The sequence below is a fragment of the Sorex araneus genome, chromosome 1 (genome assembly GCF_027595985.1).
Source record: "Sorex araneus isolate mSorAra2 chromosome 1, mSorAra2.pri, whole genome shotgun sequence".
Lineage (NCBI taxonomy): Eukaryota > Metazoa > Chordata > Mammalia > Eulipotyphla > Soricidae > Sorex > Sorex araneus.
Window position 1 is genome coordinate 1,001,220 of NC_073302.1, and position 130,517 is coordinate 1,131,736.

The following is a 130,517-nucleotide window of genomic DNA, read 5'->3' on the forward strand; positions in this document are numbered from 1 at the left end:
TTCTCCGGAGACGCCCGTCAGGGTTTATTGGCCCAGGAGGTGACAGAGACTGGAGCCAAGGCGGGCCGAGACCCTGAAGGACAGTTGGGACACGCAAGTCCTCGCTGGCCAGTGGAGCGGGTGAGGGCAGCCTCCCCGACAGCCCCGAGACACAGCCCCAGCTGGCTGCCACGCCAGCGGGGTCGTGGACGCCCCATCTGTGGCCTTGCTGTCCCCGGCCATCCACACCCGCCACAGCAGGGGGTAAACTCTGGAATTCCCAGCAACTCTGCAGGTCTCCACGGAGATTTATTAGCATGCCAAGCGTGTGTGTAAAATGCATAATTCCTCTCACACGGCCTCGTAAATCCAAAGGGCCAGCAATAAAGAGGAAAAAATAAAAAATTACAGACTAATTTGTTTGGAAAACTCAGAGAGAATCAATAGACCACGGTAGCGCAGTGTTTGTTTGGGAGTCATGCGAGAGAAGAAACGGCTCTTCACCCCGGCCGTGTCCAAAGGCGGGGGCTCAGGAGCCGGCCCGGACTGCCCCAGGACCGGGCGTGGATGCCACACTCAGCCCAGCAGGTGCGGACAGAGCTGATGGCAGGTCAGGGGGCGGAGCCAGGTGCTGGCCACTGAGGCGGCAGGGGACACGGGCTCCATGGGTGCCGGGGGCACGGTGCAGGGACACGGGGGCAGCTCCCGAGAGGACCAGGCACGACGCGGGTGAGCCGACTGGCAGCTGCCACGATGGAGGGTCTGAAGTGCTCCCCGGCTGAGCACACGGCGGCACGCGCCCGGGCAGGGCAGGTCAGACGCCTCTGGGAGTCCCTCCTTGCACTGAATCAGGACGCGGGAGGGGACAGGCCATGCTGCAGGCGGCAGAGCTGGGAGGCGGGACAGAATCCAGGCGGCGCTCGTGTCCCCACTTCTGCCCGGATGGTGGCCATGCTGCAGTGCCAAGGGCCGGGGGCCGGGGGGCCTGGGCAGAGCTGCCGGGCGTGGCTCCAGCGCGTGGTGGCCTGCAGAAGCTGCCCAGCTTTGCCCACTGTGGGTGTCCCCAGGTCCCCCACCCCCACACTGAGCCTCGGGGACAGGCTCCAGAGCCTGGACAGACGCTGCCCCCTCGGGCCCGAGCAGGTGACGTCTGTGCAGCATCCTCCGGTGGCCGCGCGGCACGCCTGGCCGCGTCTCAGCACCGCTGCCCGCCGCAGGGCCCGGTGGCTGCCATGTGCGTCTCGGGGACAGCGCTGACACCCGCCTCCTCCCCAGGAAGCTCTGAGAATGTGGCCAGCGTGTCACACAGGATCCTCCGGGTGAGCTGGGTGGACACCAGCTCCACCGCCGCGACCCCCTCCCGGCCTGGCACCCCCGTCTGCACAGTGCCCCCGGCCTCGGGGACCGCCGTGGACAGGGCTGGGCAGCAGCTGGGCCGGGAACACTGGCCACCCACTGCCCCAAGTGACTCTCCTGGCTCCCCCTCCCCGGGCCCCAGAATCCCCCGCAGGAACAGCCGCTCAGGGGCAGCGGGGGCTTCTGCCGCCTGGGGGGACACAGCGGACAGGACGCTGTCCTCGGGGGGAGGCGGGAAGTCCTCTGAGGGGCTCTGGGCATCAGCCTCGCTCTCAGGGGGCGGGGGGGGCAGCAGGCATGGGTCCTCAGGGACGCAGGGGGAGGCGTGCGGGGCGCCCCCGTGGGTGGGGGAACTCGGCGAGGCATCGCGGGGCCTCTGCAGGGGGGCCCTGCTCTCCTCTGGGCGGCCGGGCAGGGAATCTGACCTGCTGCTACCAGAAGCTTCCGGCCCCTCCCCTGGGCCCCAGGTGGGTGGCGCCGGGGAGGGCACCCGGCTGTCCTGCGGGTCAGAGCAGCACCCCGGCTCCCCAGGGAAATCCTCAGCCCAGACCCCACTGGACACCTCACTGGACGCCGCTGACAGCTCCAACCCGGGCCTGGGCGAGGCCAGCGAGCTGGAGCCCTGGAGGGGGGCGGCGCTGACCCCCGGCCCCGCCCAGGACCCAGGCCCAGAGCCCCCGGAGGAGGTGAGCGGGGAGGGGGTGCGGGACAGCTGGACCAGGACTGCAGACACCTTCCGGAAGTCAGGGAGCGAGGGCCAGGACAGCGTGTGTGCGGCACTCTCCGGCGGTGCGGGCGCTGCGGAGGGGGAGCGGGGGTCAGCGCTGGGGTCAGCCTGCGCCTGGGGAGGGCGGGGGGGGGGGGGGCGGGCACCTGGTGAGGCTCCGGGGCTGCTGGCCTCCTGCTCCGTCCCCCGCGGCGGCGTCCTGGAAGCACCCGTGGGTGTCGTACGCGCCTACTCGCGGGAGGAGGGCCCAGTCCGGGCTCGCCCGACTCGGGGACCGCGCGGCTCGACACCTACCTGGGATCCCCCGGGCCCCCGCGCTCGGGGCTGTGGGCGGCGGGCAGCGCCTCGGGCTGCAGAGAGAGGGCAGGGGGCCGTCACCACAGCCCCCGGACAGCCCCAGACCGCGATGTGGGGGCACCTGTCCACTCACACGGGCTCCCGGGGGGCTAGCGGACCCCTCCTGGCCAGGGCCCTGCGTGCTCCCGTCTCGGATCCTGGTCAGAGCCCGGGGGTCTGCGGGGGCGTCTCCTGTGGGCAGAGGGGGCCGCGCCCCACCCTAGGGTCACTCCAGTGACCCTCGGCTGGGTCCTCTGAAACGTGCTGGGGCCGCCCGCAGGGTTGGGGGGCACCGCTGCCCGTGGCCCCAGCACTGCTACCCCCCGCCCCCGCCCCAGCCCACAGCACTTTGCCCTGTGGGGGTCCCCGCCCGCCCGGCTGCCGAGGCGCGCCGAGGGCAGAGGGCAGCAGAACTGGCGATGCTCCTTGTCCCCAAGATAGTTTCACAGGGATCACGAGGTGCGGGGGGCTGCGGGCCCCTAAAGGGGGTCCATCGCGCTGCCCTGGGCTCACCCATGGGTAGCTCCTGCGTCTCCAGGGGCTGCTGCCCCTCAGCAGGGGCAGTGCCCGCCCCCCCAGCCGCCTGCGTCAGAGGTGAGACCTGTGAAGGCGGAGAGCTGTGGGCCCAGGGACGGGGAGGGGTCCGGGAGGGAGGGGCCAGGGAGGGGAGGGGGACGGGGCGGGGCCAGGGGCGGGGCCAGGACAGGGAGCCGTGGTCAGGACGGGGAGCACCCAGGGAGGGGCGGGGCCAGGGAGGAAAGGGGCGGGGAAGGGACGGGGCTAGGGAGGGAAGGAGCGGGGGTGGGGGGGGTGGGGGGGGTGGGGGGGTGGGGGGGGCAGGAGGGCGGGCCAGGACAGGGAGGCGTGGTCAGGAAGGGAGCAGCCAGGGAGGGGCAGGGCCCAGGGACAGTGGGAGAGGCTAGGGTGGGGGGAGGGGCCCAGGTACCGGCCCTGTGTCCAGCGCCGTCACCTTCTTGGGGGGCCACAGCAGGGCCCAGGGCAGCTCTGAAAGAAACAGAGGAGGGGGACATGGCCTGAGCCAGGGGCACTCACCCCTCAGAGCTGGTCCTCTGGGCCCGCACCCCCGTCCCTGACCCCAGCATGCCCTGGAGCCCTTACTCCACACTGGGCCCCCAGGTTTCCAAGCTGTGCTCCAGGCCCCGGTGGGACCCCCGCAGGGCCGCCCACCCGCACTCTCAGCCGCGCTGCGGGGGCAGCGCCCAGCTCGCGCCCACCCCGCAGAACTGACAGCAGCAGAACAGGCGGCCTGGAGCAGGGCGGCAGCCGGGCACACGCATTCCCGCCTCCAGCCCTCTTGTTTGTGCTGCCTCGGAGCACAGGGGGAGACTGAGGCAGGGAGGAGGGGAGAGCAGCACGGCCTGAGTGGACGGGCCACACCAGGCCCAGCCCTGCCGACCAGGCTCAGGGCCCAGAGCGGGTCCCCAGTCATTGCCTGGGAGACTCAGCTGGGGTGGGGGGCAGCAGAGGCCGCCCCGATCCCACCCCCACTCTTTACCTTGGCCCAGGGGGGCTCGGAGCTCGTCCTGCGGTTCCCGGGCCGCCGGGCTGGGGTGTCCACTCTCTGCAGGGGAGTCCTCGTCCCACACCACCCCCGGACTCTGCAGGGCCCCTGGGGGCCTGTGGGTGTTGAGAGGGCCGTGACCCATCCTGGACGCAGGTCAGCGAAGGAAGAGGGTCGTGGGCCTCCTCTGCCAGGCCAGCTGGGCAGCACGTGGGTGGCCCGCCCCAGCCCCTGGCCACAGACCCTTCTCTGCATGTCCTGGTGGCCGGGCTCGGTCTGCAGTGCTCCCCCAATTCTGGCAGCACGCCCCCCCCCCCAGTCCCACCCCAGGCCGTGCCGCTGAGCAGGATGGGACACGCAGGATCCCCGCTCAGCCCGACCTTGGCTCCCGGGACCTCCCGGCCCTGACACAGCACTCCAGGCCAGTGGCCGGCACGGAGCCGGGGCAGGGGCCCGAGGGCAGAGCTGGCTGGCAATGCTGGCGCGGGCGCGGGGTCCTGTGTCCTGCTTTATTGGCAGCACGCTCGCTCTGGAGGGGGACCATGTGTGCTCAGGGGTGGCCAGGCTGCCTTTCCCGGGGGGGCAGGAACACGAAGCCCCCCCTGGAAGAGGCCTGCTGGGCATTGCTGGCGCCCGGGCAGGCGGGGGTCCCTGCACACAGCTCTGGGGACAGCTCTGGGGGCCTGCCGGCTCTCCCCACCCGGAGGCCCTGGGAAGACAGGACACGGCCAGTGCCCAGGCAGAGCAGCACCCCGGGGGGCCGGGCCTGGGTGCCCCCCGCACACTCACTGTGAGGCTCGGGGGCTCTCGGAGACCCTCCAGGGCTGTGGGGGGCCTGAGGAGCCCTGTGCGGGCCCTTCCTGCTGCGGGCAGGTCCTGGGGGTCACTGCCTGGGTGGCCGGAGCTTGCCAGTGGGATGCCTGGGGAGAAGCAGAGGGAGGGGCAGGAGGGGTGAAGGGCGGGGGAGAGGCCAGGAGGGGAGGTCCTACAGGCACCCCCACCACGCTCCCTGCAGCAGGCCACTGGCTGCCCCCTCCTGCCCGCTGGCCCCGGGGCCCGTCAGGCACTTACTTGGGGGCTTCACAGAGCCCCTCATCCCACCCCCTCTGCGTCCCACACGCCCCAGCCCTTGGGTGGGCCCCCGGGCCCCCTCCTCAGGCCCACCGGTGTGGACAGAGCGCTCCTGTCCCTGCCTGGGTGCCCACCTCGGCCAGCCTCGCGCGGACCCAGAGCTCCTGCTGCAGCCGGGCCATGGACCTCTGCACCAGGGCCAGGTCCCGCTGCTGCTCCAGGAGCAGCTTCCGGGCACGGTTCTCCGACCGCTGCAGGCGCCGCAGGGACCGCATCTCCTTCTGCACAGGGGACGGTCAACACGGGACGGCCAGCACGGGGAGGGTCAGCACGGGGAGGGTCAGCACGGGGCGGTCAGCATGGGGCAGCCAGCACGGGGACATTCAGCACAGGACGGCCAGCGCGGGGAGGGCAGCACGGGGTGTTCAGCACAGGGATGGTCAGCACGGGGGCGGCCAGCACGGGGAGGGTCAGCGCTGGGAGGGTCAGTGCTGGGAGGCCAGCACAGGGGAGAGGGTGTCGCACAGGGGCGGCCCCCACAAAGGTGCCCTCTGCAGCCACGCCCTGCTGTCTCGGCCAGCCGGGACCCAGGGGCGGTGAGGCGCCCACATACCTGCTGCTGCTCCAGCCTGTCCAGCACGGCCTGCTGCCTCTGCCCCAGGGTGGACAGCACTGCCAAGGTCGCTCGGCTGCTCGGGGACCTGAGGGCCAGGCCTGGCTCAGGGCACGATGAGCAGTACGCAGGCGTGGCCTGCCGCCCGAGTGTACCTGGGCCCAAGAGCCACGCCCTGGACAGCGCCCTGTCCACCCGACTATTTCTGAGCCGGAGCCAGCCCTGATGGCGGGAGGGGGGAGGTGTGGCCCCTGGGCCCGGCCCACGCAGCTAGACCAGCCACAACCCAGGCGCGGGGCGTGGGAGCCCCGGTTTCTCTGCTTGGATGGTCTTTCTCCCACAACGGCAGCCTCTCTCCAAGGCTGCTCCACGCCCGGTGCCCGGTGTGGGCGCGGGGTGCCTGGCACCGTGCAGGATGCCCGGCACGGAATGCGGGGTGCCTGGCATGCGGGGTATCTCGGAGAGCTGGGGCTATGGAGACTTTGATACTGATGAATTTGACCCGGGGTGCCCTGATGCCTTATCTAGCTTTCTGCAGACAGCAGGACCAGGGGCTGGGCTCGGCCCGCGGCCTGGCGGTGGCGAGGTGCATGCACTCACCCTTGCTGGTGGTCTGTCCACGCCAGTTCGGTGCGGACCTTCTCCTCCAAGGCCATCTCACGCAGGCGCAGCAGCGCGTCCTGGGTCTTGGCGCGCAGTTCCTGCTGGAGCTTGTGCCACGTGAGGCGGGCGAAGGGTCCGGCCCTGCTCAGCTGGCGAGGGGCAGGGCTGGGCCGCTCGGGACCCACCTCCCGGGAGTGAAGGGAGGGCTGCCACTGGCATCACCTGCCCACTCATCTCAGCCTCCAGCCCCTTGGCCTGGCCCTGGCGCCCGGTTGGAACAAACCAAACAAAGGCAGGCACCGCTGTGTTCTAGCTGGTTTGGAAACAGGCCCAGCCCGTGGCGGGGGTGCCGGCCCGGGTGGCCAGAGCCAGGTGGAGAGGCGGGAGCAGGGGGGCGGGACGGAGGGGTCCCCGGACCAGACCCCACAGGGTGACCCCTGGGTGCATAGCGGGGCGGGGCTCACCTGCAGGAAGGGTCTGTCCTGAGTGCAGAGCCTGGCGGCTGGCTCCCCGGAGGGCGAGTGCCCAGGCCCGCGTGCCGTGAGCTCTGGGGCAGGAGAGGCGCAGTGTGGCACGGGGCAGCTCCCAGGAGCTCTGCCCGCGCCAGGGGTCTGTGTCCCGCGGTCCAGCTACACACATCCTTACGGGACCCCCAAAGGTGTCCACTGCCCCACCACTATGTGAAGGCCAGAGCACAACCGTGTGGCCCCAAAACAGACCCGACCAAGGCAGTGCGAGGGTGCGTGTGCCTGTGCATGCATCTCTGTGCATCTGTGTGTGTGCATCTGTGTGCAAGTGTATGCATGCATGTGCATGTGCGTCTATGTGCATTGCATGCGTGTGCGTGCATCTGTGTGCGTGTCGCATGCGTGCATCTGTGCGTACATGTGTGTCGCGTGTGTGCCTGTGCGTGTCTGTGTGCATGCGTCTATGTGCATCTGTGTGCGTGTGCCTGTGTGTCGCATACGTGTGCCTGTGCGTGTGTCTGTGCATGCATCTGTGCATGCGTGTGTCACGTGCGTGTGCCTGTGCATGCATGTGCGTGCGTGCATTTGTGTGTGTCTGTGTGCATCATGTGTGCCTATGCATGTGTCTGTGTGCATCATGTGCGTGTCTGTGCGTGTCTGTGCATGCGTCTGTGTGTCTGTGTGCGTCTGTGCGCATCGCATGTGTGTGCCTGTCCGTGCGTCTGTGCATGCATCTGTGTGTCATGTGTGTGTGCCTATGCATGTGTCCGTATGAGTGCCTGTGCATGTGTCTGTGTACATTGCATGTGTGTGCCTGTGCGTGTGTCTGTGCGTGCATGCATGCATGTGCATGTGTGTGTGCATGTGCGTGCGTATGCAGGCACGTGCATGGTCATGGGTGTGTGTGTGTGCATCTGTGTGTGTGCATGTGTGCCCACCTGTGTGAGTCTGTGCACGTGCCACTGTGCACACATGCATGTCTGTGTGCGTGCATCTGAGTGCACGTGTCTGCACATGTGCGTGCGTGTGTGTGCAAGTCTGTATGCGTGTGTGCCTGTATGAATGCTTGCATGTGTCCTATATGTGTGTTTATCTGTGCATGCATGTGTATGCCTGTATGTGTGTGACTGCATGCATGCATGCATGTGTGTGTGCCTGCATGCATTCCTGTGTGTTTGTGGTGTGTGTGTCTGTGTGTGTTTGCGTGCGCCCCTGGCCGGGTCCTGCCCGCAGCAACTCTCGTCCTGGCCCCTGCACCCCGCAGCAGAACTCTTGCATTTCGCATGTTGTTGGAGGGCTTGAGCTTTGGGTCTGGGATCTGTCGCCTAAAAACCCACCTAGAGGATGGAGTCAGTACGGGGGGCTCACACTTGCCTGGCGTCCCGTCTACCCCAGGCTGGCAAGGACTGATCCTTGAGCACAGAGCCAGGAGTAAGCCCAGGGCACTGCTGGATGTGATCCCCCCATAAAAACCCACCTAAACAAGGCAGTGGGCAAATCCCCATACATGTGCACACGTGCGCTGTGACTATTCACACACCAGTCCTAGCACAGCTGGCCCCGAGAAACAGACAAGGCGACTAAACTGGGGAGGGATCAGGGGACCAAACCCGAATGCTCTGCTGCTATTCCTGGCTCACAGCTTGGGGTTCTCTCTCAGTGACGCTTGGGGGACAGGGTGTTGGGGAGGGGCCTGGGGAGGGGGCTGGAACCCGGGCTGCTCCCCTGCCCATCCCTGCAGTTCACGCGGTATCTGGCGCTCCTGCTTCAGACCCTGCAGGCGAGAGGCGTGGCGTGGACACCTCGACTCCCGCCACGCGCGGCTCTCAGTGACCTTCAGAGCCTTTCACTGTCGCCAGATTCCTCACGACCCCACATTCAGTTTCATGACCCTGCTGGGAGCGTGAATCGGTTTTTGGGTTTTGACCTAGTGGTGGCCGTACCGGGGACCGTGTGTCACTAGGCGGCTCACCTAGACCTGGCTCGCCCCGGCCCACGCAGCCCTGGGGGAAAGGGGCTCCAGTTCACTCCAGAGCAGAGCAAAGAAAGAAGAGCAAGCAAGGAGCAAAGCTCACAGCACGCGGCGGGGGGCCTGGCAGGAGACCCCAGGGAACGTGCTGGAGGCAGCTGGGCGCAGAGGAGCAAAGGGGCAGGTTCCCTGCCGGGAGGGAGGAGAGTCGGCCTCAGCGTGGGCGGGGGGTAGCGGGGGACCCTCAGGGGGACCCTGAGGCCCCGAGCATCAGGACAGGAAGCGGAAACCCACAGACCAGCTGGAGACGGTCGAGCCACGCGGCCGAGCAGTGGACAGACTGAGCCAGGCTGTGCTCCGGCAGGGGAGGGCGAGGGCCGAGGAGGTGGGCGCCCCCTGCCCCGCCCCGGCTTCCAGGTCTCTAGGGGCGTTGCTGGCTGACCACTCGCTGGTGGTCAGCAGAGATGCCCCAGGGCCGGCTGCTCTCATCCGGCTCCCGGCCCGGCGCACCCAGGAGGCCGTGCCCGCGTCGCCCGGAGCCCGTCCCAGCGCCGCCTGGGCTCACTCACCTGCAGAGGCGGCACAGCTGGCTCCGACCGGGGGAGCCCAGCAGGGTGGGGGGGAGTCCCGGCCCGGGGAGGCCGAGAAGGCCACGGAGCAGCTGGTGTCCACGGGAGTGCAGGCCCTGCCGGGAGATAGAACTGAGGCTCCCGCCCGGCCCTGCACCACCCTCGGCCCCGCGCCCACACCCACCTGTGACTGGCCTCCGGGCTCCAGGCCACTGGCCACGGGTGGCCAGGCCCGGCGCTGGCCGGGTGCTTCTCGGCCAGGTGCTGTGGGGCGGGAGAGCAGGGTCGCCCACAGCAGGGGAGCCAGGGCCAGGCTGGCGGCCGTCGGCGGCCTGGGGAGGCGGGAGCCCCACCTGCAGCTGTTCTAGAGCTTTCTGGGCCTCCCGGAGACTCCGGAGGGCCAGGCCCCTCTCCTGCTGCTGCTGGTCCAGCTGCAGAGGGGCCCCGGCTGCTGCCCCGTCTCAGGCTCGTGCCCCCCCCGCCTGCTCCCCTCCAGCCGGCCCTGCCCGTGCCTCGCTCCCCCTCATCCCCAGCTGGGAGCCTGCAGGGCGGGGGCGCACACACCTTCAGGGTCCTCAGGAGGCTGGGGGTGGGCGGCCCGCTGGCCCCACCACGCTGGCCTGTGGGAAGTGCAGAGGGGGGTACTGAGGTGCTCACTCCCTCCCTGGCATGGAAGATGGAGATCAGGGGGCCCGCCTGTCCTCGGCAGACCCTCCCTGGGGACAGACCCTGCCTGGGGCAGTGGGGGGCAGGGCGGGGAGGGCACCTGGGGGGTGGGGGTCGGGCCAGTGCAGCCCAGCTGTGCCCCTGCAGCCCCCTCAGGAGCGACCCCACCCTGCACCAAAGCCCTGCTCAGCCCTCCCCGCCTGCCCCGCCCCTACGTCTTCCCCTTTTCCACAGCAGGCAGGCGGCCCGAATCACTGGGTGCGGGGAGTGGGGGCCGCCCAGCCCCAAGCCCACGGGGCCCCCACACTCTGCATGGCAGGGCCAGGTCAGGGCTGCTCCTGCCGTTCACGTTAAAAACCAAAAAGAAAAAAGGGATTCTGAGCTCGAGCCGTCCGGCTGTGGGTGACTGGAGGCTCCGGGATCCAGAACGTTCCCTCACTCAGGGACTTGCGGGACACAGGGGCTAAGGGTGAGAAGGTTCTGAACAATGATCAAAAGCTCCTCTGGACACTCAAGTGCGGGGTTGAGTCTAAAAGGCTCCCCTGGAGGCCACTGCCCACAGCGCTGGCACGCTGGCGCCTGTCTCCGTCCAGGCCCAGGACTCCGCTGGGCTCGCACCCCTGCCTGCTCCTGGCCGCAGTGGGCCAGCCCTGTGAACCCACGTGTGTCCACAGCTCCTGGTCGGGGCCTCCACCTTCCTCCCTTCCGGCAGGGGCTCCCTGGGTGCCCGTGTGGTCTGGGGGGATGGCAGAGTCCAGGGAAGGCCGTGCCTGGCCCTCGGGAGCGTGCCCCGGCACGGCCCGGCCTCCGCCCCAGGTCTCCGGGGCAGAGGGGCTCACAGTGGCTCCTGTCTCCTGCCTGTGCCCTTCCCAGCCCTAGCCCAGCCCGACCCTCTCTGAGTCACACTCGGGGGAGGGAGCCGGAGCCTCGCGCCCAGGCCTCTGCGCTCTGCGGACTCTCCCCAGACACTGCCCTGCCCTGCGGGGCCACCTGGCCACTTGCGTTTCCAAGGCGCCCTGAGAAGCAGGTGTTTGCGGGGTCCAGGCTGTGGGTCCTGCCTGGGCAGCAGGAACAGCAGAGCTGAGGCTGAGCCCCCAGCCCCAGCTGAGGGGAGCTGTCAGAGCTCAGGGACGTGGGACAGGCGGACATGGGCCCTGCAGTGCTCAAATGCCTGCACACACATGCAGGGCTTCTATACGCATGCCAGCATCCCACATGCGTACTTTCACACATGCCCATATGTTCTTATGCACATGCTTGATACATGTGACATGCTTCCAAGAATACCCTGTCATAGCATATGTGCACGTGTTCACATGCTTCCACACACATGTGCATGTTTACTTCCAGATGCACATACTTACATATGTGATGCTTGTCCACATGTTCCCATAACATGCTTCCATACACATGCACAATGTACACATGTTCTCAGTTCTCATGTACAAATGCACATTTCTACCCATGCACACACATTCCTGTGGCATGCTTTCACATATATGCACACATGTTCCACTTGTGTGTGCATAAACATGCTTGTATCATGCTACATGTATGTCCCATGGACATGCTCTCACATGCATGTGCAAAAATGTTTCCATCTATGTCTACATGTCCAATACAGTGCTTATATGTGCATATGCCTTTCTACATGTTGGCATGCAATGATTACATGCACACATTCCCACACATGCCTACATGTTCCTAGGCATTCTTTCACACATATGCACTGGTGTGCACACATGCAGCTTCCAACATGAGCCCACGTGGTCCCATGGCATGACTTCACATGCACGCACAGGTGGGCGCACACGTGCCCCTGCCATGCTCACAGTCCCCAGCGCGCGGAGGTAGGCGCTCACACCCGACCCAGCGGGCACAGCACCCTGGCAGGGCCGTGGCAGGTGACAGAGCGGGCAGCGGGGCCCCGAAGTCTCCAAGACCTTTAATCCTGCAGAGGGCTGCCTGCGCATCCAGGGTGCCCTGCGCCCCGGGGCGCCCAGGCAGAGGGGGGCTCCCTCGTGGGCTTCCCCGACGCCCGACCAGACAGCCCAGGGCCTGTCCGCAGGCTTGCCCTTACCAAAGTTCTGGGCAGCGCAGGGCGTGGCCAAGCCTGGCTGGAGGACCGCGGGCATCTTGTCCAGCCACGGGGAGCCGGAGGCAGTGTCCAGCGTGGGGAGGCTGGGGACAAGCACGCCGTGAGAGGTGGCCGGGGCAGCAGGGATGGAGACCCCGAGTCCCGGGGGTGGGCCTGGGCCTTGAAGGGGGCAGGAGCGGTGGGCGCTGGACTGGCCTCCGCAGGTGGGGGGTCGGGCACAGAGCTCTAGCGCCCACAGCAGTGTGTCAGCTTATGGACACACAGCGCCCGGCCTCCAGCCCTGCCCACACCCCTCTGCAGAGGCCCTCACAGCCCCACGCGCTCTCCCGGACTGTGAGGACCAGCAGGGACCCCCGGGCCCAGGGAAGGAGGGGCCAGGGACCAGGAGGCGGCCGGCGCGTGCCGGCTCTGGCTTAGAAAGGAGGCCAGGGTGAAGGGCCGGGTGCAGGGTGCAGGGGGGACCCATGCGGAGACCACAGGTGTCGAAGGACTCCAGCTCCTCAGGAAGGCCCCCAGGGGGCTGGGGACAGGGGCTGGGGACAGACCCAGGGGAACACTCAGTACCTAGGGAGCCCTTGGGGTCAGGAGGGCAAAAGGCCCCCAGGAAAGCAGCTGCTCCAACAGCCCGGTGCTGTCTGAGTGGGGGGGACACCTCGGACAGACTCAGGCGAAGGGACAGCGGGAGGGGACAGTGGGACAACGGGACAACGACCTGGAGACAACAGTCTCAGGACAACTGGACAATGGGATGAAGAGCTCAGACGATGCCCTCAGGGCAACGAGACTCAGACAGTGGGACTGGGACAATGCACCCCAGGACACTAGCACTGGGGACTCAACTCAGGACTGGCACAATGTGACTCCAGACAACGGGCCAGTGCACCTCAGGACAGCATGTCTCAGGCCAGGGCGCCTCAGGTGGGCCTGGACAGGAGGGGGGTGCCCTGCTCGCTTTGGCAAGAGCCTAGAGTGCCCACACAGCTGAGGGTCCAGGCTCCAGACCAGGCTCTGGACGGGCTGTTGGGACAGGCCTGCCAGTGCAAGGCGAGAGGGCGGGGGAGAGGGCTGGGGGGAGAGGGCTGGGAGAGAGGGCTGGGGGGAGAGGGCTGGGGGGAGAGGGCTGGGGGGAGAGGGCTGGGGGGGAGAGGGCTGGGTGGGGAGAGAGCTGGGTGGGGAGAGAGCTGGGGGGGGGAGAGGGCTGGGGGGGAGAGGGCTGGGGGGAGAGGGCTGGGGGCCGTAAGGGCAGCGGGCGGGCAGAGGTACCCACCTCCCTGTGCAGGTGCTCGGGGCCCAGGGATGAGCAGCTCCCAGCAGCGGCCTCTCGCCCAGTGCCCAGGCTCCGTCCTCTGTGAAACCTGCGGGGTCACAGAGCTCACCACGGGGCGGGGCGCTGACTGGGGGCAGGGGTCCTGCTGGGACGCGGCCCTGTGGAGGAGGCTCCAGGGCGGGGCTGGCCCTACCTTGGGGCCGGCTGCTGTGGTGGGCTGTCCAGGGCAGAGCCTGGGGGTCCAGGAAGCAGGGGGCAGCGTGCAGAGGCCCCCCCTGCACGTCCGGCCAGTGCTGCCACGCCTGCGGGCCCCCGTTGGGCACCAAGGCCCGGGCACCGCCCAGGCTCCCAGGGGCAGTCGACGAGGGCTGGAAGCGCGGCAGCTCCGGGCCCAGGTCCCCGGGGATGTCCGGCGGCTCGCGTGGGCACAGCGTGGCCGTCAGGATGTCGATCCGCTGCTTCAGGACGTTGGCCATGGTCTCCAGGGCCTGCAGCCGGGCCTGCCGGTGCTGGAAGTGCAGCGGGCCGCGGGCACCCAGGCGCCGGGCCCCCTCCGACGCCAGGCAGATGCATATCCCCGAGTGCGGGTAGCGGGTGGTCAGGCTCTGGGACCTCGGGCAGCCCCCACAGGCGCTGGCCCTCGCCCTCTGGGAGGCGCCGTCCCAGGGGTCCCGGGCGCCCGGCTCCAGGAGCTCCGTGCGGCTGAGGCACAGGCAGAAGCTGCCGAGAGAGGGAGCCCAGGGCCGGGCAAGGTTCAGCTGTGCCAGGAGTCAGCCCCTCTGGCTAACGGGCAGAGCAGGGGCCCGGGCCTCGGAACCAAGCCCAGGGCCACGACTCAGAGCAGCAGAGGGGCTGCAGGAGTCCTGAGCTCGCCCGCTCACAGCGTGTGGCAGGAGGTGCCACGGGCAGGGCCCGGGGGCCGAGCACCGAGCTACCCCCGAGGGGCCGAGGCACAGGCCCGACACCAGGGGTCGCTCAGGGCACTCGGCGGGTCTACGGAGCAGACCCTGGCACCAGGCCCCCCGCGTCACTCACTCGGGAGCCCCCAGCCCCTGCAGTGCACACGGCCCCCTGGACGTTTGCTGGTCATCCATGGAGGAGACACAGATGGCCACGCCCCCCTTCAGAAAAGCAGGGCCGGCCAGGAGCACCCACGGCTCCTCCCGGGGCTGTCAGAGCACCCGCACCCCATGCCAGGACGGCCCTGTCCACGGGGAGAGACGGCCACAGCCCAGGACAAACCTGGTTCCCTGCCACAACTCCCCATGGGTACACCTGGGGGCCTGTGAGGTGTCACAGGGCCACAGGCCCTGGGGCCCCACCCTGTGGGACCTGGGGGGGAAATCGGAGGGAGAAAGCGGGGACGTGGGGGGCTCACGGGGACGCGTGCCCTTTGTGTGTGTGACACCCGGCAATGCACAAGGGCTACTCCTGGCTCTGCACTCAGGAATCACCCCTGGCAGTGCTCAGGGGACCATATGGGATGCTGGGAATCGAACCCGGGTTAGCCGTGTGCAAGGCAAACGCCCTCCCTGCTGTGCTGTCGCGCCAGCCCCACGTGTGCCCTTTTGGGAGGAAGGCCAGGTAGGAGCCGGGTGCGGGGACGTGGCAAAGGGCTTGTTTCCACTGAGTGTCCAATGGGAGAAGGGGCATGGGAGCCAGACGGAGGCCTGTGGGGGACCCGGCGGGGACAGGGCGGCCAGGAGCCCGCGTGCCTGGGTGAGGTCCCGGCTCTGGGCAGCAGGCCTCAAGCACCACCCTGAGGAGTGGGTCCCTGGACAAACGTCCCCAGGTGTCACCTTCACACGCTTCCGACCACAGGTCCAAGCCCAGTGGCCGGGAGGGGTGACCCGAGTGCCCCCCCCGACCACGCAGGCACACGCCAGGGCGGGGAGTTCCGAGGCCCCCAGCCTCCAGGCCCCTGCTATGGCCACGCGCAGAGAGCGGCCCCCAGCCCGCCTGTCACCGCCCCACACCGGGCCCAGAGCCTCCACACAGCCTCTGCGGGGACACAGGCCACAGGAACCGGGGAGTGTCCCCCACCCCCACCCGGGGAAGTAGAGCGGGGGTCTCCCGAGTGCCGCTGAGGCTGTGCCCAGGGCCGCCCGCCCAGCCTGGGTGGCCCGAGCTGCAGGGAAGGATCTAGAGAACAGCAGCGGCTGTCACGTGCGGAGGGGACACACGCCAGGTGCCGCCTGCCGGGCAGCGAGGACGGGGTGCCCCCACGGGCAGCGGCAGTGGCGCCCACCAGCCCCCAGCCAGGTCAGCGGGGCCCACACCCACCTGCCCGGCACCTCCTGGTCGCCCAGCAGCGTGCCCGACGTCACCTTGCTCCACTCCTGTGCAGCTTCCCCGGGCGGCCCCAGGCTCTGCGGGTCCAAGGGCAGCGGGGAGGGGGCACTTGGGACCCGCCCGAGACCCGGGCCGGGCGCCCGTCCTCCCCACAGCCACACTCACACTGAACTGGGCCGAGCTGGGGACGAAGGTCACGATGCCGGGGTTGGTCTGGGAGACCCGGGGGGCGGCCCGGCGCGGCGCGGGGAGCGGTGTGGCCAGGACAGCCTCCCTCTGCAGCCGGTACACGTCCTGCAGCCGCTGGCTGCGCAGCTGCTGCGCGCGCTGGGCCACGGCCTTCTCCTGCTGGGCCTGGCGCTTCCGGGCCAGCGCCTGCCGCCGCATGAAGTCCCGCAGCGACTCGGAGCTGTGCAGGTGGCCCAGGGCCGCCCGAGGCTTCGGGCAGGGTGGGGGCGCCCGCGGGGGTGCCTCGGGGCTGGGCCTCTGCCAGGCCAGCGTGGTCCCCCAGGGGGGCCGGCGGTCGCCCGAGCGCAGCGTGGAGGAGGTGCTCCAGGAGCGCTGGGTGGGGGTGCTCCTCGGGCCCCAGGAAGCGGGGTCCCAGGGCTCCCACGGCCAGGTCCTGGGGGTCCAGGAGTCCCAGATGGCCGAGGTGCTGCAGGGGCGCTGGGGGCCGGGCCTCAGCCTGTCCGGGGGGCTCCTGGGCCTCCGGAATAAGGGGTCTCTGTGTCTCTGCCCACAGGGCGCGCTCCCGGCCCGCTCCACGCCCTGTCCCTCCGTTCCAGCCTGAGGGGTGCAGCCTGCGGGCTCCCGGGCCTCTGGGACCCTCCAGGGCTGCCTCCTCCCCGCCAGGTCCCGCGGGCCCAGCTCCAGACTCCTCCTGGGGCGGCCCCGGGCCTGCTCCAGCCGGGCCTGGATCTGCTGCCGGAGCGCCCTGAGGGTGGACATGGTGGCGTGCAGGGTCCTGGCAGGGTCGCAGGAGGTAAGGCTGGACGGGTTGCCCGAGTCCAGGTGGTTGCTGCAGATGGAGCCCGAGCTGGGCTCGGGGGTGCGGGGGGTCCGGGCAGCTCTGCGCGTCCTGCTGGCCCCTGCGGACACAGCCGGCAGCTCAGCGCCTGCCCCACCCGCTGCAGCCGCACTGGCCGGGGCTGCGGCACTGCAGACGCTGACCCCACAGGTGCCGCCACGCCACGCCACGCCGGAACGTTCCCTGGAGCCCGACACCCTCCTCTGGGACTTTCCGGCAGACGGGCTCCTGCGGTGGCTGATGGAGCCGTCTCCGCGCTGCCTTCTGGCGCACAGCGTCCCCCCCCACGGCCACCCCCGTGCCACAGGGCAGCCGGAAGCTGCCTCCGAGACACAGTACCTAGTTCTGCAGCGGGCGTGAGGTCCCTCGGGGGTGCCCTGTAGGGGGACCTGGGGAGGGCAGGGGGCGGCCCCAGCAGCGCCCTTGCCAGGGCACGACCTTTCCTCCAGGCATAAACACCAGCCGACTCCGAATCTTAAACACAAAAAGAGGGGCTGGAGCGATAGCACAGCGGGTAGGGTGTTTGCCTTGCATGCGGCTGACCCGGGTTCGATTCCCAGCATCCCACATGGTCCCCCGAGCACCGCCAGGAGTTATTCCTGAGTGCAGAGCCAGGAGTTAACCCCTGTGCATCGCTGGGTGTGACCCAAAAAGCAAAAAAAAAAAAAAAAAAAAAAAAACACAAAAAGACACGGCCAGAGTGCGGGGCTTGCAGGTGTGGCTGGACGAGGCAGTGGGCAGATCATCCGAGCCCGAGCAAACTTTGCACCCTCAGCCTGTGAGCAGCAAGAGGCCCGCCTGAGACCCAGAGGGACCCTGAATCTCTGACTCTGGGCCTCCTCTTCTGTAGAGGAGGAGCCTGACCCCGTGCAGGCCCCGCCCCTGGGCGATGCCCCTCCCAGATGGAAGCAGGCCCCGCCCCCAAGAGCGATGCCCCTCCCAGGTGGAAGCAGCCCCGCCCCCGAGAGCGATGCCCCTCCCAGGTGGAAGCAGGCCCCGCCCCCAAGGGCGATGCCCCGCCCAGGTGGAAGCAGGCCCCACCCCCAAGGGCGATGCCCCTCCCAGGTGGAAGCAGGCCCCACCCCCAAGAGCTATGCCCCTCCCAGGTGGAAGCAGGCCCCGCCCCCAAGGGCGATGCCCCTCCCAGGTGGAAGCAGGCCTCGCCCCCAAGGGCGATGCCCCTCCCAGGTTGAAGCAGGCCCCGCCCCCAGTGCTTTTCCTCTCCAGGAAGGTCTCTCTGAGCCCCACTGTCTGCCCTCCCCCCACTGACCTTTGAACTCAGGGAGTTTCTGAGGGGTGTCAGGAGTCAGGTGAGAGGTTATTGTGTTGGGGTGTTTTGTTGTTGCCTCCCAAGTAGCGTCCAGGGGGCCACTCCCCTTGATACTTGCTGCACCATGGACCCTCACCCAGTTGGTGTGGGTCACCCTGCAGTGTTCAGGGAACCATGAGGTGCTGGGGGCCACGCTGGGGCCCCCAGTTAGCAGGCAGTGCTCAGCCTTGGGGCACCTCCTGGGCCCAGACTTCAATGCCAGCTCTGCTGCCCTCTGATTAGGACCTGACCGGGTGAGGGACCTCTCCCATGCCTCAGTTTCCCCATCTGTAAGGCCTTCGATAGATCTCACGGGTGCATATGGGGTAGACCAGAGAGGAAGTGGGTTCTCCCCCCAGCCCCTACGGGACCAGTGTTTGGGCCCCAGTGAAGGTCTCGCGTCCTGGTCCCCCTAACACCTGGACACTCGCCGCCCCCGAGCCCTCCCTCCGCCTCCTCATTAGCCCACGGAGCAGCCCAGGTGGATAAATGAGTCCTGACGGGCACATTTTTTTCTTCCTCCGAGCAGTTTAATGGCAATTAATTTTTTTACGAGAGGATTTTTAATCTGTGGAAATGGATGAAGTCCCCGGTGCCCTGTCAAAGTTGCAGGCGGGCCTAATCTATGATAAAAAATGCAAAGCGAGGGCTAAAATCTGGAATTAAATATCGGGCTTCATTTCCCTCCTCCCAGATGGATGAATATTTTATAACTATTGTGATTTAATTTTTTGTTAACTACAGCAAATTTCTAATTCATCCAATTCCCAAGTCCTGTGGCTCTGACCCCTGAACTGAAACTCATCTCTCCTTAGCCCAGCTGTGACTGTGTCAGTGACAGAACGTGAGGTGACCTGGTCTGGTGACACAGCGGTCAGGATGATGAATGTAGCCCGAGGCATGGCCCTGTGACCCGTGTCAGCTGAAGAGCCGGTCATTTTTCACTAACGCCATGAGACCAGAACAGACCCCGAGGCTGGGGGAGGGGAGAGAGGGGTTCCAGAACCTTCTCCTTGTCCCCCTTGTCCCCCTTGTCCTCTTTCTTTCAGCCTCTCTCTCCCACCTCTTTCATCTGCCCCCTGGCCAGGCCGGAGCATTCTCTTACTCGGTGCCCCTTGAGAGCGGGCACAGGGCGGGGTGGGGGGTAGCGGAGTGAGGCTGTGAGAACCTGGGTTACCGCCCCAAGCACTGGCAAACAGTGGAAGCAGGAGTCTGGCACGGGGACCTGCCCCCCCCCCCGCCGTGCCAGGACGGTGACTCTGCCCTGGGCCTCCCACACCGGCCACATGGCACCGGACAGCGCTCCTGAGGGGGTCCCAGAGCACAAGGTGTGCGCCATGCCAGCCCCCGAGGGTCCGTGAGCAGGACAGGGCAGGCCTTAGAGCCCCTTCAGCAGAGCCCCCTCAGCCCAGCCCACCACAGCACGTCCCCCTCCCCCCTGCAGGACTCTGCGGCCCAGCTGGGGGCCCTGGCGGGTCTCACCTCTGTCCTTGGCTGCAGCTCCGGGGCCCGGGCACCTGGGGGGCTTCTCCCCTTTGCAGGGGCTGCTCTTCATCCTTCGGGCCTTTCCCCACAGCACTAAGGTGGGAGCGGGAGCACGCAGGCAGCAGTGAGTCTGGGGGCTTGGCCCCTCCCCGCACCCCTCCTGGGGGAGCCCTCGGCATGCCACGGCCTCCTGCCTGGGTGCCCCCAGCCCCCGCCCCGGCAGGCATATACCTGCACTGGGAGGGTCCGGGGCAGGGCCCGGGGGCCACGTGAGGGCGGGCGAGGACGAGCTGTAGACGTAGGAGGTGCTGGAGGGGGCCGAGGTGCCCAGGGAGGCGCAGCTGGCCTGCCACCGCGCCTGTGCCCGGACCTTGTCCCTCAGCAGCTCCAGCCGCGGGTCTCTGCCCCGAGGCTGCTGCCGGGGCCCCAGGAGGTAGGGGGGCTGCTCCCTCCAGGGCCCGTGGGGTGGCGTGGACGAGGTGTGGCCCCCCGAGGAGCCAGAGAAGCAGCGAGATGACACTGAGCTGTCCCTGTCGCCGGACCCCTCGCTGGCTGCCATCATGGGCAGGCCGGGGTGGCCCCCTGCAGGGAGGGCAGGGGCCCTAGGGAGACGGGCAGGCAGGTCAGGGGTCCGGGTGCCCCCGCCACCCCCAGCAGACGCGTACCAGGGGCTGTGCTGGGACAGCGGGGACAGGCCCAGGCCCGCCCGATGGGGGACACGCACACCAGGCTTGGTGCCGACTCCTCCGGCCAGTGCCGGGGTCCCCCGAGGGAGAGGGGCCCTGCCTGGGGCCAGGGGGGAACAGGGTCACCCCAAACAGGTGGGCATCTCCCCGGGATCCTGCTGGCGTGGTCACAGGCTGAGAGCCAGAAGGTGCTGCCCGGGGCCACAGGTGTCCACCCCGTGTGAGGCTGGCCCTGCCCACTCCCTGCGGGGTCGGGAGGGTTCCGGGGACCATGACAATCGCTCGTCACTCTGAGCCTTCTCGGCCTCCGCCCCTGCCGGGCTGTGCTTGCCGGGGGAGTGGGCTGGGGGCGGGGCAGTGTGTGGGGGGGACAGTGTGGGCGGGGGGTCAGGGCTCGTCCCAGGTGTGATGTGCCCGGAGCACCGGCAACTCCAGGTGCCAGGGCAGCCCGTCCGTCCCGCCCCTGTGGCGTCCAGTCACCTTTGCGATGACGGCGGCCCGGCAGGGTAACGTGGGCCAGTGGTGCCCTGCACTCGGCTGGCCCTGGGCTCCGCATGGTCCCCGCAGGAGAAGGGCGGCCCGGCCCTCCGGTCACCTCCGGTAACCAGACCCCGCCCACACTGGCCATTGTGAGCCGGTGAGTCCACGGGGCTCTGAGGGGACAAGGGCCTGCGGAGACCCGGCAGCCCCAGGCCTCACCGCTGCCTGGGAGCCGCTGAGGCCCTGCGCAGGGCTGAGGGCCCACCCGGCAGTAGCAGGGGGCGCCCCAGGACCCAGCACAGACCCGCACACGCTTCACGGCCGCGGGAGCAAGGCCATGGGGACACGGGTGCGGGAGGCCCCCAGTCAGAGCAACTCAGGCCCTCAGGAGCTCTGGCGACCCCACACAGCCTCCCGCCGTGGCTGACACGCCGGGCCCACACACCTGAGTCCACAAAGCCTGTGTCCACCCACCCTGGGTCCCTCCACCCTGTGTCCACCCACCCTGGGTCCCTCCACCCTGGGTCCCTCCACCCTGGGTCCACCCACCCTGGGTCCCTCCACCCTGGGTCCACCCACCCTGGGTCCACCCACCCGGGGTATCACATCCTGGGTTTGTACATCTGTATCTGCTCATCCTGGGTCTGTCCACCCTTGTCCACCCACCCTGTGTCCACCCACCCTGGGTCCCTCCACCCTGTGTGCACCCACCCTGGGTCCACCCACCCGGGGTATCACATCCTGGGTTTGTACATCTGTATCTGCTCATCCTGGGTCTGTCCACCCTTGTCCACCCACCCTGGGTCCACCCACCCTGGGTCCCTCCACCCTGTGTGCACCCACCCTGGGTCCACCCACCCGGGGTATCACATCCTGGGTTTGTACATCTGTATCTGCTCATCCTGGGTCTGTCCACCCTTGTCCACCCACCCTGGGTCCTTCCATCCTGGGTCTGTCCACCCTGAGTTCGCCCGTCCTGGGTTTGTCCATCCTGGGTCTGTCCACCCTGAGTTCGCCCGTCCTGGGTTTGTCCATCCTGGGTCTGTCCATCCAGGCCCATCCATCTGGACCCGTCCCAGCACAGGGCACCCGACTGCAGCTCCCACACGTGTCCACCTGAGCCTCGACCACACAGAGCTCAGCGCCGGCTACCTGCACCCCGCCGGAGGGAGCGTTCTGAGGCGCTGCGGACCCCAAGCCAGGCTGGGCCCCACCCCAGCTCCCAGCTACAACACACCTGCCCTGCACCGCCCACTCGGAATTCAGGGAAGCGACTGTCCTCACTGCTGAGGGCCTGTCCTGTCAGGAGACACCCCCACAGCTGCCCCTCTCAGGAGAGCCCACAGCTGCCCCTCTCAGGAGACCCCACAGTTGCCCCTCTCAGGAGAGACCCCCCACGCTGCCCATCTCAGGAGCCCCATAGCTGCCCCTCTCAGGAGACACCCCCACAGCCGCCCCCTCTCAGGAGACACCCCCACAGCCGCCCCTCTCAGGAGACACCCCCACAGCCGCCCCTCTCAGGAGACACCCCCACAGCCGCCCCTCTCAGGAGACACCCCCACAGCCGCCCCTCTCAGGAGACACCCCCACAGCCGCCCCCTCTCAGGAGACACCCCCACAGCCGCCCCCTCTCAGGAGACACCCCCACAGCCGCCCCTCTCAGGAGACACCCCCACAGCCCCCCCTCTCAGGAGACACCCCCACAGCCCCCCCTCTCAGGAGACACCCCCACAGCCGCCCCTCTCAGGAGACACCCCCACAGCCGCCCCTCTCAGGAGACACCCCCACAGCCGCCCCTCTCAGGAGACACCCCCACAGCCGCCCCTCTCAGGAGACACCCCCACAGCCGCCCCTCTCAGGAGACACCCCCACAGCCCCCCCTCTCAGGAGACACCCCCACAGCCGCCCCTCTCAGGAGACACCCCCACAGCCGCCCCTCTCAGGAGACACCCCCACAGCCGCCCCTCTCAGGAGACACCCCCACAGCCGCCCCTCTCAGGAGAGACCCCCACAGCCGCCCCTCTCAGGAGACACCCCCACAGCCGCCCCTCTCAGGAGACACCCCCCACGCTGGCCCTCTCAGGAGACACCCCCACGCTGCCCCTCTCTGGAGACCCCCACAGCTGCCCTGATGGTGCTGCGTGCCTACCCGGGCCTGGCAGTGCGGCCGGCCTGCGCCCAGCGGGCCTAAGCTGGCTCCGGAGTGAAGGCCAGGCGGCAGACAGTGTGGGCGGGACGTTGGCATGGTACCCAACGGCCACCACACCCCAGCCTGGGCAGCAGGTCCCCACAACGGCAGACGCAACAGCCACCACACCCAGGAGGGGCCTGAGCCCAGACTGTCCCCTGCTGGGAGGGGTCAGACGATGACAGAGGCCTCCACACTGGGCACTGCGGTCTGAGCACACCACACCACACAACACACACAACACATAATATACTACGACATCGCACGACATACAACAGACATACCAGCAGAGACACCACATCCACCCACAGGCTGCGCACAGCAGACACATAAAGAGCACAACAGACCTAAGTAACATGCATAACACGTAAACAACATCACAGACACGGCAGATCATCAGCCGAACGAGCACAGGCCTGAACGTCTGGCACATGCATGCACACACATGCAACATAAGCACACACAGCATGTGTGCACGCACGCATGAAAACACACACATACACAATGCAACACAGACACAGGAAGTGCATGGCGCAGGAGCGCAGATGGGGATGGAGTCGGGCAACCAAACACCCCTGGGCAGAGAAGCACCCGGAAAGAGGAGGGGGTTGAGCCCTACACAGGGCACAAGTGGCTCTAAGGGGGGTGACGGGAGGGAAACTGGGAACACTGGTGCTGGGACATGTACACTGGGGGAGGGATGGGTGTAGGGACACTAAGACTGACAATGACTGGAACCTCCTCACAGGCAGCCTGGTAAGGGTCTATCTCACAGGGATTCAACTAAAACAACTGAAAAAAGGGCTCTGAAAACACAGACCCTGTCACCCCAGACCCTGTCACCCCCAGACCCTGTCACCCCAGACCCTGTCACCCCCAGACCCTGTCACCCCAGATCCTGTCACCCCCAGACCCTGTCACCCCAGACCCTGTCACCCCCAGACTCTGTCACCCCAGATCCTGTCACCCCCAGACCCTGTCACCCCGACCCTGTCACCCCCAGACCCTGTCACCCCAGATCCTGTCACCCCCAGACCCTGTCACCCCAGATCCTGTCACCCCCCAGACCCTGTCACCCCAGATCCTGTCACCCCCAGACCCTCTCACCCCAGATCCTGTCACCCCCAGACCCTCTCACCCCAGATCCTGTCACCCCTAGACCCTGTTACCCCAGACCCTGTCACCCCTAGACCCTGTCACCTGAGACGCTTTCACCCCAGACCTTCTCACCCCAGAACCTCTCACCCCCAGACCCCGTCACCCCAGATCCTGTCACCCCAGGTCCTGTCACCTCCAGACAGTGTCATCCCAGGCCCTGTGTCACGCCCAGACCCTATCAGCACAAACCTTCTCACCTCTAGACCCTGTCATCTCCTCAGACCCTGTCACCCCAGACCCTGTCACCTCAGACCCTGTCACCCCAGACCCTGTCACCCCAGACCCTGTCACCTCAGACCCTGTCACCTCAGACCCTGTCACCCCTAGACCCTGTCACCCCAGACCCTGTCACCTCAGACCCTGTCACCCCAGACCCTGTCACCCCCAGACCCTGTCACCCCCAGACCGTCACCCCAGATCCTGTCACCCCCAGACCCTGTCACCCCAGATCCTGTCACCCCCAGACCCTGTCACCCCAGATCCTGTCACCCCCAGACCCTCTCACCCCAGATCCTGTCACCCCTAGACCCTCTCACCCCAGATCCTGACATCCCCAGACCCTGTCACCCCAGATCCTGTCACCCCTAGACCCTGTCACCCTAGACCCAGTGACGCCCAAACCCTGTTACCCCAGACCCTGTCACCCCTAGACCCTGTCACCTGAGACGCTTTCACCCCAGACCTTCTCACCCCAGAACCTCTCACCCCCAGACCCCGTCACCCCAGATCCTGTCACCCCCAGACCCTGTCACCCCAGGTCCTGTCACCTCCAGACAGTGTCATCCCAGGCCCTGTGTCACGCCCAGACCCTATCAGCACAAACCTTCTCACCTCTAGACCCTGTCATCTCCTCAGACCCTCTCAGCCTAGACCCTGTCACCCCAGACCCTGTCACCTCAGACCCTGTCACCCCAGACCCTGTCACCCCTAGACCGTCACCCCAGACCCTGTCACCTCAGACCCTGTCACCCCAGACCCTGTCACCCCAGACCCTGTCACCTCAGACCCTGTCACCCCAGACCCTGTCACCTCAGACCCTGTCACCCCTAGACCCTGTCACCCCAGACCCTGTCACCCCTAGACCCTGTCACCTCAGACCCTGTCACCTCAGACCCTGTCACCCCAGACCCTGTCACCCCAGACCCTGTCACTCCTAGACCCTGTCACCTCAGACCCTGTCACCCCAGACCCTGTCACCCCTAGACCCTGTCACCTCAGACCCTGTCACCCCAGACCCTGTCACCCCTAGACCCTGTCACCCCAGACCCTGTCACCTCAGACCCTGTCACCCCAGACCCTGTCACCTCAGACCCTGTCACCCCTAGACCCTGTCACCCCAGACCCTGTCACCTCAGACCCTGTCACCCCAGACCCTGTCACCCCTAGACCCTGTTACCCCAGACCCTGTCACCTCAGACCCTGTCACCCCAGACCCTGTCACCCCTAGACCCTGTCACCCCAGACCCTGTCACCTCAGACCCTGTCACCCCAGACCCTGTCACCCCTAGACCCTGTCACCCCAGACCCTGTCACCTCAGACCCTGTCACCCCTAGACCCTGTCACCTCAGACCCTGTCACCCCAGACCCTGTCACCCCAGACCCTGTCACCCCTAGACCCTGTCACCCCAGACCCTGTCACCCCAGACCCTGTCACCCCAGACCCTCTCACGCTGGGGTATGTGTTCCTGAGCAGAGTTCCTGGGCTCAGCACCCCGGGCCCGGCTTATGGCTGTCACCACAACTGTGGCACAGCCCCCGTGAGCAAGTGTGGGAACAGGGACCCCAGACATGCACTGCAGAGCCCAGACAGGAATGGCTGGAGCCTCCAGGGCGGGCCACTCACTGGAGCGCCCGTCTCCAGTCCTGGACCCGGTGGCACCCCCAAAGCCAGGCCCTGCTCAGCCTCTGCCCGGCCCCTCGGGCCTACTGGGGGATCCCTGAGCACCAGGAACCGAGTGTGATGGTTCCTCAGACAGCAACCCTGGGCAGGCAGGCCCCTGGGGAGTGGGGGTCTGGGGGCACTCACCGCCGCAGCCACACCGTGTCCCCATCTGCGTGTCACCCTGTTCTGCCTGCAGCCGCAGCTGCCCGAGGCCTCCAGGGTGCCCTGGCACCTCTGGGGACGCGGTTGCCCGGAGACCAGCCGTGCCAGCGGCTCCTCCTCCGGGTGGGGCGGCCACACCCGCACCTGCCTGCCCTGGCTGTGCCCTCCCAGGCCTCTGTCCCCACTCTGTCCCCACGGAAACGAGGGCGTGAGGGGCCGGGACAGCCCCACGACCACACTTCGGGCCCAGGCTGGGGGGAACTGGGCAGGGCCACGGGGCCACGGGGCGAGGGGCCTGGTCTCTCGGGGGCCACTGGCACCAAGTGCAGAGTCGAGTGGGCCGGGAACTTCGGGGGGGTGTCTGGGGCGCACGTGGCCCCACTCCCAGCTGGCCTGTGGGCTGTGGCCAGGCGGGCGGGGGGCCCTTTGTCCTGGCAGCCCTTGGGGGAAGTCGGGTGGTCTCGGACTCCTGTCCTGGGGCACATGCCAGGGGGCGATGACCCCACACTCGCAGGGCCCCTCCCTGCATGCAGACCCCCCCCACGCAGCCCCAGCTGGAGAACATTCAAGAAAGCTCTTTTGGTGTCCAAGAAGTCGGGATCCTGCGGTCGCAGCCCCAGTGCTGAGAGCTCAGAGGCCTCCCCGTCCCCCCACTCTGGGCCACTCCCGACCCCCAGCTCTGGGCAGGGGCTGCACTCGTGCATGGGGCAGCCCCCCTGACCCACAGGGAGGGCCCGCCCCTGAGACAGGTGCAGGCTGGAAGAGGCCGGCCTGGGAGCGGAGCCCCCCACCCCGGCTAGCGAGAAGGCCCCAGCGTGGCGGCAGACCGAGGCCTGGACCCGCCAATGCCCAGAGAGGGGCACAGCGGCAGCTGACGGTCCCCCCGGGGGTCCCGAGTGCTCCGCGCCCCCCCCAGTGCTGGGGCTCCGGTCCCGAAAGTCAATTCCATGAGGGGGGGCGTCCTCTGCGGGCGAATGGGGTGCCAGGCTGGGGGCACCGTGCTGTCCGGTCACCGCGTCCCCCAGGTGCCCAAACAGCCCAGACACGTGGAACACCACTGTCCTCTGGCCTCCCCTCGGGCCTGGGGCCTGTCCTCGCCCTCCGCTCTTGGGGCTCCGATCGCTCGCTCTCACTGGCGAACCCTTCACCGCGGGGAGGGCAGAGGTCGCAGGTCAGCCAGGCCAGACTGCCCAGCCCTGCTCCCCCACGGCCAGGGGAGGGCACGCGGCCCAGCACGTCCAGGCTGGCACTGAGTGTGTGCCCTCTCTCTGCCCCCCCCTCCCGCCCTCTCTCCCTCCCTCTGCGTCTGTGTGTCTCTTTCTGTGCCTCTGTCTTTGTGTATATCTCTCTGTCTCCCCATCTCTGTCTCTGTCTCTATCTCTCTGTCTGTGCTTGTCTCTGTCTCTGTCTCTCTCTCTGAGTGTCTCTCTGTCTCTATCTCTGTGTCTGTCTCTGTCTCTCGGTGACACAATCTGCCAGTCCTGGGGGCACAGACTGCTTAGGGTGGGGTCCAGTCCCATGAATGAGGTCAAACCCCCAGACCGTCCTGCCTGGAACAGTCAATGTCACCTGCCCCTGAGTGTCCTGTCCACGTCTCAGGCAAGTGTCCCTGGAATGTGGCGTGGCCAGGTGCCACTTGGTGACACCGTGTCAAACAGCCTCGCTGTGACGGCCCTCCCGGGGCAGGCGGTGACGTGGCACAGACACATCTCTGCCCTCAGGAGCCATTCTACCCACTAGGGGCCTGACCGGGCCCGGTCTGAACCCGCCCCGTCCACGCACAGGGGCAGTGCCCTCAGCTGGCCAGCATAAGGCGGTGACCAGGAGCCAGACCTGACCTCCAAGTGCCCCAAGTGGGTGCTTGTGGGGCTCTGCTCCTCGCCTGGCACTGCCTCCCGCCTGCCTCTGTCCCTTCCCTCCACCTCTGCCCCCCGCCTGCCTCTGCCCCCCCCCCGCCCGCCTCTGTCCCCTGCCTGCCTCTGCCCCCTCCCCCCGCCTCTGCCCCCCCCCCCCGCCTCTGTTCCCTGCCTGCCTCTGTCCTCTGCCTGTCTCTGTCCCTCCTTCTGCCCCCTGCCTGCCTCTGCCCCCTGCCCGCCTCTGTCCCCTGCCCGCCTCTATCCCCTGCCCGCCTCTGTGCCCTGCCTGCCTCTGCCCCCCGCCCGCCAAGGCCAGACCTGGCTGGAAGCACCTGGGCAGGAAACTTTCATTCCTGCTGAAGCTCCTTGGAGACGCTCCTGCGGCCTCAGGAGGGCTGACCCCGTCCGGCCCTTCTGGCAGGAGGTATCTGGGGGGGTCTGCACGAGGCTCAGGGCCACCCACTCAAGCTGCTCGGGGTCACTGAGGGGGGAGGGTCCCCAGTTCCTCTGCTCCCAACCCCCTTCTGCCAGAGCAGAAGACCCCCTGCCCGGGGTGCAGGGCACGGAAATGCCCGAGGCTGGCATCTGCCGCCCGCTGTGTGCCAGGCAGAGCGCGTGGCTGGTCCTCCAGGGCAGCTCCCCACGCGCCTCCGGCTCCTGCTCCAGAGCGGGGGGCGCGGGGGCCGGGGCTAGGGGAGGGCTCTCCCGGCCAAGGCGGCCCCCGAGGTCGGCGGGCGCGGGCGGGCACAGCGGGTTCTCACCCTCTGCCTCCCCGAGGCCCTTATCTGCGCGGGTCGGGAGCGGCGCTGGGCCCCGCGCGGGCTGCAGAGGGGCGTGGGGCAGCCCGCGCCGCAGCCCAGGGCCGGAGTGACGCACCCGCGGCCGGCGGACCCCGTGGGCGTGTGGCCGCCCCCTCGGGCGCCGCCGGCTCCGCGGTCCCGGGGCAGCTCCGGGCCAGAGGGACCCGGGACCAGGCTCGGGGGTGAGGACGCGCCCCGGGCTCAGGCCGCTCGGGGTCGGGCGAGGGGACCATCCGGGTGAAGGCGGGGCTTGGGGCTGCCCGCGGGCGCCGGGGTCTGGCCGGGGTCTGGGCGGGGGCGGGGCCTGCGCGGGGCGGGGTCTGCGCGGGAGGGGCGGGGGTCTGCGCGGGAGGGGGCGGGTCTTTGCGGGCGGGGGCGGGGTCTGAGCGGGCGGGGCCGGGTCTGAGCGGGGCGGGGTCTGCGCGGGAGGGGCGGGGTCTGAGCGGGGCGGGGTTTGCGCGGGGCGGGGTCTGCGGTCGGGGGCGGGGTCTGAGCGGGCGGGGCGGGGTCTGCGCGGGAGGAGCGGGGTCTGAGCGGGGCGGGGTTTGCGCGGGGCGGGGTCTGCGCGGGAGGGGGCGGGTCTTTGCGGGCGGGGGCGGGGTCTGAGCGGGCGGGGCGGGGTCTGCGCGGGCCCGGCGGGCGGGGGTCCGCGGGGAGGGTCCGTCCGTCCGGCGGGCGCTGACATCACGGCGCGGCGGGCGCGCGCATCACTTCCTCGGCGCCCGCCCCGCCCGGCCCGCCGCGTCCCGGCCCGGCCCGCCCGGCCCAGCCATGGCCGGGCCCGCCCCGCCCGCCGACGAGCTGCCCGGCCCGGCCCGGCGCCTCTACTCCAGGTTCGGGCCGGGCGGGCCGGGCCGGGACGCGGCGGGCCGGGCCGGGACCGCGGGCGGCGGGCGGACAAAGGCGGCGCCAGCGTGGCGGGCCGGGGCCTCCCCGCGCGGTGGGTCGGGCGGGGGTCGCGCCGGGGGTCGCGCCGGGGCCGGGCTGGGGTCGTGCTGGGGCCGGGGCCGGGCCGGGGGTCGCGCCGGGCCGGGGGTCGCGGCGGCTGCGGGCCGGGCGGGGCGGGGGGCGCGGGCAGGGCCTGCGGTGGGGGCGGGGGCGGGGGGGGGGCGCAGGCCGGGGCGTGCCGGCCGCGTGTCCCGCGGTGATGCTGCACCTGCCAGGATGGTGACAGGTGACTCCGGGACAGGCCTGGAACCTGGTGCCGCGCCCCCAGCCGCCTCTCTACCCCCACCAGCAGAACCAGGCCCTGGGAGCCCCGCTGTGCAGTGGTCGGACACGGCCCCCTTGTGTGGTCCCGGGGCAGGGCAGCCTGGGGCCTGGACCCTGCGTGGCCCCCTGGGCCCCAAGAGCAGGGGGGCGCGGCCTTCACCCGCCTGGAGGCCTGGACCTCAGCCCGAAGCCCACACATGCCAGCAGCTGCCACCCTGCAGCCTTGCTGGGGCGTGACCCCAGGCAGGGGGGTGCTGACCCGCACAGGCAGCTGCCGGACAGTCATGGGGGGAGGGGAGGCACAGTGGGGGTGGTTCCTGGGCCCAACAGTCACCAGGAGGGTGTGTGCCCAGGTCCCTGCACTGGGTGTCCAGGTCGGTGGGGGGGGGCTTCTGGCCTCATGGTGGGGGCACAGGAAGTCGGGCGCACAGAGGCCCAGCCTGCCAGGATGTGTGACAGGTGAGTCACCCACCTGAGGTGGCCTGGAGCACCGTGAAGGGCCGTGACCCAAGGGTCTGGGTGGGGTGTGTCGGGGGCTGTGCGTGAGGCGCCAGGAGGGGTGGGTGCCTGAACCTGCACCCCTGGGCCCAGCTCGGAGCTGGAGGGCCCAGAAGACCCTGGGGAGGCTGTGGGACCCCTTTGAGCCCCCCTGGGGCCTGAACCCGACTGCCTGTATGGATGGTTCCCTGGGGGTCTGCAGCTGTTGATGTGCCCCAAATGTGAGTCTGGGGGAGATGATGGGGCTGTGGGCACCCGTCGGGTGCGGGACGGGCAGGCTCAGGGCCTGTTGCCGGCCGGCTGGGCGGGTTCCACAAAGGACACACACACGCATGGCCTGGACACACAGGCACTGACCACACGCAGGCTACAGCACGCCAGACTCCTGGGAGCTGGGGGTCTGCACAGGCACGGGGCGGGGAATCCTGGGCCCGTGGGGGTCAGGCCGCCCTCCGGGCTTGTCTCGGGAGACCCCACATCCTAGCCTCTGCGAGCACGGGCCTTCGGACCACCAGGAACTGGTGTTGAGAGGGAGAGGGCAGGCAGGGTCTTTAGGGGCGCAGAGAGACCGCCTGGGGCTCCCACGCCTGGCACGCCTCGTCCTCCCAGCATGCTCAGGGGCATGGCTCTGGGCTGGCCCGGCCCAGGGAACCCCAGAGGACCCTGCTCAGGGCCAGGCGGGCAGGGGCTGCTGGCCAGCATGCCTGTGCCCCTGCAGGATGGAGGCCTCCTGTCTGGAGCTGGCGCTGGAGGGGGAGCGACTGTGCAAGGCTGGCGACTTCAAGGCGGGGGTGGCCTTCTTCGAGGCGGCCGTGCAGGTGGGCACTGAGGACCTGAAGACGCTGAGCGCCATCTACAGCCAGCTGGGCAATGCCTACTTCTACCTGAAGGAGTTCGGCCGCGCGCTCGAGTACCACGGGCACGACCTGCTGCTGGCACGGTGAGGGCCGGCTGGGAGCCCGCGGGTCTGTTCCACGTGTGTGACCGCCAGCCCGCGTGACTGTGTGCGTGTGTGCGTGTGTGCACGCCATCCCGTGTGTGTGAGCTTGCCTGTGGCCCCTCCCAGTCCTGGCCCTGACTCTGGCACGCCTTGCCCTGCAGCCGGGGAGCCCTGAGTCCCCGCGTCCCCTGCGCAGGTCACAGCCTCAGGGTCCCATCTGGAACCCCACAGTCTCCACCCATTTCTGCCCCAGCACCTCCAGCCAGCAGTCCTGGCCCTGAGGGTGGCCCTGGGCTGGCTGTCCTCGCTCACCCCCTCCCACCTGCAGGACCATCGGTGACCGCATGGGGGAGGCCAAGGCCAGCGGGAACCTGGGCAACACCCTCAAGGTGCTGGGGCGCTTCGAGGAGGCGGTGGCGTGTTGCCAGCGGCACCTGGACATCGCACAGGAGCAGGGGGACAAGGTGGGCCCTGGGTCCAGGGAACGGGCAGGTGTGGAGACCCCACAGCCTGGCCCGCATCTCTCATGCAGCCCTGGAAGACAGGAAGCAGCCGACTTGCACCGGGCGCTGGACAGAACGCCCTGACGGTGCCCTGGATGACCTCGGGGGCACCTTCGGGGCGGGGCGGGGCGGGTCATGGAGGTGTGCCCTGTGCACCCAGCAGCTCTGCCTCGGCTCTGCAGGTTGGGGAGGCTCGGGCCCTCTACAACCTGGGCAACGTGCACCATGCCAAGGGCAAGCAGCTAGCCTGGAGCAGCGCGCAGGACCCCGGCCACCTGCCGCCACACGGCCGTGACACCCTGCGCAGGGCCACGGAGTTCTACGAGTGAGCAGGCCCGGCCCCGCCCCCGCCCCGCCCTAGCCCCGCCTCAGGTCCTGACCCCGCCCCAAGGCTGGGCCTGTCCTGCCCTAGCCCCGCCCCCAAGGGCTGGCTCCACCCCCAGGGCTGGCCTTGCCCCCAGGCCACAGGCCTGGACCATGGCCCCGCCCCCAGCCCCTTCTCCATGCTGAGGCCACGCCCCCAGGCCACTGGATGGAGGTGGGCGCTGGGGCCGGGGGGCGGGGTCTTTTCCAAGGACTGGAGCCCCTTCTGCCTGTCACACTCCGTCCCTGTCGGGGCGGCTCACTGGACTGTCCCCCAGGAGGAACCTGGCCCTGGTGAAAGAGCTGGGTGACCGAGCGGCGCAGGGCCGGGCTTACGGCAACCTGGGCAACACCCACTACCTGCTGGGCAGCTTCCTGGAGGCCGCGGCCTACCACAAGGAGGTGAGCAGGAGGGCCTGCAGCCGCGGGGGGCCGGCCCGGCGGCATGGTGACCCCCACCCTGTCCCCGCCCAGCGCCTGGCCATTGCTAAGGAGTTCGGCGACAAGGCGGCGGAGCGGAGAGCTTACAGCAACCTGGGCAACGCGCACGTCTTCCTGGGGCGCTTCGACGTGGCCGCGGAGTACTACAAGTAAGCGTGGCCGCGGGCACTGCCAGCCCCACGCGCCCGCAGAAGCCCCTGCCCGTCGGGCCTGGGCCCCGCTCTGGGTTCCGGGCAACCCCCACAGCCGTGCGCTTTCGGCGCGCCCCTGGGGCCGGGCGGGCCCCCAACCCCTGGGCGTGCCCTCGGGTGGGCCTGCGCCCCTGAGCGTGCCCTTGGTAGGAAGACACTGCAGCTGGCACGGCAGCTGCAGGACCCGGCGGTGGAGGCGCAGGCGTGCTACAGCCTGGGCAACACCTACACGCTGCTGCAGGACCACGAGCGCGCCGCCGAGTACCACCTGCGCCACCTGCTCATCGCACAGGAGCTGGCCGACAGGTGCGGGGGTGGGGAGGGTGGGACACGCGGTGGGAGGACTCAGACCGGGAGGGCTCAGATGGGAGGACTTGCAGGGGGGAGGGCTCAGAAGGGGAGGACACAGCTGGGGAGGACTCAGGGAGGGAAGACAGATTGGGGAAGACTCACAGGGAGGCCCTGCACAGCTCTGCCGCCCTCCGACCCTCCCCCCGGACTCCCACTGTGGTCCAGCTCTGGGAACACCCAGCCTTGTGCTGACCCCGCTGCCCCGCCCCACTCGCACGGGAGGATGAATGGCCCCCGATGGCCACTAGGGGGCGAGCAAGTCACAGGGATGGGGCTCTCCTGGCTGCATCCTCCGTGTGGGGCTGGGGGCCCGGCCCAAGGGGACTGTCCTGACTCAGTTTCCTGGCCTCCCCAGAGTGGGCGAGGGCCGGGCATGCTGGAGCCTGGGGAACGCGTATGTGTCCATGGGGAGCCCAGCCCAGGCCCTGACCTTCGCCAAGAAGCACCTGGAAATCTCCCAGGAGGTGAGAGCCCCCCTTCTGGGCACACCGGGACCCAGGGGTGCCCAGGCCCCCCGCAGCACGGGAGCCTGGACAGGCGAGCACGTCCAGGGCCCCGTCGAGGCGCCAAGAGCCTCCCCACGCCTGGCCGGCACCTGGACCGCGCCATCAGGGACCCTCCCCTTAGGCCCGCTCCAGGCTGGGGTCTGGGCTGGGAGGGCAGCACCAGGCCAGGCCTGAGGAAGGACCCTCAGACCACCAAGGCCTGGACCCACGCAGTGTCCCCCCCTGCAGATCGGGGACCGCGGCGGGGAGCTCACGGCCCGCATGAACGTGGCCCAGCTGCAGCTGGCACTGGGCCGACTCAGCCCGGCGGCCACCGAGAAGCCCGACCTGGCCGGCTACGAGGCCCAAGGTGCGTCCTGGTGCAGCCGGCGGGTGGGCCCTGTCGCGTCTCGGGGGTGACCGCATGGGAGAGGGCGTCTGCAGCCAGGCCTCTGGCCACAGTCTGCGGCCCAGGGGGCTTCCGGCACCCGAACGGGTGGGCCGAGCAAAGATATCAGGAGTCAGGCAAACACAGAGCGTCACTTCCCCGGCCCAGCCCAGGGGCCAGGCCGGGCGCTGCAGCTTCTTAGGGTTGACAGGGCGGGGCTTGGCCGCACGGCTGAGCCTCCATCTGTGCCCCCCAAGAACACCCCAAAACCGACCTGCTTCTCAGACCCCTCTCTGAGTGTGTATCTGTGTGTGTGTTGGTGTGTCTGTGTTATGTCTGTATTATGTCTGTGTGTGTCTGAGCCTGTGTATTGGCGTGTTTCTGTGTGTCTGTGTTGTGTCTGTATTAGTGCGTGTCTGTCTGTGTCTGTCTGTGGGGGAGAGGGCTGTCCTGGGTGTGCAGGAGCCCCCGGCTGCTAGGAAAGATGAGGGGGAGGAGGGTTGCTCCTTCCCCAGGACTCCACTGGCCATCCTGCTTGGTAGATGCTAAGGTCTTTGTTGCCCCTGAGCCCCTGCAGAGACCCCAGAGTTTTAGGGTCACCGGGGTCCACGCATGCTGGGACCCCTGAGCCATGGGATGTTCAGGCCCCCCCCCGGGCTGCCACCTGCTGTCCCCGGCTGTCCCCGTTGAGTCTGACTCAGGGCAAGCTCTGGCCGGTTCATAGTCACACTGAGGGACCAGCCCCTGCCTCAGTGTCCCCACCTGGGAGTTGCCAGAATGGGTGGCCACCCCCTGGGCAGCGCAAGGGTCTTGCTGGGCCGTGCCTCTGCGAATTAGCAGCCCCCAGTTCGCCGCAGGGGGCAGCCATTGCAGCCTCCCACACTGGGCTGGGGGCTCTGGGGACCCTGTCTGGGGCTGGGGGGAGGGAGACCAGGGGGTTTAGCCTGGCAGCCTCAGCTGAACCAGCACTACCCAGGGCCCTGGACACAGCCGTGAGGGTCAGTCATGCCAGTCTCCCCGCAGGCCCAGACAGAAGCTGTTGCCGGCCTGGCTCAGGCCCACCAGGGCCTGGACCCTCGCAGGCCAGGGTACAGACCCAGCACGGGGAGGGCGAGAGCCACAGGGCCACAGCGGCGGGGGCAGGCGGAGTCCATCCTGGGAGGGGGACGGAAGTCTAGACAGGGGGGCTGTGGCCCCCTCCATGCCCAGGCGCCTCAACCTGTTCCCTGCCGGCCCGCAGGGACGCTCAGCCTGAGGCCGCTGTGTGGGTTAGAGCCAGCAGGCCAGATCGGGAAACTGAGTCGGCCCCCGAGTGTTGGCAGCTGGAAGAGAGGCCCCCGCCCATCGGCAGGGGGAGCAGGATCTGGGGACGGTGGTCAGCTGTGAGCTTGGCCTGGGACCCAGCCTCATGCCTGGCCCAGGGCTGCCTCCCCCGAGCTGCTCTTTGGGGACACGGTGTCCGGCAGGAAGACCGACCCCCTTAGGACTTCCTCCACCCTGGCTGTCCTCGGGACATCCCAAGTTAGCCAGGTGGCACTGACAAGCCCTCAGGAGTGCTGGTGAGCGGCCCAGGGCACCCCATCCCTCCAGGGGCACCCGCTGCCCGCCAGGCCCCCACGTGGTCACCTGGTGCCCATGCAGGCCCCGCCTCGCCCGTTCCCTCCGGGCATCCGGATCTGTCGCTGGGATGAGGGTCCTCCCCTGCTGCGGGAGCCCCGGCTGCTCTCAGGGGCGCTGCCCGCTGCACCCCGGGACCCGCTTGCACCTGGGCTGGGCTGAGGGGCCCCTCCCACGGCCAGGCCTGGCATGTCCCTGCAACGTCCTCGGGCTCGGGGCTAGACGGCGCCCCTGCTCCCACTGGGGCCCCCTCCCGGAAGCTAGGCTGGCTGCGCGCCCAGACTCGGGGGCACAGGGCCCTGGTGGGGGTCAGCGTGCAGCATGCTGGGCCCGCCGGGGGGGACTGACACCCCCGTCTCCCAGGTGCCAGACCCAAGCGGACACAGCGGCTGAGTGCAGAGGCCTGGGACCTGCTGCGGCTGCCCCTGGAGCGGGTGAGGCCGGGGGCGGGGCGGGGGGGGGCGCTGCACGGAGGCCGAGCTCACCACCCCCCCACCACCCAGGAGCAGAACGGGGACAGCCTGCAGCACGCTGGGGACTGGCGGGGCCCTGGCAGGGACGCGCTGCCCCTGCCCCTGAGGAGCCACAAGTACCAGGAGGGGCCGGCCGCCGAGAGGAGGCCCCGCGAGGGCGGCCACTCCCCGCTGGACAGCGCCGATGTCCGGGTGCAGCTGCCCCGCACGGTAGGCCGCTGTGGGCGTGGGGAGGGGGTCCTGTGTCCCCGCCCCAGGGGGCAGCGGTGTGGCCTCGTGCTGTCCGGGGCACAGTCAGTGCGCCCCACGTGTAGGCAGTCGGGCTTGGACAGGCCTTGGGCCTCGTGCCCGGCGGGGGCCCCGGTGCCCAGGAGCTGGTCAGGGCTTGGGGGCCACCCAGGGGCAGAGCCCCCCTGCAGAGCACCTGCCCCCAGGAGCTAAAATTAGCGCCTTCAGGGCTTCAACAGAACCGCCCCAGGCGGGCGTGGGTGCCGCGGTATTCTTAGCCTGGAGCACCGCACCCTCTCTACACGCCTGGGGGGCCGACACCCCATCTGACCCCAGACTGCCCCAGAGCAACTGCGGGGGACAGGTGGAGGCCTGGTCACACCGGTGTGGTGGCCCCAGCGAGGGCCAGGGGCCGGCCCAGGGGTCCTGCTGGGTCAGAGGCATCAGGAAGTGGATGGGAATCTGACCCCACTCGGGAGGGTCCGGGAGGGCGGGGCCTGCACTGGTGACCCCCAGGGCTGGCAGCTCCTGTGAGGCAGCTCTGAGACCTCTTTGGGGGCCCCCAGGCAGCTGAGACAGCAGGCGCTGTGGCTAGCCTGTTTACCTCAACCCTAGGAGGGGAAACTGAGGCACAGGGCTGGCCTGCAGGCACCCAGCTTGTATGGCGGGCAGGCTCTCAGCTCCTGTGCACCCCCCACCCCCCGCAGAGGAGAGGTGGGCTGGCAGCCAGGTGGCATGGGGGGTCCCTTGGAGGGACAGAAGCCTGGGAGCAGTCTGCCTGCCTCTGTTGCCCCTAGCGGGGGTGGGGAGGCGCTGGAGAGTGGCGGCCTGAGGCCTGTGGGGGGACAGGAGCATCCAGAGGCCTGGAGTGCTCGCATCAGCACCAGGAGGGGAAATCCACCCAGTGTTTGCAGAGTCTGTGCAAGGGGGCGGGGGCGGGGGCGGGGGAGGAAGGGCGGGAGGGAGCGAGCAGGAGCACATGGAGCGGGGAGGGCGCCCGCGCGGGCGGGGGGCGGGGGGCGGGCTGGGGCAGGCTGGGCCGGGCTCTCCCAGGTCCTATTTAAGGCGCCAACAGCCCTGTGGGGCCGTGGCGGCTGCTTTGCGGGCGCTGTTGTCCCGTGGCTCTCGTGGCTGCCCCGTCGTGCTCGGCTGCTGCTGCTGGGGAACGGCGAGCCGGCGTGAGTGTGGGCCCCAGGGCCGGGGCCGGGGGGCCGGGGGGCCGGGGGGCCGGGGCGTTCCAGCACCTTCACACAGGCCAACTCCTGCCCCTTCCTGGGTCCAGGAGACTGGAGGGCCCTTAGGAGAAGGCGGGGGTGGGGCCAGCCCGTGCCCACACGCGAGGGTGTGGAAGGAGGGGGTGCCAGCCCATGCCTGTGGGCTGCCTGCCGGGAGGGACCGGGCACTGGCTGCCCCCGCAGGCCTTGGGAGGGCAGAGCCCCAAGGAGGCTCTGGAACCCTTCGAGCTGCCGCTGCCAGCCAGGACCCCTGTGGGGGGAGCTGCCCCCACTGTCTGGGCTGGGCCATGTCGTGGCAGCTTGCCCCGGGGGTCCCCGGTGGAGATGTGACCTGCCCTCTGTCCTCAAGCCTCGGCCCTCCAGTGCCCCCGGCATCCTGCTCTGCCCCACAGCCCAGAGTAGCTCTGGCCACCTCACAACCGTTGGCCAAACTGGGTGTGTGCCTTGATTCTGTGGCCTAGACACCCCGCAGGTGGGGTCCTGGCCCCTGCACCTGCTGCCCTCTGGGATCAGACTGGACACCTCCTGCAGCCTGGGCCCCTGTTGCTGGCACCTTTAAGAGCGCCTGCCAGGGCCCCATCACAGGCCATGGTAGGGGCATGAACTAGCCACCGGGGCGACTCACCCTCACCCTCACCCTCACCCGCTCCTTCCCACAGATGTGGGTGAGCTCAGCAGGAAGCCCAGCTGCAGAGGGCAGCGGCGCAGGGCCTGGGGTCAGGCTGGCGGGCAGCAGTGGAGGGTCCCCCTCACTGCAGTCCTGCCCCTGCCCTGGCCCGCAGACCATCCCCCGCGCGCCGTCCTCTGACGAGGAGTGTTTCTTTGACCTGCTGAGCAAGTTCCAGAGCAGCCGCATGGACGACCAGCGCTGCCCGCTGGAGGACGGGCAGCCGGGTGCTGCGGAGGCCACGGCAGCCCCGGTGCTGGAGGAACGCATGGGTGAGTGCCCGCCCCAGCTGCCGCGCGGCAGGGGTGCAGTCATGCCCGTCAGCGCCCGCGCCGTGGGAGGCTGCTGTCACCTGGCAGCGGGGGTGGCGGCCCGCTCCTCATCCCGCCCTGTGCCCGCAGCCCAGCCCGCCCTGACCGCTTCACCCCAGACCGAGGAGCTCTTCGACCTCATCGCCAGCTCCCAGAGCCGCCGGCTGGACGACCAGCGGGCCAGTGTGGGCAGCCTGCCGGGCCTGCGCATCACCCACAACAACCTGGGCCACCTGCGCGGCGACGGGGACCCCCAGGAGCCGGGGGACGAGTTCTTCAACATGCTCATCAAGTGTCAGGTAGGCCTGCCCGTCCTGGCTGCACGCCCCGCCCCCTGCCCGGCCGGCCCCGCCCCTCAAGCCCCGCCCACCGGAGGCACGTCCCGCCCGCCCGGCCTGCCCCGTCCCTCCGCTGTGCCGCCGACCCCCCTCCTCTGAGCGAGGCTCTGCCTCCGGACTCGGGGGCGGGGGCGGGGCGGGGGGTCGGGGCAGCGCCCCAGCGCCCGGCTCCCGGTCCCAGAGGTGCCCTTCCTTCCCGCAGAGCCGGGCCGCGGCCCCCCAGCGCCCTCGCGCCCCCCGTCCGCATGCACCCACGCAGCGCCCACTGCGGCTGCGGGACCAGCTCACAGCCCTGCTCCGGAGCCTGCCGAGGAGGCCAGCGCGGCGCCCCCGAGGCGCCGACCCCCGCCCCGCCCCGGGCCCCGGGGGAGGGGGCCAGGCTGCCCACTGTCCTGTGTGCCCAGTCCTCCAGGATCGACGACCAGCGCTGCCTCCCGCCCGCCGTGCTGCCGCGCGGCCCCACCATGCCCGACGAGGACTTCTTCAGCCTCATCCAGCGGGTGCAGGCCAAGCGGATGGACGAGCAGCGAGTGGACCTCGCCGTCAGCCCGGAGCAGGAGGCGGGCGGGCCTGAGCCCCGCGAGCAGTGCCAGCCCCAGCCGGGCGCCAGCTAAGGCCACTGGGCCCGGCCCCGCCCTGGCCGTGGAGGTGCTCCCGGATGTCCGGGTCCTCCGTGGCCAGGCCCTGAGCCCCCCTGAGCCCCAGCCCCTGCCGCAGCCCCCCCAGGGCTCCGGGCTGTCGAGGGACTTCCTTCTGTCCTGGGCTAACCCCCACATGGTACATGGCCTCCTGCAGGCTGCCTGGCCCGGCCCTGCCTCACCCCTGGCCCTCCCCAAACCTGGTGCTGCCCACCGTACTGCTCTGCCCCCCGCCCCAATGTGAACCCCCGTCTCTCCCAAACCTACGAATGTCTCTGGGGGCAGCCAGCAGCTTGGACCTTCCCGTCCCCCTGGAGCTGGGTCCGAAATGCCCAGTGCTACACCCCAGGCAGGACCCCCGGTGGGGGATGGACACGGGCTGTCTGGGCGTCCTGGGGCCTCCGTCACTGCCCACCCTCACCACACCAGGACCCCCACAGGCACTGCTCACCCTGTCTGGACAGTGGGGGGTCCTGGTCTCTGCGTGGCCAACTGGCCCAACAGGCAGAAGCTGCCCCAAAGGCCTGACTGGCACCTTTGCCCGCCCTCACCCCATGTGCCCTCAGATGGGGGCGGGGGTGCTGCTCAGAGAGAGTAGCTGGACCCCCCACCCCTGGCACAGCCGTGGGGCAGGGGTGCCTCCCCGCATACTTGAATGTACCCGCATTTCTCTTTATCCCCCGCATCGGCTGAGCCACGCCTCCTCCCCAGTGTTCCCAACTAATAAACTCTGCCATGTCCTGGCTGTGTCGGCATTGGGTGGGCTGGAGTGCTGGGTGGGGCCCCCAACTCCCAGGAGGGACACGGCCATGTGAGCCCTGGCCAGCACCCCAGCCCCAAGGATACGGCTGCCCGGGTGGGCGAGACCCGGGGCCAGGCCCCTCTCTGGGCACACGCCCACAGGAGAGGCCAGGCCGAGGGCTCAGGCAGGAGCTCTGCACCCCCAGGACATTGTGCTGGGTGGCGAATTTGACCCTTTGGAGCCAGGCACTCGGGGCCCAAGGTCAGGGCCTCCTGAAGTCCAGAGATGGGCTGAGCTCAGAGGCCAGGGGCTGCTGGGGAGGAGTGAGCTGTGGCGGGGGGGGGGGGGGGGGGGGGGGGGTTGTGCAGTCGGGAGGTTCCCTGGGCCAGGCTGAGGCCACGCCCTGTGGCCGGGGTTGCTCCAAGTTCTGGGAGCTCACCCCGGGTGACAGCCCAGACACACCGTGCAGGCGGCTCCGGGGGATAATAGAGGGGTGCCTGCCAGGGGAAGGACAGGGGGTAATCGAGTGGGGAGAACAATGCCTCGGGCGGGGCTGGGGCCCGCGCAGCTGCTGGTGATTAATGCTGAAGGTTGCGGCCCAGAACAGCGCTGGGATAAACATCGCAGCCGACAGCGCGCAGACAAATGGGCCCCCGGCCCGCCTGGCGCCAGGGCAGGCTGACTCGTGACCGCCTGCTGGACAAGGCTGAGGCTAAGGCCGGATGGCCGTGAGCACCGCAGTCGCAGCAGGATGTCAAGGCCCCTGAAGACCCTGCCTCTCCCGGTCAGCACGGACAGTGACGAGGAGCAGGTCCAGGCGCCTGCAGTGACGTGTTTATTGACGGAAGTCAGGCGATTCCAGGGCTCAGCCGCCCTCCCTCTGGCTAGGGAGGGTGGGGTCCTGGCCCTCAGCCCCTTCTGGGTTAGCGCTGGGTTTGGGGGGACCTGCAGTCTCCAGCACCAGCTCCACGGCCCCCTCGTTGGTCACTCGGCGCACCTCCTCCCCTCTGGCTGCCAGGATTTCCTCAATGTTCCTATGAGTGAGAGAATGAGAGCAAGAGAGGGAGAGAGGAGCTGGAGCGATAGCACAGTAGGGAGGGCGTTTGCCTTGCACGTGGTGGACCCTGATTCGATTGCCAGCAAACCATGTGCTCCCTCGAGTACCGCCAGGAGTAATTCCTGAGTGCAGAGACAGGAGAAACCCTTGAGCATCGCTGCTGGGTGTGCCCAAAAAAAGCAAAAAAAAAAAAAAAAAAAGGGAAAAAGGGAGAGAGAGAACCACGTACTATAACTCTGCTGCAGACTCATACCTGCCTGGACCTCAGCCCCCAGGGCAATCCGGGGCCTCTTCCAGGGTCTTCTCCACTGCCCTAGGGACAGGGCTCATCCCACAGCAATCTCAGAGGAGGGGCGCAGCAGGAGCCCGCCCACCATAAACCACACTGAGGTGAGCCCGACCAGACAGGGCGCGGTGGTATGAGGGTGGCATGCCCGAAGAGAACCTCAGCAGGGCAGCGGCGGGACCCACAGAGCAGAGACCCTGGATGGACCCCACACCTTAGGAGGGCCAGCTGCCCTGAACGCTGAGGTGAGGCCGTGAGTGGGCTCAAGAGGGCTGGTCTCCAGAAGAGATTTAGCGACTGTAAACAGGTACCATGCCTGGGCAGCCTCATCTAAAGTGCTCCTGCCCTGGGTTAACCCCAGCACCACACACGATTAAGCAAGCCTGCCAGGAATGATCCCTGAGCACCACCACGTGTGGCCCATAATGAAAAATTGAAGCTGAGGCCAGAGCGATAGCACAGCGGGTAGGACCCTTGCCTTACACACAGCCAACCCAGATTTGATCTCTGGCATCTCATATGGTCCCCTGTGCACCGCCACGAGTAATTCCTGAGTGCAGAGCCAGGAGGAACCCCAGAGCACCACCGGGTGTGACCCAACAAAAAGCAAAAAGCAAAAAAAAAAAAAAATGGAAGTTATCTTAAATTCCAGTCCCACCCCCTTTCCTACGAGATGAGAAACGGCAGAGGGGCTGGAGAGACAGCACAGCGGGTAGGGCATTTGCCTTGCACGCGGCCGACCCGGGTTTAATTCCCAGCATCCCGTAGGGCCCCTTGAGCACCGCCAGGAGTAATTACTGAGTGCAGAGCCAGGAGTGACCCAAAAAAGTAAAAAAAAAAAAAAAAGAGAGAGAGAGAAACGGCAGAGAAGGGCGCTGCGACGGCTCAGGGAAGCTGCCTCTGACCCAGGCCCCATCACGTGGTCTCACCTACCCCCTACCCAGGTGGACCCACCTTTTCCCGTCCAGGTCCGAGAACCAGCCCAGGTTGTCCGCGATGATATGATGGTTCTGGCAGCCAGGGCAGGTCACAAGGACCACACCTTGCTGATAGGCCAGCTTGGAGATGCGATTGGAGGAACGAGTGCCACACACCTGGCGAGATGCTAAATGCAGGTGAAGCCCCGCCTCCTGGGGAAAAAGCCCCGCCCCGGAAGCGCCCTCCGCGGGAAGGTCCCGCGCTCCTGGCGCCCGCCGTCTCCGACCCCGGGCGTCCCGGCCGCGCCCACCTTGCAGGTGTAGACGAGCTGGTAGTGCGCCGCCTCCACGCGCCCCAAGTCGGAGCTCGTGCGCCGCGGGCTCCAGCCCCAGCCCCTCTCCGCGCCCAGCAGGCGGGATCCACGTCCCCACAGTCTCCTCAGGCCGGGCGTCCGGGGCGTCGCGCGGCCCAGGAGCGCCACGAGGCTCAGGGGCGCCCTCAACATCCTGCGCGCTCGGCCGCCGGCCCGCCCGGCTCCTCCCAACTGAGGCCGCGCGCGGCCATGTTGGAAGCGGGCACGCGGCGGAAGAACCCCTCCGCTTCCGGCGGCACGGCGCGCCCGCCCGGCCCCGCTCCACTGAGGCCGCGCGCGGCCATGTTGGAAGCGGGCACGCGGCGGAAGAACCCCTCCGCTTCCGGCGGCACGGCGCGCCCGCCCGGCCCCGCCCCACTGAGTCCGCGCGCGCCATGTTGGAAGCGGGCACGCGGAGGAAGAACCCGTCCGCTTCCGGCGCCTGGGCACGGCGCGCGCTGCTGCTCCCTGGTGGGCGGCGGGAAAAGGCACGCGGAGGCGCGGGGCGGCGGGTCGCGCATTTATTTGGGGACGGGGCCACGCCGCCGCGGCGTTACGAGCCTTCGGTGTCGGTGTTGTCGCTGCCGGTGGTGTTCTCCCAGTCCGCTTCGCCCTGCCGCGAGGCGTGCTGCATCTTCCGCAGCGCCCGCTTCCTGCCGGAGACCGCAGGTGGGCAGGTGTGCGCAGGGGCGCGCGGGTCCCCCGCCCGGCCACCCCGCGCGCCCACCTGCGGTAGTTCTCGAAGCTCTCCTTGAGGCGCCGCCGCTCCTTCTCCGGGGGCTCAGCTCCCATCTCCTGGAGGAGGGTGGGAGTGAGGCAGCATCCGCTTGGCACCCACTGTCCCCCCGTAGGCTTCCGGGGCGCCCTTTCAGGGGAGGCACGCGGGGCCCCGGGGCCACTGCACTTACGTGGTGGGTCAGCGACAGACACTCCATGTGTAGGGCCTCCTCGGGCTGCTCCGGGTTCTCTCCATCGCCCAGGCTTCCTGGAAGGACCAAGTGGCCGGGGGTTCCTCCTGCGCATCCCTGGGCGGGCAGGGCAGCCCCAGCCAGCAGCAGACACCCCGCTGCTCCAGGTGGGGACCCCCGCAGAACCCGCGAGCCCAGGTGGGCCAGGCTCAGGGCACCTGTCCAGAAAGGGCCCTGGTGGCTTAAGCCCATCTGGACAGTGAGTGACGCCGGTCCCCGAGCTGACCCTCCCCACCTCCGTCACTGCTCTGCCCTGATGCTCCCGGGTCATTTGGACAGCAGCCATGTGATCCCCGAGCACATTTTTAGGGGTGCACCGTCCGAGCCTGTAAGGGGCTGAGATGGGGCTCCCCTCACCTTTGTCTGAGAGTGGGGCATCCTCCTCCAGGTCCTGGGAGAGCGAGAGCTTCCGGGGAGAGAGAGACGGGTCACGGCACCCCTCCCCAACGGCCTTTGCCCATGTGTCCCAGCCTGCCCCCCATGTAGATGCCTGGCTCACCTCCTGGGAATTCCGGGGTGAGCTGTCTTCCAGGTCAGAACTCTGGCCAGCGAGGGAGAGGGGACTGGTCAGCAGGGGCAAAGGCCCCGGCATGCCCCGGGTGTGGGAGGACAGGGGAAGGGCCTGAGCAGACTGTACCCCCCTCCCCACTCTGCCCCAGCCCGCACGTGATGGGCTCGGTCGGGAGAGGAAGGCACGGGGCAGGGAGGACCCAGCCCGGCCCCCGCACCAGCACCAGCCTGTCCTGCCGCTGCCCCAGCCGGCCCTGTGCCGCCAGCAGCCGGGCCTCACACTGGAACAGCTGCAGCTGCAGCTCGTCCGCCCGCTCGCCCAGCTCCCGCGCCCGCTTGCGCAGCTCGTCCTTGTCCTGCAGGCTCCGGGCGTACTGCGCATGCAGCTCCTCCCGCGACGCCAGCGCCTGTGCGGAAGGGACGGGACGGGCGGCCCAGGGCTGGCTGGGCACCCCCCGCGCACCACGGCAGCCGGGCTCCTAACAGAGTATGTGGCAGGCAGGCCAGGCGGGGCCGCCCGAGCTGGAGCACTCACCTCCCGAGCCCACGTCCTGCCCACTAGGGACCGCTGCATGCTCCCTCAAAGGTGACGGGACACCCAGCATGGCTTGGCACCAAGCATGGAGGCCACAGGGACCGAGGACACGTGCGGGCCACGGCCAGATCAGTGTGTTCAGAGACAGCCAGCGGCCGAGAGAAAGCCCCTAGCTTCACCCTGATTCCTGTGCCTGTGCCCATCCCGGGCCTCCTGCTGGGAGTACCCAGGCCAGTGCAGGGACACGGCTGTCCGAGCACTGTCCCAGGAGGCCGCTCGGAGACTTGATGTTCCCGCTCACTGGCAGTCTCTGCCTTCTGCCCCTGCTGTGCTAGGGAAGGGGGCACGTGCCCAGTTTGGGCCCTTTGTCTTTTGCGGTGCCAGAGCCCCAAGCCTCACAGATCAGAGCTACACGCCAGGCCCCACCGCAGATCTGCAGTTCAAAGCTAACCCGGGAAAACCAAATCAACTGAAGTTTCCCTTCCTCGGCCTGGGTCCCCGCAGCTGGCAGGTGCTCTTTCTCTGCGCAGAATCCTCCCTTTTTCTGTGTGAATTTGGGGACCACACGAGGGGAGCCCAGGAAACCCTCTGCAGTGCTGGGGTTCAAACCAGGGTCACAGGTGCCTTGACCCTGTTGCCGCTGTTCTCTCGAGCCAAAGTAAAAGCAAAGGCCCGGGAAGGTGCCCACCTGGTCCCGCTCGCCGGCCACCTCATCCATCTGCTGCAGGATGGCCTCGATGCGCTCCTGGTACATCTTGGAGTCCTTGCGCAGGGCCTGCACCTGCAGCTCCAACGTCTCCTTCTCCTCCTGGCACTGTGGAGACCGGGACAGTGCTCCCTGCAGAGCAGTTCCCACGCCTGCGCAGACCCTGCCCCCAGATGACGGAGCTGTGTGGGCCCTGGGAGGCCCGCGGGTGGTCCTCGTGCAACCACTGGTGGTCTCCCCCCTTGCCTGGTGCTCACCCGGCCGCGCAGGGCCTCCGCCTGCCGCAGGTCCTTGCGCAGGGAGAAGATGGTGCGGGCTTGTTCCTGGCGGGCGCGCAGGGCCTGGCGCCAGTCTTCCTCTGGCACCTGCATGTAGGGGCTGCCTCTGTCCAGCGTGCCTTCCTGCAGAGGGGAGAGGCAGGGCAGGGCAGCGGCCAGGCCGGGGCCCCCCGCGCCGGGGCCCACGCAGCCGTGGCCCACCTGCGCGGCGGCCTCCAGCTCCTGCACGCGCGCCTGCAGCAGCGCCTTCTCCTGCTGCAGCTCCCACAGGCGCTCGTGGCTGGGCCGCTGCTCCATGGCGTGCCGCAGCTTCAGCGTGTGCCTCCGCTCCACCGTGCAGTCGTCCTCGGCCTTCATGAGGCTGTGCTTGAGCCGGTCGATCTGCGTGGGGGCGGGGGTGAGGGTCAGTGCCGCGGCCGGGCAGCCGGCCCTGGTCGCGGCGCGCCGCGGGCACCTCGAGCTGCAGGTCCCGGTTGCGCATGAGCGCAGCGCCCTTCTCCTCGCTCTGGCGGGCCAGGCGCAGGGCCAGCTCGTAGTTCTGGTCCTTGCAGCGCTTCAGCTCGCGGCCGCCCGCCTCGCACTCCTGGCGCAGCCGCTGCACGCGCTCCTGGTGCTTGCGCAGAAGGCTGTCCTTCACCCGCAGCTCCTTGATGAAGTCGTCCTTGGAGCAGAGCAGCGCTGACAGCTCCTGCACCTTCTTCTGCAGCTTCATCACCTCGCTCATGAGCAACTGCGTCAGGCCCGACTCCCCGGATGCGTCTGCGCATCCCGGGGGCAGGTCTAGGGTCACTCGCCAGGCCTCTGCCCCCGCCCGCCCCAGCTCTCTTGTTGGGTCCAGCCCTGGGCGTGGGGTGTGAGAATGGGGCTCGGGGCTGGGCGCAGAGGGCCACTTGGCCCAGCTGGGGACAGAGGTCCTGATGGAAAAGGCCTCCCAATAGGATGCCCAGGGAGCAGGGGTCCGATAGGGTCCCTCTCTTCGGCCCCTGCTTCTCCCAGCACCAGCTACGCCCTGCCCCGGAATGCAAGTGAAAGCCCTGTCCACCCAGGACAATGCTTTCACTTGCATTCGCTCCACAGACCCCAGAATGAGGCACCAGGTGTACGCCGTGCACCCCCTGCCCTTGCCCTGTGCCCCTGACACCGTGGCTGAGGCCTCACCGATAATCATGGAGAAGACGCGGGTGGGCTCCTTGCCTGTGACCCTCTTGTAGAGCTGCGGGTAGTACAGCTCCAGACTCTCGAGGAAGGCCACGTAGCCCTTATGGCCAGTGCGCTGCAGGATGTCCAGGAGCACCCCTGCAAGCAAAGCCAGGGGGGCTCCGGATGGGCGGGGCTGCTCCTGGGGCAGAGATCCCAGTGGGCGGGACTGATGGGCCAGACTCCCAGTGGCACCTGGCGTCCCCGTGCGTGGGACGGATAGATCCGGCTCCCAACGGAATGTGGCTCCCTGTGGGGCGGGGCTCCGGTGGGCGGGAACGATGGGCAGGGTTCCCAGTGGGCGGGGCTTATGGACAGGGCTCCCTGAGGGGCGGGGCTCCGGTGGGCGGGAACGATGGCCCAGACTCCCAGTGGCATGGGGCGTGGCTCCGCAGAGGTGGCGCTCCCGCTGGGCGAGACTGATAGACCAGACGCCCAATAGCATGGGGCGTGGTTCCCCAAGGGGCGGGGCTGACTCTAGCCCTCAGGCCCCGCCTCACTAACCCACTTTCCGCTTGCGAATGACCAAGTTGGGGTCGCTGAGCACCTGCTCCTCATCATCGGGGTTCAGGACCTTGCACTGCCGCAGATAGGGGGTGATGCGCGCGGGGTCGATGACAGAGATGAGCTTCACCCGGAATCCTTCCAGCATATTCCAGCACTCGTCATCGTTCTCGTAGTCGGACATGGCTTGGCGCTGCGGGCGCAAGGAGGGCACTGGCCGGTGCCGCCACCCAGCCGGGGCGCCCCATCTGCTCCCAGGAGTCTCCCACCGCTTGGGCCACCCTGACCTTTCTCCGAGTCACCCCGCCGACAAGCCCGGGGCGGGAGTGGGGTGCTCTAGCCTGAGCCCCCGCGTTCCGTGCTGTTACGGGGCTGCAGGGAAGGCCCCTCTCGGGGAGGAAGTGCGGCCGGGAGGGAATCCAGCGGCAGCACCCCTGGCCTGGCCCGTGCGGGGACTTCCTCATTCCCCGCAGCTGCCTCCCTGCGCTGGTGAGGCAACTGGCGCCCAGCAGCTGGCCGGGCAGCCTGCGTGCATCAGGGACGACCTGGGAAGGAGTGTGTCACCGCGGCTGCCGGGAAGGCTGCTCTCGCACCTCCGCCCGTTCCGGGCAGGTGTCCCTGCCTGGAGCCCGCCTGCCTCCAGCAGACAGGAGGCCCGTGCCACCAGCCTCAGCCTCCGCAGAGACCCCTGGTGTGGCTGGGCAGGTGGACGACCCCGTGGCGGGGGTGCTGCTGGGGAAATCTGGCCCATTACTGCCCTTGGAACTGAAAACCCGCACCCCCAACCCGCCACCCTGAGGCTCCTGCCACCAACGCAAACAAGCAGGTACTGGTACCAGGTAGCCAGGGGGGCAAACGGGGCGTTCCCTGTGCCACCAGCATCCCAGGGGCCCTCCAAAGCCAAGGCAGTGTCTTCCCACCACTGCCCGCTCAGGGCCTACCTGGGGTCCTGGGTCACTGAGGGACAGGCAGCAGGCTGGGACAGGTGGTAGCCTCCTGGCTCTTTCTGCGTTCTCTCCCGCTGGCACCCAGGCGGCCTCCCACAGGGACGCTCTGGGGCTGGACTTGCCAGCCCGGGAGAGGCGGGGCCCAGGGAAGTGGAAGTGGAGGCTGAGGAAAGCGGTGTGAGGCCACCCAGCCTCCCGGCCCAGGCAGACGCCTGGCTTCCGGAAGTGCTGCAGCGGGGTGCGCCCAGCCCGGCACCCCACCTACAGCAGCCGTGGTGGCAGCACAGGGATGCCTCGTGCAGCTGAGTAGCCCCAGGTCACCCCGGGGGGACACAGAAACTGCAGCAGGGAGGGCATGTGCCTTATACCGAGCCCGCCAGGGTCTGACCCCCAGCACCCAAACGGTTCCCCCACCACCAGGAGTGGTCCCTGAGCAGAGCCAGGTGTGGCTCCAAAACTACAAGAACAGGGTGGGCAGGAGCTGTAGTCACCCCTTCCCGGGCATCTTGGCTACCTCCAGCAGCTTGTTTCACCACAGGCGACGGCCCGGGCCACGCCTCCAGCCACAGCTGCCAGCGCCTCCTGGCCGGCTGTGCCAGACTGGCTCCCTCAGAGCCTTGGTCGCCCACCTCTGCTGAGACGGTTGGTGTCGCTCGCCAGGAGTCGTGGCACCACCGGGCACCTGAGTTGAGTGGCCATGCAAGTCCCCCAGAAACAGTGTCCAGACACGTAGACTTGGGGGTGGCTGCACCTTGGCGAGAACCTGCCCCCCCCACCCCCCGAGTGCTCTGATGCCACTAACCTGGCCCCCCCACCCCCCGAGTGCTCTGATGCCACTAACCTGGCTCCCCACCTCCCCGGAGTGCTCTGATGCCACTAGTCGCAGCGAGGAGGTTCCACTCACGGCCTGGGAACTGCCTGGTCTCTGCGAGGCAGGATCCCTGCGACTGCTGGCCAGCGGCAAGAGGGAGGTGGCCAAGGACACGGGGGGGGCGTGGCTCCCGGTGGGCGGGGCCGACGGGCGAACTCAGACAAGGCGAGGAGGCAGTGGCCAGACAGGATTCCCTTTATTCCCACGCCCCGAGCTCCAGTCTGCACGCGTCCGGCGCGCACCTCCGTCCCGCAGCGCTGTCCTGCACTGGCCGGTCCCGGGACGCTGGGCCGCCGGGGCGGTCCGGGAGGGGCGGCGAGGCCTGAGCGCGGGCGCCAGGACGGGGCTGAGCCCGGCAGTGCTCGAGGCCCCCACGTACCCGCCGCTCACACCAGCCTCCTGCGCTTCCGGGCGTGCCGGCTCCGCCGCGTCCTCTGCTCGTCCCCGTCGTCAGAGGCCTCCAGGGTGCCAGGGGCAGCGTCCAGCGCGCCCTGCGAGGGCCGGGGGCTGGAGTCAAGGCACTTGGCCCGTGGCACAGGGCCCAGATGCAGGACAGGGTCGGCGGCTCGGCCGGGAGCCCCACAGCGTCCCGAGTGGGCCCACGAGCTGCACCCAGCCCTCTGGCAGTGGGCGTGAGCACGCCGAGGTGACACCCCCTCCGGGCTTACAGGCTCCCCCGCTTCCCGAGACTCCTGCCCAGAACCGCACTGCCCACCGCTTCCTCCTCCTAAGGCTGCCCAGCCCCAGCCGGTGCCCCTTCCCGTGGGCGGGACCGCGGGCTGGAGGGAGTCAGACACGGGCTGGGCGGAGCCAGGCGCGGGCAGGGCGAGCTGACCACGCCTACCTCTCCTGCTGTGGTCGTCCCGGGGCTGAGGCTGGAGGGTGGCACCAGCTCCCCCAGCTCATCGCAGTCCTCGTCCTCGGTCTCGGGGTCGGCCCCCGACAGCGTGGTGGGGATGCCGCGAGGGGGCAGCGTGGCCAGCAGCGCGGGCAGGGTGAAGGCCGCCAGGAAGCGGGCCCTGAGCAGCTGGTAGGCAGGGTTGCACCGCAGCTGCGCCCGCACCTCGGCCAGTGCAGTGGGCAGCGCCCCGCTGGGCAGCAGGGAGGCAGCCCGGTGTTCCAGGGCCGCCTTGTGCAGCAGGAGGCCGGCCAGCGCCCGCAAGCCACACAGGGCCGGGGGCTGGTAGGGCAGCAGGCGACCCAAAGGGGACGCGCACACACCCCGCCGCCCAGCCAGCCATTCCCGCACCGCGGCCTCCGCCTCCAGGGACAGCAGGCCCAGTTCCAGAGCCCCCTTCTCCGGTCCAGGCTGGGGGGGCTTCTCCAAGTCCTGAGGTCCCTGGGAGCCTGCTGGGGTCCTGCCTGGCGGTGGCAGCCCACAGCCCAGGTGTTCAGCAGTGCGGGGGCTGGCTGCGGGGGAGGGTCTCAGGCCCGCAGGGGCCTCCCCGGCACGTGTCTTGTCCTGTCCCTGTTCCGCAGGGCTCGGGGTAGCGTCAGTCCTGGCGGGCAGCTCCGGCCCTGGCTCTGTGCTACCTGGAGGCGGCTGTGGGCAGCTCGGGGCAGAGGCACTGGACGAGGGGGGCAGCTGAGCCAGTAGTAGTCCTTTGGGGTCAGAGGTCGCTGCCAGCCCGGGCAGGCCCAGCACGGTGGGCACAGGCAGCAGCCCCTGAGCAGTGAGGACCCAGGTGACAGGCAGGGGGACGCCGGTGACTGCATGGGGCCTGGCCTCGGGCATGCCCAGGGCCTGGCCAGGCGGCTGTGCAGGGCTGGGGGTGGCTGGGAGGAAGGGCGGTGGTCCGGGTAGACCCTGCTTCCGGCACGCGGCGGGGGCCTGCGACTGGCCCGGGGACCCCGGCGGGAGTTGGCTGGGGGCCCAGGCGGGGAGCCCTGAAGTCTGTGGCAGGCAGGGCGACTCCGTGTGCCCGGGGCCCACTGTGCTCGGGGTGGCCAGGGTGAGCAGCAGGGGTGTGGCGGCCAGCGAGGGGCCCTGGGCAGCCCTGCGGGCACGCGCCTCCCGCAGACGCTTCTCCCGCAGCAGCTCACTCACAGTCTTGGGCTTGGGCCGGGGCCCACTGGGCGCGGCGGGGGTGGGGGCTGCAGCCTGGGGCGCCCCGGCCCCTTTGGACCTGCTGCTCCTTGTGGCCTCTCGAGCGGGCACTTGTGGGGAGCAGCCGCCTACAGGGAGGGCAGAGCACACGGTGAGCAGTGGGCACGGCCCACGCCCAGGCTGGTCCCCGCTGAGCACTGTTTGGGCAGCACAGGAACAGAGGACAGCGGAAACCACGGACACGGCCGGGACCGGCTCCCAGCGGGGAGACCCCCAGGCCAGGACAAACCTGCTTCGATTTGGCCCAGGGGGGACACAGGACACTAGGGGAAGTCCAACGGGGGTGCCCCGGGGCCCAGGCTGTGAGGCCTCCACCCACCGCAGGGCAGAGCAGGGAGAGGCAGCGAAGCAGCGAAGTACCTGGGCTGTCCTGGGCACTCGGGGGCACCTGCAGGAGGGGAGGGGTCAGCAGCTCACGGTTCTGTCCCCCACGCCCCCCCAGCCCCCCCGACCGTGGCCACGTGCACAGGCTCTGGCATCACCTGCGTGAGCGCTGGCGCCTTCCTCTCCCGCACTACCTCCAGGCAGCCGGCAGCATCGATCTGGAAGAGCTGGTGGGGAAGCGCCCGGTCAGCGTGCTGGCTGCAGAGCCCCCGGGCCCAGCCCGAGGCCCCGGGGCCACACCTGGATGAGGAGCGTGAAGACGGGCGTGCTGGGCAGGCGGGTGTCCTGCAGCTGCTCCCGGACGCTGTCGGCTGTGGGGACAACCCAGGCGCTGAGACCCCAGGGCCGCCTCACCTCGCCCTGCGGGCAGCGCTGGGTGGCCCCACTGCTGCTTTGGGCCACGGCTGGTGCTGCCTGGGGCTCACTCCTGGGGGCGGGGGGTGACCACACAGGTGCCGAGCCCACACCCTCCCCGGCTCTGTCCACCCGGCCTGCCCTCCCCCTGCAGGGCCGCACCTTGGGTGCGCAGGGCCTGCCTGCGGGGCGTCGGGGGCAGGGTGATGTCGCCCACCCAGGGGCTCACGGCCATCAGCAGCTGGCGGTGCAGGAGCCGCTGGTGCAGGGCACGCCCCCTCCGGAGGGCCCTGGGCCACTGCTGTGGCACACATGGGCGGGCAGGGCCGCTCAGCTTCTGCTTCTGTCGGGAGATGGGTCCCGACTTGGCCAGGGGCTCCAGCGCCACCGCCCCCACCCGCCCCCACCCGCCCCTGCCTGGGGCTGAGCCGGTACCAGCATCCGGCGCCGAGCCGCCGTGTTACTCTCCAGCACCCGCAGCACTGTCTCCCGCGGCACCTTCCGCCGACACTGGCCCTTCTGAAGGAGACCCTGGGGCTGCTGGTGCGGCAGGACTGTGCCCCCCTCCCCGCCATGGGCCCGGGGCTCCGACCCACCTCGTCCGCTGGCTCCTCTCGGCTCGCGTCTGTGGGGCCGGGGGGCGCCCCAGGGGCCGGGCTGGAGGCACACCCCAGCCTGGCCCCCAGCCCTCCGCTCCCCCGCCCCGTGATGCCCGTCCGGGCGGGCACCCACAGGGCCAGGTCTGGGACAGGGTGCTGGGCCGAGGGCTGGGCCGGGCCTCCCGCCCCAGCCTGCGGGGCCTCCTCTGGCTCTGAATCCTCACAGCTCCCGTCCACACTGCTGTCCACGCTGCCGTCCACGCTGCTGTCGGAGCTGGAGCTCCAGCGCACCCTGCACCGGGGCCGCCGCCGCCGCCGGCCCTGCTTCTGCTGGGGGCGGGAGCCGCATGGTCAGCAGCAGCGGCAGCCCCGGCCCCTCCCGCACGGCGGGCGCCCCGGGCCTCACCCGCACCATGATCTTCCACTTGCTGAGGCACTGCGAGCCCGTGCGCTGGGGCAGCTCAGACGCGATTTTGGCCCAGTTGCCTGGAGAGCAGAGAGCAGCGAGGTGGCCCCCGGGCCTGACTGGGCCCCCCAGAGGCCGCCCCAGTGACAGTGACCGAAACCCAAACAGAACCCAACATTGGGATCTCAGCCGCGGCACAGCAGTCCCGGCACTGCAGGCCGCCCGCCGCCCGGCGAGTGCGCACCCACGCCGTGCTTCCCGACCAGCTCCAGCAGCTTCCCCTCCTCTCTGCAGTCCCACCGGCCCTTCTTCAGGCTGAAATGCAGCCGGCGGAGATACCTGTGGAGACAGGTGAGGGTCTCGGGCTCGGGGCAGACGCTGGGCGTGGGGGAACGGGCTGTGGGAGCAGCTGGCTGGTCTCCAGCCCGGCAACGCCCCAAGGCCCCACTCACCGGTCGCGGCACTGGGCGTCGCTCCGGCCCGGCACCTCCTCCCGGATCTTGAACCAATCCTGCTCCCCGTATTTGGCGACAGCCTGGAGCAGCTTCTGCGGGCACAGCCGGAAGCAGCCAGTCGGCGGCAGCCCCAACCCCAGACGGAGGGTCTGCGGCAGGAACGCGCACGGCCCTCCCTCGGGGCAGGACGGCATGGGGCCCCCGGGGCCCGGCACTCACAGCGTCCTCCTCGGGAGCCCAGCAGCCCTTCCTCAGGCGTGGGTCTAGGCTCTTGGTCCAGCGGTAGATGAGCTGCATCGAGTCTCGGCCTTCCATGTAGTACACGACTGCGGAGAGGCAGCCCGGGTCTGGCGCGGCCCGGCCCTCACCCTGGCACCCCCCCCGGCACCGGTGCCCCCACTCACTGCGGCGGTAGGGCACGTGGCTGCCCACGCGCATCTCCTGCACCAGCTGCGTGAGCATGCGGTCCTCCTCCTCCGTCCACTCCCTGCGCTTGAGCGCCTTGTTGTACTGCTGGTACTTCTGCAGGCACTGGAAGGCGCTGCGGTGGGTCTGCGGGGGGGCGGGGGCTCAGGGAGGAACAGCCACGGCCCACCCGGGTCCTCGCGTGACCCACGGGCCCTGGGAGCATGGGCAGGTGCACACGTGTTTGTGGGTGTCCATCCGTAAGTCCACGCGTGTTTCTGTGTGTGGGAGCCATGGGGAGGGCGGGTGGTATGCTGTGCGCATCTGTGTCTTGGGAGGTCGTGGCGCGTGTCCGTGTGTCACAGGGGGGTTGTGGTGTGTGCTCGTGTGCGTGTACGTGTGCAGAGCACCGGGTCCGAGGAAAGGCCGACGCACGAGGCACCGCCCTGCCCTGCTCAGCAGAGCTCGGATCACACCTGAGCAGAACCTGGGGTGCCCTCCTCCCACGGCCTCACAGCAAGGGGCCCCAGCCCTGCACCCAAACCTCAAGTAAACGAACCCAGCAGAGACGCAGAAGGGCCTTGAGCACCAGGCAAAGGCGGGGCGTGGGCCGGGACCCCAGCACCAGCCTGGAATCAGGCCCCGCGGGGCCAAACGCAGAGACCCACAGACCTGGCTTGGCTGGGGTCTGCGGACACACGGGCTTTGCTCAGGAACCCATGGGGTTCCAGGGATCAAACATGGGGTCCCCACGCGTAAGACGACTACCCTGACCCCCATGCCGTCTGAGCCCCTAAATTGACGAACGTCACGGCGCTTTGGGGACGGAGAGTATGGAGCAGAATCTACCACTACTAGGGATAATGCCGCGGCCGCCAGGCCCGGCCAACGGGCCCTGAGCAGGGCATCCTGGCAGCACCAACCACAAACAGGGCGGGGACACGGACAGACGGGGGATGCCAAGCGGGGAGGGGTGGTGTCGGGGACAGAAGAGCTGACAAACCACCCTCTCGGGTCAGAGCTGACGAGGCCCCGAGGTAGGAAGTGGGCAGCTGAGACCCCAGGAAGCGAGGAACAGAAGCCTGGCACGGAATCTGAGCTTGGGGGGGTCACGAAAAGCAAAAGCCTCGCCAATTCCACCTGGCCACGGGGGCACACGCAGATTCCAAGGGGACGTTCGGGCCCCAAGAACAGTGGCCGGTACGGGGCCCTGCTCCGGGACCCCCGGGCCTCCCGGGCAGAAGGGCCTTACCCCCAGCTCCTCGGCGACCTTCTGCCACTCCAGAAACCCGTGCCGGGCGGCGATGGCCATCAGCTGGTCGACCTCCGGCCGGCTCCAGTCCTGCTTGTTGATGCTGGGGTGCTCGCAGTTCTGCCAGAACTTCCGGATCTCCTCTGCGCTGCGGGCCCCTTCAAACTGAACCACAGACGGGCCGTGCTGTGGCCCCCGCCGGCCGGGTGTCCCGGGGCGCTCACCACCCCAGCCACGGCCGCGTGCTGCCCACTCACACTGACGTTAGAGATCTTCTCCCAGTCGTGGCTGTCCAGCCTGTGCCCCAGCAGGACATCCTCCGGCAGCCGGCTGCGGAGAGGAGACGGGGCTGGGCCCACCACGCCCGGCCAGCCCCCGCCCGCCCCGCGTCCCCCCGCCAGCCCACTCACTTGATCTCCTGCACCTCCCTCTCCGCCTCCCGCGCCTGCTGCTCCAGGGCCAGCTTCTCGGCCTCGCTGCCGGCCCTGCTCTGCTTCTGCTGCAGGTACTCGAGTCTGCGGGCAGCGCAGCGGGCCGTGGGTGCGGCGGGCTGGGGGCTGGCGGTCTCGCGCCGTCTCCACCCTCCGCAAGAGCCCGAGCCCGCCACTGCCGACGTGACGAGGCCGGCGCCCCGCGGCCGTGGGCTCGGAGTCCCAGTCCCCACCCCGCGTCCGACACCCTCGGAGTCTGCGCTGGGGCAGGACAGGCACGGCCAGCAGCAGTGACCTCCCCCTCAGCCGGGCGCCGGCTGCCAAGTCAGACCCAGTCCCCAGGGAGAGGGCCAGGCCGGCAGGGACGGGGCCGTGGGGCCGTCCCCACCCCAGCCCTGCGGTCACGCACCAGCCCGCCTGGTCTCTGCCGCCGGAACTCACTTCAGCAGCTTGGGCTGTAGCAGGCGCTGCAGACGGTCGCTCACCACGGCCTTCCGGAGCAGGGCCTTCTCCCAGCCCTTCCCTGCGGGGGCAGGACACAGGGCTCGCGCGCGGCTCCTCCCAGGCCCCCCAGAGGCGGGCACAGCAGTGGCTGCGACAGGGGGCGCAGGGGCGTGGGCACCTACACTTGGTCACCAGCAGCTGCTCGAACCCCTTGATACCCTGGGCAGACTTGTCCCTCGTGTCCTCATTGGCGGGCGGCCCCTGTCGGGGGACACGGTGTCACAGGGACAGTCCCCAGGGGTGCCCAGCAACCCCGTCCCAGAGGACTCACCACGCCCGTGACCCTGTCCTTGAAGTAGGGCTTCAGGAAGTGGCCGATGTACATGTTCGGGGGCAGGCTGCGGCCGTCCTTCACTCGGGGGCCCTTGGAGCCGGCCAGGCCCCATGTGATCTCCTCCTGTGGACGGAGCACAGGCGTGCAGTGAGGGGGCGGCCGTGAGCATCCCGGCTGTGAGGTCCCTGTGCCCGACCCCGGCCCACCTGCTGCTCCCGGTTCTGGGCCAGCAGCAGGCTCAGCTCGGCCAACTTCTCGCGTACCACCTCCTGGTACACCAGGTTCAGCTGCAGACACGTCTCGGGGTCCTCGGCGAGGGCCTTCTGGGCGCCCCCCCACCTCTCCTCCTCCTGGACAAACAGGAACATACAGACTTAGAAACGGGGCTCCCCAGCTGGGCCACCAGGGGCACGGCCACCCACACCCACCTCTGCACCCCACCCGACTGCTCCATGGAAGGGTGTTGGGCCTGAGGTGGAGGGGCTGACCCAGCCTCGACCATGTGCTTGTCCCTCGGCCGCAGGCGTGGCCCGGCACATGCCAAGCCTGGCCCAGTGCCCCGGACGGCACAGGATCAGCCCACCAGGCCTAAGCCATGAACACTGCTAGGAGTGGCCCCAAAGACCAACAGAAAGAACTGGAGGCCAGTGCCCGCTCTGTGGAGGGCAGACGTGCCCCTCAGCACTGTCTAGCGTCACTGCGCAGCCCCCCGGGAGCAAGCAGACAAGTGTCCTGAAGTCCAACCCCAAGCGGACCAAAGTTGCCGGTGAAGTCCTAGGACGTGGGCTTCCTCACAAGGGGAACACAGGGCACGACTGCCCAGGGAGGGAGCCCGCAGGGCCAGCGTGGCCAGGGTGGCGTGAGAGGCGCAGGCGTCCTGTCAGCAGCAGCTGCTGCTCTGGGGGACGATGGAGACCCCGACGCTGACACTGGGGCCACCTCTGAAGGAGCCTCCAAGGGCCTGAACTTACTGAGCTCGGGGGCTCCGCCGCGTCCGAGTCCTCGCTGGGGGGTGCGTCTGCGGGTACAAGCACAAGGGGCGGGGGCTAGTGCTGGAGGCGCAGACGCTGCATACGGGAAGACGGCAACAGCCCTGCCACACGCACCCGGGTAGAGCGCACGCGCACCCCCCCACCCCCGGGCAGAGAGCATGCGAGCGCGCACATACACAGCCGGGCAGAATACACGTATACACACACACCCAGGCAAAGGACACACATGTACACAAATAGGGTAGAGTACACATACATGTATGCACACACGTGTATCCCCCCGCCCCCCCAAAGTACACACACACACACACACACCACACACCCAGGCAGAGCACACACACACAAGCACACAGCCGCGACTGAGCAGACCCTGGTGCCAGCAGAAGGCCCAGGCCGACACAGCCCGGCTTCTGGGCGCCTCGGCAGGTCGGGCACGGGGCGGTACCGGCGTCAGAATCCGACCCGAGGCTCGAATCGGAGACGTCCACGCCGAGGCCGGTGGCGCCGGGGTCCAGAATCCTCTCCAGCTCCCGGATCTCCCTGGCGATCTGCTCCCTCTCGGCCGCCGCGTCCATGGCCCCACGTGCCTGCGAGGCGGGGCCGGTGAGGGGCGGCCGGTGGGGGTCCCGGGGCGGTGCAGGGCAGGGACGCCCGAGCCTGTCCGCAGGCGGGCGCGGGGCGCGGGGCGCGGCGCGCGGGGCAGGAGCGTCGCCGCCCTCGCACTGCGCCCACGGGGCCGACGTGCCCTGCCTCGAGCCCTCCCGCCCGCCCGCCGGCCCGGCCCGGCCCGGCCCGGAGCACTCACCCGCCGGCTGCCGAACCAACCCACGCCTCAAGCTGCGCCGGAGTCTGCGGAGACGAACGGAAATCCAGCCCCGCCCCTCCCGGAAGTCCCGCCTCTACACGAAAGCCCCGCCCCTGCGGGGGAGCCCCGCCCCCTGGAAGCCCAGCCCCGTACAGGGCGCCCCGCCCCGCCCCTGGCGCGGGGCACGCCGGGAAGCGACCGCCGGCGGCGGGTGCTGCCCCCGCGCGGGCGCCCCGGGCCTCGCTTCTCCGCGCGGTGACCCCGCGGTGACCCCGGCCTGTCTGAGCTGCAGGGAAGAGAGGGCCCGAGAGGGCCCCAGCGCCGCCCAGACCGAGTGGCCGCAGGACCAGACCCGGGGAACATGGGGATGCTCCAGGGCCCTGCCTGGTGATGCGGCACCTGCCCGCGCCCTCCCCGGATGCTGTAGAACGCGGGGCACCCCTCCTCCCTGCACCCCGGCCCGTCCCGGCTCCCCCGGCCCCTCCCCGCCCCCCCGCCCCCCCCACACCCAGGCCCTTCCCTGCTCCCCCCAGGCCCCTCCCTGCACCCCCCAGGCCCCTCCCTGCACCCCCCAGGCCCCTCCCTGCATCCCCCAGGGCCCACCCTGCACCCCCAGGCCCCTCCCTGTACCCCCTCAGGCCCCTCCCCGCACCCCCAGGCCCCTCCCTGTACCCCCTCAGGCCCCTCCCCACACCCCTGGCCCCTCCTGGCCTCCCCCCGGCCCCCCACCCCCACTCCCCCAGCCCCTCCCTACACCCAGGCCCTTCCCCGCTCCCACCAGGCCCCTCCCCACTCCCCCAGGCCCCTCCCCACTCCCCCAGGCCCCTCCCCACACCCCCGGCCCCTCCCTATACCCCCTCAGGCCCCTCCCCGCTCCCCCCAGGCCCCTCCCCGCACCCCCACCAGGCCCTTCCCTGCTCCCCACAGAACACACCTTCCGTGCACCCCCGCCCCCAGCTTTCCCTTTCTGGCGGCTCGGCTGGGGCAGAAGCTCAGACTTCTCCCCCACCCTTCCCTGCACACTCCAATCCATCCCGGACAAGCGGTCACCAGGGCTGGGTGGCAATTTTACCTGAGCTGAGATCATCTGGACGGGTTGCACCGTCCAAATACGTCTTGAAGTGTTACGCACGAGACCCCAGGCATGCTCCAAGAGAAGGGACCCGCAGCCCCAGCAGCCTAGGACAGGCAGGCTCCAGCACAGCTGGCTCAGAGAACGGACCGCGTGTTTGTGTGCACAAATGGCAGAATTTATTAGGTAAGGTGTCAGTGCAAACGAGGGGAAAAGAAGTTACTTAAATCAGCTGCGGAAAAACAGCCAGAAGGCACGTGCGCAGGGACCCCGTCCTGGGGGCCGCGGCTGAGTCCTCAACAGGGGCATGAAATGCCACTTGCCTCGGGTCAGCAGCAGCGCTGGGATCTGAAGGCCGCTGGGCAGCACACCTGTGCCCACACAGAGGCGGGCGGGCTGTGAGCAGGGGCACCTCCCCCGGCCCCGGCCTACCCTGGCCCGCGTTTCTTTCTACCCGTGGGGCTGCAGGGTGTCAGGACGCTCAACAAACTGCCGTTCCCAGGCTGAACTCTAGGGGCCGCTGGCTGCCCCAGAGGACTCCCGAGCTCACCCCAACAAAGGGCGCCTCAGGCCCACACTGACTGCCCACAGGACTGCTCCAGGAGAGGCGGCGCAGTCAGGAGGAGCAGTCGCTACAGGGAAGGCTGCGGGTCGAAGAAGGCATCTACCCGGGTCTCAGGAGCAAGTCTGGGATGGGAGCAGCTCCCAGCTGGAAGCAGTCAAGACTCCTCTTCCTCCTCGTTCTCCTCCTCTTTGATCTCAGAAATCTTGTCTATGGATTTCAGGATTTCAGCAACAAGATTCAACTTCTCAGCTCCAGAAATGAGCTGCCTACAACGACAAGGACATCAGGAGCAGCCTCAGGTGCTCTGAAGCGCCGAGCGGCCCAGAGCCAGGAAGACCCTGCAGACCCCACGGCATGCTCCCCCCCAAGCCACAGCTGTAGACGGGGGGGGGGGGGGGGGTCAGGTCCCACCGGCCATGCTCAGGCCTTACTCCTGGCTCTGTACTCAGGAATCACCCCCAGCGGTGCTTGGGGAACCCTCTGGGGTCCCGGGGATTGAGCTCGGGTCAGTCCCACGCAAGGCAAGCCCTCCCTGCTGTACAGTTGTTCTGGCGCCAAACTGCAGACTCCAAGCGCCTTCCTTAGGTTCACCCACAGGAGACCCGCACTCATCCCGCCCCCCTGGAGGGGGTCTGTCTCCTCCTCACTCGCATTCTTTCCAAACCTGCGTCTCGGGACCTTAGGCCGGTCGCACCAGAGCAGGCGGGTGACCCCTCCCTCGGACCCCCCAGAGGCGGGGCACAGGCACCACCGCTGCCCCAGCAGACACGCACTTAATGGAGGTGTGAGCATTGCTCATGACCAGGCGGAGGTTCTGCAGGGCTGTGTCTGTGTTCTGCTTCACCACGGTCAGGCTGGCACCCTCGCCCGAGCGCAGGACTTCGTTGTCGTGCTTGAGGTTAGAGACCTGTATCTTGGGGGAGAGGGGGCTGGGTCAGAGAACAGTACCTGGGGGGTGGGGGGAGGCTGAGTCAGACCTGCACGGCGGGCGGGGGGAGTGTCCCATGCAAACTGTTTGGGGTCCCCAGGAATGGGAACGCACTGCGCAGCCAGCAGAGCGTGGTTACCTGGAGCAAACTCATCTCCTGCTTTAGTTTCAGCACCTGGTTTTCTGCCTTCATGGCCCGTTTCTGCTCCAAGACAGCGGAAGTCAGTGTGGGCCCTGCGGCTCGCTTCCCCCCCCTCCCCTGCCCTGGCTCTGGCCGTACCGTCATCAGCTCCAGGTTCTGCTCCACCTGCTGGACCACGGACTCCAGGTCATGGTAGTCGCTCTCCTCCTTGGCCATCTTCGCCTCCAGCTTCCGCTCGAGCGTCCTCACCCTCAGCACACAAGAAAGGGCGGGGTGAGAAGTCGGGGCTCCCCTGAGCGGGCCCCAATGGAACCGAGGGCGCCCTGGAGGAGGAGCAGGCGCGGGGCTGGGAGGGGCGGTCTGCAGGACTGGGACGCGGGCGGAGCCACGCGGTGCCCGAGCTTACATACATTTCCGTCTGGGTTTCAGAGAAGCTCTGGACCTCGGTCAGTTTTCTTCTGAGCTTCGAATTTTCCTCTTTCAGCTGTCGAGAGAAAACCCTGATTAGACGGGGGCCGAGAGACCGGCCGGCCAGCGTGGGTCCACCGACACGGCCCCTCCTGCCCACACGGGCTGCTCAAGTCTTGACTTGGAACGCGGGACCAGGCGGGCGCGAAGGCGGGGGTGTGGCTCGGCTGCCCTCGGGGCCCCCAGAGGGAAGCTCCCCGTCCGCCAGCCCCACTCACTGCCTCGTAGCTGATCTGCAGCGCGCGGAGGTGCCGGTCTCCCAGGGACTCTCTGTGGGCGAAGTCGCCGGGGCTCCCCGCGGGCGAGACGCAGGAGTCGGGGTCCCCCAGCGTCCAGGAGGGCAGGCACTCGGGCCCGGCGCTCAGCTCGGACGGGGCGGAGAAGAAGGACACGTACTCGCCACGCGGGGACGTGCTGGCGGCCGCGCGTGCGGGCCGGGCCTGCTCCAGGGAGGCCGGCAGGTAGGCCCCGACCCAGCTGTCCTCCTCGTCGTCCTCGTCGTCCTCGTCCAGAAGGTCGCCGGCCCCCGTCAGGTCTTCGAAGAACGACTGCTGGTACTCCAGGCCGTAGCCCATGGTCTGAGACGCCGGGGGGTCCAGGCCGAGGCCCAGAGAGTGCCCCGAGACGCCCTGCGGAGGGCGGAAGCTGGGCTCAGCCCGGGAGGCCCGACCCCTGACCCCCCCCGCGGGCACAGCTTGCCTTGGCGTAGGGCCTGCCGCTGGGCTCCTCGTCCAGCAGCCCCAGCGTCTTGGTCTTCAGGAACTCCTTGAAGGAGAAGGGATTCGCCTCTTCCAGACCCTCCAGTTTCCCGTCTGAAACAAGCACGGCTCTCGGCGGGCGACTGGGCAGAGGCTCGCCCTTCCGGAAACGCACCCCGACCTCCCGCCCCCAGCGTGCCCCGAGCCCTCCCTGGCCAGATGACGCCCCCGCTGTGCCACAGCTGGGCAGCCTTAAGGGGCCCAACTGGCCTGGGGAATCGCCATCCCAGACCCGCGCCCCTCCCTCCAACCCAGCGTCCCCCGCTACCTCCAAAATGTGTCTCCAGGGGACCCAGCGGACTCGGCTTCAGACCTTTCCCCTTCCCATAGTCAAAACCTGCAGACACAGCGGCTGTCCTGAGCAGGCGCCCAGCAGGGACCCTCCAGGCACCCCCTCAGGACCACCGGTGCTGGACACCCCCAGTGCCCAGGGCTCCCACAAGCCCGAGATTCCGGTGTAACCACTATAGGCCAGTGGGGCCCCTGTGAGGCAGCTTGTGGGGGGGTGTGGGGTCACCAGGCAGTACGGGGGGAGTGTGGGGTCACCGGGCAGTACTGAAGGCTGTGGGGTCACTGGTCAGTATGGAGTGTGGGGTCACCAGTCAGTACTGAAGGCTGTGGGGACACGGGCAGTACAGGGGGAGTGTGGGGTCACTAGACAGTATGGGGGGAGTGTGGGGTCACTGGTCAGTACCAGAGGTACAGGGTTACCAGGCAGTACGGGGGAGTGTGGGGTCACCGGTCAGTACCTTGGGGAGTGTGGGGTCACCGGTCAGTACCAGGGGGGGTGCGGGGTTACCGGGCAGTACGGGGGAGTGTGGGGTCACTGTTGAATACCAGAGGGGTGGGGCCACCGGTCAGTACTGGGGGAGTGTGGGGTCACCAGACAGTACTGAAGGCTGTGGGGTCACTGGGCAGTACGGGGGGAGTGTGGGGTCACCGGTCAGTATGGGGGAGTGTGGGGTCACCAGACAGTACTGAAGGCTGTGGGGACACTGGGCAGTATGGGGGGAGAGTGTGGGGTCACTGGTCAGTACCGGGGGGTGCGGGGTCACCGGTCAGTATGGGGGAGTTTGAGGTCACCAGACAGTAAGGCAGTACGGGGGAGTGTGGGGTCATTGGTCAGTACGGGGAGTGTGGGGTCACTGGTCAGTACGGGGAGCGTGGGGTCACCAGACAGTACTGAAGGCTGTGAGGATGCCAGGCAGTACAGGGTGATTGTGGGGTCACTGGACAGTATGGGGGGAGTGTGGGGTCACTGGTCAGTACCGGGGGGGGGGTGCAGGGTTACGGGGCAGTACAGGGGAGTGTGGGGTCACTGTTGAATACCAGAGGGGTGGGGTCACCGGTCAGTACTGGGGGAGTATGGGGTCACCAGACAGTACTTTTATCACAGACAGAAGGCTGTGGGGTCACCGGGCAGTATGGGGGGGGGGGGGAGTGTGGGGTCACCAGACAGTACTGAAGGCTGTGGGGACAACAGGCAGTACAGGGTGATTGTGGGGTCACTGGACAGTATGGGGGGAGTGTGGGGTCACTGGTCAGTACGGGGGGGTGCGGGGTTACGGGGCAGTACAGGGGAATGTGGGGTCACTGTTGAATACCAGAGGGGTGGGGTCACCGGTCAGTACTGGGGGAGTATGGGGTCACCAGACAGTACTTTTATCACAGACAGAAGGCTGTGGGGTCACCGGGCAGTATGGGGGGGGAGTGTGGGGTCACCAGACAGTACTGAAGGCTGTGGGGTCACTGGTCAGTATGGAGGGAGTGTGGGGTCACTGGTCAGTACGAGAAGTGTGGGGTCACCAGACAGTACTGAAGGCTGTGGGGACAACAGGCAGTACAGGGTGATTGTGGGGTCACTGGACAGTATAAGGGGAGTGTGGGGTCACCAGTCAGTATGGGGGGAGTGTGAGGTCACTGGTCAGTATGGGAGAGTGTGGGGTCACCAGACAGTACTGAAGGCTGTGAGGACACTAGGCAGTACTGGGGGAGTGTGGGGTCACTGGTCAGTATCGGGCGGTGTAGACCAGTCAGTAAGCGTAGTGTGGGGTCCTGGTCAGCATGGGGGGGCTGAGTCGTCACTGGTCAGTACAGAGGAGCATGGGATCAGTGGTCAGTATGGGGTGTGTGGTCACTGGTCAGTATGGGAAGCTGATGAGTCACCAGTCAGTACGGAGGAGTGTGGGGTCAGCGGTCAGTATAGAGGAGTGTGGGGTCAGCGGTTAGTATGCAGGAGCGTGGGGTCAGTGGTTAGTAAGGGGAAAGTGTGGGGTCACCGGTTAGTATGGAGAAGCGTGAGGTTACCAGGCAGTATGGGGGGGTGTGGAATCACCAGGCAGTATTGGGGTGTGGGGTCACCGGGCAGTACCGGGGATGTGGGGTCACCAGGCCGTATGGAGGGGGAAAGAGTATGAGGTCATTGGTCAGTACGCAAAGTGTGGGGTCGGCGGTCAGTATGGAGGAGTGTGGGATTAGTGGTCAGTATTGGGGGGAGCGTGAGATCGGCGGTCAGTACGGGGGGAGCGTGGGGTCACCGGTCAGTACGGGGGGAAGCGTGGGGTCACTGGTCAGTACGGGGGAGTGTGGGGTCACTGGACAGTACGGGGGGGGGGTGTGGGGTCACCAGTCAGTACGGGGGGCTGAGGGGTCACCGGTCAGTACGGGGGGAGTGTGGGGTCACTGGACAGTAGGGGGGAGTGTGGGGTCCCTGGACAGTACGGGGGTAGTGTGGGGTCACCAGACAGTACGGGGGTAGTGTGGGGTCACTGGACAGTATGGGGGGAGTGCGGGGTCACCGGTCAGTACGGGGGGCTGAGGGGTCACCAGTCAGTAGGGAGGAGTGCGGGGTCGCGGTCGGTCACTGTTGAACACCGGGGTGGGGTCGCCGGGCAGCACGTGGGCCGCGGGGGGCGGCCGACCCTCACCTGCGTCCGCCGCCGAGGCCAGCGCGGGGCCGGGCACGTAGCACGTGAAGGCGGGCCGGGGGCCGGGGCCGGGGCCGGGCGCGTCGGGGTCGCGGCCGCGGGGCCGCTCGCAGTCCAGCTGGGGCAGGCGGGGCCGGCGCGCGAAGGAGGCGGAAGCTGCGGGGACAGGGACACTCAGCGCCCGGCCGGAAGGGGCCTGCCCGGCCCGGCCGCCGCTCACCGTCCGGGACGACGAGGCTGCGGGCCCGCGCCAGCGGGGGGACGCCCGGGCGGCGCGCGTAGCCGGACATGGCGCGGCTAGCCCGGCCGCGGCCGCCGCATGGCCCCGGCTCCGGCCGCTCGGCCGCCGCCGCCGCTCGCCGCTCCCGCTCCGCGCACCGGAAGCGCGCGCCGAACGGAGGCCGCGGGAGGCGGGGCCCTCGGCGGAGGCGGAAGTGACGTCCGAGGCGCGCCCGCACGGAGGCCGCGGGGGCGGGGCCCTCGGCGGAAGCGGACGTGACGGCCGGGGCGCGCCTGCCCGGAGGCCGCGGGGCGGGGTCTGCGGCGGAAGCGGAAGTGACGGCGGAGGCGCGCGAGGCCGGGATGGCGGCGGCGGTGGTGGCGGCGGCGACGCGGCTGCTGCGGGGCTCGGGCGGGTGGCGCCGCCCGCGGCCGAGGTGCGCGTCCCTCCCCGCCCCCTCGGGTCGCGCGGGCGGGCGCGGGGGCGCGGGGGCGGGGCGCCGGCCTGACCCCGCCGTCCGCAGGTGCGGCGCGCCCCCGAGCCGGCCGTTCAGCAGTGGCGGGGGGTACCCCGGCGTCCCGCTCTCGCTGCCCCTGCCCGGCGTCCCCAAGCCTGTGTTCGCCACAGCCGACGGGCAGGAGAAGTTCGAGACCAGAGTGACCGCCCTGGACAACGGCCTCCGCGTGGCCTCGCAGAATAAGTTCGGGCAGTTCTGCACGGTGGGAGGTGAGGGCCGGCGGGGCGCGGGGCGCGGGGCGCGGGCGCGGCGCGGGGCGGGGCGGGGGCGCGGGCGCGGGGCGCGGGGCGGGCGGCGCTGACCCGCGCTGACCCGCCCTGGCCCCTTCCCTCGCCAGTGCTCATCAACTCGGGATCGAGATACGAAGCGAAGCACATCAGCGGGATCGCACACTTTTTGGAAAAGTTGGCGTTTTCGGTCAGCGTCTGTCTCGTGACGGGCTCTGGGCGGTGTTGGGGGAGCCGGGCCAGCGGGGGTCGCCGGGAAGCGCCTCTGCAGGGCCGCAGAGAGGGGTCGCAGCGGGGAGGGCGCTTGCTTGCACGCGGGGCTCCGTCCGCGGGGTCCCAGATAGTCCCCGAGCCTGCTGCGAGTGATTCCCGAGTGCCCAGCCAGGAGCAGCCCAGGCACCGCCAGATGCGACCCCCCCCCCACACACACACACACGCACACATACACACACAAGAGAAAGGTTTGTGTTCCGGTGGCTGGGGGCAGTGTAGGGCATTGCACGCTGCTGACCCCTGTTCAGTCCCATCAGCAGCCATCCCTGGGCACAGCGAGTGTGGCCCAAACCCTGTGGCCAGTCTGCCTCTTGGGTGTTTTTTTTTGCTGCCTGACTGTCCGTGTGTCCTTGCAGTCCACTGACGAGTTTGGCAGCAAAGATGAGATCCTGCTTGCCCTGGAGCAGCACGGCGGCATCTGTGACTGCCAGACCTCGAGGTACCGGCCTGTTCACCCTCTGTCCGTCCCCCTGCACCCCTGCACGACGCTGTGGCACACGCAGGCAGCAGCGCACGGCAGCCCTGCCCTTGGGGAGCATGGTCCAAGGCGGGGGCTGGGGGTGCATGTCGGGCCGGGCATCCACCTTGGTGCAGCGCCCAGGAGGGAGTTGGGGGAAGCGGCAGCTAGGACGAGGCTGGCCCTGCCGCTGGGGCCGTGAGAGCACCAGCCGTGGTTTTGTCTCGTGGTGGGACCTGGACAGTTGGTCCGACTGGCCAAACACTTGTTCCCCCACTCTGCTTGGGACCCTCCGGCTCCCGGGGTGCTGCCCAGACTGGCCGGCACGTCCGGGCCCTGTGCACGCATCCTTGTAGGGCCTGCACTTTGTGGCCGACTCAGGCCACGCGTCGTCTTTCCCAGAGACACGACCATGTACGCTGTGTCTGCCGACGTCAGGGGCCTGGACACGGTTGTGGGCTTGCTGGCCGGCGTGGTCCTGCGCCCCAGGCTGACAGGTGGGTCCTGGCTGCGTGAGGGGCTGCTGGGAGGCGGGCAGGCCGGTACAGGCTCGCGAGTGGCCGTGAGCCTGGCTGGGGTCTCCCTGTCCCAAGCGCCCTTGACCCGTCACCACAGTGTGAGGACGTGGGCGGGATGGGCTGCAGCACGGAGCAGGCCCAGCGTGGCCTGGCTCTGCCCTGGTGGTGCAAGGGACCGAGTCTGGCCTCGCACGCTGCAGACGAGGAGATAGAGATGGCGAGGATGGCTGTCCAGTTCGAGCTGGAGGACCTCAACATGCGGCCGGACCCTGAGCCGCTCCTCACAGAGATGATTCACGAAGTGAGAGACTTGGTCGGGGGCGAGGGCAGGAGTTGGTCACCCGCTTCTCTGGGTGGGCTGGGGGTCTGCCCGTCCCCAGGCTCAGCCACGTGCGGGGCCAGCACACCGTGCCTCCTGGGCCCAGCTCTTAGCTCGGGGTCGCGGGCACTGGTGACAGGTGGACGCCCCTGAGGGCGCCTCTCCTCTCCCGCAGGCGGCGTATCGGGGAAACACGGTCGGTCTCCATCGCTTCTGCCCCGCGGAGAACATAGCCAGGATCGACCGCGAGGTGCTGCACGCCTACCTGAGGAACTACTACACGCCCGACCGCATGGTGCTGGCGGGCGTGGGCATGGAGCACGAGCACCTGGTGGAATGTGCCAGGAAGTACCTCCTGGGAGCTCAGCCAGCCTGGGGGCGCGGGCCGGCAGCAGCCGTGGACCGCTCGGTTGCACAGTACACGGGTGGGATCGTCACGGTAAGGCCGGTCACCTGCTCTCCGGGGCCCGGGTGTGGGGTGAACCATGCGTGGCTTGAGGCACCACCTCGCTCTCTCCCGGAAGCTGGGTCATTAACACTGAGGAGCTTCTGGGTGGTTCTTGTCCTTGCGGGGTTGGCTCTGAGGGTAACCCCGGGCCACGCGTTCTCCCGTGGCAGCTGGAGCGAGACATGTCAAACATCAGCCCTGGACCCAGCCCGTTCCCTGAGCTCGCGCACGTCATGCTGGGCCTGGAGAGCTGCTCCTTCCTGGAGGCCGACTTCATCCCCTTCGCCGTGCTCAACATGATGATGGGGGGCGGTGGCTCCTTCTCAGCTGGCGGCCCAGGCAAGGGCATGTTCACCAGGCTCTACCTCAACGTCCTCAACAGGTGGGTGGGCCGTGCGGCCACGTGCGGGGCGGTGGCCCTGGCGCCCAGGACCGACTCCCTCTCTGCCCCTCAGGCATCACTGGATGTACAGCGCCACCTCGTACCACCACAGCTACGAGGACACGGGGCTCCTGTGCATCCACGCCAGCGCCGACCCCCGCCAGGTGAGGCTCTGAGCCCGGGAGGGTGCTGGGCGCCGCCAGCCCAGCACTCACAGCTGCTCCCGTAGGTGCGGGAGATGGTGGAGATCCTGACTAAGGAGTTCGTCCTCATGTGTGGGGCGCCGGACGAGGTGAGTGCGCGGCCCAGGGGGCGTGGGTGGCCCTCGGGGGCTGTGTGTCCCTCACACTGGGCTGGGGCAGAGACCATCTCTGCGTCCATCCGCTCGGCCTCTGGCTTGTCTCCACTCCATGGGTTTGGCTCTCCAGCATGGGTTTGGTCGGATGTGGATACAGGCCTCTGGGCAACCTGCACCCCAGAGGGGCCCCTGGGCCTTCCACAGCTCCCCTGGGCCATCTCGCGGTCCTGCTTCCTGGGTTTCACCAATGAACTACCCACTGCCCTGCCCCACCCCGCCCCACCCGCCCCCTCCGGGGCTCCCACACCTGAGTACCTACTGCAACCCTCAGAGCTAGGAGCCAGGCACATGCACACGATTGGATATATTCACCCTGTGTATGTATAGTTACACATGTACCCATGTATATATAGATCTGCATGCACATATTCACTTGAAGACGCGTTCAGTATATGCAGACAACCACACATGCACACGTGCATTAGGCTCACATGCGTGCACACATGCTCATGCATACATGAGTAGACTCAGGTGTGCGTATACATTCACACAGGTGTAGACTTGCATGCACACTTTCAGATGCACACGTATAGACTTATGCGTGAACACATGCATACATGAAGATGGGTGCGTGTACACGAGTACTCACATCTACACACACATTTACACATGCACACATGTAGACACATCATGCACACACATTCACGCACAATTGCATGAGTGTGGTGTGTGAACATCTTTGGTCTTCACATCTGTGTCCCTGTACTTGTCATATGTGTGTTTTTTTTTTTTTTTTTTGGCTTTTGGGTCACACCCGGTGATGCACAGGGGTTATTCCTGGCTCATGCATTCAGGAATTACTCCTGGCGGTGCTCGGGGGACCATATGGGATGCTGGGAATCAAACCCGGGTCAGCCACGTGCAAGGCAAATGCCCTACCCACTGTGCTATTGCTCCAGCCCGTCATATGTTTTTATCACAAAAAAGAAGCATCAAGGGATAAAAATGTTTGAAATATCAAAACGTGGGCTGAGCACCATTGGGTGGGCCCCAAAGTCCCCAAAGTAGACTCTTTTAGAAAATTATATTGAAGGGGTCAGAACAACATAGGATAAGCATGGAGGCCATTTTCCTTGCACGCAGCCCACCCAGGTTTAATCCCCGGAATCCCATACGGTCCCCCGAGCACCGCCACGAATGATTCCTGAGTGCAGAGCCAGAAGTAACCCCTGAGCATCACTGGGTGTGACCCAAAAAGCCAAAACAAAGGGCCGGTAAACAGAGTCTCCGAGAAGCTGCAGAATCCCAAAGCCTTGCCGTGGCCCGTGCAGGGTCCCTCCTGCAGCGGGGTTCTCTGGTCCTCGTTCTGGGCTGTGGGGGAGCCTGGCTGGGCAGGACATGGCTGTCGCCCCCCCAGGTAGAGCTGGACCGCGCCAAGACGCAGCTGATGTCCATGCTGATGATGAACCTGGAGTCCAGGCCTGTCATCTTCGAGGACGTGGGGAGGCAGGTGCTGGCCACGCAGTCCAGAAAGCTGCCCCACGAGCTGTGCGAGCTGATCCGTGAGTGTCCCATCCCGGGGGGCCGGCCTAGGGAGAGGTCTTCAGGCTCGGGTGGGGTTTGTCCTGAGCCAGGCAGTGTGGAGGCGGCCCTGCCCCAGGGCCTGTTCTCAGCCCCGACGCTGCCCCTTCTCCGAGCAGGCCAGGTGCAGCCCAGCGACATCCGGAGAGTGGCCACCAAGATGCTGCGCGGGAAGCCTGCGGTGGCCGCCCTGGGCGACCTGTCAGGCCTGCCCAGCTACGAGCACATCCAGGCAGCCCTGTGCAAGGATGGCCGCCTGCCCAGGGCCTACCGGCTCTTCCGCTAGGGCTGCCCGGGCTCCAGCCGGGGGTGTCCGAGGCCTGCAGCGGGCCCCTGCTGGGTTTGCAGGAGCACCCTCCATCTCACTGAGCCGCCCTCAGTGGGCCCACTCGGACAGTGTGCACGTGTGCGCGTGGCGGGGGCCAGCTTGGGGCCTGGAGTCGCCTGCAGCGAGGAGATGGGGTGGGTCACAGCCTGCGCGGCCTTGCTGGGGGAGATCCAGGGCCTGCTGCAGTGAGGGGTCCCGAGAAGGGAACAAAGCCCCCAGAAGCCTGGCCTTGCAGTCAGGTGGGTGAGGTGTGAGGGCTCGAATAAACACCTCAAGAACAGAACTCTCCGCTGCCTTCACTCCGCGGCCCCTGTGCCCCAGCATGCCCAGGTGACCCTCAGGTGCTCAGTCTCTGTAGAACCTGCCAGAAGCCCATGCCTGCTCCCCTGGGGCGCCTTCCCTCCTCCCGCAGGAGCCCTGGAGTGCCTCCCCCCTCCCCCCCGCGGCAGCCAGCTTCCCGGGGCTCTGTCCGTCATGCTCAGTCTTGCCTCACCACCCTCCCAGGCTGGCAACAGTTCGGGGTGCACTTCCTGACCTGTTTCCCTTAAATGTGGGGGCCAGTGACAAGCTGCTGGCTTCCGGCTGGGGCCAAGTGAGGGTCAGTGCTCGGTGAGCGGACGGTGGAGCTGGCGCAGTCTCCAGAGACCCAGAGCTGACCTGTGGCCACACAAGGACAGGTGCCCCTCGAGCGTCCCTGCAGTCTGGGCTGGCACCCAAGCCTGCCTGTCCCGACTGAAGTCCTGTGGAATCGACTCCAGCGTGGGGCAGCCACGGGTGCGGGTGGTGGTGCCTCATGCTGGCGGGGCAGTGCCTGGTTGTCACAACCAGTGGCACGTGGGGTCTGTTCTCAGACGGGCATGCAGAGCCCAGTGTGGGTGGAATGTGTAGAGTCGATATTTGCATTTATTTATAAATATGGAAAAATAAATAATTTAAGACGACTAAACACCCCAGATCTACACATTGAAGCCCATGTGTTTGTTTGGGGGGAGACATAGCAAGCAAGAACAGGGTCTAGATCCTGCCCGAATCAAGCCTGGCGATGTCCCGTGCAGCTGGTGAGGTGGTGGCACGCTGAGCTTAGGGCGTCAGTGGCCAGAACTGGCTCATCAGCACCGCTGATGACCCTCAGACAGCCCGGGAGGGCCCCCCTTGCACGTGTCTGCCACCTGCTGCAGCGTGGCCCGGGTCACAGCAGGGGAGCGTCCAGGAGGGCGTGACAGGTTAGTGCGGGGGGCCTGGGGTGGTTTCTCAGCCGTGGCTCTACAGTAGACTCAGGAGATGGTGCACACCAGACTGGCACTGGTGCCCCGCAGTGCCCGCTGCCGCTGGAGCTCTTTGGAGATGCGTCTCTTGATCCCGAGCAGGTACAGGTCCCGGTCAAACTTGCCAGCGGCCAGTGGGATGCTGTGGGTGGACGAGCTGTCAGGGGTGCCCTGCGGTTCCTGCCCCAGCTACGCCACGCGCCCACCCCCGGGTGCGACTCCGGGCCCGGCAGGTACTGACTTGTCTCTGCCTGGCCTCACTTTCACCCGGAACAGGCCGTACACGGGCCGGTGGTCCGAGGTCCTGACCCCGCGGCAGCAGGCGTAGTGCAGCGCACAGATGTCGTCCGCGTGACGACTCCTGTACAGGACACGGTCCTGGGGCAGAGGAGGGGCTGGCACAGGCTCGGAGGGGGCACCCGACCCCCGGCACACCCCCGGGCCAGAAGCTCACCGTGTACGAGGGCGTCCGCTGCTTGGCCGAGCTGTCGTACGAATCCTTCCCGATGTCGAACTTGTACGAGGGCAGGAAGTGGATGTCCGCTTCCCGGAAGCCCTTGAAGATGGAGCCTAGGGCAGGCCGGGCCTCAGCGGAGCGGCGGCCGGGGCCACACCGCACCCCCCTCCCCAGCCGTGGCCGGGGCAGCACCTCTCCTCATCTCGCGGCTCAGCTGGTCGCGCTGCAGCAGGGCCTGCACATCAGGGCCCAGCTCCTGCCTCAGGACAGCGTCCACAGCCGCACGGCCCCCGCTCAGGCGGAAGTTGAAGTCTCCAAACCAAAACACGCCGTCGAAGCGGGTGGTGACGTCGGCTGGGGCCGGAGGGAAGCATGAGCCCAGCTGGAGCAGAGGGGCCAGAGCCCTGCTCCCCGGGCGGGGCAGCAGGGGCCACCGTGGCCCTAAAGGCTGCCACACCCCCGGCCCCTGCTCCCCCGGGTCCTCTGCACGGCAGGCAGGAGTGTGGCCCCCGGGGCCTCACCTGCATCCGAGCGGTAGGGGCTGGTGTTGGGCACGTTCCTGGGCAGGCTGAGGCCCTGCACCGTCTTGGAGTAGTCCAGCAGCCGCTCACTCACCTTCCCGTCCCCAGCTGCAACACGCGTGGCCCGGGGGCGGCTCAGTGCTGGCCAAGCCCCCTGACCAGGGAGCACTGCAGACGCCCATGCCCCCGGCAGGACTCACACGTGAAGTGGGACGTGATGAAGAGAAAGGAGGTGCCGAAGAAGGTGAAGCTGACGCCCAGGGCGCCCTTGGTCTTGATCTGGGACACGATGCGCGTGGTCACCGTGGAGCTCTCCACCTCTGCGGGGACAGGCAGGGGCTGGCCGGCGGCCTGGCAGGACACCCCCACCCACCCGGGCCAGCCCCCTGGGGCCCACCTGAGCAGAACCAGATGAGGTCCCGGCGGATGAGCACAGACATGTAGAGGGCGCCGTGCGCCACCGAGTGCAGCATCACATAGTGCGGGCCCAGTGTCTCCTGCAGGCGCGCCTCCCACTCACGCCTGCAGAGCAAGCAGGGGCACGTGTATCCTGGGCACCGCCAGGACTGACCCCTGAGCCGGAGCCAGGAGAACCCCCGAGCGTGGCCGGCTGTGGCCCCGAATCAAAACCAACCAGAACAAGTCCCGGGGGCCGGGGCCGGCGCCCTGGATGTCTGGACCCTACGGGTGAGCAGCAGGTGTGCGTGGGGCCCCTCTCCGGGCCGGGCGGGTCACGCAGGGGCCCTTACCTGTCGGAGCAGCCCTCCTGGACGCCCACCACGTAGAGGTCCTGGGCGTAGTCGGCCTCCGCGGGCAGCAGCAGCTCGTCCAGGTTGGCGGGCAGCTCCTGGCACAGAGCGCGTGCAGCCAGCCCTGGACACGGCCGGCACTCCCCCCGAGCCGCCCCGCCGCCGCAGCCCCCCACTCTCACAGGACGGCGCCTGCAGGGGGCCGCAATGCCCACTCGCCCCACTCACCTTCTGCCCCTGCATGTTCCATGTGGCCACGTACAGTGCCAAGTTCCGGTCCGGGAAGTAGCGGGCCAGCTCGTCGGCCCCCATCAGGGCCCCGCTGGCCAGGAGGCTCCCCTGCAGGTAGCTCCTGTGGGAGGCCGACCCCGGGCTGTGAGTGCTACGGGGAGGACGGGGTGTGTGCGTGTGTGTGTGTGTGTGTGTGTGTGTGTGTGTGTGTGTGTGTGTGTGTGTGTGTGTGTGTGTGTGTGTGTGTGTGTGTGTGTGTGTGTGTGTGTGTGTGTGTGTGTGTGTGTGTATGAGAGAGAGAGAGAGAGAGAGAGAGAGAGAGAGAGAGAGAGAGAGAGAGAGAGAGAGAGAGAGAGAGAGAGAGAGAGCCGGCCCCTCTCTGGGGATTTGAATTCTGGGCCGGGATGCTGGGTAGGCAGGACCCCACTCTGGGGCTGTGACCTGGCCTCTAGAGGGCTGGGGGAGGGGGGACAGGGCAGAAAGGGGTGACACGGGCTTCATTCACAAACAGGCCCAACGGGACAGACGGAGCAGAGAAGCAAGCCCAGAGGCCCCCCGGCAGCAGCGCACAGGCCCCTGGACTCCCTCGCAGCTGCGGGGCAGGGGGAGGAGTGAGTGGCAGGCTCCAGGGGCTGGAGGCCCGGGTGAGGGGAGCCATGGGGGGCGGGCTGGGGGGCCCTACCTGCTGCGGACGTCCGTGGTGCGGATGGGCGCCAGGAGGCTGAAGGCGGACCTGGCCGAGCCCAGGGAGGAGTCGTCGCAGGCCAGCGGGCTGGGCGGGCCGCCGTGCGCGCGGGACAGCCGGGCCTGCAGGCGGAGCCTGTAGTCCCAGTCCACCTTGTTCGCGGTCCTCAGGGCGCCCGAGGCCACGCTCACGTCCAGGGCGGGCAGCGGGCGCGGGGGCGGCAGCGGGGCCAGCCTGGACGCGCCCCCGGGCGCCTCTCGCGGCAGGCGGTCCAGGGAGGAGCTGGCCCTGGCGGGCGCGCAGCCCCAGGGCGCCCGGCGCGGCCCGGGGAGCTCCTGCAGGGAGGCGCTCAGGCCGGGCGCGGGGCCGGCGGGGGGCCCGGGGGCCTCGGCGGGCCGCGGGCCGCGGGCCGGGCTGGCCCCGTTGCGGGGCTCGGGGCGGTCGGGGCCGGCCCGGCTGCGGCGCCGCCGCCAGCCCGTGTCGTCCAGCGACAGTGTCCGCTCCAGGCGCGGCCGCGGGGGCGGCCTGGGGGCTCCGGCCGGCGCCGGCGGGTCCTCGCGGCCGGGCTTCTCCGGGGCGTGCGGGGGCGGCGCGGGGCCGCCGGCGGGGAGGCCCGTGTCCGCGCTGGCCGGCCGCGGGGTCGCCGCCAGCGTGGACGGCATCGCGGGGGCGCAGGTGCCCGCCGGGGGCTGCGGGAGGGAGGCCGGGCGGTCGGCGCGGGGGCTCGGCACCGGCCGCGGCGCGCGGCTCGGCCCGCGCCCACCCGCCGCCCAGGGGTCAGCCCGGCCCCGCGCCCCGCCCCTCCGCGCCACGGCTCCGCCCCGCCCCGCAGCGCCCCCGGCGGCCGGAGGACCCAGGCGGGGGTCTCGCGCTCTCGCCCTCCCCCGCGGCCGCCTCGGCGCCCCCCGCCCAGGCTCTCCACGAGCAGGAAAAAGGGGAATCCTGAGAGCGCAAAATATTTATTTAACAATCTGCAGTGAAACAATTTGCATTTAGGAAAAATAGCAGCTCCCGCTCGGAGGACGCCTCTGAGTGGGGGTCCCGGCGGTCGCTGGAGGAAGGGGCTGGCCTCAGCTGGGACCCCAGGGGCCTGGCAGGCGCTGAAGCTGCCCGGTCTTTCCCAGGAGACAAGCGGATCCAGTCGCACTGTGGAAGATTCTAGAAAGTACTGTCTTCCCTAGTGATCGGGTGATCCAGGAGAGCGGGAAGGACTGGTGACCCCACATGTGCACAATTTCTACAGATTCGATACACCAAGCAGAACCTACAGAGAAAGCGCCCACTGATTTGGTCAAGAACCTGCTCGGACTGGCTCTTCTTGGCCGCTGCCATCAGGCTCCAGTCCTGGGGTCTGGCGCTTCGGTATGGCTGAGTCAGGGGCAGCGGCAGAAGAGAACCAAGCAAGTATCAGATTCCAGAGCTTTGCCAGAAATTATTGTAAGCCACTTCCTGCAGGCCTCACGGGGTGTCAGTGAGCGCGGCCCACCTTCCAGGGCCCTGCAGGGTCCCGGGTCGGGAGGGCACACGCCCACGGCCCGTTTCAGTAGCTTCTGCCCAGGAAGAGGCCGGGGACGGCGGATCAGCCCTCCTGTGAGGCGCTCTCGGGCTCTGCGGTGCTGTGGGCTCAGAGGCCCGTACTCTCCGCCCAGCACCTCGGGGCCAGTCCAGCTGCTGAGAGCGGCTCACGGTGGGGACCCGAGTGGGGCCTCCTGCTGCCTTCTCAGGGCTGGTGGGCTCTGAGACACGGAGGTGAGGTCGGGCGAGGCTCTAGCTCAGCGCAGCCTGTTTCCTCGCGCCCAGGCGTCCCGCCCGCGAGCTTCCTGAGGTGGCAGACACCTGCAACCGAGAGCAGCGCTGACTGCCACTGGCCGGCCCCGGGCAAGGGGTGTGGGTCAGTATCCCCCAGCACCCCCAGGAAGGTGCCTGAGGACGTGTGCTGGAGGCTGTCCACTCACAGCAGAGCTGCAGGACACTCCGGGAAGGGGAACAAGCACCTGCTGAGGAGTACACGCGCACACGAGGGGTCTGCAGGACACCAGGCCACCGTGAAGCACGGCAGGCCATGTGGGGCAGTGAGGGCGCCCCTGGACACGGCAGGCGGCCACACACTTAGAGGGGCTGGGAGGGAGCATGAGAGAGAAGGCAGAGAAGAATGAATGAAATGTGCCACAGCTGCCCTTGAGGGGGTGGCCAGGGCCAGCTCAGCAAGAGTGACCAGCCCCAGATGTCAGCCCCGGGGCCCATGGGAGGGGACAACGGGACACTTACTGGTGTAAACTGCACAGGGTTGTAGAAAGGCACTGCCCCCCCAGGGGGATGCCCTGCAGCAGGGGCGTCGCCCGGAGCCTGCGAGCAGAGAAAAACCAGCCTCAGTGCAGCAGAGGCCAAACGGCCGGGGAGGGTCATGCAGACACGTGAGCAGGAGAGCTGATGGCTCAGGCCTGCGTGCGCCAGAAAGCTGCATTCCCTGGCACAGCACGGAGGACGCACCCCTCCACCTCCACCGCCACGCGCACCAACCGGGCTTCTGCCACGCGTGCAGCCATGCACTGGCACCGGCGGCAGGGCGGCGCTGCCCCAAGGTCAGTGAGGAAAGGGAACACCGCGCAGCCCTCAGCCGGACATCAAGGCGCCCGGGCTGCTCCCCGTCCATGCCAGCTGCAGCCACAGGGCCCTGGTGCAGGCGCCAGCTCACTTCCCGCGACAATGGGCCACTGAGCTAGGGTGCGAACGCTCCGTCCGACAGCAAGAGTGCACAGGGCAAGCGGATGAGCCGGCACGGGCCCGGCTTAGACACTCCAGCCCTGCTCGGACTGCGAGACGGGGGTTTGACTGACGCTTCCAGTCCAAGAAAGTGTGTAGACAGCCTACCAGTTACATTTGGGGGTGAAGGGGGGGTTGGGGCTCACTGGTAGGGCTCAGAGATTACTCCCGCCTCTGCACTCGGGGGTAACTCCTGGTGGGGCTCAGGGACCACGCGGGATGCCAGGAAACAAACCCAGGTCAGCTGTGCAAGGCCTGTGCTCTTCCCACTGTCGCTCTGGCCCTCATTTTTTGTTTGTTTGGGTGACACCTGGCGGTATGCAGAGTAGCTCCTTGCTCTGCACTCAGGGGATCCCTCCTGGTGGTGCTCAGGACCATATGGGATGCTGGGCTGAAATCCTGGTCGGGAGCACGCAAGGCAAGGACCCTACCCACTGCACTGTCTCTCGACCCTCATGTTTTTTTTTCTTTTTTCTTTTTGCTTTTTGGGTCACACCCGGCAATGCACAGGGGTTACTCCTGGCTCTGCACTCAGGAATTACTCCTGGCAGTGCTCGGGGGACCATATGGGATGCTGGGAATCGAACTCGGGTCGGCCGCGTGCAAGGCAAATGCCCTCCCCGCTGTGCTGTCGCTCCGACCCTCGTATTTCATTTTTAAAGGAAGCAGCCATGGGCACACAAACGCAAGCTCAGGGCGAGTCTCAGGCAGGCAGGGACCGTGGGCAGCGCCTTACGCTCCCCCATGGGTCGCATATGCTCTTGAGGGCAGGAGTGACACTGCGGACCAAAAGCCATGCGGGAGGAACAGAGATGGCGGCTGCTCCCGAGGCCAGCCCAGGGCCCAGCCCTGCCCTCCTTGAGCCCCGGGGCAGCACCTCAGCCTAGACTCTGGCCTGGGCACTGTCCCCACTGCAGAGCACTGCTGCTGCGGGCCACACGGGGTGCCCCCACCCGCCCCTCCCCGGCCCCTGGGACAGGCAGGACCAGGGTGGGGATGCCCGTGCCCTCTGCGCCCTCACCCTGGGCTCCTCTCCGTCCGCATCGGGTCCCTCTGCAGAGGGCAGCGTGTCTGCATCTGAAAGGAGACGAGTGGGTGAAGAAGGCGCGTCCCCAGGGCACCCCCTCGGGTAAGGGGCCGGAACCTGGGTGGCCTACCTGCTTGTGGGCCTCCCACGAGGGCTGGGATGGGAAGCGGAGCAAGCGGGGCGAAGAAGTCTGCAGGGGCCAAGGCCGGGTCACTGCGCTGGGTGCCCCCGGGGTTCAACACGTCCACATAGCGCGCCCTGGAGCCCGCTGCGAGAGAGAGGTGTCAGACTGGCCCACCGCCCGGAGGCGTCACGGCAGAAGGCAGCAGCCCCCAGCAAGGCTGGGAGGGCTCAGGCTGCGGGGTCATACACCACACTGTCCGCGGGGTGACACTGTCACTGTCCATGGGCTGTCACTCTGTGGGGTGTCACTGTCCGTGGGCTGTCACTCTGTGGGGTGTCACTGTCCGTGGCTGTCACTCTGTAGGGTGTCACTGTCCGTGGCTGTCACTCTGTGGGGTGTCACTGTCCGTGGGCTGTCACTCTGTGGGGTGTCACTGTCCGTGGCTGTCACTCTGTGGGGTGTCACTGTCCGTGGCTGTCACTCTGTGGGGTGCCACTGTCCGTGGGCTGTCACTGTCCGTGGGCTGTCACTCTGTGGGGTGTCACTGTCCTTGGCTGTCACTCTGTGGGGTGTCACTGTCCGTGGGGTGTCACTGTCCGTGGGCTGTCACTCTGTGGGGTGTCACTGTCCGTGGGCTGTCACTCTGTGGGGTGTCACTGTCCGTGGGCTGTCACTCTGTGGGGTGTCACTAACCGTGGGCTGTCACTCTGTGGGGTGTCACTGTCCGTGGCTGTCACTCTGTGGGGTGTCACTGTCCGTGGCTGTCACTCTGTGGGGTGTCACTGTCCGTGGGCTGTCACTCTGTGGGGTGTCACTGTCCATGGCTGTCACTCTGTGGGGTGTCACTGTCCGTGGCTGTCACTCTGTGGGGTGTCACTGTCCGTGGCTGTCACTCTGTGGGGTGTCACTGTCCGTGGGCTGTCACTCTGATGGGTGTCACTGTCCGTGGGCTGTCACTCTGATGGGTGTCACTGTCCGTGGCTGTCACTCTGTGGGGTGTCACTGTCCGTGGTTGTCACTCTGTGGGGTATCACTGTCCGTGGGCTGTCACTCTGTGGGGTGTCACTGTCCGTGGGCTGTCACTCTGATGGGTGTCACTGTCCGTGGCTGTCACTCTGATGGGTGTCACTGTCCGTGGCTGTCACTCTGTGGGCTGTCACTCTGTGGGGTGTCACTGTCCGTGGCTGTCACTCTGTGGGGTGTAACTGTACGTGGCTGTCACTCTGATGGGTGTCACTGTCCGTGGGCTGTCACTCTGATGGGTGTCACTGTCCGTGGGCTGTCACTCTGATGGGTGTCACTGTCCGTGGCTGTCACTCTGTGGGGTGTCACTGTCCGTGGCTGTCACTCTGTGGGGTGTCACTGTCCGTGGGCTGTCACTCTGTGGGGTGTCACTGTCCGTGGCTGTCACTCTGTGGGGTGTCACTGTCCGTGGGGTGTCACTGTCCGTGGCTGTCACTCTGTGGGGTGTCACTGTCCGTGGGCTGTCACTCTGTGGGGTGTCACTGTCCGTGGCTGTCACTCTGTGGGGTGTCACTGTCCGTGGGGTGTCACTGTCCGTGGCTGTCACTCTGATGGGTGTCACTGTCCGTGGGCTGTCACTCTGTGGGGTGTCACTGTCCGTGGCTGTCACTCTGTGGGGTGTCACTGTCCGTGGGGTGTCACTGTCCGTGGCTGTCACTCTGTGGGGTGTCACTGTCCGTGGCTGTCACTCTGATGGGTGTCACTGTCCGTGGGCTGTCACTCTGTGGGGTGTCACTGTCCGTGGGCTGTCACTCTGTGGGGTGTCACTGTCCGTGGGCTGTCACTCTGTGGGGTGTCACTGTCCGTGGCTGTCACTCTGTGGGGTGTCACTGTCCGTGGGCTGTCACTCTGTGGGGTGTCACTGTCCATGGGCTGTCACTCTGTGGGGTGTCACTGTCCGTGGGTGTCACTCTGTGGGGTGTCACTGTCCGTGGCTGTCACTCTGTGGGGTGTCACTGTCCGTGGCTGTCACTCTGTGGGGTGTCACTGTCCGTGGCTGTCACTCTGTGGGGTGTCACTGTCCGTGGCTGTCACTCTGTGGGGTGTCACTGTCTGTGGCTGTCACTGTCAGCGGGGCTGTGTGGGTGAGCGGCAGCTGGCCCCCCACTGCTCACCTGCTTTCCTAGAGAACATGTTCACAGAGGCTCTGGGGGCCCCTCCAGGCCCCGGGGGCGCAGCCTGTGGAGCCTTCAGAAGTGAGGTGGGGGGTGGGGGCGGAGCCTTCTTCTGCGGAGGGAAAGTGGGTGTCAGAGGAGCCCAGGGGTGTTGGGGGCCTCAGCTGCCCAGCCCCCTCGGTCACTCACCTCCTCCTCGGGCTCGTTGACATCCACCCAGCGGTTCTTCTTCTCGTCCCAGACGATCTGCAGGCGGGAGAGAAGCAGGAGAGGAGCTGCCCAGGCCCGAGCCGGGGTCAGCTGTGCCGGGCCCGGCCACCCCGCCGCCACTCACCGACTTGTTCTTGTCGTCAGGCAGGTACGCCTCGGTCCGCTTCTTGCCGTAGAGCCAGCGCGAGAAGAACCAGGGCTCGCTGCTCTGGAGAGAGAGCCCGCGTCAGCGCCGCCCCGCCCCGCAGGCTGCAGGTGCAGTGGCCCATTTCACATCAGCCACGGAGAATCGGGACAAGGAGCCAGAGAGCACTTTCCCGACTGGCCTCCGAGGGGCGGGCGGGAGCCCCCAGGGACGGGGGCTCTGCTTTCACCCCAGACCTTCACCACAGAAGAGTAGTTCCAGCCTGTCGGGGGCAGCTCCCTGGAAACCCACTGAAGTTTCTGGGCTACACCGGGTGGTGCTCAGGGCTCACTCCTGGCCAGCTCAGAGGGACCATCTAGGGTACTGGGGATCAAATCCGGGTCAGCTGCGTGCCAGGCAATCATTCTGGCCCTAGGAAGCCCACTTTGAAATAAACTTCTATTTATTTATGACACTTATAATTAGAGAAGAGGTTGAAACACCAAATTCTCTGAAATTAAGAGATGGAACTCACGAGGCACCACTGAGAGAGCAAGCCACAGCCAGCAGGGAGCACCGGTAAGGACCCCACAGCAGCTGCAGGAGCTGCTGGGCTGGGCACAGCCTGAGGAAAGTTCAATCCGCCTCCGGCCACGCAGCGGAGCTGGGACCCCCTACCCCCACTCACTGCCAGCCACTGTGGGTGGAGGCTGCTAGGACAGCAACAGAGGACTGAAACTGCACCGTGCACTTGAGCACCGTTCCGCAGCTTCCGGGGGGCAATCGGAGTGACACAGTGTGTGCAACAGCAGCCCCAGAGAGGACAGCGGAACCTCGCGCTGGTCATTCCCCCTGGTGTTGACCAACAGCCCCACTGAAGCCTGGTTCCGGGGCAGAGTGTACCATGCCCTGGGGTCACTCCTGGAAGGACAACGTGGGCCGCGTGGAAGGCCGCCGCCCTCCCTGCCACCCGTCTCCCCAGCCCCCGACTGACCTTCTTAGGTTCCTTGGGCTCCTTTTTGGCCGGTGCGGCTCTCTTCACATCCTGGATGGGCGACGGGGCAGGAGGCGGTGGCTCCCACCCCACAGAGGGCTCGTAGTCCTGCGGCACCCTGGGGGGACCCTGTCCCAAGGCAGCAGGGAGCAGGCTCAGCAGGAGAGCAGCAGCTGCCCAGGCTGGCCAGCGGCACATAGATGTGGCAGGAAAACCCATCAGCAGGACACAGCACTTTAAAGAACGACTTAAGGGGCCGGAGCGACAGCACAGCAGGGAGGGCGTTTGCCTTTGCACGCAGCCGACCTGGGCTCGATCCCCAGCATCCCATATCCCTTGAGCACCGCCAGGGGTGATTCCTGAGTGCAGAGCCAGGAGGAAGCCCTGACACTGCCAGTGTGACCCAAAAAGACTAAGTGAAAAAAAAATTTTTTTTTTCCTTTTTGGGTCACTACCCGGCAATGCACAGAGGTCACTCCTGGCTCTGCACTCAGGAATTACTCCTGGCGGTACCCAGGGGACCATATGGGATGCTGGGAATCGAACCCGGGTTGGCCACATGCAAAGCAAACGCCCTACCCACTGTGCTATTGCCCCAACCCTTAAGTAAATTTTTTTTAAATTAAAAAGATAAAGAGTGACATCAAGAACAGTCACTCCTGGGCCACAGAGCGCAGGGCTAAGGCACTGCTGTGCATCTAACTGATGTGGTTCAAGCCCCGACACAAGCATCCGAGAGCACTGCCAGGCCTGAGTCCTCAGTGCGGAGCCAGGAGTAGCCCCCGCACTGCGCAGGGGCTCAGAAACATGCAGACTCTTATTCCTGGGTACGACACCAACTGCAATGCAGGTATGATGCTTTGCTTTCATTTGGCAGGGGAAGGGGTCGGTTTGGGGGCCATACTTGGTTATGCTCAGGGGCCACGTCTGGAGAGTGCTCTGGGGACCAATCAGCACCAGGGATCAAACCCAGGGCCTCACTCGCAAGGCGCCTAGTACCCTCCGAGTCCCAGTTCTCTCCCGCAAGGAGGTTTCGATTGCCTGTGGAGGGCTCCTCAGAGCAGTCCACCCTCGGGATGGGCTCAGAGCAGAGCGGGGCGCTTTACTCAGGGGAGCCTGACAGAGTGGTCCCTATGTTCAGGAACTAACGAAGACTCAAGTTTGCGGGCTTTCTGGTCTAGCAAGAAGCGCACGGCCTCGGGGCGCGCCTCAGCAAAGGCAGGAGTCAGGAAGACCAAGGCGTTCTACACAGGGGCTGCTCTGGTCTGATCTCGAAGACTGGTTCTGTTTTGGGGTTACATGCAACAGCGCTTGGGGGTACTCCTGGCTCAGGGCTCGACCCCGGGCCTCTGCCTGCCAAGTGCACCCCGCCCTCCTGGCTCTCTCCCTGGCGCTTCACCGACAGTCCTCTCCAGCCACTAAAGGGGCTGCTTCTGTGGTGTTGCTGGTTTGAACCCACAAGACTCGAGCTACAGTGCTCTTGACATGGCAATGGAAAAAATGGGCTGCTGGAGTCTGTCACCCCTCCCCACTTGCAGCCAGAGTGAAAGGAAGTGGGAGACTCCCCAGACCCAGACAAGCTTCTGGGAAGTGCAAACACGGAAGTACCAGATCAGGCAGGGCTCCGCCCACATCCCCTTCTCTGAGCTCCGGGAGCAGGTGTCTGCCGGGGGCCTCCTGCAGTGTCGCTCCTGCGAGGGACATCGGAGGCACTCAGCGGGCATGGATACCAGGCTCCCCTCCCTCCAGCACTATCTCCACGGGCGGGGCAGAGATGCTTCTGGCAGTGGGCTTGGCTTCAGAGCCCGGAGCAGGCGGCAGGGACGAGACCCACCAGGCCAGCCGGCGGCACCGCGGCAGCTCTGGAGCCCACTGGGTCGATGACGTCACCTGTCTCCTCCCCCGCCACGCCCGGCCCCCCGGCACCTCGCAGACCCACCTGGCTCCTGGAGAGGTGGGCCGCCGGGCGGCAGGCCAGGCCCGGGGTACAGAGCTGTGGGATCGGGCACCGAGGGTTCCGGAAAGCCCAGGGCGGGTCCTGGGGGCGCAGGCACAGGAAACATGGGCACCCCTGCGGGGAGGGCCGGCTGGCTGCCGGGGAGCCTCTGCGGCGCTGCCGGTGGAAGGCAAAGGCCCGTCAGCTGTGGGCTGCAGTTCTCAGCTGGCAGACTCCTTGGCATTCTGGGGGGCCCCAGCTCTCCCTGGGCCTCCAACAGGCCCTGACCTGCCCGCCCAGTCACCTCGGGCCTGCGGGCCAGGACCCACCTGAAGGCAGCAGCCGCACACTCTGGCCCAGCGGCTCAGCAGCTGGCATCGGGGGGGCCAGCAGCGGGTTGTCAGGGCCCGGGCCTGCGGGCAGAGCTGATCCCGGGCCCTCGCAGGAGCCCACGTCAGAACTGGGTGAGCTGGGACGGCACTGCGGGACAGCTGCATCCTGGCGCCACACCACAGCGCCCTCCTGTGGGCGACACAGGTACCAGCCATGTGCAGACCTGGTGACTCCACACCTTCAGGCCTGCCGTCCACGCCACACTCACAAGGTGGCCAGGGCCTCCCTCCGTCCCAGAACACACCTTGACCTGTTCGTCCACACGCTGCAGCTGGGTCAGCCAGGCGGGCTCCACGAAGGACTCCTCCTCGGGCCGCTCCTTCAGCTGAGGGTCGAAGAGACGCAGCTGGGATGCAACCTAGACGCAGAGGGAAGTTGGGGCCGGGGACGAGCCAGGACGCAGCAGGCCAGAGCAGAGGACGTGTTGTCAGGGTGTGGGACAAGCGTGTCCCCATCAGTGCCAGTGCGTGCAGAAGCCACTGGCAGCGTGCCAGCCCTCAGGTGCCCAGTTGGCACCCCCACTGGTCACGTGGGGGGCAGGGGGCGGAGGAAGCCCGCCTGGCCCTATGCTCATCCACAGAGTGAGAGCCACAGCAAGGGTCCCGAGTCGTCACACACGGCAGAACCCCCAGACCCCAGCCTGAGGTGTGGCGGGGCCAGAAGAGGACAGAGCGGCAGGTCAGCGCGGCCCAAACGCAGGCTGAGGCTGTGCAAGCCAGGGCCACTGGCAGTCCGGCCACAGCACCCCGACTAAGACTCCTGGACGCAAGACTGGGTGTCCACCCCACAGTGACACAGGTGCCGGGAAGCCAGGGAACTGTCTGACACAGCCAAGCAGCCGTGCAGGGGGCCCGGAGTGGCAGGACAGCAGGGAGGGGGCTTGCATCACATCTGATCCCGGGCACCAAGCAGGGCCCCGCCCGGGGTGATCAAGCACAGAACCGGGAGCAGTGGCCGCAGCAGGGTCAGAGCCCAGGGTCCGGGGGCCGTACCTGGACCAGCTGGCTGATGAGCACCGGGGAGTGGCTGTGGGGCTGGGCCAGGATGCTCTGGGCGATGACCTCGCAGTAGTGGAAGGCCTGCGTAGCGAGCCCCATCTCGGCCAGGCGGCAAGAGTAGATGAACTTGAACACCTGGACAGATAGTGCACGCCCTGAGCCAGCTCGCCCGGCCGCACTTCCTTACCATCGCCTGCCGCTGCTCCCAGCGGGGCTGAGGCCTGCTCCCTCGTGGCACGCAGGGCAGAGCAAGCAGGCGAGCCTAGGAAACACTCTTCCTCCTTCACGCCTCCCAGAGAACTGCAGGCGCGGGGCAGGTGCTGCCCTGGGTCAGAGGCTCGCACTCTCCCACGGAAACAGAGGGCACGCACACGCCGCCCTCTGGGGCCTCCTCCAGACTGAGCAGACGGACTCTCAGGAGGCGCTAGGGCAGCCCCGGCCCGTGCCCAGCGCCTCCCCTGTGACCCGGCGTCAGGGGGCTCTCCATGTGCTGCCCACGTGGGAGCAAGACCAGGTGCTGAGGGTCTCTCGTGCCGAGTCCAAACCACCCCGCAGGTCGTTGCCGCTGCAGCTCTGGGGCCACACCCGATGATGCTCAGGGCTAATTCCTGGCCCTGCACTCAGAAATTACTCGAGGCAGTGTTGGGGGACCATCTGGGGCTCCAGGGATCGAATCCAGGTCAGCCGTGTACGAGGCAAAAGCCCTACTGGCTGTGCCATTGCTCCAGACCCAGCTCCTGAGTCCTGCAGCCAAGCATTCCCCGGACTTTACTGCCTCCTTCTCCTGCTAAGGATCAAGGCCCCTCAACGAGCAGACGTGCCCGGGGTGGCCACAGCAGGCCCCTCACCTGGAAGTTGGGGAGCGCGCAGGTCTGTGCCCCCAGGGACTGAGCATACTCATAGGCTTCTGTCCTCTGAATCGCTTCGTTGGTCGCGAACTTCGGAAACGGCAAACTGTCGAGCACACAAGCTCCTTTATCTCGGGCGAGGCCCCACAGGCCCCTCGGGGACAGGCTGAGCCCAGTCACCTCCTCACCTGTGGTTCGAGCCAATCAAGACCAGCTTTGTGGATTTCTTGGTGTACACCCCGAATCCGAGCTGGGCCATGAGGTAGCAGAAATGGGCGGCGTCCAGAAGGCCCTTGGAAGCTGGGGGATGGCACAAGCAGAGCCCCGGTGAGAGCCCGCACCCCCAGCGTGCCCCCTTCCCCGCCACGCGCACTGCGCTGGCTCCACGCCCCAACGCACCCAGGGTGTCGCCCATGGTGACCATCGTCCTGGACTCCACATCCATGTTGCTGCTCAGGTTGGACAGAACCATGGCGAGGTGCGGCCTCCAGTCCCCCCATTTCTCGTCCCCACAGCACTGTGATCAGGGGACAGGAAGGCCAGAGCAGCCAGGGTCACTGTCGGTCGAGCCAACAAGCACCCTGAGTCCAAGGGACACGGGATCTCCCAGCTGCCGTCTCCAGGGCTCATACTGACCGTGGACGCCGCAGGCATCCGGCCCGACATCAGCTGGTAGACAGTCTGCAGGGGGTCATTGATGGGAAGGCTGTTGGCGAACCTGGGGAGAAGGAGGAAGCTCTCACTCCAGCTTGTTCCAGAAAACACAACAGACTCACGCACGCACTTGACAAGGGCCGTGACACAACCAAGACTCTCCAGGAAGCTGTGCTTCACAGTGAGCTTATTTTTGGTTTGGGGGTCACACCTGGCAGTACTTATGCTTGGCTCTGTGCTCAGGGATCACTCTTGGCCAGGCTTGGAAGACCCGTGCAGGCAGGGAATTGAGCCTGGGTTGGCACATGCAAGACAAGTGCCCTACCCATTACACTATCTCTCCGGCCCTTGCAAAGACCTTGTGTAAATCCCAAGTGAGAGCCTGAGGAGATGGCACAGCCAGCCGTGTACCTGGTCATGACCTTGGCGTGTGTCCGGCTGTCCATCTTACTGGCAAGCAACAGAGCGTGGCCCCATAAGGCGTTTTTCATGGCAGATTCCAGAGCATCCTGCAAGAGCAGAGCAAGTGCCTCAGTGGCCCTCTGAGGGTTGGAGAAGCAGGGGCACCCCTGCGGAGACCCCACCAGGCAGGCAGGAGAGCCCGGGGTAGGGTCACCGTCCTGGCTACCTTTTTGCGGCCGTACAGCAACAGCTCCCGGAACCTCTCGACTTCCTTCTCCAGCGTGCTGGCGGGCGGCGGCTGGCCACCCAGGAAAGACAGCTGCGCCTCCACCGACTCCTCCTCCTCCACCCGCTCCACCGCCTCGTGGGTGAAATCAATCAGGTTGGCCTCATTGGGCGACTTCCCGGGAAGCCACACGGTCTTATGGTCGCGTAACAGCAGCTCCGCGATATCTGTTCCCACCACAGTCTGCGTGGGCGGGGGCAGGACACAGGCTTCAGACTCCCGCCGGCTGGGAGACGAGGGCCCCAACAGGCCCCTCAGACCAACGCCCTGGGGCCGCAGCGGCTCACAGGTGGTTGCACTCCCCCGACCACCCGCACCCTAGCTCCCTGCTCTCTGGCCTCCCGCTTCCTGCACGGCCGCCAGGTGCTCCTGAGCAAGGCCCACGCGCCCACTGCCCTCAGACACGCCTCCTGCCTACGGCCTCCGGACTGCAGGCTGACAAGCGCCCTCTCCAGGTGACACACGTACCCCATTCTGTCTGCACAGCAGCACAATAAAATTCCAAAGAAGACTCGCAGATTCTTTGTCAAGTAAATTCTCATCCTGTAAACACTTTGTAGCTTTTTTCTGTGCAAAATTAATAACATCCACTTTATGCGTGTCATCTCTGGAAAAAGAACACACACTCAGCAGACAGCAATGGTGGCACCTGCAAGGCTGGCCCAGCCCCCGCCCCGCCCCGGGGACCTACTTGCCCAGAGGCCCGGGGAACGAGCGCATCTCCTCCTGCTCGGGCGTGTGCTGCAGCAGGCTCTGCAACAGGACACAGCAGCTCACGGGACCCGCCCCACGGACAGGCACCCTGCCCAAAGCCTCATCCAGGCTTTCTTCAGCACAAACCCCGGGGCAGGCCACAGGGCAGGCGCCCCCACGCAGTGGCCACCCCGCCCCGCCACCCTTAGCCAGAATCACCAGAGAGCAGGGTCCTTCCCCCAGGTCAGAAATGCAAATCAGGAGAAAACAGCGCCAAGGTCAAGCCTGACACCAAGAACGCAGGTGCGAGATGCTGGTTCTGGGAAGACACTCGGCTGACGGGACAAACTCACCCCACAAAGGCCCGTCCCGCCCAGCGTCCCTCCTGGGCCCGCAGACCCGCCCCAGACAACCCGGCACCTCACCTCCATGCTGTGGATCTCCACCAGCGCAGGCTGACCCTCCGACGGCAAGTTGGGCATCACCTTAATGAGCTGACCCCCGGGACCGAAGCGGGCACAGAGGTGCGGCACCGGGAATTTCTCGGGAGAGGTGGGTCTCGAGGGTGCTGGATTCAGACAGGAGAAGCAGAGCGGGCTGGCCCCAAACCACGCACGGGCCGGAGCACGTGTGCAGCTCAGGCACGGGGAGACACCTGGCGCTCGCAGGCTCCTGGCCAGGGCAGAGGTGCTCTGGGCGCCGCGGTCCTGACTGTGCCCTGGCAGGGCCGCCTCCCCCCCGCATCTCCGCACACTCTCCATGTTTCAGGGAGCAACAGGAGGCGCCAGGGAATCAAACGCCGAGGTCAGCGTATGAACTCAACAGTGGCCGCAGGCGGGAGCCATGGACAGGAAGGGTGACCTCAGGACTGGGTGCCCGCCACAGCCCGGGCTGCCCCAGGCGCAGAGACGGGGACGACAGACCCGACCCCCACGCCCCACGCACCCCGTTCCACCGTGGACCAGCTGGCTTCCGGGAAGGCGCCCCCGTACGCGCCATACGTGTAGTCGCCGTGAAAGGAGCCTGGGGGGTGCGGGGCGTCGTAGGAGCCGGCCGTCACGTGGTGGCCTCGGTACATCTGGCTCTAGAGAAACGAAGCGGAGGCGTCAGCTCCCCGCCGGGCTGCAGGGCCGGGAAGTGGGCGCGGGTCAGGCAGCAACCTGGTGGGAGTGCGAGCTTAAGCTGCTGCGGCGGCTCCGTAGGCTCTGGGCCGAGTGCTCGCTGTGCACGCTGTGCCGGTCCGCCTCCTCCCCGTACGGGTCCCTGCGGGGCTCGGGGTCATCGTCGAAGCTCCCGGTGAAGCGGGGATCATACCTCCAAGGGTCGTCATACTTATCGGACCTGGAACCAGCAGGGGACGCCACTGAGCAGACCACCCCGCCCTCAGGCCCTCAAGGCCAAGCGCACTGGAGCAGGGCCCGGGTCTCCGGCCCCTGAGACTCAAGGACACTGGCTCCAGAGCCAGCCCGAGAGCCACCAGGGCGGCCCGGCCTCTCCCATGCCTCCCTCCTCAGCAGCTCTCCGGGATCCCAGTCCCAGGGAGGGCCACCCACGTGCCAGCCCAGCAGGTCCCCCAGGTGGCCCGCACTAACCTGTCCCCGTGAGCGTAGCTGTCTTTCCGGTACATGTCATACTCAGCGTCGTGCCAGTACCTCTGGTCGTAGGCGCGGGGGTCCCTGAACCTGGAGCCATAGTGGTAGCGATCCCAGCGCCCCAAATCTATAGGCAGGAATGAATGGGTTCACCACCCCGGCCCTGAGGCACCGAGGCCGCCACCCCCTCAGTGATGCTCCTCTCTTTGGAGAATGCGCATGGCCTGCTGGCGGGGAGCACTGAGCCCTGCCTGACGCCCAACTGGCCACTTCTAAATATGGTCATTTTAAAAAAAGAAAGTCTCTGGGGGCTGGAGCTATAGCACAGCGGGTAGGGCGTTTGTCTTGCACGCGGCCGACCCGGGTTCAATTCCCAGCATCCCATATGGTCCCCTGAGCACCGCCAGGAGTAACCCCCTGTGCATCGCTGGGTGTGACACCAAAAGCAAAAAAAAAAAAAAAAAATGTGATTATCACTCTGGTATCAAAAGCAGATAGAGATACCACACACAAAAAAGAAAACTACAGGCCAATATCCCTAATCAACATAGATGCAAAGACTCTCAACAAAATACTAGCAAATATAATCCAACAACTCATCAAGAAGATCCTACACCACGACAAAGTGGGATTCACCCCAGGAATGCAAGGATGGTTTAACATTAGTAAGGCAATCGACAGAGTGTCACTGTCACTGTCATCCTGTTTCTCATCGTTTGCTCGAGCAGGCACCAGTTACGTCTCCACTGTGAGACTTGTTACTGTTTTTGGCATATCAAATATACCACGGGTAGCTTGCCAGGCTCTGCCGTGTGGGTGAGATACTCTCGGTAGCTTGCCGGGCTCTCTGAAAGGGACGGAGGAATCGAACCCAGGTTGGCCATGTGCAAGGCAAATGCCCTATCTGCTGTACCATACGATTAAGTCAATATGTGCAGAGAAAGCATTTGAAGGATCCAACATACATTCATGATAAAAGTTCTCAACAAAACGGGAGTTGAAGAAACTTTCCTTAATATAGTCAAAGCCATCTTCCACAAGCCTACAGCAAGCATTACTCTCAATGGGGAGAAACTAAAAGCCTCCTCTCTAAGTTCAGGCATAAAACAAGGTTGCCCACTCTCACCGCTTCTATTCAATACAGTACGAGAAGTACTTGCCACAGAAATTAGACAAGAAAAAAATATCAAGGGCATCCAGATAAGAAAGGAAGAAGTCAAGTTCTCACTATTTACAAATGACATGATACTATACTTAGAAAATCCTAAAGACTCTACCAGAAAAGATCCCAGGAATAATAGGTTTGTATAACAAAGTAGTTGGATACAAAATTAATACCCCAAAATCCATGGTTTTCCTATATACAAATGATGAAAGAGATATTACCTCCTCCCCCCAAAAAAAATCTGGTTCATAACTAATTATGCCTCAGAAAATCAAGTACCTTGAAATCAACTTAACGAAAGAGGTGAAGGACCTATACAAAGAAAAGTTCAAAACACCACTTCAAGAAATAAAAAAGGACATGAGGAAATGGAGACACATCCCCTGCTCATGGACCGGGAGGAGTGATATCGTCAAAATGGCAATGCTCCCCAAAACACTATACAGATTTTTTTTTTGGCTTTTGGGGTTACACCCGGCAATGCTCAGGGGTTATTCCTGGCTCTGCATTCAGGAATTACTTGTGGTGCTCAGGGTGCTATAGGATGCCGGGGATCAAACCCAGGTCAAACGAGTACAAGGCAAATGCCCTACCCGCTCCATTAAAGCTCCAGCCTGCTATGCAGGTTCAGTGTAGTCCTTATAAGGATACCCATGACATCTGTCAAAGAAACAGATCAAATCCTGAAATTCATACGTAAAACACCATGATAGCTAGAGCAAATCCACGGGGAAAAGAAAATGGGGGGGGCACCTTCTTTTATCCCAAACTTCAAACTGTACTACAAAGCAGTAGTAATTAAAAACAGCACGTTACTGGAATAAAGACAGACCCACAGACCAATGGAATCGAATTAAACACATGGAATAGAGTTGAATACCCTGTCATAGCCTTTTCTAGTGTGGGGAGGGTGTGTGACTTCCACTGAAATCGCGAAGAAAGACGGCTTCCCACACTGCCCGATGCCACGGGTCCTTACCGTCCTGCGAATAGTATCTGTTATGTGCATTTGGCTTAGGGGAAAGCAACGGTGGTGCCAGGATTCATGGAATCAAGTCCTAAGCCTAGACTATCATTCCAAATATAAAGCTTTTTCTCTGCAGCATGAAGCTACTGATATTAGATTTATTATAATAAGGGCCGTCTGGGGCTGGGGAGACGGTTCAAAGGCCTGGAGCAGACTTTCTTTAGTGACGTAGCCTGTAGGTGGTCCTGGGAGGGGGGGCGTTCCCGGCTCGCCCTCCGCCCAGAGATGAACCGGGAGCCGCGGCACGAGAAACAGACCCTCCTCACCTATTGACTGTGATCCTGAGGTCTCCTAACCCATTTTGGCACCAGAGCGGATTCTTGCAGCCATGCATTTTGACTTTGAACTGAGCTACAACCTCGTGCAGCCCGGGGAGGGATTTTTTTCCCTCTCCACCCCATTTTTCTGAGCGAAAATGGCGGCAGCGGTAGCAGCCACGTGGTAAGAGCCACCCTCTAAGACCCCTCCACCAGGAGGTAGGACTTTCTTTAGTGACGTAGCCTGTAGGTGGTCCAGGGAGGGGGGGCGTTCCCGGCTCGCCCTCCGCCCAGAGATGAACCGGGAGCCGCGGCACGAGAAACAGACCCTCCCGCCTATTGACTGTGATCCTGAGGTCTCCTAACCCATTTTGGCACCACAGCGGATTCTTGCAGCCATGCATTTTGACTGTGAACTGAGCTAAAATATTAGAAACCCAAAACTTAAAGTCTTCACTCTTAGCAATGAAGAGAAATTATTAGATGATGCCTATTCAGCAGGCCTGATTGTTGGGGAAAATTTCCAATCAATAATAGTGAGTTCTGTATGGAAATATGGAATGTACTCAATATATATAGAGAATAATGGGAATATCATTAGCTACTTAGATGGGGGGTGGGGTGGGAGGGGGGTGTATTGGCGTTCTTGGTGGTGGAACGGGTGCACTGGTGACGGGATGGTGGTTTAATCAGTATTTGACTGTGACTTAAACCTGAAAGCTTTGTATTTTTTTTCTTTTTTTTCACGGTGGTTCAATAAAATATTTCTTAAAAAAAAAAAAGAAAAAAGGCCTGGAGCACACAGTTGACATGCCGGAGGCCCCATCTGGTCGCTGGTACTGCGTTATTCTCTGAGCACTGCTGGGAGTGAGCACCAGTAAGAGCAGTAGCCCCAGCTGCTCTTTCAAGTAGCCCCAGCTGCTCTTTGTGCCTCCCCCGCCCCCCGGAACAGGGGCTGGGTTAACAAATCACCATGCTCAGAGCCGTGTTGTTATGTACTTGTTCACTGTATCACTGTCATCCCGTTGTTCGTAGATTTAATCGAGCGGGCACCAGTAACGTCTCTATTACACTCAGCCCTGAGATTTTAGCAGCCTCTCCTTACTCATCGTTCCCAATGATTGGAAGCTCTTACAGGTTCAGGGGAATGAGACCGATTGTTACTGTTTTTGGCATATCAAATACGCTACGGATAGCTTGGCAGCTCAGCCGTGTGGGTGAGATACTCCTGGTAGCTTGTCGGGCTCTCCAAGAGGTATGTACATATCTGTTACTGTATTTTGGATATGAATACGCCATGGGGAGCTTGCCAGGCTCTCCCAAGTGGGCAACAGGCTCTCAATAGCTTGTCATGTTCTGTAAGAGCCCAGAAAGCTACCAAGAGTATACCGCCCACATGGCAGAGCCTGGCAAGCTACCTGCTGGCATATTCGATATGCCAAAAACAGTAACAAGTCTCACAATGGAGACATTACTGGTGCGCGCTCAAGCGAATCAATGAACAACGGGACGACAGTGCTACATTGCTATCCTGTCACCGACTGTCAAATATATGATCACTTAATCTTTGATAAAGGAGCAAGTAATGTGAAGCAGAGCAAGGAAAGCTCTTCAACAAGTGATGCTGGGAAAACTGGGCAGCTACATAGAAAAAAAAAAAAGAACTCAGACCTTTTCTAACACCAGACACAAAAATCAGCTCAAAATGGATTAAAGATTTCAATATCAAGGGCTAGAGCGATAGTACAGCAGATAGGGCATTTGCCTTGCACATGGTCAACCGAGGTCCAATCCCCAGCATCCCATATGGTCCCCCAAACACCGCCAGGAGTAACTCCTGAGTGCAGATCCAGGTGTAACCCCTGAGCATCGCTGGATGTGACCCAAAAAAACAAAACAAAACAAAAAACCCTCAATATCAGTTCTGAATCCCTAAGGTTCATGGAGCAAAACATAGGCAGAACCCTCCACAACACTGAAGCTAAAGGTATCTTGAGAGATGAAATATCATTGACCAAACAAGGAGAAGCAAAAATAAATGCGACTACATAAACTAAGAAGTTTCTGCTCTCTGGGGCTGGAGTGATAGCACAGCGGGCAGGGCGCTTGCCTTACATGCCACAACCCAGGTTCAATTCCCAGCATCCTATATGGTCCTCTGAGAACTGCCAGGAGTAATTCCTGAGTGCAGAGCCAGGAATAACCCCTGAGCATCGATGGGTGTGACCCCCCCCCCAAAAAAAAAGGCTCTGTATCTCAAAAGAAATAGTGACCAAGATACAAAGACAGCCAACAAAATGGGAAAAATTATTTACCCAATCAATACCCATCTGATAAGGGGTTAATATCAAAGCTATATAAGGCACTGGTAGAACATTACAAGAAAAAAAAATCCAACCCCATCAAAAAATGGGGAGAAGAAATGAACAAAAACTTCCTCAAAGAAAACAAATGAAAAAATGCTCCACATCACTAATCATCAGGGAGATGCGAATCTAAACCATGAAATATCATCTCATACCAGAGCTGGCAACATCAAAAAGGACAAGAACCACCACTGCTGGCATGGATGCAGGGAGAAAGGAACTCTCCTTCATTGTTGGTGGAGACGCCGACTAGTCCAGCCTTTCTGGAAAACAATATGGGCTTTCTTCAAAAAAATTAAAAACTGGGGCTGGAGCAATAGCACAGTGGGTAGGCATTTGCCTTGCACTCGGGCGACCCGGGTTCGATTCCCAGCATCCCATATGGTCCCCTGAATACCGCCAGGAGTGATTCCTGAATGCAGACCCAGGAGTAACCCCTGTGAATCGCCAGGTGTGACCCAAAAAGCAAAAAAAAAAAAAAAAACTTAAAAACTGAGTTTCCATTGACCCAGCAATACCACATCTGAGATATACCCCGGGGGCACAAAAACACACAGCAGAAATGACACGTGCTGTCATGGCAACTCTGTTGTGGCCAGAGCACTGAAGAAGCCACTTTCTCCTTCCTCTGACTGATGCGATTTGTTTTCACAAATCCACACAGAACGCTTTACTAGGAAGTCAGAGCACATCGCTAGTGTCATAAAGGCTGCACAACACTATGACTGAGCTATGACTATGTCCTTGGTGAAACAGTGGCGCAATTATTCGAGATTATTCCAGAACAGACTCTCCAGCTGCTTGGACTCAGAGGAAAGCATCAAGCATGTGGAAGGGGGTTATCAGGGCGTGGGGCACACACCTCCATAGTCGTACTGGCCCGAGTAGTAGTTGGCGTAGTAATCGCTCTGGCTGCTCCACCCTTTGGAGCTGTAGTAACCTTCAGGGCACTCGCGCCTGAGAAACAGAAACCAAGAACTGTTAGATTAGCGACTTGCACGCAGCAGACTGGGATTCGACCCCCGGCACCCCACAGAGTCCCCCAAAACGTCACCAGGAATAATCCTGAGCTCAGAGCGGGAATAAGTCCTGAGCACAGCCAGGTGTGGCCAAAAACAAAATCTCCACAGCTGCTTGGGGACAGACAGCTGGACGGTGGAAGCCCGGGGCGGAACGTGGCAGCAGGGCTCCACTGCAGGCGCTGCATGGTCCCCCAAGTACTGCGGAGCGTGGCCCAAGCACCTCGCCAGGTGCAGACCCTTAACACAGCACCCCACCCCACCCCCACACCAAAGAGATCAAATGAGCTACCAACGCCCGGAGGCTCTGCAGTGCCCAGGCGCTCCCCTGGCAGCCGAGGTGGAGACAGTAAGGACACACTCTCAGGGGCTCAGCACCAGAGGCCTAGCCCGGCGTGCAGTGTGCAACAGACATCACAAAGTCCCCAATGGCAGGCCCGCCATCGCCACGAGGGAAGGGGGAGAACTCTGGCCACACCAGCCCAGCTCCCAGCACAGCACCTCAGGACGGTAGCAGAGAGGAGTCACACGCCAGGAGAAGAACGGGCGGTCCCCAGAGCTGACCGTCCACAGTCCCCAGGGTCCACTCCGAGACCAAGTGCCAACTGCGTGTGGGCATGAGCCTCTGGGCCAGGAAGAAGGGGGGCGTGGGCTTCCAATCAAAGGGCTGCACCTGGGCCTGTCCTCGTCCCAGCAGGAATGCCCCTCGCTGAGCCAGCAGAGTTCCCGAGGGCGCCCCCTTTGGCCCGCAATCCCCACCAGGAGCTGACGGCCTGGGGGGAGCACTGGACACCATGTCTATCGGCCAGACAGCGCACACAGGGCCAAGAGCCCGTGCCTGCCGGGCCCTGCGGGAAGCAGCGAGCGTCCGCACTCGCCTCCGCGGGCTGGACTGGACGGACCAGCTTGCTGGGCCCTGGCCCCACCCACGCCCCGTCCTCGCTTCTCCAGAGTTCTGGACACACAGGCCAGAGCTCCCACTGAATCAGAGGTTCACTGTAGCTGCCAACGGGGTTTCCCAGGTGACGGGCCATCGATCTGAGTGGGTGGACTTTGACCTGCTTCAGGTCTTACTCAGCCAAAGACGAGCGAGACGCCCAGGGCACAGGGCCCAAGCGTGGCTGTCCGGCACCTGCCCAGTCTTGGGATCCTGAACACGGCCAAGGCCCGGAGCTACAGGGGGAGCAAGCACCTGGCAGGAGGCCGGTCGGAACTGTGGCTGGCGCGGGAGCTGGGCCTCTCGGGCTCGGGGTAGCGGTAGCTCTCGGCGTATGCTGACGTGGTGCTGTCATAGGGCCGGTAGCGAGGGTCATACATGCCATAGACATCCTGCCAGAGACACGGGCAAAAACAAGTCAGCCAGCACCGGCCTCACTCCCTCCAATTGGGAGGGGCTGGCACGGGCTCGATGGGCACGAACAGGCGCTGCACGCCGCGTCCTACCCCGCACCGTGTGGGCCCTGAGCAGAGCTGGGAGCAGCCCCTAAGCACTGCTGGTGTGGGCCCCGAAGCAGACAACCGAAAGGAGCCGCATGGGCCCAGGTGCCACTGCTCCAGCTCCCGGCAGCGAGAGCACCTGTCCTTTGAGTCTGAGCAGGGCTGAGCGGCCCCACTGAGCCCCAGCTCCCAGCCCTACTGGGACCACAGTTACGGGGTGCGGGAGGGGAAGCAGCTTCCCGAGGCTGCGGGCCTCCCAGAGGCACAGAGCCACAAGAGGCACTGGGGACCCGAACAGAGACCCCGCCAGCCTTCTCTGGCCCTGGGGTGCCGCGTCATCTTCAGAGGCCCCCATCGCAGACAAGCAGGGTCTGGAATCAAACTGATCCCACATTTGCCAAGACATCCAAATCCCTGAGGCGCACATGGGTCTACTGTGACCAGGAGTTTCCGAGCCTCCCTCCATGCGGCCACCTCCCCACTGCAGGCAACCCAGTGGCCAGTGGACCCCGTGGACCATGCTTTTTCAACTGAGCATTGTTATGCTCAATACGAACATAACACAGCAAACAACGCTCCTAAAATGTTAAACAAGGTTGGGCTGGAGAAGGACAGCAGGCAGGGCGCTTGCCTTGCACACAACCAACCCAGGTTCAATCCCTGGCACCCCATGCTTCCCTGAACACCACAGGAGTCAGCCCTGAGCATCACCAGGTGTGCGGCCCCCACCCCCACCAAAAGATGTTAAACAAGATCTCTGAGGCAGCCAGAAAACATTTCAGTAGCAAGGCGGAAGCAGGCGCCAGAGTGGCCTTGGGCCGACCCCGCCAGCTCACCCTGGCAGGCCAACCAGTCCAAAGCTCACTGTCCAGGCCATGTGTCCTAAGGCAGCCCGCGAGAGGCTGTCCTGCTGCCTCCTCACAGGCAGGAACTCCCCCAACTACCTCCCCTGCTGCTCTTCTCCTCCCTCCAGTGTTCCTGGGGCTGAAGCAGGGCACCCCAGCCCCAGCCCATCTCACCAGCCCCTCTGTTTTGGTTTGGTTTGCTTTTGGGGTCACACTGGCAATGTGCCCGCACGGCAGAGCCTAGCAAGCTACTCGTGGCATATCTGATATGCCAAGAACAGTAACAAGTCTCACAATGGAGACATTACTGGTGCCCGTTGAGCAAATCGATGAACAACGGGGACGACAGTGCTATAGTGCTACTACCCGGCAATGCACAGGGGTTACTCCTGATTTTGCACTCAGGAAGTACACCTGGGGGACCGCATGGGATGCTGGGAATTGAACCCAGGTCGGCCGCATACCAGGCAAACGCCTATCCACTGTACTATGGCCCCAGCCCCCTCTAATTGGGTTTTGAAATCCAAAGTAACAGACGACTCAGGCAGAGGGTCCCCAAAGTGTGACCTGACAGTCTGGCCCCAGAGAGCTGACAGGTCCAACAGGAGAGAGGGGTTCCTGTCCCAGAAGCTGGGGTGCTGGCAGCTGCTGAAGCCAGGCAGCAGCACGTGAAAGGGCTGGTGAGCAGGGAGAGATGGGGGGTCTATGTGGAGAGCAGTGAGGGGGGGTGGGACAAGGACCGGGGTTGTTCTCACACTGACTAGCCAAACCCCGTCAAGAACCCCGAGGGGGGGCATCCGGGAAGGCCAGCCGCCCCAGCCCACCTACCTGGTAATAGAGGGGGCCCGCGGCAGGGTCAGGCGGGTACGGCGAGGGGTACTGGGGCTGGTAGCCATCATACAGGGGCCGGTAGTAGTAGTAGTCCGGGGGTGGCGACTGTGGCCACTGCTGATCTGGGCGCACGGTTGCCTGGCTTGAGGCAGTGGCCGCAACTGCCACGCTGGAGGTCGGAGGGGGCCGAGGCGGAGGCAGCTGCTGGCCCGTGTCAGTTGTGGCCAGGCTTGCAGGTGGCTGGGCAGAGTTTTGAGACTGCCCTGGCCCAAGAGGGCTGCCCACATCTGAAGGTTCTGGAAGAGCCGCTCTGTGCCCTGACAGGGGAGGTGGTGCCGGCTCCAGCTGAGCTTTCTCTGGGCCCTGAGGCTCCTGGGCATCTCGTGCCACCTGCTGATACAAAGGTCCGGGTTACGTGCCCTGGGCCCAGGGCGACTGGCTGGGGACTCCTGACGGGCAACTGGACCATCTGAACGGGACAAGCCCTGCATGCTCACAGGGATCTCCAAATCCTGGGAGCGAGAAACTAGGGGCCCACAGTTTCCTCGCAATCACTGGGGGCATTGGTCTCTGCGCTGCCAGGTCCCGAGGCACCGCATGCAGGTGGCACTAAGGATGCTGCAGCCCCCAGCCCAGCTACTGAGCAGCCGGGGAAGCAAGGTGTCTGGCATCTTGGGACTTTCTGGAAGCAGGTTCCTTCATGCCAGTGGAGACAGCTGAGGCAGCCAAGTGGCAGGCAGATTAGAAATCATTTCAGGGGGCCCAGAAACTTGTGGGCAATGACCCAGGGAAAGACGGTGTGGCAGAGGCGAGCAGGGAGAGCAGAGTAGGGTCCCAGGCAGAGGGGCACATTCCTGGGCAGCCTGGCGGCTGGGCACGGACTCCTCCCCCCCCCCCACCTCTCTACAGCCCCGGCTCTTAGCAGGGCTCTGTGAAAACACAGAACTACTGAGCCGAGCGTCAGCACGGGCCAGTCAGCCAGAGGCTCCGTGGGCAGGGAAAGTAAGAAACGGGCACAGCCAAAACTTGCCTGAGAGGGAAGGGCTTCCTCCTCGCCCATCTTGGGGGGATTCTCCAGATTCTCAGAGGCACCAAGGGTGTCCCCGCCCGGCAGCGGTGGCCTGGAGCTTGGCTGCTGGCTGAAGACCCCTTCGTCTGGGGGCTGAATCACTTCGAGGGGCCGAGGATTCACAGGGACGTGGAGCACAGGTGCAGCAGGGGCCAGGAGGACGTTGCCCCCAAAGTCAGGCAGCTCGTTCTGAGCCCAGAGAGTGGTCGCCGGGCTCTCACACTTCCCAGCTCCCTGGGCACGAGTCAAAGGCCTTTTCTCCGGGGTTGGAAGCGCAGCGTCCGAGGGTGGCCCCACAGCATGTGAAGGCCCGTGGCCGGCCTCCTTGGCCGTGGCTGGGGGCAGAGGGCCATCGCGGGGCATGAAGAGGGTCTCCATGTTGTCTGGGGGCTGCTCCAGGTTGCCCGGAGAGGCATCAGGCGGAGCAGCGGCTGCTCGGGGCTGCGTCTGCTGGGCATGCGTGTCCCTCACCTCCCCCACCACGTTAGCTCGATCTGCTTCCACTGGTTTCACCCCAACCAGATGGGATTTCACTGGTTCAAAAGAACTATTTGCACTTGTCTGGAATACCCCCGTGGGCTTGGGGGGACTCGGGGTTGGGGGCTGGGAAAGGCTGCTCTGGTAACTCTGGCCCCCAGGGGCCTCATCTACCTCCCCTCCGACGGGAGAAGAATCAATCTGCTTGAAAAAACTCCCCGGAGCCTCACCTTCGGGCTTCCCAACTTCCTGCTGAATGAAGGTGCCAGCCAAGTCCTGGGGCCTGGCTGCCCCCGGAAGGGTGCGGAGGCTCCTGCTGCTGTGGCCGGAGGACGCACTGTCGGGACGCACGGGGTGCGGCGCTGCATCCGGGACGCCGAGCCTGGAGCTGGCCGGCCCAGGAAGGAGCCCGTATCTGGGCTGATCGCTAGGCGCCAGCTCCACACCCGGAGGCTCGCTTGGTAGAACTTCTTGATTCTGAACGAATTCCAAGTTCTCCACATTCTCGTACTGGGCGCTGGGAGCCTTGGGAGCTCCTGCACGGGCCGGGTCCCCCCACGGGTCAAGGCTGACACTTTTAGTGGTTTGTCTCTCGTGCTGGACCCCCAAAGACTGTGAAAAATAAGCCTGTGCGTCTCCTCCCTGCTGCATGTTCTCACTGTTGGGACTTCTGAGGAGCACTGACTGGGGACCAGGATGGCCAGGTCCAGGGTTGGGGGCGACACCGTCCAGGTCGGCTGGCGCTGCAGATCCTGGCTTCTCATACGAGAGGTTCTCCTCGTTCTCCGTCTCGCCCCCTTGGAAGAACATGGAGAGGGCCCCCGAGTCCCCCTGCGGCAGGGCGTGGCTCGGCCTGGCTCCTGCCAGGGGGTGCAGATGGCTTTCTGAGCTGTTTCCCTGAGCAGCGGGGTTAGCCAGGGCAGGGGCGGGCATCTGCTCCCAAGTCATTCCTGGAGCCGGCCTCAACTCCTGGCTTGCCAGTCCAGTTCCAGCTCTGGAATCCCGCCTGAACGCATTTTCAGGATGCAGGCTTGCCACTGAGGGGTTTCCACTCAGGCCGGCCCCGGGGGCTGGCACAGAGACTGGGGGGTTGAGTGGCTCACGGCCGGGGCCCTGGTGCAGGGAAGCAGGGAAGTGGGTAGCACGGGAGACAGGGGGCACCGTGATAGGCACTGGTCCTTCTGGGCAGGGCCAGGAGTGCTGAGTGGAAGGGGGCAGGCCCCCCTGGGCTGGACCCCACTGCCCTGGCAGGGGCTGAGCAGACAGAGGGAAGGAGGGGGGTGCGACAGGGGGTGCGGCAGCAGCATGTGGGTTCTGCCCGCTACAGGGCCTGTCGGGCCCTGGCACGTTCCCAGAGTTATGGCCCCCAATGGACATGTCAGGACCTGCTGGAATGTACTGAGGCAGATACGGCGGAGTCTGAACCTGGGTTTCAGAGCTGGAAGCAGCCTCAGCACCCCTATTCACCCCGAGCCCTGGTGGAGCTGAAGGGGCCACTAGGCTGGAAAATGCGCTGGCTTCTGGCCTGGGCTGCGACAGAGGTCTGGGCAGAGGCTCCAAGGGCCCATGGGAACCGTGAGTAGCACTCAGGGGACGCAGGGGCTGGCCCGGGTGCTGAAGTGAGGTGGACGGGGCCAGGCCCTGCAGGCCGCTGTGGGCTGCGCTGCCCATGGCGGGGCTCTGGAGTGCCTGTCTGCTGAAGGCGAACGGGTCCGTGACGGGCTGCACCGGGCAAGGGACAGGAGCTGCAGTTCCACCGGGTGCCACCTGTCGCCTGTAGGGGCTGCTTGACCAGAAGGTGCTCGGAGGGTTCCCGGCCGGAGGTGGTCCGACCACACCCGAAGGGACTGCCTGGGGTGGCGGCTGCATAATTGAGCTCTTGAACCGTTAGACACCAAGAAACAGGTTTTCCTCAATCTAAACTGGAAAAGAAAAAGAAGACATTAGCATAAAATCCACGTGCTCCAAGTCCTGGCTGTAACCGCAAAACTGAGCAGCTGAGCTGAGCGCCGCTTCCCACCGTGCTAGCGGGCCCGGGGCTGAGTGAGACAATCCCCAGCGCTGGGCGCCAGGCACAGAGCTCTGCCGAGCACCCCCAGGAGGAAGACTGGACCAGCCTAGCCGCAGTGTGTGAGTGGCCTGGGAGCAGCCGGACAATGACCCGGACGTCCTCACTGTCCCCCTAAGGAAAGTGTAGCAGGCCGCGGAGTAAATGCAGCACAGAGCCCCTACCTCAGGCCTCTCCTTGAAGGCCTCGCAAAGAGCTTTCTCGGGGCAAGTGGGGGATGTGCGGGTCACGCCCAGGACTGTCAGGTCGAGTGGAGACCCATCCAGGGCTGATTTGACGCTGGGACTCCTTTAGGCCAAGCTCGTGCTCCAGTAGCTGAGCAGCCCCAGCCCCAGTGCTCCCTTCCTGCCCTGCCACTGCTGCAAGGCCGCACCCGCCTGTGAGGAAAACCAGGTAAACCTAAAGCAGCTCTGAACAAACTGACTGACAGATCACAATGGCTCTGCAGTCAGAGGCCAACGAACCTCTCAGAGAACTCAAAGGGCCAAAAGCCTCAGCACTGGGTTTGCCGCCCACGTTTTTCAGGAAATAAGAAAGCTGCTGCCTATACTATGTTTGCTTCGGTTCTGCGACTCAGCTGAAGGAAAACATGAGCTTGTTCTCCAAGTCCTGACCAGGACCCTAGACCACTCTGCCTCGCCGGTGCACCCCGGAACGCTCTGCCTCGCCGGTGCACCCCGGAACACTGCCTCGCCGGTGCACCCCGGAACGCTCTGCCTCGCCGATGCACCCCGGAACGCTCTGCCTCGCCGATGCACCCCGGAACGCTCTGCCTCGCCGATGCACCCCGGAACGCTCTGCCTCGCCGGTGCACCCCGGAACGCTCTGCCTCGCCGGTGCACCCCGGAACGCTCTGCCTCGCCGGTGCACCCCGGAACGCTCTGCCTCGCCGATGCACCCCGGAACGCTCTGCCTCACTCCAATCACTGCCACGTGTGCTCAGTCCTCGAGGCTGACAGGGACCCCTTCATTAGCAGACTGGGCAGAAACAGCACCGAGACTCCATTCGGTTCTCGGCTGCCACGGAAAACAAAGCGCTCCCGGGAGAGGATGACAGAGGAGCTGTCGCCTGGGCCGCCCAGAAGACGCCACCCGTGGAAGCAGCGACCCCCTCGCTGGGGGGTCTGGGAGGTCCGTAGCCCGCAAACCCGGGTGCCGCCCCCAAGGGCCAAGGGCGCAGCCTCAGGTGAGCACAGCCCCCAGCCACCCAGACCACACGGTCCCGCTGTCCACCGACTCCCCGGCAGGGAGAAAGGTCAGCGCCAGGAACACGCGTCTGGGCGTCGCACTGAAGGACAACCCACTTCCATCACCACCGATCAGCGGATACGCCTTCGCCCCCGCGTCCCACTCTCCCCAGCACCCCCGGGCCCCACTCTCCCAGCACCCCCGGGCCCCACTCTCCCCAGCACCCCCGGGCCCCACTCTCCCCAGCACCCCCGGGCCCCACTCTCCCCAGCACCCCGGGGCCCCACTCTCCCCAGCACCCCCGGGCCCCACTCTCCCCAGCACCCCCGGGCCCCACTCTCCCCAGCACCCCCGGGCCCCACTCTCCCCAGCACCCCCGGGCCCCACTCTCCCCAGCACCCCCGGGCCCCACTCTCCCCAGCACCCCCGGGCCCCACTCTCCCCAGCACCCCCGCGTCCCACTCTCCCCAGCACCCCCGCGTCCCACTCTCCCCAGCACCCCCGCGTCCCACTCTCCCCAGCACCCCCGGGCCCCACTCTCCCCAGCACCCCCGCGCCTCACTCTCCCCAGCACCCCCGGGCCCCACTCTCCCCAGCACCCCCGCGCCCCACTCTCCCCAGCACCCCCGGGCCCCACTCTCCCCAGCACCCCCGCGTCCCACTCTCCCCAGAACCCCCGGGCCCCACTCTCCCCAGCACCCCCGCGTCCCACTCTCCCCAGCACCCCCGGGCCCCACTCTCCCCAGCACCCCCGCGCCCCACTCTCCCCAGCACCCCCGGGCCCCACTCTCCCCAGCACCCCCGCGCCCCACTCTCCCCAGCACCCCCGGGCCCCACTCTCCCCAGCACCCCCGCGTCCCACTCTCCCCAGCACCCCCGCGCCCCACTCTCCCCAGCACCCCCGGGCCCCACTCTCCCCCACCCCCGGGGCCCCACTCTCCCCAGCACCCCCGCGTCCCACTCTCCCCAGCACCCCCGGGCCCCACTCTCCCCAGCACCCCCGCGCCCCACTCTCCCCAGCACCCCCGGGCCCCACTCTCCCCAGCACCCCCGCGCCCCACTCTCCCCAGCACCCCCGGGCCCCACTCTCCCCAGCACCCCCGCGTCCCACTCTCCCCAGAACCCCCGCGCCCCACTCTCCCCAGAACCCCCGGGCCCCACTCTCCCCAGCACCCCCGCGTCCCACTCTCCCCAGCACCCCCGCGTCCCACTCTCCCCAGCACCCCCGGGCCCCACTCTCCCCAGCACCCCCGCGCCCCACTCTCCCCAGCACCCCCGCGCCCCACTCTCCCCAGCACCCCCGCGCCCCACTCTCCCCAGAACCCCCGGGCCCCACTCTCCCCAGCACCCCCGCGCCCCACTCTCCCCAGAACCCCCGGGCCCCACTCTCCCCAGCACCCCCGCGTCCCACTCTCCCCAGCACCCCCGCGTCCCACTCTCCCCAGCACCCCCGCGCCCCACTCTCCCCAGCACCCCCGCGCCCCACTCTCCCCAGCACCCCCGCGCCCCACTCTCCCCAGCACCCCCGGGCCCCCGACACGGCAGGGCAGCCCCAGGCCGAGGGGCGTCCCTCGGCGGCCCAGGCCGTCCCTCCCGCGGGGAGACCTCGGGACAGCCCGCGCTGGTCCCTCTTCCTCGGCGAGGCCACGTCCAGCAGTGTCCGAGGGCCTCCGGCCCCGCCTCCAGGGCCAGGGCCGGGGGCAGTGCGCAAGGCCGCTGGCCGGCGGGCGGTGACCGGGCTCGAACCCACGCCCAGTGGGCTGCCCGGCCCTCCCCGCCCCGGGGGCCGCGGGCCGCGCGGGCCGGTCTCCGGGACGAGGCTCGCCGGCCGCTTTCGGCCCCCGCCCCCGCGCCGCGCCCCCGGCCCCGCGCCGCGACCCCCGGGAGCGCAAGGCGCCGCCGCGCAGGGCCGGCTCGGCGAGGCCCCGGCGCCGCCGCCCCCGCGCGCCCGCCCGCCCGCCCGCCGCCCGCCCTCACCGCTCGCCGCGGCGCGGCCCTCAGGAGCCGCGGGCGAAGGCCGGCCCGAGGCCGACGGGCAGCGCGGACGCGGCCGACGCCGTAGCCATCTTGGCACATCCGGCTCCGGTCGCTCGGCCGCGGCGCCGCCGACGTGTCCCGCCGCGACGTCAGCGCGCGCCACGCCCGCCGCCCCGCCCCCTCCGCCCGGACGCCGGCCCCGCCCCCGTGCCCCGCCCCCGCCGCGGCCTATCGCCTCCCGCCGGGCCCCGCCCCCGCCGCTGGCCCCGCCCCGCGCCCCGCCCCCGAGGCCCCGCCCCCGGCCCACCTGCCGCCCCGGCGCGTCGGCCGAGTCGCGGGGACCCGCCCGTGAGGCGCGTGGGGGGCTGGTGCCCGGCGGGCCCCGGGGAGAGGCGGCCGGAGCGGCCGACGCCCGCTGGTGCCCGAGAGCCGCCCCCGGCCCCGCCGAGCGCGGCGCCCGGCGCAGGCGCGAGCCTCTTAGCCGTTGGCCGCGGAGACACGCTGCGCAGGCGCCGGCCGCCCCGCACTGCGCCTGCGCGGGGCGCCGGGCCGGCTCCCTCGGGTCGCGGGTTCGAGTCGTCGCGCGCCGGCCCGCAGTACCAGCCGTTCCTCCGGACGCGCCCGCAGCGTGTGGGCCGGGAAGCTGGAGGGCCCAAATATCTACCTGCCGGCCCCGCCCTCTTCCTCCCTCCTCCCTCTCCCTTCTTGCCTGCTGTCCTCCTCCTCCCCTCCTCCCTCCTCTCCCACCTCTTCTCTCTCCTCCCCTCCTCCTCTCCTCCCTCTCCTTCCCTCCTCCCTCTCCTTCCTCCTTCCTCTCCTCCCTCTCCCTCCTCCCCACCTCCTCTCCCCCTCCTCCCTTCCTCCCGCCTCTCCCTCCTCCTCTCCTCCCTCTCCCTCCTCCCCTCCTCTCCCTCCTCCCTCTCCCTCCCCACCTTCTCTCCCCCTCCTCCCTTCCTCTCCCTCCCCCTCCTTCCCACTTCCTCTCCTCCCCTCCTCTGTTCTCCCTCCTCTCCTCCTCCCTCTCTCTCCTCCCCTCCTCCCCTCTTCTCCCTCTCCCTCCTTCCCACCTCCTCTCCCTCCTCCCCCTCCCTCCCCGCCTTCTCTCCCCTCCTCCCTCCCTCACCCTCCTCCCTGCCTCCTCCTGCTCCCTCCTCCCTCCTTCCCTCCTCTCCTCCCTCCCCCTCCTTCCCACTTCCTCTCCCTCCTCCCCTCATCCCTTTCCCTCCTCCCCTCCTTCTCCCCTCCTATTCTCCTCCCTCTCCCTCCCCGCCTTCTCTCCCCCTCCTTCCTGTCTCCTCTCCCTCCTCCCCGCCTCCTCTCCTTCCTCCCTCCTCCCCTGCTTCCTCCTCCCCTTGCCTCCTGTCTCCCCCTCTCTCCTTTCTCCCCTCCCTCCCTGCCTCCTCTCTCCTCCCTTCCTTTTCTCCTCTGCACTCCCTCCACCTCCTCTCCCTTCCCTTTCCCTCCCCTCCCTTTTCTCTCCCCCTCCTTCTCATGGTCAGTTCTCTGTGCCTCCCCAGTAGAAGCACTACCGCCTACCTCCCCCCAACCTAGAGCCCCCTTGACCCCCAGTCTGGAATGACCCGCCCTTGCCCTTCCCGGCCTGGCGGGGCAGCATCGTCCTGTCACCCCACTTGACCCTAAAGCACAGAATTCTGTTGGCGGGGCTGGTTTGGGTCACTCCCACAGTGCTCCGGGACTACTCCTTGCTCTGTGCTCAGGCCACGCTGGCAGTGCTGGGCGGGGAGGAGGCGCCCATCCCACCCTGCCAGCCCCTCGCCACCAGCCAGGCCAGGGCTCCAGGGCTCTCGCCGGCTGTCCAACAGCCTTAGCTCAGAGCGAGAGCCCTGGGGCCGAGGCTTCAGTCCCCGGGGTCCGCACGCCCAGGTATCCCGAGCACTGGGGGCGGCCCAAGCACAAGAGAAGGTTTAAAGTGTATAAAAGCCCCCAGGCTGCGGCCGCCCTGGGCCCGGCCTGCGGACTCTGAGGAAGTGGCTGCGTCCACGGCCCCTCTCTGGGGTGGACAGGGTGCTGGCCTGAGCGAGAGGCCGGGGTCAGCCCCGGCGCCGTGGAAACGGTCTCTGGGGCTTTTCCTTCTTGGGCAGGGCTGGCGGGCCCACTCACCTGCCCGGGGGCTCCCTGCAGCGCTGCCAGCCGGGGTGTGCGCGGGTGCGGGGGCCGCAGGCCAGCTCTGCCCTCTGACGTGGCAGCTCGCTGAGCTAACATTTGCCTAGCGGAGTGTCGACACGACACGGTTGGGCCCGGCCCGCGCCCACACTTCCCCGCGGCCCCTCCCCCCAGACTCGGGCGCACACCCTCGGGAGCCCCCAAGACAACGTCCAGCAGGACCCGCCCCTCAGCGCAGCGCCAGGCCCACCCGCAGTGCCGGCCTGCAGTGCTGCCTGACAGGTGCGGCTGGTGGCTGCACGGGGGCCAGGGTGTGCGACGGGCCACTCCCTTTGGGGCGACAGCCAGCAGCGCTTACTCCTGGCAGTGCTCAGGGACGCCATGGGGCACGGTCAGCTCAGGCTGCATAGAGGCGAGTGTCCTGACTGCAGCACTACGGCTCACCCAGGGCTGCTCCTGCCTGACTCCCACGTTCCTCCCCTCTGCCCTCCTCTCCTCTCCTCTGCTCTCCTCTCCTCTCCTCTACCCTCCTCTCTCTGCCCTCTCCTCTCTTCTGCCCTCTCTCTTCTCTGCCCTCCTCTCCTCTGCTCTCCTCTCCTCTGCCCTCTCCTCTCCTCTGCCCTCCTCTCCCCTCCTCTCCTCTCCTCTGCTCTCCTCTGCCCTCTCTCTCAGCTGCCCTCCTCTCCTCTCCTCTGCTCTCCTCTCCTCTGCCCTCCTCTCTCTGTTCTCCTCTCCTCTCCTCTCCTCTCCTCTGCCCTCCTCTCTGCTCTCCTCTGCCCTCTCTTCTCCTCTGCCCTCCTCTCCCCTCCTCTGCCCTCCTCTCCTTTCCTCTCCTCTCCTCTCTTCTCCTCTCCCCTCCTCTCCTCTCCTCTGCTCTCCTCTCCTCTACCCTCCTCTCCTCTGCCCTCTCCTCTCTTCTGCCCTCTCTCTTCTCTGCCCTCCTCTCCTCTGCTCTCCTCTCCTCTGCCCTCCTCTCTGCTCTCCTCTCCTCTGCCCTCTCCTCTCCTCTGCCCTCCTCTCCCCTCCTCTCCTCTCCTCTCCTCTGCTCTCCTCTGCCCTACTCCTCTCCTCTGCCCTCTCCTCTCCTCTGCCCTACTCTCCTCTGCCCTACTCTCCTCTCCTCTCCTCTGCCCTCCTCTCCTCTGCCCTCCTCTCTCTGTTCTCCTCTCCTCTCCTCTGCCCTCCTCTCTGCTCTCCTCTGCCCTCTCCTCTCCTCTGCCCTCCTCTCCCCTCCTCTGCCCTCCTCTCCTTTCCTCTCCTCTCTTCTCCTCTCCCCTCCTCTCCTCTCCTCTGCCCTCCTCTCCTCTGCCCTCCTCTCTGCTCTCCTCTGCCCTCTCCTCTCCTCTGCCCTCCTCTCCCCTCCTCTGCCCTCTTCTCCTTTCCTCTCCTCTCCTCTCTTCTCCTCTTCCCTCCTCTCCTCTCCTCTACCCTCTCTCTCCTCTGCCCTCCTCTCCTCTGCTCTCCTCTCCTCTGCCCTCCTCTCCTCTGCCCTCCTCTCTGTTCTCCTCTCCTCTCCTCTCCTCTGCCCTCCTCTCTGCTCTCCTCTGCCCTCTCCTCTCCTCTGCCCTCCTCTCCCCTCCTCTGCCCTCCTCTCCTTTCCTCTCCTCTACTCTCTTCTCCTCTCCCCTCCTCTCCTCTCCTCTGCCCTCTCTCTCCTCTGCCCTCCTCTCCTCTCCTCTGCCCTCCTCTCTGTTCTCCTCTCCTCTCCTCTCCTCTCCTCTCCTCTGCCCTCCTCTCTGCTCTCCTCTGCCCTCTCCTCTCTGCCCTCCTCTCCCCTCCTCTGCCCTCCTCACCTTTCCTCTCCTCTCCTCTCTTCTCCTCTCTCCTCCTCTCCTCTCCTCTGCCCTCTCTCTCCTCTGCCCTCCTCTCCTCTCCTCTCCTCTCCTCTCCTCTCCTCTGCTCTGCTCTCCTCTCCTCTGCCCTCCTCTCCTCTCCTCTGGCCTCCTCTCTCTCTTCTCCTCTCCCCTCCTCTATCTCCTCTGCCCTCTCTCTCCTCTGCCCTCCTCTCCTCTGCCCTCCTCTCCTCTGCTCTCCTCTCCTCTCCTCTGGCCTCCTCTCTCTGTTCTCCTCTCCTCTCCTCTCCTCTCCTCTCCTCTCCTCTCCTCTCCTCTCCTCTCCTCTCCTCTCCTCTCCTCTCCTCTGCCCTCCTCTCCTTTCCTCTCCTCTCCTCTCTTCTCCTCTCCCCTCCTCTCCTCTCCTCTGCCCTCTCTCTCCTCTGCCCTCCTCTCCTCTGCTCTCCTCTCCTCTGCCCTCATCTCCTCTGCCCTCCTCTCCTCTCCTCTGGCCTCCTCTCTCTGTTCTCCTCTCCTCTCCTCTCCTCTCCTCTCCTCTCCTCTCCTCTCCTCTCCTCTGCCCTCCTCTCTGCTTCCTCTGCCCTCTCCTCTCCTCTGCCCTCCTCTCCCCTCCTCTCCTTTCCTCTCCTCTCCTCTCCTCTGCCCTCCTCTCCCCTCCTCTACTCTTCTTTGCCCTCTCTCTCCTCTGCCCTCCTCTCCTCTGCCCTCCTCTCCTCTGCTCTCCTCTCCTCTCCTCTGCCCTCTGCTCTCCTCTGCTCTCCTCTCTTCTCCTCTCCCCTCCCCTCCTCTCCTCTCCTCTCCTCTCCTCTCCTCTCCTCTCTCCTCTGCCCTCCTCTCCTCTGCTCTCCTCTCCTCTCCTCTGCCCTCTGCTCTCCTCTGCTCTCCTCTCCTCTCCTCTCCCCTCCCCTCCTCTCCTCTGCTCTCCTCTCCTCTACCCTCCTCTCCTCTGCCCTCTCCTCTCTTCTGCCCTCTCTCTTCTCTGCCCTCCTCTCCTCTGCTCTCCTCTCCTCTGCCCTCCTCTCTGCTCTCCTCTCCTCTGCCCTCTCCTCTCCTCTGCCCTCCTCTCCCCTCCTCTCCTCTCCTCTGCCCTACTCCTCTCCTCTGCCCTCTCCTCTCCTCTGCCCTCCTCTCCTCTCCTCTGCTCTCCTCTCCTCTGCCCTCCTCTCCTCTGCCCTCCTCTCTGCTCTCCTCTGCCCTCTCCTCTCCTCTCCCCTCCTCTCCCCTCCTCTGCCCTCCTCTCCTTTCCTCTCCTCTCCTCTCTTCTCCTCTCCCCTCCTCTCCTCTCCTCTGCCATCCTCTCCTCTGCTCTCCTCTGCCCTCCTCTCCTCTGCCCTCCTCTCTGCTCTCCTCTCCTCTGCCCTCTCCTCTCCTCTGCCCTCCTCTCCCCTCCTCTCCTCCCCTCTGCTCTCCTCTGCCCTACTCCTCTCCTCTGCCCTCTCCTCTCCTCTGCCCTCCTCTCCTCTCCTCTGCTCTCCTCTCCTCTGCCCTACTCTCCTCTGCCCTCCTCTCTCTGTTCTCCTCTCCTCTCCTCTGCCCTCCTCTCTGCTCTCCTCTGCCCTCTCCTCTCCTCTGCCCTCCTCTCCCCTCCTCTGCCCTCCTCTCCTTTCCTCTCCTCTCCTCTCTTCTCCTCTCCCCTCCTCTCCTCTCCTCTGCCCTCCTCTCCTCTGCTCTCCTCTCCTCTGCCCTCCTCTCCTCTGCCCTCCTCTCCTCTGCCCTCCTCTCTGCTCTCCTCTGCCCTCTCCTCTCCTCTGCCCTCCTCTCCCCTCCTCTGCCCTCTTCTCCTTTCCTCTCCTCTCCTCTCTTCTCCTCTCCCCTCCTCTCCTCTCCTCTGCCCTCTCTCTCCTCTGCCCTCCTCTCCTCTGCTCTGCTCTCCTCTGCCCTCCTCTCCTCTGCCCTCCTCTCTGTTCTCCTCTCCTCTCCTCTGCCCTCCTCTCCTTTCCTCTCCTCTCCTCTCTTCTCCTCTCCCCTCCTCTCCTGTCCTCTGCCCTCTCTCTCCTCTGCCCTCCTCTTCTCTGCTCTCCTCTCCTCTGCCCTCCTCTCCTCTGCCCTCCTCTCCTCTCCTCTGGCCTCCTCTCTCTGTTCTCCTCTCCTCTCCTCTCCTCTCCTCTCCTCTCCTCTCCTCTCCTCTCCTCTCCTCTCCTCTCCTCTCCTCTCCTCTCCTCTCCTCTGCCCTCCTCTCTGCTTCCTCTGCCCTCTCCTCTCCTCTGCCCTCCTCTCCCCTCCTCTCCTTTCCTCTCCTCTCCTCTCCTCTGCCCTCCTCTCCCCTCCTCTACTCTTCTTTGCCCTCTCTCTCCTCTGCCCTCCTCTCCTCTCCTCTCCTCTCCTCTGCTCTCCTCTCCTCTGGCCTCCTCTCCTCTCCTCTGGCCTCCTCTCTCTCTTCTCCTCTCCCCTCCTCTCCTCTCCTCTCCTCTGCCCTCTCTCTCCTCTGCCCTCCTCTCCTCTGCCCTCCTCTCCTCTGCCCTCCTCTCCTCTCCTCTGGCCTCCTCTCCTCTGGCCTCCTCTCTCTGTTCTCCTCTCCTCTCCTCTCCCCTCTCCTCTCCTCTCCTCTCCTCTCCTCTCCTCTCCTCTCCTCTCCTCTGCCCTCCTCTCCTTTCCTCTCCTCTCCTCTCTTCTCCTCTCCCCTCCTCTGCCCTCTCTCTCCTCTGCCCTCTCTCTCCTCTGCCCTCCTCTCCTCTGCTCTGCTCTCCTCTGCCCTCCTCTCTGTTCTCCTCTCCTCTCCTCTGCCCTCCTCTCCTTTCCTCTCCTCTCCTCTCTTCTCCTCTCCCCTCCTCTCCTGTCCTCTGCCCTCTCTCTCCTCTCCTCTGCCCTCATCTCCTCTGCCCTCCTCTCCTCTCCTCTGGCCTCCTCTCTCTGTTCTCCTCTCCTCTCCTCTCCTCTCCTCTCGTCTCCTCTCCTCTGCCCTCCTCTCCTTTCCTCTCCTCTCCTCTCTTCTCCTCTCCCCTCCTCTCCTCTTCTCTGCCCTCTCTCTCCTCTGCCCTCCTCTCCTCTGCTCTGCTCTCCTCTGCCCTCCTCTCCTCTGCCCTCCTCTCTGTTCTCCTCTCCTCTCCTCTGCCCTCCTCTCCTTTCCTCTCCTCTCCTCTCTTCTCCTCTCCCCTCCTCTCCTGTCCTCTGCCCTCTCTCTCCTCTGCCCTCCTCTCCTCTGTTCTCCTCTCCTCTGCCCTCATCTCCTCTGCCCTCCTCTCCTCTCCTCTGCCCTCCTCTCTGCTTCCTCTGCCCTCTCCTCTCCTCTGCCCTCCTCTCCCCTCCTCTCCTTTCCTCTCCTCTCCTCTCCTCTGCCCTCCTCTCCTCTGCCCTCCTCTCCTCTGCCCTCCTCTCCTCTCCTCTGGCCTCCTCTCTCTGTTCTCCTCTCCTCTCCTCTCCCCTCTCCTCTCCTCTCCTCTCCTCTCCTCTCCTCTCCTCTCCTCTCCTCTCCTCTCCTCTCCTCTCCTCTGCCCTCCTCTCCTTTCCTCTCCTCTCCTCTCTTCTCCTCTCCCCTCCTCTCCTCTCCTCTGCCCTCTCTCTCCTCTGCCCTCCTCTCCTCTGCTCTGCTCTCCTCTGCCCTCCTCTCCTCTGCCCTCCTCTCTGTTCTCCTCTCCTCTCCTCTGCCCTCCTCTCCTTTCCTCTCCTCTCCTCTCTTCTCCTCTCCCCTCCTCTCCTGTCCTCTGCCCTCTCTCTCCTCTGCCCTCCTCTCCTCTGCTCTCCTCTCCTCTGCCCTCATCTCCTCTGCCCTCCTCTCCTCTCCTCTGGCCTCCTCTCTCTGTTCTCCTCTCCTCTCCTCTCCTCTCCTCTCCTCTCCTCTCCTCTCCTCTCCTCTCTGCTTCCTCTGCCCTCTCCTCTCCTCTGCCCTCCTCTCCCCTCCTCTCCTTTCCTCTCCTCTCCTCTCCTCTGCCCTCCTCTCCCCTCCTCTACTCTTCTTTGCCCTCTCTCTCCTCTGCCCTCCTCTCCTCTGCCCTCCTCTTCTCTGCTCTCCTCTGCTCTCCTCTCCTCTGCCCTCTCCTCTCCTCTGCTCTCCTCTCTTCTCCTCTCCCCTCCTCTCCTCTCCTCTCCTCTCCTCTCCTCTCCTCTCCTCTCCTCTCCTCTCCTCTCCTCTGCCCTCTCCTCTCCTCTCCTCTCGTCTCCTCTCCTCTCCTCTCCTCTGCCCTCCTCTCCCCTCTGTCCTCCTCTCCTCTCCCCTGCCCTCTTCCTTGCTCATCCTTGGAACCCAGACGCCAGTGTCACCACCCCTGGAGCCCCCCCAGGAGATACAGCATCTTCTGCTCCTGCCAGGCAGACGGCATCAGTCTGGACACAGGAGCTGCCCCAGCCCTCCTGAGCCAGAGGCCGAGGGCCCAGGGCAGCCGCTGAAGGGGCACAGGGCACCCCTGCCTTAGGGCTGCACCTGGCAGTGTCTGGGGAATCAGGTGGTGCCAGTATCACGCCATTGTCTCAGCTGCCTGCAAAGCCAGCGCCAGACCCTGAGCCCCTCTCTCCCCTGGTGAAGGCAGGAAGCGTGGGGGGAAGTGCTCTGGAGGGCTTCCTGGAAGAGGGGGCGAGAGGACTGAGCAGAACTGACAGGCCGGAGAGGGGACAGGAGTCCGAGGGCATGTTTCATTGTGGTTGGGGTGAGGTCTGAGGGGTTGGCTGGGCCCTGTGCAGGGCGGTGGAGCTGCAGGCCTTGTCAGGTAGGGCCATGCCTGGTGTCCCCCCTCTGCCCGGCAGGCTCAGTCTATATCGGGACCTCCCGAGCCGGACTCACGGCACTCGGCGGATCAGTTCCGTGTAGGGGTCAAGGAGGTGGCAGGCCTGCCGCCGGGGTGACGGGGTCACCAGGGTGAGGGGACACGCACCCCCCGTGCCCGGGGCCCTGGTACAGGCCTGGCCGTGAGCTGTGGCTGGGTGGGCCCGGGGACTGTCACCCCTGCAGGGCAGAGGCCAGCAAGGAGGAGGGGCTGGGAGACAGGGTGCCAACAAGGCCGTGGTGGCCCCTGCCAGGCCCGTTGCCCTCCAAGCAGTGCCCGGAGCCTGCACCTCCCTGGGGCTCACGTGCCGACTCAGGAAACTGAGTCTCTTCTCCAGACGCCTCCCCCGCCAGTGGGCGCCGGGCTGCTGCCAGCAGGGGGCGGCAGAGAGCCGTGGGTGGCCCCACGGTGCTGCTGGCCGGAGAGGGGGCTGGGGACAGGTCAGGGACACCCCAGTTCTCAGGATCTGAGCCCAGAGCAAGCAGAGGGGGGCTCCCCTCCCCCAAGAACCCCAATTTCTGGGGCTGGAGTGATAGCACAGCGGGGAGGGCGTTTGCCTTGCACGCAGCTGACCCGGGTTCGATTCCCGGCATCCCATATGGTCCCCTGAGCACTGCCAGGAGTAATTCCTGAGTGCAGAGCCAGGAGTAACCCCTGAGCATCACAGGGTGTGACCAAAAGAAAACCAAAAAGGGGCTGGAGTGATAGCACAGCGGGTAGGGCGTTTGCCTTGCACGCGGCCGACCCGGGTTCAAATCCCAGCATCCCATATGGTCCCCTAGCACCGCCAGGGGTGATTCCTGAGTGCATGAGCCAGGAATGACCCCTGTGCATTGCTGGGTGTGACCCAAAAAAAAGCAAATAAATAAATAAATAAATAAATAAATAAATAAACCCCAATTTCTGACAACTCCGAGCAGTTACTCCACCTGTGGGGGCCGCGTGGACGCTCCCAAGGTGAGCCTGGGGGAAGCAGAGGAGGGCCACTGCTCGGGCCCGCCTCCCAGCTCTGCGGCTGGGATCCTGGGGTCCCCCAAAGATGCTGCCTCCGCGTGAAGGCCTGTGTGGGAGGAGGGGGCTGGTAGAGGGCAGGCTGCCAGCTCCTCACGCGCTCCCACGGGGTGCTCCAGGCCACCCTGACAGTGCTCAGGGACCCGCAGTGCAGTCTGTGGCGGAGCCATTCCTGGTTGCCTTAACCCCAACCATGAGCAGCAGGCACAGCCCCGCTAGGGGGCGCCCTGACCCATCGGGACACTGGCCACACAGGCAGGCATCCTGAGCGGGGGCAGGGCCAGGGCGCGGAGACCAGGACCCCGCCCCACTGGGGGACACCCCTGCCGGTCTGCTCCTCCGGCCCACTCAGCCCTGCGCCTGCAGAACGGGGCTGGGAGCCCCCTACCCCCTCAGACGCCCGGCCAAGTGCACTGCAGGCCGACCCTTGGCTTGGCTGAGTGTGGGGCCACCGTCAAGGCCGCAGGAACGCCCAGGTTCCCCGTGGGGAGAGGGCCCTGGGGTCCACTGTGCACTTGTCTTGCATGTGGTTGACGCAGGTTTGATCCTTCAGCACCCAATATAGTTCCCCAAACCCACCAGGAGGGTTGCTGGTATGTAGCCCTCCCCCAAATAAAATCAGAACCTAAATACATAAAACAGACTATACCTATTTTTGTTTTATTTTGGGGCCACACCTGACGGCCCTCGGGGCGCCCTCCAGGCTCTGTGCTCAGGGGTCACTCTGGGACTCTGGGACCGTGTGGGATGTCAGGCACCATACCCGAGTCAGCCACATGCAAGGCCGCGTGGCCGCTCCAGCCCCTGCACCTGGCTCTCGGACCACAGCACCGGAAATGCTGGGAACGGCGCACACGCCCCCAGGGGTCTCGTGTGCTTCTCCGCTCTGCAGCTCTCACGGCAGCCGCGGGCCCGCCTGCCTGAGCCGGTCAGTGCCGGTCAGTGCCGAGTCCCAGGAGTGCCACGGGGCAGCAGCAGTGCAAGTGCTGAGGCGGAGAGCCAGGGGCTGGGGTGGGCCGGTGCCTGCGCGCCTGCCGGCCAAGACCCAGGAGTCGCAGAGGCAGCTGGAGTCCCGGCTCCCGCGGGAACGAGCCCTCCCGGCCCCGTCCACGCCTGCCTTCTGCTGACTGGACGAGGCCCACCGCCTCTCAGCCCTGTCCCTGCCTGTATGAGGCTGGACTTGGGGTCACGCTGGCACAGCCTCATGTGGGGCCCTGAGGGCCGGCCCGGTCACCGTGGGCCCACCCATTCTGCCGTTAACACCTTTTCTTTTTTCTTTTTTTTTGCTTTTCGGATCATACCCAGCGATGCTCAGGAATTACTCCTGGCGGTGCTTGGGGGACCATGTGGGATGCTGGGGTTCCTGTCGCTCCGGCCCGTCTGTGAGTAACCACATGCCACGTCCACTTGTCCTCTGGGGCTCCTGGCTCGGTCCTCAGGGCTCACCCCAGGGGCTGGGGCCAGCCGGGACGCACTGTGTCTGCGTCCTGCCCGCTCCCACCAGCCCTGAGCGCTGCTTCTTTGGGGTGCATGTTGGGGTTGCTGAGAATTCCGCTGGGCCACTCTGGCTGCCCCTAGGCTGTGTCCAGCTCTTCCGCACAGGAGAAAGTGATGTGGCCGAGGCTGGGGGCAGGATCCACCCTCCCGCTTGTCCATTAGCCCCAGTGGCCTGTGGGGGAACAGGCTGGGGGAAGGAAACTTGTGTCCTGCCCAGCCTCTGCGGCTCTAGGGTCACAAGGCGGGACTGGACTCTCGAGTGGCCTCAGCTCACATCCCCGGTCACTGAAGCTTGTGGCCCGCTCGGCTGCAGTGAGTGGAAGGGGGCCAGGCGCGCCGGGGCACATCCAACACCCCCGAGAACCACCACAGACGAGTGTAGCAAAGTCTGGGTGCCTGTCAGCACCACTTTTATTGTAAATCAATTAACAAAAAGATGAAAAAAAAATACATCATTCTCCTCACCTACAGTTCCGCATGAAGACAACCTCCGTAAAAAGTCCCCGTTTCCTGTAAACTACTCGGGCCGTGCCAGAGCATCTGCGCCCCGGCACATAGCTCAGATTTTTTAAACAAAATCCACCTTGGAAATGTATTTACAGACATTTACTTACTCTGCCACAGGCTTATACTCGACATTGCAAGATTCTGCTCCTCCCCCAGACCAGGGTCCCCCTAAACCAGGGGGGAGACCCAGAATATGCCCTGGCTCCCAGCACCCCGCGTCTGCCAGGCACCCAGAGGGTGCGGTGGGAGGGACAGAGCCTTGTTTTCTCAAAACCTCCACGAGAGTGCTCCGGAGCCCCCTGGAGCCCCGCCCCCGGCCCGCCCACAGCAGGTGGGGGCGGGGCCTTCCAGGAGGAACATGCGCAGGGTCCACGAACCCCCAGCTAACACTGAACCCGAAAGTAAGATTCATGATTGGTACCACGTGACGTGCCCCTGGGCACCCAGGAGCACCAGCCGAGCTCCTGTCTGAGCAGCCGCACGAGCCGGGCAGAGGCGGCCCCGCCGCTTCGCTTGCTGCTTCTCAATGCAGGTCATGCCACAGGTCAAAGGTGACATCACTCCCTCTCCGTGCGTCGAAGCTTCCCGGACAGCATCCAGCTTCCTGTCTCCAACATCGCGTCTTCTTGGAGTTTGGAACGACATCAATAAATAAATGGCACTCGGCAACCTCGGATCTTCGCGGATATTTTACAAACTCTGACGAATCTCTGTCCAAGAGCCCGCCCGGTGCCACAGCAAACAGCCGCATAAATAAGGAGGCAGCACATCAAACCAGAGTACATAAATAAATACTAAAAAAAGTCCTCTTCTTTTGTATAAAAACGTTTGGTATTTTTTTTTTCTTTTTTCTTTTTTACAAAAGCGCCTTTGGTGGGCCGGGCGGCAGCACGCGGCCGGCTGTGGCCTGGGAAAGGAAGCGCAGCGGGCGCGGCTGTTTACTTGAAGGCCTCGGGAATGTGCGGCATCTGGGCGTGCGTGCTGGTGGGCGGGCTCGAGATGCCCTCGGACCAATCAGAGATGTTGGAGTGCGGCGAGGAGCTGGACCACTGGTCGGGGGACTCGGGGGACGGGGTGAGGAAGGGGTGCTCGGGCACTTGCAGCTGGTGGCTGGGGGTGCCGTCCACGGGCGAGGAGTAGCTGTGCTGGGAGGGCGGCGTGAGGAACTGCGCCGTGGTCATGGGTGGGGCCAGGCCCTGGGGGTCCTGCGGCAGCACCGTGTGCACCTGCAGGCTGCCCGGGCCCAGCGGCTGCCCGTCCGCCTGGCTGGGCTCGCCGCCCAGGAACCCGCGGCCCAGGTGGCTGCTGCTGGCAGGGGTGACGCTGAGCTGCGGCTGCGGCTGCAGGCCGGGCTGCGGCAGCTGCAAGCTGGGCTGCGCGGGCGCCTGCGGGAGGGGCTGCGGGGCCAGGCGCGCGCCGGGCAGGGCCTGGTAGCTCACCATCTGCGACAGCGTGCTGGCCGAGAGGCCGCCGTGTAGGGGGCCCATCATGCCCTGCTGCAGCGCGGGGGCCTGGACGCCCAGGGGGCCAGGGGCCACCGCCCCCCGCAGCGCGCCGTACTGGCCAGACACCAGCCCGTTCTGCAGCCTCGAGAGCCACTCGCACTGGCCGCCCAAGCCGGCGGCACCGCCCAGGGTGAAACTCACGGCCGTGCCGCTGCCCCCGCCCAGTGCTGTGCCGGTGCCCGAGGCCACGGGCAGGTGGGACAGGCGGGGCGGGCCCGCCTCGAAGGCCAGCCGACCACCGCCGCCCAGCGCGGCCATCTCGGGCTTGGCCGCCACGCCCAGGTGGCCGAGGCCCAGGTGAGTGTCGGGCATGCCGGGCAGGTGGTTGAGAGGCATGGACGGCGACGGCTGGAACGGGGAAGGCAGGAGGGGCGGAGAAGCCACGTCCGACAGGTAGCCGTGGGGGGACTCGAGGGAGTCGACGGGCGAGAGCACGTTGGACGTGTCCAGCAGGCAGCCCTTGCCGTCCTGGGGCTTCTTCCTGCGGGCCTTCAGCTCCTTGGCGTCCTTGCCCCCGCACGCCAGGCCCTTGGTGCTGGGCTTGCGGGCCTTCTTCCCCTGCGGCGCGGCCTTGAGGTTGCCCAGGTAGCCGTTGGGCGAGCAGAGCGGGGGCGAGAGGGCGGGCGGCCCGGGCAGCGGCGGGCTGCGCACCAGGCTGTACTCGTCCAGCAGCTGCACGATGTCGTGGTGCATGCGCTCCTGCGCCACGTCGCGCGGCAGCCGGTCCATGTGGTCCGTGATGTCCCGGTTGGCGAAGTGGTCTAGCAGCACCTTGGCGGTCTCGTAGCTGCCCTCCCGGGCGGCCAGGAACAGTGGCGTCTCCTCCTGCGGCAGCCAGCGGGGAGTCAGACCCGACCCGCTGCCTCCCTGTGCCTCCCACACCCGGCGTGCGCGGGGGACCCTCCGTGGTGCCAGGAGTGCCCAGCCCGAGTCAGTCACGCGCAACAGGAACACCCTGCCCCCACACCGCCCGGCCCAGACACCGGGCGTCCGCCTGTTTGGTTCCGGGGCCACCCCCAGTGGAGCTCCTGGGGTGTCCAGGGGTGTCCAGGGCCCTCGGCATCGCAGGGGACACATGGGGGTCGTGGGGGTGCAGGCAAGGGCCTGAGCTCCGAGCCCCCTCCAAACACTCCTCTCCTAACGAGGCCCCGAGAACCGAGACACAGGGCAGGGCTTTGGCCTTGCACGCGGCTGACCCGGCTGGACCCTCAGCCCCACGAGGGAACCTGAGCGCAGAGCAGGGGCAGGCCCGGGGCACCGCCGGGAGCAGCCCCACACCCGAAAGAGAAAATGAAACAAGGATCCCCTGCGGCCTCTCCTCCGTCCAACTGTACAGGGGTGCAGAAACCAGACCCGGGGCGCGGCCAGCGCCCCCACACGGGTCACGGCGTCGGGGCGCCCAGGGTCTCACACGCACCTTGTTGCTCTGCATGTCCTTGTTAGCGCCATTCTTGAGCAGCACGACCGCGGCGTCCACGTTGTTCACGGCGGCTGCCCAGTGCAGGGCAGACTTGCCTGGGGGCAGAGGGCAGGTTGGGGGCATGTCGGCAGCAACTTCCTCCCCACAACCCACAGCCTGGCAGCAGCCCCTGCCCGCACCCCCCACCCCTGCAGTAGCCCCTGCCCGCACCCCCCACCTGCAGCAGCCCCTGCCCACACCCCCCACCCCTGCGGCAGCCCCTGCCCGCACCCCCCACCCCTGCAGCAGCCCCTGCCCGCACCCCCCACCCCTGCGGCAGCCCCTGCCCGCACCCCCCACCCCTGCAGCAGGCCCTGCCCGCACCCCCACCACTCACCCAGGTCGTCTACAGCGTTGACATCAGCGTGTGAGTTGATGAGGTCCTCCAGCATGCCCTCCACCGCCAGGCGGGCGGCCAGGATGAGTGGGGTTGTGCCATCATGCATGCGGGCGTCCAGGTCTGTGGCCCGGTTCCGGATCAGAATCTAGGTGAAGAGGGATGCAGGAGTAGCCAAGGCTCCAGGCCATCTTGCAGGACCCAGCCTGAGAGGCCTTCAGGGCCAGCTGGAGGGCGAGCCCATGGCCACCAGGCCTCCCCCAGGACACAGGAGACAAACCTCAGGCCAGCTCGGAGGCAGAGCTGCCTCTGAAAGCTCCTGCAGCCAAAGCCCCGCTGAGGGCGGGCGGCCGGGAGCACAGGCAGAGCAGGGGCTGGGGGAGGCGGGTATCCACGGGCCGCAGACAGAGGGTCTGCCACTCCCACAGGCACGCTGTCCCCGCGGAGCCAGGGCCCAGCACGGGAGCAGCTGCAGCCGGCGTGAGGCCTCCAGCGGTGAGAGCTGCAGCCTCCCCCCCTCACCGCCCCGGGCTATGCCTTGGGCCAGGGCTGCGCAGAGGTGCTTAGGGGGAGGAGGGGTGTGACCAGCCGGGAAGCCGAGGAAGCTGAGCCCGTTTAGCACCCAGAGGTGGGGCAGCAGCAGCACAGTGGGGGGGCGGAAGGGGGCTCTGCCCACCTGGAAGACGCCCTGGGCGTCGGCGGACACGGCGGCGTGCAGTGGGGTCCGGCCCATGTGGTCCTGGATGTTGGCGTCCGCGCTGGCCTCCAGCAGGCGCTTGGCGGCGTCCGAACGCGAGTAGCGGGCGGCCAGGTGCAGGGCCGTCTCCCCGGTGCGGTCGGTCTGGCTGTGCAGGCTGGCGCCCTGGTAGATGAAGTCCGAGATGACGGCCGGTGCGTCCTCCTCCTCCTCGCTGTGGCCCGTCTCCAGGCCCCCTCCACTGCAGGAGGCGATCATGAGGGGCGTGAAGCCATCTGTGGGGGGACGGGCAGCGAGCTCGGTCAGCGGGGCGCTGACCAGCCGGACACCCTGGAGGGAAGCGTTCACGTGCCGCAAGCAGACCGGGGGTGGGACCAGGGGAGCAGCTGAGACAGGGAGTCGCAGGAACCCCCGTGGACCAAAGCCTCCCTCACTCCCTGTGCTGATCTTCCAGAACATTCCAGAACATACCTGGGGGCCCAGGGGAGAGTGCGAGGCAGAGCATGGGGACGGGAAGTGGCTGGGACAGCGCGGGGACAGCAGCGCCTACCTGGCCCCCGGACATTGACATCCATGCAGTCTCCGTCGGCCTCGCCCTGGGGCGGCGTGGGCGCCATGGCTGACACGCGCAGGTCAGCCGCGTCCAGGTGCTGCTGCGTCCACTGCCGGTGGTCGGTCTGCTCGTCCAGGTCAGGAAGGACCACCGGCTCCTCAAACTGAGGACACGTGGGGATCGTGTCACAGGGCTGGGGGGCCCTGGGTGGGGTGCCCGGAGGGAGGACGCCCCCAGCGCAGGTGCCAGGAGGAGCCTGGGCACAGGGGAGCCAGTGCAGGTGGCACCAACTCACCCGGAACTTCTTGGTCTCCAAGTCCCCGTCAGCCCACTCGTTCTGGTTGTCGTCCATCAGTGCTCCGTCAGAGGCGTTCTTCAAGGGCCTGGACAGGGCGGCAGGCGGAGACTCAGGGGGGCCCAGAGCACCTCAGGCCCCACCTTAGAGGCCAGCAGCGCTGCTGGCCCCTGCGGGCGTCTTGGTGCGTCCCCCACGCGGCAGCGGCGCCCACTCACTTGAGGCCCACGGAGTCCTCGCCCAGGGGCTCCCGCCGCTTCTTCTTGCCGGCCTCCGACACCTTGAAGCCCTCGGGGAACCAGAGCTGGCCATGCTGGCGCCGGCGCTTGCGGGAGAGCAGGACCCCGCAGCCCACGAAGAAGAGCAGCAGGGAGGCGGCCACGGCCACGTACATGAAGTGCAGCTGCGGGGGCGGCGGCGGCGCGACCGTCTCACCTGCGGGCACACGGGCCGCAAGCGGGCATCAGCACGGTGCTGGCGGCCGGGGGCAGCGCTCTGGCTTGGCGGCCTGGCGCCCGCTCACCCGAGCGCCTCCATCCCGCCCCCCAAAATAAGGTCATTTTCTACGCGCTTCATCAGAATTGCAAACTACGGCTAAATTCTCTCCTGCACGCCGCCCGTCTGGAGACGGCCTTCACTTCCCCGTTAAGGGAGGGGATTAGCCAACTTCAAATCGCTGCGCTCACAGCGAGCTGTTAAGACAAAGGATTTAGGGGGATTTTCGAGATACAAACTTCAACACTTCACATGACACCGATCAATTCTTCTCTCTCTCTCTCTCTCTCTCTTTTTAAAAAAAGAGCCGTAATGATTTTGAAATAATACCCAACAAAGGAAATCCAGGGGGAAGGGGTGGGAGAGAAAACAGCTCCCGCTTCCTGCGGGCCGAGTGGCCGGGCACTGCAGGGCAGGAGGGTGCCACACAGAAAATTCCAGAGAAGGGCTTGAGGACCGGGCGGCCGGCAGCAGGGGTACAAGGAAAGAGGAGTGTGGGCTGCAGATGGGGCCCGGGAGGGGGCACTCACTCTGCACGGCCTCGATCTTGTAGGGGATGTTGAGGCTGCCCAGAGAGGCGAGCGCCCCCAGGAAGGCGGCCACGTCGGCGGCGCTCTGGAAGCACTGTGACGATGATAGCGCGCACTGCCGGTTGTCGATCTCCAGGTACACGATGGAGCTGGGGGGACAGCTTGTCAGGCTGGGCTCGCGTGGCCCCAGCGCCCTGCCAGCCGCCCCCAGAACAAGACACCATCCCGATGGACGGCTGGGCAGAGTCAGCATTCCCTGAAGCCTTAGGAGCCTGGGTGGCAACGTTGGGGGTACACAGCCATGCCCCACTGTCCAGCAAGTCCAGTTCCAGTATCAGCCAGGGTCCCCACTCAAGGCCCCCAAGAGTGCCCCGTGCTCCACCGCGACCTTCCCCACTGCACAGAGACTCAGCCCCAGGACGTGACCCCCGAGGAGACAAGCCGTGTCTGACCCCCATGTGGGCAGCTCTCTGGACAGGGGCCAGCCTCTGGGACACCCTGGGGACAGAGTGTGGATGCCGGGGCCCACTCACCCACGGATGTCCATGGGGTCCAGCTCCCGGCGCCGACGTGGGCCCTGGTTGCCCGAGAGCAGTGTGGCCGTCACCTGGCCCAGGAGGTCACTAGGCGCTGGCCAGCCACCCAGGCTCTCCACGGAGCGCTTGATGGGGTGTTTGCGGAGCTCCTCCTCGTGGCCGTAGTAGGGGAAGATCATGTGCTGGCCGTTGGCGTCGCGCTTGAAGACCACGTTGGTGTGCAGCAGGCGGCTCAGCTCACGCAGGAAGTGCAGCGAGTGGTTGCGAAGCTGGTCGGGGGGCACGAGCACCACCAGCACCAGGGTGCCCACAGCCAGGCGCTCAGGCACGTGCCCGGCACAGTCCAGGCCGTCCCACTCACACTCGGCACTGTTGCAGCCCTGGTCACAGTGGCCGTCACTGAAGTGGTCCCTGCAGTACTGGTCGTAGAGGGGGCTGTGGGGAGCGGTGAGTCACGGACACCGCCCAGCGTCGAGGCCCCGCCCACGGCACTGCGCTTGTAGCATGAGACCCCGCCCACGCGAGGCCCCGCCCACCGCACTGCAGTCCCAGCATGATGCCCCGCCCACGCGAGGCCCCGCCCACCGCGCTGCAGTTACCCTGGGCCCCCGGCCCTTACTTGCACTGGCCCTCCGCGCGCTGGCAGTCGAAGCCATCAAACAGGCAGCCAGCTGAGTTGCACTGGGCATCGCAGCGGCCATCGCTGAAGTACTTCCAGCACTGCAGCGCCTGCGAGCAGTTCTGCCAGGGGTCGTTGAAGTTGAGCGAGCAGTCTCCGCCGTCCCAGCCGCACGCGTGGTTGTTGCAGGGCGCACTGCACACCTTGTTCCCCGCCTCCTCTCGGCACGCGGGGAGCTCGCAGGCCTCGGCCACCTGCGGCGGGGCGATGTCGCGCCCGGCGCCACCCCCAAAGCTGTAGTCCAGGATGTGGCACAGGAGCCCGTTGAACTTGGGTGGGCACAGACAGCGGTAGAAGGGGCTCTCGGTCGTGGGCTCGCAGCTCCCCTGGTTGTAGCAGGGGTTTCTGCCCTCGCAGGGGCTGCTGGCTGGGAACTGGCACTCGGGGCCGGTGAAGGCGCCCAGGCACAGGCAGGTGGGGCTGCGCGGGCCGGAGACGCAGGTGCCCCCGTTGAGGCAGCGCAGACTGCCGCAGGCGCGAGCGTCGTTCTCACAGGTGGCGCCCTCAAAGCCCTGCGGGAGCGGGGGTGGGAGTCAGGGGGCCGGGAGGGACGCCCTCGCCCCGCTCAGCAGCACCTTTGTTGAGAAACGCCAGGGCCAGGTGCCCGGGTGCACGGAGCAGGCGAAGGTCGAGCCTGCTGGGTTTGGCCCCCAAAACGAAAAGGGCTCAAGGAAACACCGTGCCACCAGTTAAAGGTCCGAGGGTCCCGGGGTGGGTGTGGGGGCGGGGCCAAGCAGACAGGGCCCAAAGGCCAGACTCGGGGTCTCTCCAGAAGCTGCCACAGGACCCAGTGCAGGCAGTCAGCCCTGCCCATGGGTGACAAGGACCTCCCAGGACAGGGTGCCCTGCCAGTGCCAGGGTGCAGGGGAGCAGATGCCGGAAACTAGAAACTGCCCGGCAAGACCTGGATGTCACTGCCTGGACAAAGCCCTGCAGGACCTTCTCTCCCACCCTGCACCCCGGAGCCCCTGGCTGCAGAGGGCACCTACCGGCGGGCACTTGCAGATGAAGCCACGGACGGTGTTGGAGGCCACGGCGCAAGAGCCTCCGTTCTTGCAGGGCCTGCCCCTGCAGCCGTCGATGATGGACTCACAGCGTCGCCCTGGGAGGAGTGGGCGGGAGGGCCAGCATGAGGGTCTGCGGCTTTATCCCGCGGTGGCCCCGCCCCCTCTCCTGGCTCCACCCACAGCCCTGCGGACCTCAGGGCCCATTGCCCCGTCCACAGCCCCACCCGCCCACCTGCCCCGCCCACAGCCCCGCCCACCTGCCTGCCCCGCCACCCACCAGTGTGGCCTGCGCGGCACTCGCAGTGGTAGTCGTTGACTCGCTGCACACAGTTCTGGGTGCCACGGGCATCGCAGGGGTTGGACAGACACTCGTTGACGTCCCCTTCACAGCGCTCGCCCACAAAGCCAGGAGGGCAGGTGCAGCTGTAGCCCCCGACCCGGTCCACACAGGTGCCGTTGTTGAAACACTTGGGGCCCCGGGTCACCGGGTCCAGTGGCGGGTGACAGTCGTCAATGTTGATCTCACAGTGCACACCTGCAGGCCGGGCACGGCCATCAGCCAGCCTGTCCCGGGGAACTGGAGCACTGCCCCAGAGACCTGCATGCCTCCCAGCCCCCACCAGGGCCCGGCCTTACCCTGCGTGCCCCGGGGGCAGGAGCACTTGTAGGTGTTGACGAGGTCGAGACAGGTGCCTCCATTCTGGCATGGGTGGGACAGGCACTCGTTGACCTCCTCGGAGCAGTTCACCCCATGGTAGCCGGGCACGCACTGTGCAGGGGCAGACAGCTGGGTTAAGGGTCGCCCGGGCAGCCGGCAGCCGCGTTTCCCATGGCCCCTTGAAGCCGGGGTCCCGCAGGCCCGGTCCACCTGGAGGGAGGCCCCTCAACCCCTCCGGGCGGGCGGCAAGGGTGAGTCCAGAAAGGGGAGGCAGCGTGCAGGGGTGCTGGCTGTGGGGTGGGTGCGGCCAGAGCCCCCAGACACGCCTGCGGTGCCTCAGCTCCAGGACGGGCGTCGCCCCACTCCCCCGAGGGCCTGGCCAGGACGGACGCCCACCTTGCAGGAGTAGCCGCCGGGGTAGTCGGTGCAGGTGGCGCCGTTGTGGCAGGGGCTGGGCGAGCACTCGTCCACCTGGTCCTCGCAGTAGCTGCCGGTGTAGCCGGCCTGGCAGCGGCAGTGGTGGGTGCTGCTGTCGTTGACGCAGAAGCCGCCGTTCCGGCACAGCTGGGTGACGTTGACGTCTGGGGGGCCGACGAGCGTGAGGCGAGCCCCGGGAGCCCCCCGCCCCCCGCCCCCCGCCCAGGCAGGCGGCTCACCTCGCCGGCGCGCGGCCTCCTCGCAGGACACGCCCGGCACGTCACACCGGAGCCCTGTCCAGCCGGGCCGGCACTCACAGCGGAACTGCGTGTGCGTCTGCCAGCAGCGGCCGCCATTCTTGCAGGGCGAGGAGTCGCACCAGCGCACCAGGTTCTGGAGACACACAGGCACGCGCTCACTCCCCGCCCCCGCCCAGCAAGGCTCCCCGGCGCCGCGCCGCCCGCCGGCAGGGGCGCCCGCTCACCTGGCAGTTGAGGCCGGTGTAGCCCTGGGGGCAGGTGCACCTGTAGGCGCCGTAACTGTCCTGGCAGGTGCCGCCGTGCAGGCAGGGCCGCGAGTCGCACTCATTGACGTCGTGTTGGCAGTAGCTGCCCGTGAAGCCGGGTGGGCACAGGCAGGTGAAGGCGTTGATGCCGTCCACGCAGGTGCCGCCGTTGAAGCAGGAGCTGGGCGGGCAACAGGCGGGCAGTGAGGTACGGGCCCCCACGGGGCACGCCTCCCTCAGCCCGAGCGGCTGGGGGCACAGCAGGAGACTCGGCGGGCCGCGGGCAATGCTGGGGTGGCAAGTGCCTCACCCGCAGGCTGTCACGAGGGAGACCTGAACCCACATTGCAACGCGGCTAACGGTCATGTCAGGAGCCGAGAACCAGGACATTTCCCTCTGGGCTTCCTGGCAGCTGAGGCAGAACAGGAACCCGGCGGGCTGAGGTCCTCACTGCCCGACAGCCCCGCCGGGCCAGAGGGCCACACACACCTCTCCGTGCAGTCAGGCGTGTTGTTCTCGCAGTGGATCCCACTGAACCCCGGGGGGCAGGTGCAGGTGTAGCTGTCCACGCAGTCCGTGCAGTTGGCGCCGTGCAGGCAGGGGTTGCTGGCGCACTCGTCGATGTCCTCCTCACAGAAGGGGCCCCGGAAGCCGGGCAGGCAGGCACAGGAGGCCGTGTTGACACCATCCGTGCAGGAGCCACCGTTGTGGCACGGGTCTGGGAGGGAACGGGGGGTGGGGGGTTGAGAGTGGGCCTGGCTCTGCTCCGCACAGCTCGCCACCCCCCCACCCGGTGCCAGGGTCACACACAAGTAACACACCAACAGGGGTGGATGGTCCCCCCCACCCGGGGCCCAGAACACTCTGACCCCCGGCTTGCTCTCTGCGGCTGGCACAAGGCCAGGAAGAGCCGCAGGGGCTGGACCCAATTGACTGTGGGAGCCACAGGGAAAGTTCTAGAACCTTCCGGAACCGCCGAGAACAGCCTTGGCTGTCCAAGCCAGGCCCACAGTAATGCTGGGTGAGAACAGCAGCTATGGGCACTGCAGGCTGGCACTGGGGGGCAGGGGTGGGGGCTGGCCCTGCGGAGGGGGCATAGGGAGAGGCAGGGGTGCGGCTGCGGGGCGCAGGGCACGGTGCTCACTGGGCCGGCAGTCGTCCACGTCCTGCTCGCAGTGGCGGCCGCTGTAGCCGGGCCGGCAGTGGCAGCGGTAGCCCCCGCGCGTGTTCTGGCAGGAGGCGCCGTGGCGGCACGGGCTCTTCACGCACTCGTTAATGTCGATCTCACACGTCTGCCCTGGGGTGGGGGTGGCAGTTCAGCGCCGGGACCTGGGCACTGCGGGCGGCTCCGAGGCCCTGCCCGCGCCCCCGCTGCCCACTGCTCTCACCTTGCCAGCCCGCAGGGCACACACAGGAGAAGCTCTCATAGTCCTCAGACTCCTGGCACTGCCCGCCGTTCCTGCAGGGGTCGGGGGCACACGGGGCCAGCACCACCTCACAGGTGACTCCTGAGGGGGCACAGCAGGTGAGGCACAGGCCAGCAAGGCCCCAGCCCGCCGGACGCTCCCCACACAGCCTCTGGCCAACCCACAGAGCTGGGCCCAGCGTGACCTGAGTGCTGTGGGCTCCCGGGCACCAGAACGCGAGAGGGGGCACCGCCTGTGTTCCAGCCCAGGGGTCTGCGAGAGGTAGCTGCTGTGCCAGGGCAGGGAGGTGGCAGCCTCGGGGGCATGCAGGGGCTGGCACTGTGGGGGGCCACCGGCGGGTTCAGCTGGGCTCCCTTCTGGAGCCCGATACAGCTTCCTGTTTACAGCCAGGGGCGCGGGGGACTGGCGATCTGGGGCGCGAGGAAGCGCTGTCCCCCACCTCCCCCACTATCTGCCAGCTCTGGCGCCAGGCCCCAGGGCTGTTCCTTCTATCGGTTTCCAGGGTAACCTGGGCCGGCAGGAAATTCGCCAGCATTTCCGACAATTGTGTTAAGGGAAGTGGGAAACGGACAGGCGGGCGGAAGCGGGTCAGGGCCAGCTCCTCCCGGCCGGGCCCTGCAGCCGCCGCTCCCAGTGGGGGGAGCTTCCTCACAGATGCAGGAGAGAGAACCAAGGTCCCTCGTGTGGGTCAGAGAAAACAGGGATGGGGCAGGGCCCGGCCACAGCCGAACTCTCGCCCGGCCCAGGCTGGGAACGAAGGCAGACCTCTTGCTGGAGTAACCGCCCTGGCCAAGGGCAGCCCTACCCCCGCCAGGCACACGTGCACACATGCACACTCCCATGCTTACATACATACACACATGGGCACACGTGTACACATACCCAGGTGCACACGCACGCTTACACACACATGCTTACACACACACGCATGCACACAGCGGGGGAAAAAAAAATCTCCCTGTTCCCTATAGAAGAATCCGCTGCCGGCCAGCGGGTAGGGCGGGCAGCCTTGCCTCGGAAGCCACAGCAGCATGGACACCTGCCTCTGAGGGCGCCCCACTCCTCGGCAGCCTTGGCCCGAGAGCACGGAGGGCACACTCAGACCCGACGCCATCCGGGCAGCACGGGCCCCGGGCTGGCCAGACGCTCGGAATGACACCTGTGACATCCAAAGGGCCGGAGGCACGGCAGGTGCGTTCTACCCTCCCACCAGGCTTAGCCCCGCCCAGGAAGTACCCCCCAGCGGGCGCAGGGGACCCCCACCTGTGTAGGGCAGCGGGCAGTTGCACTTATAGCCGGCCACGTCGTCCATGCACGTGCCCTGGTTCAGACACGGGTTGGAGGCGCACTCATTGATGTTGGTCTGGCAGTTGGGGCCTGGAGAAAGGGACACGGGGGTCAACCGGGCCAGCAGCCCAGGGGACTGGCCGCGCTGCCCCACGAGTCGCAGCCCGGCGCTGCCCACTCACCGCTGAAGCCCCCGCGGCAGGCACATGCGTAGCCGCCGCTAAGGTCCCTGCAGGTGCCGCCGTTGGCGCAGGGGTTGGACTCGCACTCGTTGTTGTTGAAGTCACAGTTGGTGCCGCTCCAGCCTGGGTCACAGTCACACTGGTACCTGCGCGGACGAGCCGGGCACTCAGGGTGACGGCGGCCGAGGGCTTGAGGCAGGAGCCCCTGCAACTGTGAGCCACGCGGCAGCCCCGAGCACACACTGTGTCGTCCTGGACACACCCTCCCACAGCACCCACGGACAGCCATACCCAGGGAGGCACGCCCACGCCCACTCGCCACAGCGGCAGCCCCCAGCAGCCCCCAGCGCTGGGAGAGCACGAGCTGACCAGGGACGGCCCGGGGCAGGCAGGGGCAGGAGCGGGCACTCGGTCGGGGGGGCCCCAGGAACAGCCCGGCAGGCAGGGGCGGGAGCGGGCACTCGGTCGGGGGACCCCAGGGACAGCCCGGGGCAGGCAGGGGCGGGAGCGGGCACTCAGTCAGGAGGGCCCCAGGGACAGCCCGGGGCAGGGGCAGAACCGGGCGCTCAGTCGGGGGTCCCTACCCATTGAGGACATCCCGGCAGGTCCCGTGGATGCAGGGGTCACTGCTGCACTCGTTCACCTCCGACAGGCACGTGGGGCCGTGGTAGCCCTCGGGGCAGTGGCAAGTGAAGCTGTTGATGGCGTCCACGCAGGTGCCCCCGTGGTAGCAGGGCTTGGCCGCACACTCGTCGATGTTGATGTTACACATATTCCCTGTGGGAACG

The 130,517-nt window shown here is 66.5% G+C and overlaps 9 protein-coding genes and 1 long non-coding RNA gene across 25 annotated transcripts in view; 3 read left to right on the plus strand and 7 right to left on the minus strand.

The window, feature by feature from the left end:
* The first annotated feature begins 29,252 nt into the window (after window positions 1-29,252).
* On the plus strand, window positions 29,253-40,193 carry GPSM1 (G protein signaling modulator 1). Of its 5 annotated transcripts, none has more exons than XM_055119218.1 (14): window positions 29,253-29,402; window positions 30,998-31,219; window positions 31,548-31,683; window positions 31,905-32,047; window positions 32,364-32,487; window positions 32,560-32,675; window positions 32,868-33,023; window positions 33,424-33,532; window positions 33,803-33,923; window positions 35,922-35,992; window positions 36,062-36,241; window positions 38,154-38,433; window positions 38,563-38,771; window positions 39,215-40,193. In XM_055119218.1, the coding sequence occupies exons 1-14, from the start codon at window positions 29,341-29,343 to the stop codon at window positions 39,422-39,424; spliced, it is 2,139 nt and encodes a 712-aa protein (XP_054975193.1). In that variant the 5' UTR covers window positions 29,253-29,340; the 3' UTR covers window positions 39,425-40,193. The 5 variants fall into 5 exon arrangements, with proteins under 5 accessions (XP_054975193.1, XP_054975203.1, XP_054975195.1 ...); XM_055119228.1 differs by having other exon boundaries at window positions 38,277-38,433; XM_055119220.1 differs by lacking the exon at window positions 29,253-29,402 and adding an exon at window positions 30,167-30,240.
* An 809-nt stretch (window positions 40,194-41,002) lies between these two features.
* Window positions 41,003-43,093, minus strand: DNLZ (DNL-type zinc finger). Its single transcript, XM_004613398.2, has 3 exons — window positions 42,762-43,093; window positions 42,488-42,627; window positions 41,003-41,224 (listed from the first exon to the last, which is right to left on the minus strand). The coding sequence occupies exons 1-3, from the start codon at window positions 42,954-42,956 to the stop codon at window positions 41,056-41,058; spliced, it is 504 nt and encodes a 167-aa protein (XP_004613455.1). The 5' UTR covers window positions 42,957-43,093; the 3' UTR covers window positions 41,003-41,055.
* Window positions 43,094-43,181: 88 nt separating this feature from the next.
* Window positions 43,182-49,208, minus strand: CARD9 (caspase recruitment domain family member 9). Of its 5 annotated transcripts, none has more exons than XM_055134766.1 (13): window positions 48,443-49,208; window positions 47,502-47,694; window positions 46,959-47,096; window positions 46,255-46,559; window positions 46,002-46,181; window positions 45,780-45,923; window positions 45,505-45,630; window positions 44,500-44,688; window positions 44,271-44,312; window positions 44,129-44,177; window positions 43,712-43,929; window positions 43,531-43,598; window positions 43,208-43,456 (listed from the first exon to the last, which is right to left on the minus strand). In XM_055134766.1, exons 2-13 carry the CDS (start codon window positions 47,683-47,685, stop codon window positions 43,357-43,359), a joined length of 1,743 nt encoding a protein of 580 aa, XP_054990741.1. In that variant the 5' UTR covers window positions 47,686-47,694; window positions 48,443-49,208; the 3' UTR covers window positions 43,208-43,356. The 5 variants fall into 5 exon arrangements, 4 of the variants coding, with proteins under 4 accessions (XP_054990733.1, XP_054990741.1, XP_054990745.1 ...); XM_012933775.2 differs by having other exon boundaries at window positions 43,216-43,456; window positions 43,712-43,788; XM_055134758.1 differs by having other exon boundaries at window positions 43,182-43,456; window positions 45,780-46,181.
* Window positions 49,209-49,498: 290 nt separating this feature from the next.
* Window positions 49,499-58,360, minus strand: SNAPC4 (small nuclear RNA activating complex polypeptide 4). 4 transcript variants are annotated; one of them, XM_055134744.1, is made up of 23 exons: window positions 58,288-58,360; window positions 57,928-58,069; window positions 57,462-57,508; window positions 56,697-56,840; window positions 56,488-56,613; window positions 56,339-56,417; window positions 56,154-56,235; window positions 55,692-55,796; window positions 55,539-55,611; window positions 55,282-55,446; window positions 54,029-54,176; window positions 53,844-53,950; window positions 53,622-53,716; window positions 53,414-53,508; window positions 53,176-53,249; window positions 52,761-53,090; window positions 52,600-52,683; window positions 52,327-52,507; window positions 52,051-52,121; window positions 51,909-51,977; window positions 51,787-51,814; window positions 50,164-51,494; window positions 49,499-49,810 (listed from the first exon to the last, which is right to left on the minus strand). In XM_055134744.1, the coding sequence occupies exons 2-23, from the start codon at window positions 58,055-58,057 to the stop codon at window positions 49,706-49,708; spliced, it is 3,669 nt and encodes a 1,222-aa protein (XP_054990719.1). In that variant the 5' UTR covers window positions 58,058-58,069; window positions 58,288-58,360; the 3' UTR covers window positions 49,499-49,705. The 4 variants fall into 4 exon arrangements, with proteins under 4 accessions (XP_054990719.1, XP_054990712.1, XP_054990708.1 ...); XM_055134737.1 differs by having other exon boundaries at window positions 52,761-53,093; XM_055134733.1 differs by having other exon boundaries at window positions 53,170-53,249.
* Window positions 58,361-59,242: 882 nt separating this feature from the next.
* ENTR1 (endosome associated trafficking regulator 1) lies at window positions 59,243-65,534 on the minus strand. The gene is made up of 10 exons (XM_055132392.1): window positions 65,368-65,534; window positions 65,148-65,303; window positions 62,489-62,557; window positions 62,162-62,274; window positions 61,681-62,091; window positions 61,405-61,478; window positions 61,133-61,244; window positions 60,992-61,054; window positions 60,698-60,837; window positions 59,243-60,190 (listed from the first exon to the last, which is right to left on the minus strand). Exons 1-10 carry the CDS (start codon window positions 65,435-65,437, stop codon window positions 60,079-60,081), a joined length of 1,320 nt encoding a protein of 439 aa, XP_054988367.1. The 5' UTR covers window positions 65,438-65,534; the 3' UTR covers window positions 59,243-60,078.
* LOC129403562 (uncharacterized) lies at window positions 60,691-61,673 on the plus strand. The gene is made up of 3 exons (XR_008629292.1): window positions 60,691-60,822; window positions 61,019-61,267; window positions 61,479-61,673. It is a non-coding gene; the product is annotated as an uncharacterized LOC129403562 (long non-coding RNA).
* Window positions 65,535-65,658: 124 nt separating the features above from the next.
* PMPCA (peptidase, mitochondrial processing subunit alpha) lies at window positions 65,659-71,674 on the plus strand. The gene is made up of 12 exons (XM_055132382.1): window positions 65,659-65,803; window positions 65,891-66,093; window positions 66,222-66,301; window positions 66,741-66,823; window positions 67,244-67,338; window positions 67,560-67,660; window positions 67,854-68,117; window positions 68,297-68,508; window positions 68,582-68,672; window positions 68,738-68,800; window positions 70,224-70,368; window positions 70,507-71,674. Exons 1-12 carry the CDS (start codon window positions 65,730-65,732, stop codon window positions 70,671-70,673), a joined length of 1,578 nt encoding a protein of 525 aa, XP_054988357.1. The 5' UTR covers window positions 65,659-65,729; the 3' UTR covers window positions 70,674-71,674.
* On the minus strand, window positions 71,601-75,379 carry INPP5E (inositol polyphosphate-5-phosphatase E). Its single transcript, XM_055132373.1, has 10 exons — window positions 74,621-75,379; window positions 73,936-74,059; window positions 73,708-73,805; window positions 73,356-73,480; window positions 73,159-73,278; window positions 72,959-73,066; window positions 72,630-72,791; window positions 72,435-72,550; window positions 72,222-72,358; window positions 71,601-72,122 (listed from the first exon to the last, which is right to left on the minus strand). Exons 1-10 carry the CDS (start codon window positions 75,283-75,285, stop codon window positions 71,990-71,992), a joined length of 1,788 nt encoding a protein of 595 aa, XP_054988348.1. The 5' UTR covers window positions 75,286-75,379; the 3' UTR covers window positions 71,601-71,989.
* A 184-nt stretch (window positions 75,380-75,563) lies between these two features.
* On the minus strand, window positions 75,564-105,995 carry SEC16A (SEC16 homolog A, endoplasmic reticulum export factor). Of its 5 annotated transcripts, none has more exons than XM_055131608.1 (30): window positions 105,839-105,995; window positions 99,783-102,220; window positions 98,750-99,145; window positions 96,832-96,968; window positions 95,483-95,577; window positions 89,806-89,932; window positions 89,374-89,554; window positions 89,159-89,297; window positions 88,639-88,781; window positions 88,212-88,273; window positions 87,989-88,127; window positions 87,461-87,703; window positions 87,244-87,341; window positions 86,815-86,896; window positions 86,578-86,695; window positions 86,367-86,478; window positions 86,179-86,284; window positions 85,325-85,465; window positions 84,577-84,690; window positions 84,269-84,461; window positions 83,943-84,116; window positions 83,612-83,694; window positions 82,004-82,132; window positions 81,010-81,093; window positions 80,865-80,921; window positions 80,676-80,787; window positions 78,544-78,681; window positions 78,408-78,463; window positions 76,892-76,969; window positions 75,564-76,459 (listed from the first exon to the last, which is right to left on the minus strand). In XM_055131608.1, the coding sequence occupies exons 2-30, from the start codon at window positions 102,165-102,167 to the stop codon at window positions 76,391-76,393; spliced, it is 5,991 nt and encodes a 1,996-aa protein (XP_054987583.1). In that variant the 5' UTR covers window positions 102,168-102,220; window positions 105,839-105,995; the 3' UTR covers window positions 75,564-76,390. The 5 variants fall into 5 exon arrangements, with proteins under 5 accessions (XP_054987583.1, XP_054987587.1, XP_054987573.1 ...); XM_055131612.1 differs by having other exon boundaries at window positions 99,783-102,215; window positions 105,839-105,984; XM_055131598.1 differs by lacking the exon at window positions 105,839-105,995 and adding an exon at window positions 105,532-105,684 and having other exon boundaries at window positions 99,783-102,215.
* An 11,035-nt stretch (window positions 105,996-117,030) lies between these two features.
* The window catches only part of NOTCH1 (notch receptor 1), a 28,476-nt gene continuing 14,989 nt past the window's right edge, over window positions 117,031-130,517 (minus strand). Inside the window, exons 13-34 of the mRNA XM_055132945.1 lie at window positions 130,314-130,506; window positions 129,730-129,875; window positions 129,524-129,637; window positions 128,222-128,341; window positions 127,978-128,130; window positions 127,323-127,551; window positions 126,813-127,014; window positions 126,568-126,721; window positions 126,308-126,492; window positions 125,890-126,022; window positions 125,531-125,788; window positions 125,236-125,348; window positions 124,187-124,758; window positions 123,565-124,002; window positions 123,032-123,180; window positions 122,225-122,441; window positions 122,007-122,094; window positions 121,709-121,874; window positions 121,138-121,433; window positions 120,462-120,609; window positions 120,083-120,180; window positions 117,031-119,490 (exon numbers count right to left, since the gene is read on the minus strand). Coding sequence (XP_054988920.1) covers window positions 118,099-119,490; window positions 120,083-120,180; window positions 120,462-120,609; window positions 121,138-121,433; window positions 121,709-121,874; window positions 122,007-122,094; window positions 122,225-122,441; window positions 123,032-123,180; window positions 123,565-124,002; window positions 124,187-124,758; window positions 125,236-125,348; window positions 125,531-125,788; window positions 125,890-126,022; window positions 126,308-126,492; window positions 126,568-126,721; window positions 126,813-127,014; window positions 127,323-127,551; window positions 127,978-128,130; window positions 128,222-128,341; window positions 129,524-129,637; window positions 129,730-129,875; window positions 130,314-130,506 — 5,564 coding nt within the window. The 3' untranslated portion in view covers window positions 117,031-118,098. The remainder of the gene's footprint in view (window positions 119,491-120,082; window positions 120,181-120,461; window positions 120,610-121,137; window positions 121,434-121,708; window positions 121,875-122,006; window positions 122,095-122,224; window positions 122,442-123,031; window positions 123,181-123,564; window positions 124,003-124,186; window positions 124,759-125,235; window positions 125,349-125,530; window positions 125,789-125,889; window positions 126,023-126,307; window positions 126,493-126,567; window positions 126,722-126,812; window positions 127,015-127,322; window positions 127,552-127,977; window positions 128,131-128,221; window positions 128,342-129,523; window positions 129,638-129,729; window positions 129,876-130,313; window positions 130,507-130,517) is intronic.

Coding starts and splice junctions, on each gene's coding strand:
- PMPCA (XM_055132382.1), top strand. CDS start 65,730: ATGGCGGCGGCGGTGGTGGCGGCGGCGACGCGGCTGCTGCGGGGCTCG. Junction 66,094..66,221: donor GCAGTTCTGCACGGTGGGAG/GTGAGGGCCGGC, acceptor TTCCCTCGCCAG/TGCTCATCAACTCGGGATCG. Junction 70,369..70,506: donor CGAGCTGTGCGAGCTGATCC/GTGAGTGTCCCA, acceptor TTCTCCGAGCAG/GCCAGGTGCAGCCCAGCGAC.
- SEC16A (XM_055131608.1), bottom strand. CDS start 102,167: ATGCAGCCGCCACCCCAGGCAGTCCCTTCGGGTGTGGTCGGACCACCT. Junction 88,274..88,638: donor TGGAGATCCACAGCATGGAG/GTGAGGTGCCGG, acceptor GTCCTGTTGCAG/AGCCTGCTGCAGCACACGCC. Junction 78,682..80,675: donor CATGTTCTCTAGGAAAGCAG/GTGAGCAGTGGG, acceptor TCTCTCTCGCAG/CGGGCTCCAGGGCGCGCTAT.
- CARD9 (XM_055134758.1), bottom strand. CDS start 47,685: ATGTCCGACTACGAGAACGATGACGAGTGCTGGAATATGCTGGAAGGA. Junction 46,182..46,254: donor ACCGGGACCTGCAGCTCGAG/GTGCCCGCGGCG, acceptor GCCCCCACGCAG/ATCGACCGGCTCAAGCACAG. Junction 43,930..44,128: donor TGCCCCACTCTCAGACAAAG/GTGAGGGGAGCC, acceptor CTTTCTGGACAG/GTGCCCTGAGCCTGGCCCAC.
- ENTR1 (XM_055132392.1), bottom strand. CDS start 65,437: ATGTCCGGCTACGCGCGCCGCCCGGGCGTCCCCCCGCTGGCGCGGGCC. Junction 62,275..62,488: donor CCTGGAGACACATTTTGGAG/GTAGCGGGGGAC, acceptor TGCTTGTTTCAG/ACGGGAAACTGGAGGGTCTG. Junction 62,092..62,161: donor GCGGCAGGCCCTACGCCAAG/GCAAGCTGTGCC, acceptor CGCCCTCCGCAG/GGCGTCTCGGGGCACTCTCT.
- GPSM1 (XM_055119218.1), top strand. CDS start 29,341: ATGGCCGGGCCCGCCCCGCCCGCCGACGAGCTGCCCGGCCCGGCCCGG. Junction 32,048..32,363: donor AGGGCCACGGAGTTCTACGA/GTGAGCAGGCCC, acceptor ACTGTCCCCCAG/GAGGAACCTGGCCCTGGTGA. Junction 33,024..33,423: donor GCACAGGAGCTGGCCGACAG/GTGCGGGGGTGG, acceptor TGGCCTCCCCAG/AGTGGGCGAGGGCCGGGCAT.
- SNAPC4 (XM_055134726.1), bottom strand. CDS start 58,057: ATGGACGCGGCGGCCGAGAGGGAGCAGATCGCCAGGGAGATCCGGGAG. Junction 56,614..56,696: donor CCCAGAACCGGGAGCAGCAG/GTGGGCCGGGGT, acceptor CTCCGTCCACAG/GAGGAGATCACATGGGGCCT. Junction 51,978..52,050: donor TCTTCACGCTCCTCATCCAG/GTGTGGCCCCGG, acceptor CTTCCCCACCAG/CTCTTCCAGATCGATGCTGC.
- DNLZ (XM_004613398.2), bottom strand. CDS start 42,956: ATGTTGAGGGCGCCCCTGAGCCTCGTGGCGCTCCTGGGCCGCGCGACG. Junction 42,628..42,761: donor AGCTCGTCTACACCTGCAAG/GTGGGCGCGGCC, acceptor GCATCTCGCCAG/GTGTGTGGCACTCGTTCCTC. Junction 41,225..42,487: donor TCGGACCTGGACGGGAAAAG/GTGGGTCCACCT, acceptor TCTCACTCATAG/GAACATTGAGGAAATCCTGG.
- INPP5E (XM_055132373.1), bottom strand. CDS start 75,285: ATGCCGTCCACGCTGGCGGCGACCCCGCGGCCGGCCAGCGCGGACACG. Junction 72,551..72,629: donor GAGCCGCGAGATGAGGAGAG/GTGCTGCCCCGG, acceptor GGCCTGCCCTAG/GCTCCATCTTCAAGGGCTTC. Junction 72,123..72,221: donor GTGAGGCCAGGCAGAGACAA/GTCAGTACCTGC, acceptor GTCCACCCACAG/CATCCCACTGGCCGCTGGCA.